The sequence below is a fragment of the Ammospiza nelsoni genome, chromosome 4 (genome assembly GCF_027579445.1).
Source record: "Ammospiza nelsoni isolate bAmmNel1 chromosome 4, bAmmNel1.pri, whole genome shotgun sequence".
Classification (NCBI taxonomy): domain Eukaryota; kingdom Metazoa; phylum Chordata; class Aves; order Passeriformes; family Passerellidae; genus Ammospiza; species Ammospiza nelsoni.
Genome location: NC_080636.1, coordinates 22,117,997 through 22,262,175, shown reverse-complemented (window position 1 = coordinate 22,262,175; position 144,179 = coordinate 22,117,997). Strand labels below are relative to the sequence as shown.

Sequence of the window (144,179 nt, the reverse complement as noted above, 5' to 3'; positions counted from 1 at the left end):
AGCAAAAAATGAAAGAGCAATAGGTCATGTAAGTTGACTTCAGAAATGTTCATTGCTGTTGCACTTGGCAAGGGTTGGAAGTTCAATAAATGCAGAATCTCAACAGCAAAACATGGAAGTGGTTGACATCCTGCTCCAGACACAGTATATAATTTCAATTTAAAATACTTAAAGTAAGTTCCCTGCTGCAAAATCCAGATAAATGAACAGGAAAAAAAATGTATTGAAGAAATGGTGATAAAAGATTGAAAAGATAAAATAATATTTGAAAAATTCTACCTCTTTTGTAGAATCAGAGACAGAAGAGAACACAGGCTTAAATACAAACCAATGAATACATAATAGGAAATACATAATAGGAATTCTATCTGTTGGAGATTAAAACAAAACCACCTATGGTAATAAATTAAACATGAAAAAGGCAACTGAAATTACTGTAAAAGAGAAAGGCAAAATTATTTGTAGCAGTTAAGACTTATGGTTTGGGTTCATCTACTTGGACAATTTACTATTCTGTCTTCCAAGAACTCTGTATATCTCATATAAATTTTGCTTACTGATGAATCATGATTAACTTGCACTCAATTACCTGTCTTGCAATTACTAATATTAATTACCAGGAGAAATAGATCATCTGTTGTTAAAGATATTCTTCTTGGAAAAGAGACAAATAAATCTAAAACTTAAAAGAACAAATACCAAAGTGAAATAATTCCTGTGAGTCTCAGATTTTGGGAATTTGAGTGTGAATGCTGGGGATTGTAATTCCAGTGATTGGTTTTTATCTGTTGGATATGAAATACAATACATCATACTTTATGGATGAATTCAGTAGTCACCAAAAATTTTTGCTGATGGCAGAATTGCAACACAAGAAAGCAAGAAATTAAAAGCAAATGAAATTCGAAGATACTGTGAGTTACAAGTAAATATCTTACTGTTGCCATTGAGCTCAGTGAATGTAATACACACTTAATGGGGTTTGAAATGCAGTTTGAAATGCAGAAATGCAGTATAATTGCATTATACTCTTCTTTGTGGTGTTCATATTAGGATTACAAGTACCATTTACACCATGATATATATTTTGACCTATTTTATATTTTCAAGATAGATTTTTCTGTCTCAATATTCATATACACTATTCTTATAATAGCTTTATTATATTTCAAAAGAGCATTTCTCTTATCTTGTGCATGCCTCTAAATTGCTTTAAGAGATTTACTAAATGAAAGGCTCCTTTCCTTTTAAAGCTCATGTTTATTTCTTCATGCTGCCAACATTAAGACTAACTGCATATAGGTCTGCTCTCACAACATTTAATTGAGTAAAATCAACATTTACCTTTTGTAATTTTATTCTCACTATATGCTAAAACTATTTCTGCTTTTGATGGAATCAACAGATTGGTTATATAAAGCTGTTTTGCTTGCTCAGGTTCAGATGTCCCAGTTTGCTCATAATCAAGAATCTGTCTATGCTGTGAGATTTAACAAGCCTGAGAGGAGAGCACCTGTTACAATCTTAAGTTCAAGAAAAGTATTTATCCTATTAGAGCCTGTTCTAAAATAAGAGTTACTGAGAAAGATGTAAGGAAAAAGCTGTCAGGTTTTTCTAATTTATGCATTTTTTTCATCAGCTGCTCACGGTTTGCACTGTTTACATGCTTGTACAACAACTTTTATACGTGCATTGCACCTGCAGTGCCAATAAAGCCACAGACTGGTGTGTAAACCCCTGTGTAAATCATTTGCTAGAAGAGAAAGGAAAGATCTTGAGGCTGAAGTTTTCATTTAGTTGGAAGTGTTCATATCTCACAGATGAGCAAGAATTATGGTTTAGTGGTGAGTAATTTATATTTGCAACAGTCTTTTAAAACCTCTTTGATTCTTGCTGCAAGAAATAAATTGTGGGAGGGGATGAGGATGCAAATTAACATTTGAAAGGAAAAAAATTGAAGCCATTGTGGCTAAGTCATATTGATATATATTTGAATGTTATATGCTTCCCTGTGTAGTGTCTGTATAGATTGTGTGGTCAATGTCAGAGAACCTTATCCTCACAGCAGACAGCTAAATATGAGCAACTGCTCCATATGGTAGAAACATACTGGCATGTTTTGACCATGCTAATGTAGATTCATTGAAATTCTAACCCCAGGCTCAAGAATTATTTAAGAACAAATGCAGCTAAATTAATGAATGTATTTTAAATAGTGTATTTTAATTTACAGGTATTGAAATGGAAAAAAACCTCCATTTTACTCTGTCCTTCATCTCTGAAGCACATCAAAGCCTGAGTGAATTCTCTGTGTGAACGGAGGAAGAGAAGCACCAGATGACAGTATTGGGCTGCTATTTAGACAAAGTAGAAGAGGAATAGCTCTGAACCATCAGCCTGTACTTGGCTTATGTCTAAATTCACTGTTCAACAGGAATACAGCTGCAAAAACTTATATGGACACATTTGCTTGGGAAGGTAACCAACCACCATGGACTCCTTTATCCTTTGCTGTCAAAAGAAGAGATAGAACTTATCCTAAGGAAGTAAAAAGGAAAGACCTAAATATTAAAAGTAGGTGCTAAATAGAGAGCTGACATGAGTTCATCCTCCAAAGGGTACGAGATTGCCCCAAAAGATAGTTCTCAGCATCAGTAGAAATCATGGATATGTCAGATAATGGAAATGGTGTTCACTGGGAACTACAACTGCCAGTTTTCCAGTTGACAATATGAGTGAATACTTGGGTAATTTACTTGATATTTTATTGACAAATTATTTTTCATATCTAGTAAATCAAAATTTTTCTCTGAAGTTTTGAGCTATTATTTCTAATCCTTGTGATATACCCCAAGTAATAAAAACACTTTTTGAAGTCATGGCTTTTAGAGATTTTAAATGCCCACATTTCTACCACATCCTTTGTAATTGTTAAGAAAAGACACACATGCTTATGTTAACCCACTTGTTCTTAAATATCCAAATCAAATCTTCCAGACCATTAATGGTTTACTTTAATTCTTTTCCTGAATTACCCATGCAATCTTTTCCCAACAGATACACGATTGATATAAGTTATGGAAAATGTCAGCGTTCAAATATGGACTGTTTCTTCACATCTGAAAGAACTAAGCTATTATGTATTTTTGAGGATGTTCTGATTCTAATTTTTTTCTATTATAAACTAAAAATGGCAACCTGAATTAATTGTCCTATTCATGTTTGCACTTAGTAAAATCCTATACAGAAGCAAATTAATCCAAAATCTTTCATGAAATTTTTTGTACAATTTCTACTGCTACTCATTGAGAAAGAAGGTTCGTGGATTTATATTTGTTTTCCTTTCATTTAAAACAAAAGGATTAGTCAGACAGTTCTATTCACAAAGTTAGAACATGATAATTAAAAAATCATTTGGAAATTTAATATACCAGTATGCTACAGGACAGTATCCAATTATCTCTTCCTTGCCTGTCTATTGTTGTAAATGGATAACTGGGTATGAAGTGTATATTGCTCTGAATTACAACCAAAGATCTGGACACTATCATCCTGGGAAAAGTTGACATGCATGCTTGAATTTTAATCAGTATGTCCTGTATTTCTCCAGTAAACTTAATCAAAGCTAAGAGACAACAGCATTTTTGCAAATCTTTATAAGCTAGGACATTTTGGGATAATTTCCTCAGTGTTTGGTAACAATGCCTCGTGGCTTCATAGCTCTAGGATGACAGGCATTTGGTCCAAGAATCACACTCCATCTATTCCAAAATAACTTTGTGAAATATGTAACATATGTGGAATAAGTTCCTCATATAAGTGAGGAATTTCAACACACACTGGTTTAATCCACCAATTTCCTGGTTTTGGATTTATTGGTAATGTATAATATGCTAACACTGTGCATTGAATTGCATTGAATCCTACAGGAACAGAATGTTTGTATTGCAGAAATATTAAAAGGTTGTGACCTTTCAAAGACAGTATCACACGGTGTAGTCTGAGACTTAATATCAGTTTCTCATCAGCAACACCTCACACAAACCATCATGATTTAAAAAAAAAAATAACTTCTCTTTTTGTTAAAAAGAAGAGAAATAACAGCAGAATAAGCGCAATTATTTTTCCTTCTAGAACTCATAGCTTAATCTGTTAGAAGTAGTTACTTTGTCAGCCAGATTTTGAAACCAGCTACTCATCTATGAATTAGTTGCGTGTTGTCTGAGGCTATGTATCATTATGCAAATGTGCATATTGCTAAATGACCTTTGTGGTAAATTTAGATGATCACTTAAGGAAAAACTGTCAATTTCATTTCATTTCCCCAAAGTCTTTGTCAGTGCATTTATGGATCTCAGTCACCCTGGAGTAGTGGCTTAAAATATGCCAAAATGCATTCAAGATATCTGATTAGCAAAACTAACTTAACCAGTTTCCTCTTGGTTCTTGTGACCTCCTTTTGTTTGATTTTTTTTTTTTTAAATGCACTAAAAATGCATAAATGTTTTATGATAGGTATCATTTAATTTGCATTTTCCCTCAGAGGCTTCTGTCAAATTTGGAAACAAATTTTTCTGAAATGGCACATCTCCAGACAAATGATAGTGGTTTTTTTTAAAGTTAAATGTTTTATTATAATGAAAAGGTTTTACTTCTATATAAGTAAAAGAACAGGCCTTCCAGATTTATAAAAGAGGATGTCACAGTAAATGTTCTCTTGAGCAATTGAAGTGCATTTACCAAGTAGAAATGCACTGGTATTTACCACATTAGTGATTACAAGGCAATTATAAAATCGCACCAGCTTATTAAAATTGATGAGAAATGTTATAGATATACGTGATTTGTTAAAAGTATCACTGTAGCTGATAATTTTACAAAGTATGCTGTGAGAAGATTAATAAGTTATGTTGATAGTAAAAAAAGAAACGTTTAAATTCTTAAAATAATGTATTGGGGTTCTTTAAGTTTTTTTTCTTGGAGTGAGAAACCACAAGAAAGAAAACCCAAATAAAACCTTACAATTAAATATTTGGGGTTTTTCCATTAAAGTTGCAGTAACAAGTCCACTGAAGATCAAGACCTTCCCTGAAAACAGTTCTGTACATTTCCAGTTTCCTTTATCAGTTTTCTAACAATAACAGCAATAGTGATATATTGTCTTTATTTGTCTTTCTGGCTTAGACTGAAATTTTAAATCATGCAACTATTTAGATAGGTTTGCTTAAGACATAACTTAGGCTGTTCTATGGTCTTAAATAAACTGCAATTATTTACTACTTCAGATATGTTTTATTTGAAGTGTGTTGAAGCTCATGGTGATGTTTTTACTGACCCACAATGGCTTAGGACATACACATATTTCATTGCAATTGTCAGGGATTGCTGAATTCAGTAGCCTAGCAGGGGTGAGGCTGCTGCAGCTCTGTGGGAGCTCGAGGTGAGTCTGAGCATGTCAGTCTGTGAATTTGTAAACTGAGTAAATTAAAAAAGGATTACTGCCAAAATTTTTTAAAAAGAACAGTAGTCACAGCCTTATCTTAAAATATTCTAAGCTATGCTTCTATAAATGCACAAGTGATTAGCCAAAGGGTAGAATTATTAGCAGTATTATCTAACTAATACCCAATGTGCAATACCTAAATTTGGGGTAATATTAACTATATCACAAATATTATAAAAATCTAAATAATTAGCAAATGTAAGGAAGTTGTATCTTGTTCCTAAAATTTCAAAAGCAGAAACAGATGCTAAACTACACATACTATTCTTCATGAGATGTCTGCTCAGATCTAATATGTAGCTAATTCAATTTTCATACCAAATTTAATAAGCAAATTAGAGAAACTAGCATAGCAATTTCAGGGAAAAGTAGGGAATGATTCCATCTAATATTTTACTTTTAAACTTCGTTGTTCATCCAACAGTTGTAAAAGTGACACCTTGTGGTAATGAAGAACATTGTTCCAGTGTTCATTAACCACAGAAAGGGTGTTTTAAACTGCCTTCCCTGTAATACAAATAGAATAATGATATAATTCAATCACAGAGTTGGCCAGTAATCTTTCACTGTGAAAGATACCCATTAAGCATCAGGTTAGTGTTATTTCAGATTCAAACTGTCTTAAATGTTTTTCTAACCTTGTTCTGGTGCTTTTGCAATAATTTCACACCTTTAGAGTACTAATTGGGTTTGAACAATTCTCCTTGGGTTCAGCTGAGTGTTGCACTTGCTCCTGATGAAGATGAATGCACAAAGCAAAGGAAACCTGAGAATCAGATGAAATTAATCTTCTTTATATAGATACCATGTGCACAAACATATTCCTCGAGGGGAATTCAGAGAGCAGATTGTTTAACTATCTCTGCAGCACACTCAAGGGCTATTGGGTGACATCTCTGTTTGCCACCTTCCTTTTTGTCTATGCACAGTCATTGCAGAGCTAAAGGCTAAAAGGATAGTTCAGAGGTTTTAAACAATGTTGATAAGTGGGGTAGCCAAACTGTTTCCCATCTAAAGCTGCTCTCCTAGCAAGTAATCACAGTTTGATCATTACAGCCACACAGTGCTGAGCCTGAGTTCAGTGAGGTCTCTAATCCTGATAAGAATTAGCTACTTTACCTACAAGATGTGGTCATAACTTATTTAGAAATCTAATTTGTTAAGAAATCTAATTCCTCAGCCTTATTCTCATTTAGCTTTAAGTCCAGCTTTAGCAATCTTGACTCTCACTACAGACAAACCTTCATATAAACCAATCTCCCCTCACCTGGCAGCAGCTCACATACCTAGAAGGCATGAATGAAAAAGCCTATTCCAACTACCTTCTCATCATGATGCTCAGAGATTATAGAAATTGGGGGCTAATGTGAGAGAAAAGTTGGTAAAAAATTTTAACAAATGGGTGATAGATTTCCCTGAGTAGTTGGCCAGACACCATCCAAAATGATATTAATATTTTTGAAAGCAGTAGTTAAATGAATTCCATCTTTGTTAAATGGTTCTTCCAGGAAATGACATTGAAGAATTTGAAATATTGCATGACATGAAGGGATTTATTAAAGGAGTAACTAAAATGTGATAGAATGATAATCAATGTTCCTACTTTTAAAGCCTTTGTTCTACAGGGACAAAAAAATGAAATGTAAAGATTAGATTGAGTTAAGAACACTGTAACAACCTACTGAAGAAACAAGACAGAATGGGATAAAGATCTTTGCAGGTTTGTATAATTTGAGGAAAGAATCAATAAAAATTTTACTTTAAACTAAGGATTTTTTTGTGGTATTGTAACACCATATTTGATTGTAATAAACTATTCTGTAGCTCTATATGAAATTTTTGAAGCTCTATATTTGGATATTTGAGAAATATTAGGATTTTTTAATGTTGCTGCAACGCATAGATGTCGTAGTTGAGACGGAGACCACACAAAACAACACACCCATTTTCAGAAGGCTTCAAAACCATCTTTATTCTAGCATGCGTGCTTTTTATTCACTCTGAAAAAACTCCTAAGTTTACACTTTACTCATTGGTCAGAAGAGACAAACAAAGTGCTTATTGGAATACACAGTTGCAGGTTTCTCTTATTTATCCTTCTCTCTTTCTCGGTTTCCATGTCAACGACCTTGGTAGGAAATTCTTTCAGGGGTAAACATGGATCCTCTTATCAAACTTCCCTCTAGCTCAAAGAAGTTGCTGTAAAACCTCTTCCACACATAGACAGTAGAATTGGTAATGTGGTAATAGACACTGATGTAGTAGTAGTGGTAAATAGTAATGTGGTGTAGACACTGATGACTGTTTTTGCAAAATTCCATATTAAATATCTTTTAATCCAATGAGCAAATAACATCACAGTGTGGTATGAATATAATTATGAGTTAATAAATGTTAATTTCCCTGGAACATTAAATGAAGAAGGATATTTAAATCTTGACATGCAAGTTATAGTGGAATGCAGTGAAAACTTGCAAAGTAGTCAATTTTACTTATGGTCATACTGTAGAGTCGAATCAATTTACTCTTAGTGAAGGATTAGGCAGGTGCAAGGTGCAGCTGGTTACTGTGGAGAGGCTGACATGCTGGATTTTACTGCATAATTTATACTTATTCATACACCCCTTCCATGAAGTTCTCAATTTTGAAAGGCAATCTTTCATTCATCAAGGGAACTAATTAGAATCAACTTGTTAAAGGACTAGTTGGTACAGAGGTGGTACAGAACTGTACAAGACTATACAAATCAATAAAACTACAAGGAGTTGGGATTTGAAGCAAAGGGGGTGTGGAAAGAACTTGTATAATTGAGATCTAGCCTGAATTACCATCTGTGAAGTGTCAAACAAGCTGATAACTTACATGGAACAAAAAGGTCATCTGATCAGAGAAAAATTGCTAAGTCTCAGAGTTATGCAAGGGTATCATGAGAATTGCCAAGGTTCAAGGAGAATTTCATCTTGCAAAGATAGTAAAATAAGGTATAAAAGAATTTTCTATTTTATTTTAAAATACAGATGAGCTGTTCACACTCAGTGCCAGAGTCCTATTCCTGCTACCCAAGAATAACAAAGCTGCCAGGTGTTGTGTAGGACAGAACGGATCAAAAAACTCTTCAGGTTTGCAACAGTTAGGAGTAGTGGAGCATCAATCTCATTGTGCAGCTGTAAGATCCAGGGTACGGAATAGGTTTCAAGGCTGTTACCATTTTCTCTTTCTCCAGTGAACAGTTTCATATCAACCCACATATTTACAGGAGAGCCAACACATTCAAGAAAGGAATTAGTCTGCATCTGCTACTGACCTTTGCTTACACAAACTCCCAGACCATTTGGGAGTTCATCAGTTGAGATGGTTCATTTGTGACCATCTCTCATCCATCTCCAACAAAAACATTGAGTAGATACAATAATTCAGAAGAATCCTTACTGGCTGCTGCCACAAGAGAAGAGGAGCAAAGCAGCATCAAATCTTGACCTCTCTGAAGGTCAGTAAGTAAATAGTGGCACTGTCATGAGGAGGATCTTAAGGCACATTTTGACTTTTAGCATTTGACTGATTCAGTGACCCTCTCCCATCAAGCCTGACTGACTGTGCAGCTGGCAGGCAGGAAACAGAATAGACTGTCCTGTGGATAACAGCAAAGACACAGATAAACACACAGACACAAGTCAAAAAATGTAGATTCCTGAGAATCCAGACACCGCTTGAACTGTTCTGTCATCATCAGATGAACAGCCACTGGGATCTATTCTGAATAAAGATCTTGCTTAATATTTCAACTGATGGCTTCAGAGTAGAATGGAAAAATGAGAAGTAATGACAAGTACACTAATGACAAGTACACTAATAAAACAACAAGGTAGAGAAGAATTGAAGAAGACAAAACCAATATAATCGAGGAAATGAATATAAAATTTCAAAGTACAAGATGGTACACTAACAAATGCGGGAGGACTGGCTTTGCTATCAAAACCTTGCAGCTCAACACAGCAGCTGGAATCATGTCTGTGCAGTATTGAATCAGACAGTGGCAGCTGCTGAGATGCAGCTGCAGAAAATACAACTTAGATATTTCAATCAGGTGAAGCATTTAGCAATGTCAGAAAAATCTAATTAAGGCAGTATTAAATAGTCTAGGCCTGATGACATTTACTGCAGGATGCTTAGAGAATAGATGAACTATCTTTAATGCATTTGGAAGATATCCATGAAAACCTTTGCAGCTTGGGAGAGGCATCCAAGTCTGGAGAAGCTATGTCCTCTTCAAAAAGGGGATATTTTGGGGCAGAAAAACTGGATGATATTTGGATTTTAGAAATAGCCAAAAACTATATGTTTCAAGGATTCTATATGTAGCAGATCTGTGTAATATTTCAGGGATGAAGTGTGATAATCAGCTACTTTTTGTGTTAGGCTAGCAGCTTTGCTAGACAACTGACACAACTATCTTTTGGTGCAGGTAACAATTCTGGTTCTAATGCAGGTAAAAATTCTGTCTTTGGCAGTCCTATAACTGTTTCTCAGACAAAGTATATTTTGTCTCTTTGAGTAGAACTAGATATTCCATCTTAAAGAAATGGATAGCCTTAAGTTAGGTATCAGAAATACCCTTTCTAAGTTTCTAAGATAAGTCTCTGGAGAAAAAAAAAGGCACATTTTCTCTTTTTCCCTATGGGCAAATTTCTATTTCAGTTTATTAACTCTGAATCATGCTTCCCAGATGATTTCCAGCATCTGTGTACTGTTTGTTCATACAGTGTAGCAGACGCTTGTTTAGAGCTTTAGAGGGGTGCTGTTATGTGTTGTTCTAAGATTAGAGTTAGAAATAGTCTTCAAATATCATGTTTGCTCTTGCTTTATGTATTTGAAGCTCAAATAGTAGATCAGTCTGGGGTTTTGTGCTTCTCTGTGCCTCTATATCGTATCACCTTCTTCATGATTTCTAGCAACTTTAAATGAACATGGTTGATGAATAAAAGAAAAGCCCTTTGAAAAAATTCAAATATTTAAATTATTTTGTTGCAGGGCACTTTTACTTCTCTGTGCTATTCCTCTTGTAGTAGATTTTGCCTGCTATATAAAACAGTCTGCACACTGCTGTAGGAATTCTTCTCTGGGTTGGTGTTTGGAACATTTATAGACAATTCTTATTCAAATCTGAATATTAGAAAATAGTATCATAAAGAGCTTTTAAAAATAAAAAAAAAATACATTCTGAAAAATATGTATGTATACATAGTTTAATTGCAATACTTGTTGCAGAGGGGCAGAATCAACTTCCTCAACCTACTGGCCCAAGATGCGGCCCAAGATATGATTGGCTTTCTGGGCTGCTGTCAACAGGAGACCAGAGAATTGATTGACTCAAATCAACTAGGTAGACTCTGTGTGTGTGTGTCTGTGTGTGTGTGTGTGTGTGTGTGTGTGTGTCTGTGTCTGTGTATCTGTGCTTGGGAAGGGGCAGGGCAAGGTCTGAATAGGTGGGACAGTGCAGTGCTCCACAGCCTGCCCCTGGAGCCTCTGGCCTGGTCCTAGAGTGTCTGCCAAACCACATGGCACACTGACAGCCCAAAACTGGTCCCCATGGCTATGTGGGCCCCTGAGGTACATTAAAGTGCAGGCTTGTACCTGGGGAAGAGCCCTGGGAGACCAGAAAAAATAACAAGCAGTGGCACTGTTGTGATGCTGATGAGCCCCACTGCCTTGGATTTACGAGTAGCTGAGGCCATGGTAGATCTAAGGCATTGAGTGTATATATATCTTTCTTCTTCCTTTTTTCTTTCTCTTTCTCTCTTTCTTCCAATTTATTGAAATATGTCTCAAGCCAGACTAAAATGTTCCAGTCAATGCTTTAGTAAGGGCCCTGTTTTGTCTGGATAACTTGAAGTTGGCTAATTCTAAATTTCCTAAGATAAGGTTTATGAAGTGACTTACTTTTAATTGGAGGTTGTTTCTAAATTTGCCAAGTACCTTATTTTATCTTTGTGTTCTAAAATTTGCAAGTAAAACTTTGTATTTAAATGTTCTGAGAATTTTGATTTTTGTGCACCACCAGAGTGAACACAGTTACCTTCCCCCTTAAACTCGCCCAGCAAGCTCGCAGCTTAACAGTGGTGTACAGTACTTGTCCTTGTTTCCACCACCTGTGCATTTAAATGCCTCCTGCCATTTAGTTTGACCAGCAGTTCCCTACTCTGCAATGCTGGTCTCTTGCCTTCCTTACCCTGCTTCTTGCTCCTGGAATTGCCAGGTGTTGCTCTCAATGGAAGACTTAAAGATTTTTTTCTTTACAGCTCCATTGGGCTCCTTTGTTGCTGCAGGCAGTGTCCCAGAGGGATCCTATTGACTATTGCTTTGAAGACCTGAAGATCCTAAAGTTCATGATTCTGACTTTACTCCTTACCTGACCCATATCCCTCAGGACTGCAAACTCCACACTGCATCCCAGGCTGCCTCCAGTCTTGACCTCCCTGATTAGCTCACTTGTGTTGGTGACCAACAGACCCAGTATGGCCTCCCCTCTGGTAGGGCTGTCTACTACCTGGCTCTAGAAATTATCCTCCATGCACTGCAGGACTGTCCTGCACTGCCTGCAGCTCGCTGTGCTACTTTCCCAGCAGATGTTGGGGAGGCTGAAGCATCCCAGCAGGACAAGAGCCTGTGAGCACAATGCCTTCTGTGGTGGGAGAAAGAAGGCTTCATCAATAGGAACCCCTGCATCAGGTGGCATGTACTAAACATCAACTGTGAGGTTCTCTTTGTTGCCTTGGTCTCTGATTCTTACCCCATGGGCTTTTGACCTGTTCTTCAAAGACAGCTCCTCACACTCAATTCAGCCCCTGATGTAGAAGGGCAATCCCTCCACCTCTCCCACCTCTCTTCTGAACAGTCTGTAGCCATCGATAGTCATACTCCAATCATAGGATTCCTCTCACCAAGGTTCAGTAATGGCAACAAAGTCATATCTTTCCAGCACAGTGGCTTCTGGCTCCTGTTTGTTGTCCATGATGTGTACATTAGTCATTCGCAATATCCAGCCAAAGAGAGAAGGAATTTGTCTGGAGCTTGGTAGTGTGCCTTACCTATAACTTAATCTTTTAATTCCTTCTAGTTTCGTCACTATTGTACTTGAGCATTACCTGTGTGGCATTGATCTACCTCAACAGTGAGACTTTCTGCCTTCAGTTATGCTGGACTATTTGAACCTGAGTCAACAGGCTGTCAACAGCTGAGCTACCCATTAAAACACAAATGTGATCAAAAAGTGACTGATTGCTTCCATTCCTCTTTTCCCAATATATTAGCTTAATTAAAGTAACTACAGTTACTTTAATAAAACACTAGACTAAAGTGTGCTGCATCTTGTTCAAATACCACTTACATTAAAAAGTTAGAAGTTGCAAAGTAAAGCCTTGCCAAAATCAAGTTCCAGCAATAAGCACAAACCAACAAGTGTGAATTACAATATTGTTTTAAAATAATGATAGCTATTTTCCCAGTATACTTGTTCATAGTTCAGTTATCTCTTACTGAACAGCTATTCTATGATTCAGCTTAATCATTCTGAAGCCCATGATCCTATGCTTTATTTGCCATGCATTATTCAATATCTCTCTCTAATACAGCTATTGTTACATTTCTTTTCTATGAATCACTTCGCTACAGAATGTGCATTTCTTGAATGATCACACACAGGGATAAAGAAGGAAGGTATTTTATGACTGTGGATCAAAGACATAAAAGCATTAGTGTCAAATCTACAAGGTGAAGGATTATTTAACTGGAGATGTCTAAGATGTAGGGTTTTTTTCAAAGTACATGAATTCTGTAAATTTGAATTACAAATATCTTTGGTTTCAGGTGGATTTCTGGCTTCTGAGAAATTCTGCAGCTGAGCTATGGGTGTTATTCAGGCAATATAGAATGAACAAACCTAGAACAGCCTAGTCTAAAGAGAGTACCTAGTATCATGTGAGATCTACATTCAGATGCAAACAGATTAGAAAACTGCCAATAAAACATTTTAAACCAATGATTTAGTATCCTTTTCCAGCAAACTTCCACCTCACAGGGCTCCATACCTAATACTGCGACAGAAAAGTTTACTTTATTACTAGAAAAACTCCAGTCTAGATTTCAGTGTAATCCTTATTGCAAATAACTTTGACAGCTTGTCTCACTGGGTTGTTGTTCATCATTGTGCTCTTCAAGTGTTACTTCGTTGGCTAAGAACCACTAAGTAACAGCAGGAAGCATCTTCCTCCCAGCAAAGTACACCCAGTAATCTGGGTGGCTGGAACCTGCTCCTGAGCTCCCTGCAGCTTTAAGCAGGTTCCAGCTGCCAGTTAACCACATGTGATTTTTTCCCCTTGTGATTTCTTTTCTTATATATTTTATACCACATGGAATTTCATGCTACATTACCATTTTTGTTGGAAGAGAAATTTACTTTTTATTCCTAGGACAAAATGCCGAACATTTGAGTTCCCTTCTTCAAAGCACAGTCATTCCAGTCTTCAAAGAAAAGAAAAGGTGATCAGAATTTCTTTTACCCTCCAAATTTTATTCTTCAGAATTACATTTATTTTTGACATAGCAAAATTTCTCTCAAATAAAAACATAGAATACCTTAAAATATGACCTATCAGTGGAAGAGATCTGAAAAATATCAGCTTATATTTGAAGCTTGGCAACGGAGAAGATGAGCTCTCACAATGAAGAGACCTAAGCAAATCTTAATGATAAATGGCAGTATTGGTCCCAACTGTAAGTGTTCAATGTTACATCTTCTATTCATCTAGATCCTAGATGCTAATGGCAACACTTTCTAAACCAGGAGTTTTGATGGCAAGCAAATCTCAGCTGATAAATGAATTCAGCCTTTTGCATGTAGTCCTAAACATTTAGTATCAGAGTACCTTGTCATCAGTCTCACAACATCAGAAAAATACTATTGCCCTGTCACTGTAGGACACGAAATAACACGACATGCACACAGTGCTGTTCTCAAGGTAAAAAAGAAGTTCATTTTCTGACTCCAACATTTATAGATTTCCAAAAGTGACAGTGGATTGGAGGGTGAAAGTGCTACCTCTCCAATGACACTGGACGTACCAACAGCGCATCAAATTGCTCCTCCTCTATAAAAGAATGCAAACCAGTAAGTTATTTAGAGAAAGTGTGTGAGAAAGTTCCTTACAAGAATGTGAACATCAGAAGGCTTAGAAAAATCTTAAAAAGTCAGGGCGACATTGCCCAGAAAAAAAGATTAAAAGGGTAGGAGTTAAGAAAACAATGAAAACTTTACAGGAAACAGGCATGGCTGCACAATGCAATTCCCACGCAATCCTTTAATGGGTAGGCTGCCTAAGTTGAAAACTGCACCACGACAGTAGAGCTGCTGGCCCCTTTGTAAAGCTTAAGGAAGCACCGTACTGGGTCATCAGACACTCTGGGAGATTGCTGTCAGGGCCCAGATTTTGCCTTGACCTTCTCGGGGATGCGGCTGCCCGGGCTCAGGGCCAGCCGAGGAGCAGCGAGGCTGAAGGCCCCGGCAGAGCGAGCGGCGGGGCCCCGGCGAGGGCAGCTCTGGAGCGGGCCCGGCTGCGGCCGCCGCCTCCGCCTCAGGCTGCCGGGCTCTCCGGGCTGGGCCCTGCCTGAGCCGGCTGCAGTGTGCCGTGCCTGTGTCCTGCTGATCCAGATCCTCGCTCGCCGGCTGGGCCTGCGGGGCCTTGGCCTTTCTCTGTCACGGCAGGCAGCCGCGCTGAGCGGCGCTGAGCGGGGCTGCGGGTGCGCTGCGGCGTCCCTGGGGCAGCGGGACGGGCCCCGGCTGCCGCTGTGCTGCCCTTGGAGCGCTGCTCCTCGTGTGCGCTGCTCCGGGGGAAGCTGGAGGGTCAGAGGGGTCCTTATCGTTTTTCAGAAAAGCCTTTCACTCTTCTGAATCACATTTTGGTATTTTATACTAAGCAAGCTGTGCTTTCCAAGCAAACTTGAAAAAGAATTGTTTTCCTTCAATTCCTTTAGGTATTTATATTACAACAATTACAATAATATTAACAGATTAACTCACTAATGCCAAATTATTCTGGGGATATATTTCTGGGATATATTCTTGGGATATATTTCCTTTCCCAAAGCTATAGAAGCTGTACTGTGACGGTGGTCAAAAGGGGTGCAGGTGAAGAGAGCGACGAGAATGTTGAATCCATGTTCAGAAGGCTTGATTTATTATTTTATGATATATATTACATTATGACTATACTAAAAGAAAAAGCAGGAAAAGTTCTCAGAAGCTAGCTAAGCTAAGAATGGAAAAGAATGAATAACAAAGTTCTGTGTCCCAGCAGAGAGCGAGAGCAGCTCTGCCGTGCATGGTCAGTAAATCCAAACATCCACAGGACACCAATCACGTATCCACCTGTTGCATTCCACAACAGCAGATAACCATTGTTTACATTTTATTGCTGAGGCCACAGCTTCTCAGGAGGGAGAAAAATCCCAAGAAAGGATTTTTCACAAAAGATGTCTGTGACACTGTACAACTTAATTTCCATCAGTTCGTGATTCAACATCAGCCAGGCAATAAGTTTACTTCCAACACATTTCCATGCCTTTGATAAAGTTGTTTCTCTGGTATTCATGTATCTAAAAAATTTCTTTGTTGAAGGAAAATTGAATTGAAATTGGAAATGGAAATTAATTGAAAAATGTTTTTGTGTTGCACTCCACATTTTGCTCTGTGTTATATCTTCTAATTCACATATAATAATGGTTTATGGAAAGCCAAAGCATTTGTATAAAAGAGTGCATTTGCCCACTTCTCTTAAAAATAGATCCAGATTGTATTTGCGGTTACAGCTGGTGGACATCCTCAGGGACATCTCCCACAAGAGGAGGAATGGCTGGGAAGTGCCATTGCAGAGGAAAATATGCTACTAGCTCTATTCTAGGGTCTGAGCTGTGGTGAGACAGAAAGGGGAAATACAGTTCAGTCATACAGTGAGAATTATCTACAAAACTACTGATTCCTTTGAAAAAGCAAACGGTATTTTTGCAAAGAATTTTACAGCTGTCTCTTCTGCAATAGAAAATTAACATCCACTTCTTTCCGAAAGCGAATTTCCACCATGCTTCCATCTCCAATTCCTCCAAAACACAGATATAGATGTAGAAGTACAAACAAACATCTCTTTTCTAGAGAGGTTTCAGCCCTGTAAGAATGCTTGCAGGCAACAGAATGCACGTCATATTTTCAGAAGGGTACTTCAATTCCTATTTCCTTGTTTTTCTCCCTTTTAAAACCAATTGAGGTTAACTATATAAAATTGAAAATAAACTACTGCAAATTTTCTTTTAAACTCCATTTTTATAATCAGTAGTGAGCCATTTGCGTCCTAGGATCTGTCCTTACTTTGTAACCTGAAAATACACAAACAACCTCTAAGTTTCTCTGAGGTGTAGGTTATTTCTCTGAAATAGCTCTACAATATACACATAAAATTAAAACAACTACAAAAAAAAATCATCTGTTTATAGCTGACTATTCCCAAGAAACTGGGAAATCTGTAATCATGTTGAGTCCAGATTATATGCTGAAGTAAACACACTTTGGGTACTCTAAAAGAATACATTTAGATTGTGTTGCAATGGCAGTTTAGAAAATAATTTTTTTTGACAGGAAAGATTTGCCTAAAGGTTAAAGTAGATTCTGACAATCTAGGATGGGATGATTTCACATAAATGAAGATGACATTTTCTGATTTAGAATATGAAAAAATATAACTAAAAGAAGTGCATCTAGAGGTAGGTAATTCTTTGGCTGACAAAAATGGTCTTTTGGCTCAAAAACACTTCTAGCCAGAAGACACTGTGGCTTTTTGACTTTCTGTATAATGTTGGAATTAGGATTAGACCATATTCCTTCAGGTACAATAGTTAACTTGGAACTAAGCCAGAATTTTCTGTGGTTAACTATCTACACTAGAAAAGACGTGTTTGGTTTCTTTTTTCTCTGAATTTCTGTGTTCACCTGTTGTGAATTAAACTTTCAAGCTGTATAAGCATTCTTCTAACTGCTCAATTCATCTTCCTCCTTTAAGACAATCTGACTGATCTTCAGGTTTTGTTGGGGTTTTTTTTCTATAACACATTTAATGTCTTCTACTATTTTGACTAATTATTTTTGTGATTCTTTCATCCATGTTCCTTATAACTATAATTTAGACACACAGCTTTGATCTCAGCATAGTACTATAACAGCTTCTCCCTTGGAATAGAGGAACATTGCAATCCTCTCAGTCCTTTCCAGTCTCTCAGACCAGTGGAACTGCCCAGCTGCACTTGTGTATCACCTCTTTCCCTTGCCAGTCACTATTGCATCCCCTTCTGTTATGACTGGGACTGGGGTCTGGGCGTGTTTCTGTGAACTGCCCTTGTTCATCATGCTTTGAGATCTCTGGGAAATATTCAGATATTCAGGCTGATTGCAAAGGCAAAGAGACTGAGTTGTGTCTCTTTATCTGAGTCCTGCCTAGAGAGTCATAAAACCATAGACAGGTTTGGGTTGGAAAGGACATTAAAGATCATCTGGTTCCAACACCCTTCCATTTGATCAGGTTGCTCAAAGCCCCATCCAGCCTGTCTTAGAACACTTCCAGGGACGGGGCATCCACATCTTCTCTGGGTAACATGCTCCAGTGCATCACCACCCTCACAGCAACGAATTTCTTCCTAACATCTAATCTAACCCTTCCTCTTTCAGTTAAAAAACATTACCTCTTGGTCTATCTCTACATCTCAAACTGTTTTTGTCACATTCTAAGAAAGGCCTTCATCCTCTGCTAATAAATAATCCTCTGGTAATAAATGCAGATATTACCATACTGAGTTTTTCCTTCATTGATTGATCCCGCCTTCCTTAATCACTTATTGATTCAACAACCAAATTTATCAGCATTGACTGAATTATTTTTGTCCTCAGGTCTATGAAAATACAAATAAATGTAAAATCAGTCCCAGAAAAATATGATGAAAGAAAAATAGCCATTGGTGATATTCCCTATTTGCATAGCATGTTGAGATTTGAGATCCATGTTACTTAGTTGTTAAATCCTTTTGCCTTGATAATTTTTATCAAATGCATTTATAATTTCATAAAAATAAAAAATATATTGGTATAACAACATAATTTTACAAGATCAATTTTCCAGATAGCCATGTTGATTAGAAGTAATTACATTATCCTCCTTTAGTTGCTTATTTCTTGAATCCTGTATCAGGCTTTACACAATTACAACAATTTTTTTAATGCTGACAACACGAGACCTTTGACTGATGACAGATTATTTCATGACAGATATGGTAATGCAATGTGGCTTTTTAGCCTCTAAATAATCCAGATGTGGGCTTAAATACCTATTTATACTAAAATGTTATATTAGTGTGAACATAATAGTGAACTGAATAATGTCCTTTCTCATGTTTTATTTGGTGAAAGATTTGACCACAAGTTTCAGAAATACTTTAATCTGAGTTGTCTCTTCCCTAGAAAATTGGGGCTTTTCAAAGTCAAAAATATTTTTGCAAGATTTCAGTATATGAAACACTTTTTCCTAACAAAGGAATACATTCAAGACCTTATTTTTCATTCTTGAGAATTCTCTGTGTTTTTCTGTTGGAAGTTTCAGTCTGAAAGAGTTGATGACTACATTTTATGTATCTTATGCAGGCACATGTTAAATAAGGAGGAAAAGAAGCTCATGGAGGTCCCACAAGGGCTATAATTCAAACTGACTCTTCCTGAATATTTTTAGATGCACCTCCCAGAAAAAGCAACTGGCCTTAAAACAGAGATAGTATGGAGAGATTGAGGGATGGAAGGAAAATTGGTTACCCATCCTCTCCTATCTTTTTTCCTAACAATTTAAGGTTTATTAAACTTCCAGTGTTAGAGTCCATACATAATTTAATATCTCTATGCGTTCACTAGCTAGACCTTACTTTGAAAATTTGATTTTAATTGTCTGTCAGTTCCCTAATACATTTTGTCCACAAAATGTAGTCAAGTATACAGCCACATGTTTAAAACCAAGAATCACTTATGTTTCTATACCTGCAGGAGACAGGGAAATGTTTTTCTGTACCTTTTTGTAAGCAGACATCTATTTCTGGCACTCAGAATATCAAAGGCACTCCTGTGTAAATAACATAATTAAGAACAAATTCATAAAGATCAAAGTCAACTAGATATTTTTATCTTCTGTGTACTCTTAGAGATTTATTTGGTCCAACAATTGTATTGTTTTATTCCCAGTTAGTAAAATAGTTTGCAATAGCCTATGCCTTCAAATATCTGAAGAACGGATATTCAAATTAATTAATTCTGTTTCTGATTTTCTTTTGCTATGATTTTATTTTAATAATACAAGACGATCAATTGTTCTTTTTTATCACATTCTTTCATTAATTTTAATTAAATTAATGAAAGAATTTTTAGCATTTTAAATTATAAAAACAGAGTGGAAAATCAGTACCTATAGGATAAATGAAAATCTTTGGAAAATTCAGAGACTAATTAAAAGACTGGATCTAATACATTTCTTTCCCTCAGTGGTATTGGATTTTATACGTGTGTCGTGGTTTAAGCCCAGCTGGCAGCTAAGCCCCACGCAGTTGCTCGCTCACTCCCCACTGGTGAGATGGGGGAGACAATCATAAGGGTAAAAGTGAGAAAACCTGTGGGCTGAGTGAAATACAGTTTAATAAGAAAAGCAAAGGTTCTGCACACAGCAAAGCAAACCAAGGAATTCATTCACTGCTTCCCATGGGTAAGTGGATGTTCAGCTGCCCCCAGGAAAGCAGCCCTCTGTTGTATATGATGGTGACTGTGAAGAAAATGAGCTCTGCCTCAGCCAAAACCAGCACAACAGGACCTTAAAGGCTTAAATAGATGTAAAACTGAGGCTGAGGCACATAATACTGAGGCTATAGGTTGATGTCCCCTAATTTTTTTTAAAAAGATCTGAATTTACTTGAATATATATCTTTGCTGCTATTTTAGAACACTTCTTTGTTCTGAACAATAACTTTGCTTAAGCTGTTTGATTTTGGGGATTTTTTTACAATCAGTGAGCATTTAATACCCTTTTCTAAGTGGTTTCTTTCCTTTGCAAGAGTCTCTTGAAAACTGACCATTTTTTTCTGAGATGGGTTTTAAGTGTGTGATTAAAGGAATATACTTCTGTCCTTTGGTGATCATGGCCAAGCCATTTTTTAAATGATGATTGTTTTAATGATAATTATTTTCTCAAAATAAGAAAATAAGTATGTTTGGGGTTTTTGGTACTGCTATTCAGGGAATGATTTTACTGGATTTTTGTCTGGAAGAAATAAATGTATTATTTTGTATCACCTTAAATTCACTGAGTAAGAATTTTCTTTAGTATTGTGTATGTCAGTGAAATTTGAGATACGTGTCAACAGGAGCTTGAGTAAAGATGAAAAGTATGTAAGTGCTCTGAGATGATGATGCTTAATGAGAGAATGACATACATTGAGAATGTATGTATTAATGAGAATGACATGTATTCATACGTTTTAATAGTTATTCTTATGTGATTTTTAGTGGTTTAGTGTGGTAGGAAATTAGGTTGGTGGCTAAGTTTCTTGCATATAAAGACGAGAATGTTGTGGATGCCAAAGATCTCCAATTATATGTAGGAAGTAAAATGTAGAACATATTACAAAGAGAAGGAGCTGTGGGTTAGATCCTTAGCTATTCTTGAAGCACAGTGATTGATATCAAATATACACATGATGCTAAACAAAAGGCCTTGTCTGATAACTGAGTGATTCTATATTCTCTCAAATATTATTTTAAAAGTTTTTCTTTTTCAATTAGTTGTTTTTAGAAGATGATGGGGAAGGGTGTTAATCTTTCTAAATTCTGAATCCAGAATAGCACATCAATCTGGGAGGCTACCAAAAGGGAAAAATAAGATCTATGCCTGCTAAAATGTTTTGTATAAAAACAAGAGCTATTTAGAGATTAAGAGTTTTTTTTTTTTCTTACTTTTTCTCTGCAAAACTTCTAAAGGGAAATTGACTGGTAGGAAGAAAGAACTTATTTATTGAACTTTTGCAATGGCTGTTAAAATCCAATACTTCTGTTCAAGCTGAACTGTGTATCACTGAATAACCTTGAACCATTTTTAGTGATCCTTCCTATGTACCTTGAACATCCTTTGAGTGGGGTGGCAGAACGTGGTACACAGGGAGGATCCATTCCCACACCAAGTGTTTGATCACTCTACACAATGCAATGCTACTGCTGAGGAGTCATAGTGGTTCATGAATCTTATTAAATTCAACTGAAATAAAAACTGAGTTGAAATGTGGAAGTGACAGAATTGTGCCATGGAAAAACATCTGTTTGTCAATGATAATGTTAAATTTTCATACATGTAGATGTATGCATTCTAGTGTGTCACTCTCAAGAAGTAACAGAGGGTTGAGTTGCTCAATGAATATTTTCCAACGCCAATCTTAGTACCCATGGTAACTAGGATAACGTTGGGAGATTAGAAGTGTTCATAGGATATTTTCATTTATACTACAGATTATGGGTAATCAATTCTTTAGACACAAGCTTTAGTTTAAATAGCAGTGATGGAAAGTTAAGAGCAAAAATGTAGGAAGAGATTTTGTACGGATAGGTCTGCCATTTAGAGAAATCTTTCTCATTGCAGTTTTCAGGAAAGATGTTGTGTTAACAAAAATAGAATTCCAGGAAGAAGGAATTTGCTTCGAAGCCCAGCATTTCTAATCTACTGAAATGTCACATGATGACCAACTTAGAATTATCTGCCATATAAGCATGTATGTTTGAATTGAACTTTCAGACAGCTTTTGAGACTAGCTTGAGCAAGAGAATTTGAAGATATGCAGAATTAGGGTGAAGTCATTGTTGCCATCAGAAAGAGGCAGAATTAGACTTGCTCATGAGATTTTTCATAAAGCAGGTTCTTTTCTGCATGAACAAGGAAACGTATTACTCCAACTGCTTTGTTCATTTCTTTCAAGAGAAGACTTTTTCGAGTTCAGAATAAAAATTCAACAGACTTGCTCACTCTAGATAAGATTCGAAATTTAAAAGCCTTCCTTTCAATGCTGAAACATTAAAATAGGAATATATATAAAAATATACATATTTAAAGTTTTATGCCTATCCTCCCATTCTGCAAAGTGAGAATTTTGCACTTTTTTTTCCCCACAAATGTAAAACTTGTTCATTGAATTATGTCACACCTTTTCTAGGGTAAATTATTTTATTCTGATGTCATACTTATAACCTTTTCTGTCTTGGTGTCATGTACTATTTTTAGAATGTAATCTTTATCATATATAATAGTCCTTGATAGAATTTGATCCTTGATAATTTTCTTCTCTTTTCCCCATCACATTCCACTGTTTTTGTCATCTGAATTTGTATTTATGTTCCTTTAGTTTCCTTTTGGCTTAAGGATTTTCTGCAAGTTGATTATTAGCCCTTAGGGTGTTGGTTTATTCCTGGTGACTCTCCTTCTCTTTATCTGAGCCTTCCTAAACATTAACTCACTGTCCAGATTTACATTAACACTCTATAGTGGAAGCTCCTTGCTCCACTTTCTTTAATTTAATAACAGTAAAAAAGTTATTTTTTATATAGTGTATATAAAAGAAGTGTATATAAAAATAGTGTACTTAGCATTTTGTGACAAGCATTCAAACTAGAAGAAGACAAAGCAAAGGTTTTACTGTCATTCTTTACTCTGTTCTTTTAAAATATATCCAGTACTATACAAACACAGTGTGCAAAACCATACTGTCATTTCTGCACTGGTTCTGTGAAGTACAATGAAGATAAAATGTTCAGGAAAGAAAAAAATTGCTCAGTGCAGATGCTGTGGATACTTCTGATGGCATGGTAGATCTCAGAATCACAGAATGGATACAGTTGGAACTGAGTCATCTTGTTCAGCCCCACTACTCAATCAGGGTCATCCTAGAGCACAACACACAGGATTGTGTCCAGACAGTTTTAAATATCTCCAGTGAGGGACACTCCACAACCTCTCTGGGCAGTCTTTTCCAGTGCTCAGTCACCTGAACAGTAAAGTCTTCTGCATACTGAGGTGGAACTTCCTGAGCATCAGTTTCTGCCTGTTGCCTCTTCTCCGATTGCTTGGCACCACTGAGCAGAGCCTGGCTCCATCCTCTTGACCCCTCTCCAGACACTGACAGACATTGATGAGGTCCTGTCATCGTTATCTCTTCTCCAGGCTGAACAAGCCCATCTCTCTCACCCTTTCCTCATAGGAGAAATGCTTCTGTCCCTTAATAATCTTCACCGACCTCTGCTGGAACTGCTTTAGGAACTCCATGCATCTCTCATTCTAAGGAGCCCAGAACTGGACGCAGCATTCCAGATATGCCTAACCAGGGGTGAGTAGAGGGGCAGGATCACTTCCCTCAATCTGCTGGAAATGCTCATTCTAATACTCAACATTTGTATATTCCATGAGTAGCAACCTACTCTACTACTGAGGGAGATATTTAATTGAATGGTATTTTCCTGGCTGTGTAACTGGGTGCAGAAAATAAATTTAGCCAAGCTTTATTTTTTCAGTGTTTAAACCTTTAGGTTCATTAAGTTGGCTCTTTTCCCACTCAGAAATATCAGACATGCAGCATAGCACCACTGATCCTAGGCCTGATTGGCCAGGGGCCATAAATTGGTGCTCCAGGAAAGAATTGCTATGGTGTGCTGTGGTGACATATTTTCCTAAAGCAGACCTGTTAGTGGTACAGCTTTGAAGCCTGGCCTGGCAATGTATTAGGCTATTTCATTTCACCCTAATATAACTCAGGAGGATGTTCATATTTATGTAGATATCTTTGACTTGTGGAGCTTCAACTCTTGTCTATGTCAGTCTTATTGTGGCAATTACAGTTCTTACTATATCTAGTGCTGTGAGTACATTAAAAAAAATAAAAATGGTTTACTGGTTTAGTTCTTCAGACACTGTTTTTTTCTAGTTTCTAAGAAACATTATGGGATTACAAATAAATATGATTCACCTGGCTATTCCAGGCACATGGAGTTTGCCAGGTTTCCACTGTTACAGACTGAGATCACACTGCAGAGCATTGTCACTCCTGCGAACATGAGGCAAAAAAGAGCCATCAGAAATGAGCACTTCTTCTCCAAGTACAGGGTGTCTGAAGTGCATTGCAAAATGGAATTTCAGATTCTCTAAATCTCAATCTCAGATAGCAGACGGGTTTGGTTTGTTCTAGTTTCAAGGAAAATCGCAAAACTGCTCTCTTCTTTTACAGTTTTAGACTTGCTGTAATTCCTACTACCTAGTGAGAAATAAAGAGGTTTTGTAGAATTTGAGATTCATAAAAACTGCTGGTTAGATTTCAAATGTAAAAATTGCAAAAAATAAAGTTGGCTGCAATCCCACTATAATTTTGAGTATAGTAACAGAAGGACTGCAGCAGATTTTAAAACTCTAACAGCATTAATCAGGAGCACAAAAAATAAGTCAGAATTGCAATTCAGCATACTTCAAAAAAATTAAAAGGGCAAAAATTACCAGAATAAGTCTTCTACTTTACACACTTGTTTGAAAGATTTTCCTTGAATTTTTATGTCTTAGAGATTACATTCTAAAATTTTTTTAGAGAAAAAATGCAAAGTTCATGCATAAAGTGTTTGTTTTGGTTCTTTTTAGTATTTCAAAGTTTCAAATTATCAGGGAAGATAAATTCACCTCCTTCCATATCTTACAGATTTTCATGGCAATTAAATGTACATCTATTTTTTTTTCCCTCTTGTATTTAATTTTATAATAAGAAACTCTCTTGTAGGTCATGGGTGGACTTAGAGGCCTGTGGAGGCCTCTAAGTTGAAATTCCTTGTTGTGTTGGAGTATTATCATGGAAAAGAAGAAAAATAAATAAATAATTTCCATTCCATGGCATGCTATACTTTTTTTTTTTAATTTATTTTTAAGCCAATTAACCAAATATGTTAAAAAAACCATATTTGAAGCCTCTCATGAAAGCATATTTTTCTGTTACATGTAATCTCAATTCTCCCAGATTCCCGCATCCAGAGGACTGAAATAAATTATCTGCCAGGGACCAGAATTTTATTTGGTGTCACTAAGAGATTCTGTGCCATATCATAGCACACAGTGGCTGAATTTTAGCACGAGTAGGAACAATTTATGTAACATTCCCAACATTACTTAAAATTTTAAAAAATTAAGACTCAAATATTTTTCATTTGTGCTCTAACAACTATCTTTTTGGCTACTGGGGATTGCATGTGTATGGTACTATAATTACCTTCTGTCCTCCCTCCACTACAGTTATTTCTAGATTATTTTCTCTGACTACAGGTGGTAGAACTTGTTCTAAAGAATCTCCCTTTATTGAACATATTCTACTGCTGAGCATAACACTGGAGCATTACCATAAGAAAGATCTGAATTTTTTCCACTTCTAATATTTAAGCTGGTACCAAACCTTTTAAAACTGAAGCAGCATTAGTCAATCATGCAAACACTTTCCAATATGAATTTATCTCAAAATGTACTATATCCTTATACTTAAATTAATCTTCTGGCTTTTTTAATATTTAAAATTTTTAGACTAATATTGTATATAACCTAATTTTGAATAGAATTCTTGCTCATTAATTTATTTTTATGTAGCAGAATGTCTGTTTACTGAACAGCAATGGGAACATATTAGGATATGTCCTCATATCCCAGACAAACTAATTTATCATCATCAGGGACTAACATCACAAATATAAATTTTTTATATTTTGCAACTGAGTTAAAAAACTATGAAAAGCTATAGCAGTAGAGGAATAAGATAGAGGCCACTGTCTGCAAAATTTGGTTTCAGATTTTAAAACTGCAGTTCTGAGACTACTACAGATAGAAGATTTTGAAATAATTTCTTATTCATAAAATAGGAAAGAAATTATCTCCTTGTCCTTTTATTACCAGGGTGTTTTTCATGGAAATTTACCTCACCCAAGCCAGATAGATACATCTAACGAGTTTTATGGGCTTTTGAAAAAGATTGTTTCCATTCCTGACAAGAATGATGAATATACAAATAAGTTGTTAAACTCTTTCTGTAGTTCAGAAAGAGTTGACAGAAATAGATAAATCCTCATGGGAAAGAACTGTGTCACCTAATCCAAACTCACTCAGTTAAAGGATGCACGTTGATGCCTCAGGTTTTAGCTTTTATATTTTTCAGATTCTATTCTGCTTTAGTGTGTAAGTCTAGGCTTCATATTAGGGGATAGCAAGCTCTCTTCACAGAACAGGTAGACAAAACAATTCCTTCTCTAACTTCGCAAGGCATCACGTTCCTGTCCCTTTGCATGTAGCAGTAATAACATTTTTTCCCTGCTCCTTACGCTTCTACACAAACCTGCTAACCTTAGCTCTTACATAGATTTTTTATATCTTTTAGCCCAGAGTTTGCCCTTAGTCCTGACATGGCTAAGTAGAGATAAAAAAAACATTAATCAGGTAAATGCTGATGTTCCTAGAGGCCCATCAGGAATGCCGTGAAGAAGGCATTCAGGAAAAAGGTGAAATTGGAATGATATCTATACTATCAGTTTCTCTACTATTTGTGGAACAGTAGTTCAAATTAGTTCAAATTAATTTTAGTGATGAAAAGCAGCTAAAGTAGAAATCATTGGATGAAAGTATAAACATCTACAGTGGGAAAGAACAAAATTATGCACATCTGATATATCACAGTCTGCTCAGAATAATGTGAAAATTTACGGGTGCTATAAATTTAAGCTTTGGAAAAAACCACCAATGTGAATGCAAACATTGCATCCAAAGACTTGTAATTGAAACACTTACGCCCTCTAGTCCAATTGACTAAAAAGCTATCTTTTTTCCAGTTGTTTTTTTTTTCCCTGCAGAAATAAACTTTAAATTGATATGGAAATATAATCTGTATTGTAGAGAATCATAATGTTGCTACTATTTGAATGAACTATAGATGTTAATTTATAAATTGAAAATAAAAAAGGTATTTTATATAACAGATTTTTATGTTTGTTAAAAGGAGCAATGGGTTAAAATATTACCCCAGCTAAAACTATTCAATATAAAATGGCTAGAAGAGCTTTGACAAGCTCATTAAAATTAATATGAACATTTCAATGGGGCAGACTGGCTGTTATAAATTATTCAGGAAAAGTAATTATGCTGTTCAACAAAGCATGCTTTTTTTTTTTATTAAAACACAAGCAAAATTTTAACTAGTAGCTAATTTCCATTTCACCCTGAATTACTAGTTTTATCTTCTGGGGGGGTCCATAACAAAATCAGCTACAATAAACACACCCCGAATTACAGCATTGAGGATCAGGGAACTTTATTGCCGCGGGTATCCATGGTTACCAGTCACTGAAGAACAAAAGAGACAAAGATTTGACAGCACTTTATTGTCAGCCAGGAAACCACAAATCAGGTTGATTTTATACCTGTTTTAGACACGAACTGAGGCTACTGCCTGCCAGGTTTAGGAGTGTGTATGTGTGTCGATCCATGTACACAGTTTGTATTGTGATAAGGAGCGCCAGGAGCCTGCTTGGAAGAGGAGGTGGATTGAGAAACCAGTATAAAGGATATGCTGATAATTCCTGTCGAGTTTATATCACTTTGTACATAGAATGCCTCTCCTTGTGATTTCAGTTCTCCACTGTTGAAAACTGCTGCTCTAAAACCTTTCATGAACTCTAAAAACTGCATTTTAAAATGCTTGTAGTGTTTAATCCTTTTAATCCTGCTGGAAGATTGTGATAGCTAGGGAGTACTTCTAATTCTTTATCTGTTTATGCTCTGCAACCAGTACAGTATTTATCAAATTGAAAATAACTTTACTAACTTTACTGATTCCTTTTTTTTTTTTTTTCTGGCTAAACAAAACTTTTTTAGTTTCCTTTGAAGAACCTTTCTCCTTTTCCTTGCTCTTTTACTTATTCCGTCTCTGCAGAAGGGCTCAGCAAAGATTTGGTACTTTAAATACACTCTGTTTGAAAATACATGAGCAGAACCATGCATATTGGAGGACATCTCCTCAACTTCTTCTAGACTGGCAATGACAGTTTGCTGTCCCTCTTAGAAATATTTTCTGAGTACTTATTATTACTGGGATTTTATTTGCATTTGAACAGCAATTATGAGAAAAATGTGAAGTATTTTATTAAAACTCACAGCACTTATATTGTATGTAACCAGTGAATTAAAAAGACTCCCAACCAAGGCTTGAGGGCAAAATAAATGGGGTAGAAATGGTTGAGTAAACCCACATTAGCCTTGCTGACTTTACATGTTGAGCCAATGTAGTTTTACCATGTCATCCCTCTTTAGTTCTAAGCTATTCAGCTGTATGCACCCCTCTTGGTAACATTTGCTTCTGGAACATTTTGAAAATTGTTTTTATAGGTTAAAAAAAATAGCAGAATGCTTTCACTGTTTTACCTCCAGCCTGACAAAAAAATCCTAGACTTTTAGGAGTTTCTCTGTGTGTAACCAGAGATGACCTTAAGTATTTTCCATTTGAATTTAGTTTTATAAGTATCATCAAATCTGTTATTGGCTCATAACTGTTGTATCATATAATTGTATCATATAATTTATTTATTTGCAAATATTCTCAGTAAACTTCTAGAATTTTTTTGTAGCATCTTGTTTTTTATGAGAAATGACATTTAATCAAAACTTCATAAGAGAAATTCAGAGAACAGTAATTTCTTCATTAGTAATTATTCACTTACCTCAAATAAGTTTTGGTAGTTTCTTAAAATCTTTGGAATTATGTAGAACAATAAAGTCTTCTGGTTTTGTTGCAAGTTTCCTCACTTTAAAATAATTGTGTTGTTCTTTTAGAAGTAGAAAACTTCAAAATATTTTTAAACATTTGATTCTCTATCACTTCAAACTTTTTTATTCCTTCAACTCCTTTTTATTAATTTCCTTAGTTCTTCAAGCATGGACGTTGATTTTAACAAAATATTAATGTAAGTGGAATGAAAAATTTCATATTTCTGATTGCATAGTATCTGCATCTTAAATTATTTTCATACCTTGACCTCAAAATACTGTAAAATGGGTTAACCCATTGAGAGATAAGGGAATAATGCACAGTCTTTCAGGAATTTTTCTTTCATTGTCCTTGTGAAATGACTTTTTACATACTGATTTTAGATTTTAGGTCTGAAAATACAGAAAACAGCATCTTTGTAGAAGCTCTCCTGCGATATCTGCTGGCTGAATTGGCACTTGCAGTTTGAAAGTGCCAAGTAGAATTATGAACACTAATACTGGCTGGAATCTTTCCAGTTCTATTAAACTCTTTCCATTTCTGATAATTAGTCTACTCTGGCTGTAATCTGACAAGAAGACATTTCTGGAGGTCATACTATCCAAATTGGACTTCTAAATAGATTACAATGATGAAAAAGGTTATGTATGGATTTTTAGGTATAGTAACAAGTTGAAGAAGCACCCTTTTTTTTCCACTTGGGAAGTTATTGCACAAAAGGTCTTAATGGGAACATTAGTGTGGTAGGTGTTCAAAGGATGTAAAAAGGGAAGTGAGACATAGACATGTAAGACTTCATACAATGCTTTGGAAAATCATCTGTCAAAGGGTTATATCCACTGTGAAATTAAGAATTTATATATGCAATGAAGAGTTCAAAAGCATATGAATTTTATTTAAAGACTACGAATGGGGTTATAATAGTAATGATGAAATCTTGTCTTTCACATATACTAGAGATAAGAACAAAGTCTTACACTTGCATTATTATAGAATCATTTCTCTTATGTTTATGACATTTTCATTGTTCAGAGGGACAGGGTGGACATGAACTCTGCTTTTCTAGTCTTGTGAACTTTTCTAGGATTTATTATAATATCACAGTAGATTACTGATCCATAATAAGTCTTTTGCTCATCTCTAATAGTATATGAGAAAGTTGAATTTTTTTTGAGGAATTGTGAATATTGCATTTCTTTGCTTGACAGTTTTACTAATTGTATTGGAAATGCTCAAGGACTTGTTGTATCTTCAGGTAAAATGCAGAGATATTATGAAAAGGAGGGAATTATTTCAACTGAGCTATTTTATGCCACTTTCCTGAGTCCTCCTGCCTTTTCAGGGGTTTATCTCACTGCATTTAAGACTTGCTCACTGAAATGAGCTGTTGAGAAAAGCTGGAAGGGGCCTTTCCTCCAGCTCTCCCACCAAACAGCTCTGCATGTGGGCTCCCTCCCAATTCACTTGGGACAAGCTTTTAAGTTGAGACTCTCATGCTTGAGGATTACTTGACTATAGATAGTTCTGTGTAAACACTACTTCCTGAAAGCTATCTAAAGAAAGAAACAACTAATTTTTGAAAGGGGCTTGGATGGGATACTGATTAAATACCATCTTCAGTTTTTTAATTAAACATCTATTGTATTAATTAGTTTACTGATCCTGCCCTGTTTCACTAAGTTGAGAATTTGTGTTTTAAATGTTGAATATGCAAAGTCTGCTTTATGGCTTTGTACTTCATCGTCTCAGATGCAGTTGGCAATCCATCCTGTAACAATGTCACAAAAGGAATATTTGTTTTTCTTCCTTTTTTATTTGATTAACTGTTCAGTACTTAAATAATGAACTACTGTCTTCATTTAGCCAAATTATAGTTGTCTAGGTGATTTCTTTCTGAGCAACTGGCTTCCTATCATAGCTCCTTTTCCTTTCAGTTGCCTTCACTGTTTAGCAGAAATATGGAATTTAACCTTTTCTTTAGAGTTAAAAAACATACGCATTCTAAGCCAAAAAGCTCAGATATTGCTTTTCATCCTACATATTTTTTATACTCAATAAAAACACATAGGTCAGAAGTAGATTTATCCTGTGTAGTTCTCATTCTTTTCCACCTTTTGCTTGCACTTCAGAGAGTTGAAATTTCACTAAGGGAGCCCTTTCATTTAGGAGACAATTACCTGAAAAACCAAGATCAGTATTGATAGTAGTTAAGAAATTGGGCTTTCCACATTAATACTTGAGCCATATCAGCCTGCGACTAGCATAATAAATGATAGTACATGCATGTATTTTTTGTTAGACAAAGATGCCATCTTGTGGCAGAATGTTGGAAATTGTATCAAACTGTTTTCATTTTGGTGGAGAAACAAAGTCAAATTTTTAGCAATATTTCCAGTATTGTTTGTTGTACCATCATCCATTGAACCACGATCCTAATGTACATACATACCGAAGATATCTGATGAGCTAGCAAGGGAATATTTAGTCCTTAAGATAAGGCACTTATGACAAATGCCTCATGGCAAAAAGTGTTCAGTATTGGGAAAAGTGTGATAATTCTTTCGTCTAGTAAGAAGTCAGCTTACAGTTAAAAGACCTTCTTTATAAAAAAAAAGAAAAGCATGTTTGTTATGCTTTATTCCCAGAGAAGGGGTTAAATTACTCGTAGATTTGTCTTACATCTAAAAACTGAAAATAACATGAGACCTTAGTGACTAAATGAATAAAAATAATTAATACTATTCCTATTTAGCTTTTCTTTTACTATGCAGTTTTCTCATTTACAGTAGCAATTTGTAAATGTTGCAAATATATGACCCCTATAAATAAAATACATGGACTGTGTATTACAATTAAGATTTGCCAGCCAGATATACAGGTTTTCTAAATAGCATAAAATGAATAAAATTTAGATCAATAATGTTTTGACTGAGATTAATATTTATATTTTGTATTACATGATTCAAGGGGAGGTGAAAAAGGAAAATAATTAGTGCATTGAGGAAGAATAACAGTAATTAATTGTGCACAGGTGGACTTGGAGAAAGAGGCATCTGTTGCCCATTTCTGAAGCAGTAGGAAAGTCACACAGATGTGACAGCCTGGGTAAGCACAATATGAGTAAGTACCAAGGAGCTCAGAAGTGTGTTTCACTGACTCTTGCCAGCTACTTTTTGCCTTTAACAGAAATCACTTTAGTGTTTAGATAAATGTTTTGTGTGTTTTGTGATGTTTGCAATATAGAAGTAAATAACAGAAGATGGTAAATTAAATATTATTTTAGTAGAAACACCATTAGAGAATGCCAGCTTTACTCATACTCTGACTTAAAAATCTGGTTAGTCCTACTAAGCATTTTGGAGTTTTTAGAGATTGAAAACATGAATAAGGAATGGCACAAATACTTGTGGTTAACTATCTGTACCTTCAATTCAAGAACTTAGTATAAGAAACAAATTGTCAAAGCCATACATCTTAGAATTTGTATGAAGAAATAGTTCTTTTCCCATATTTGATGGTAACCTAAAAAACTGCATTTAAATGAGTTTAAAGTGAGGCAACAAATCTCCTAAATTCAGGAAAGAGGTTACATATTCACATGAGTTTACACTGAAATCTTGTATGTAATTCACAAGGATGAAAAATATTTGTGGGGAATATAAAAGCAGAATTAATTAATATAAAAGCAGAATTAATTTACAAATCTGAAAGTAAGAAGTTGTTACCTCTGCCTGTACATTAGGCTATAATCTGAAGAATTTGGTAGTTACTAAAACTGTATATAGAGCAATACATATATTATAGAATGATTCATATGACTTTGATATAATGAATAGTTTCTAATGTTTAAGATATGTAGAAATATTGTGTTGACTATGTATGGCATGGGCAAACAGTTAAAATCCTCAGAAATCTATGCAGATCAGTCTGTAATTATTCATACCTATATATTCAATATCTGACTTTTCCATATAAGAAATGTTCACTTTTATCAAACAAGGACATGGCTATTATACTTTGCTTATTAAAGAGGTCGCAAAGTAACAAACAGCCGTCTCCTGACTGATATCCCTGTCACTTGTTCATCCAGAAATATGGAAATATTCATACACTTAACAAGAAAGAAGATAAATTGGGCTGTGAGTTGCCACTGATTCTCTCAGGCGAACACCTTATTTTGCCACTTTAAATGAAGTTCTTCTGAAAGATCACTTCTGCCACTCTTCTGCAAATGCTGAGACAAGATCTGCTGTTTATCAGCTGACTTTGGAAGGGTCTTTTTGCAGCAGCAAAGCAGCTCATACATCTGGTGTGTTAAATTATCAGGGCCCTTCAGCCTAACAAGCTGAAACATGCTCCGTCGAACAGGTAAACTTAAAGCAAACAATGATATATTGTCTTCTGCAAGCTCTTGTGCATGCCAGAACAGCAACTTGTCCCATAGGGCCTCTGAAGGGCAAAAATTAGTGAAGTAAGAATAAATCTTCCTTTTTTTTTTGAAAAGCTTTTTAAAGCTGGAGCCTTGGTGGCTAAACTCCCCAGCTAAATAGGGAGTGTTTTATACTTTGATGGAAACATCATCTCATTTCATTTCCAATGCCATTTTTGGTAACTGCTCTGCAGTATGAATTGAATTTAGTCAAGAGCAGATTCAGCAATGATCTATAATGGTGGAACTGAATGGGGAAAGTTAGCAATGAAATAAAAGAGTTTCAGTATTTACTGCAACTGATTCATCAATTACCCTGGAGCTTTCCAGTACAAACTGGATTTCCTTATACACAAAACTATATGCTGTTCAAGCATCCTGCCACAACAAGAGCTGTTACATTTCCTGGTAAACAGATCTCTTTTCCTTTGACTACCTCTTAACATAGTAACTATTTCCTTTCTGAATATGGCATTTTCAAGTGTCAGCAACAGCTGAAACAAGCCCTGGAATTAAAAAAAAAAAATAAGCAAGCATAGGTCTTTTTTATATTGATATAATTTAATGGTTGTTTTCTTACCTGATGAATCAGAAAAAAAATCTTTTTGTTCTTTGTGGACAGTGGATCAATTTTTCATGCTTTTAAAGAAAATGTATTGGGGAAAGAGAAATGATGATGAATAAGAGGTGAGGCATATGATTTGGGAGTGGATTGCAGTAAAATCTTGGGGGTTTAACTCTAAGCATTTTAATTTTTTTCTACTTAGAATATTTTTGTATTATTAAAAACAATTAACACCATCAACAGGTATAAAACAGTATATAGCTATTAAAATAAAGAAATTAACAAAATTTTCATCTATCAAGGGGGTGTTTATTATCTCTTATAAAAAGTTTATCCTTCATGCAACTTTAAAAAATATTTGATTAATAGCATTATGCCATAAGTGATATATATAAACTGGCTGAATAGAAAATCTGTGTAGAACCTTCCTAGATGTTACAGATTCTGATTTTGAATACTGCATTAGCTTATTCTTCCTTTCAAGGAAAAGAACAATTTCTAGTTATGCAGTAGTTGTGAGGTCAGGTAACCATATTGTATTTGTAGCTATAGTTATTCATTTTACATAGTTCATTTTTTAATAAATCATCATGAAAAATCATCAAAATTCAAAAGATAAGTTCCATGAGAAAGTAGAGAGTTTTTCCTCTTTCTTCTCTAAACACTGGAGAGAAAGAAAAAATACTTTGTCTTGTTTTACCTCTGGCTGAGAAAGATGAAAGTCTTCTGGGCTTTAGTTTCCTACTGCATATAGAACAAGAAATTACTTTCAAAAGCACTGAGCACAAAGAGAGATTAGTTTGTATGAAGTGAAATTCAGATTTTTTTGTTTGAAAATGAAATTATCCTCTTTCAGTGCCCATGTTACTTTTCATTCAGTTGTATTACCTGGATGTTTATTCACAGCTCTCCCAAGGAAATTTTCCTGAGTTTTATTCACTGATCTTCTGTTTTTCATTTGGGAATTAAGAACATGAAATTCGGACTGGAAAAGTTATTGTTTTCTTTCTGATATACTGAGCATTATGGAGCTTATCTTAATCATTTCAATAACACAGGCTTTAAATATTGTTCAATATTTGGAGTGTCTCGAATGTACTGACCTGCACAGCCATAAGGTCAATATATGCATAACCATTATCTATTGTGAATTAAACAGCTTTTCATCAGGCCTGTACACAGTCATCCTGGGAGGTGATTTCAGCGCACACAGGGTGCACACATCACGCAGTGCCTGGCAGTGCAAAACCATCCTGTGCTGTACTGCTCTGGAGACCTTGGGGCTTGGACTAGGAGACCTGTAAAGGACCCTTCCAACCCAAGGTATTCCATGATTCTATGATCTGAATCCACCTCGTTTTTGCATGATTCTACAGCAATTCTGTCATTGCATGTGCCCCAGTGTGAAGATAGAATGACGTGACTGAAAAACTTTCAGAATAAAGGGAATATAAAAGCTCTTCCAGAAGGGGGCGTTGCTTTTCTTCCAAGACAGCTTTCTCTTCGTCTAATGATGCATTTGTACTTAAAATTTTTTCATTCACTAATGAGAATTTACCACCTCAAAGGTCTGTGTTAGATTTTCAGAGTTATTGTAGATGAACTAAATTACCCATGCATTGACTTTAATGTGAACCACTTCATGCTACTTAATGTTAAAATTGTACTAAAAATTATGAGAATTGAAAATCAGTATTGTCTAAAAATAGTGTAATAATATACAATGCATTAGATCTAAAACAGCAAATTGCCTTTAAAGATTAGGTGTCTGTGGCGAAGTGCTAAATTCACCCATAGTTCAGCTGCACTGGCATGTGGTCCTGCTGTTCTGGTCGACAGATTAAGCAAAACACTCTTAGCTGTGAAAGCAGTTTTCTAGTCTGGAAGGCCCTTCAATTAGCCATGCAACTGCCTTTCTGAAGCAGGGAATAACATGCTATTCTGCTATTAGACATTCATTAGACATAAAACTTCAGCAGAATAGTAATTTCATAATGTCTATATGTATTACAGCAATCTATTTTTGCAAAGAATTCCCAGCCAGTAACATTGATGTGCTCTGTCAAATGGACCTCTCAGACATGACCAGACTCTAGTAGCATATTAAACAGGACAGACAGAAAAGGAGAAATTAATCTTTTACCTCCTTAGCCCACTGTGTCACATAAATACAAAATATTCAAAATCAGTAAATATGAACACACATACTTGACATCAAAACTTAATGCCCTCTCTCTGACTTGTGTTGAACAAAATAGGTTAGAGGAGCAGGCGTTTTCTATTGCTGAGGAAAGAAAAGCACCATTAATAGGAATTATTAGTGCAAATCAGGTTACTTCTGTAGAAATATGTTTAAAGTAAAAACTGATGTGAATGTTTGCATACAAAGTAAAACAACAGTATTTTGACCACTGTCAGCAATATATTTGTAAGTGGATAATGAAGTCATATACATATAGAAAATGGGTTATGATTGTACAGTTACTGCCTTCTTTACAAAAGAAATTTAGATTAGAATTTTACAGAAATGAGTGGAAACGTAGTAGTCAGAATGGTCACCTTCAAAAGGCTCATCTGTCTCTGTCACAACCAAAATCAGACATTCCAGATTATTTTAACTATCATCTGGAAAAACAATAAATTGAAAAATGTGTAAAGACAAATTCAAAAAGAGAAACATGCTACTATTTATCACCAGAGATTTAGACCAAGTGTTTCTGTAGATATTTTGATATCAAAATGTATGCAACTTTGATAGTAGTATTTTAGTGGCAGCATTTTGTGCAACATAGTGTGTTGGTACATAGGCTCTTTGAAAAGTTTACAATGAGATTTCATTGCAGGAATATTAAAGATTATTTTATGTGGCATGAGCTTTCACCAGAGATGGAGATAATTGCCCACATGACTGTACTGCAGAGGCTAATCAGGAATAATGGAATAATCAGGTGACGAGTGGAAGACAGGTTACACAAACCATTTAATGATCCTATAATTTGCAATTCTGTGCTCCCAAGACAATGAAACAAGAATGATACACCTGAAACTCCAGTAATAATTTCACAGTGCTATAATAATTTCTCCCTTCCAGCTGGGGAGATAGTTGGGTGAAAATTTTCTGCTAGAATTTTTTCCATGCTTATACTTGTGTGTGGGTCCTTCCCCACAGCTAATAGAAATTCTGAGAATGTTTGTACATTGATGATGCACCAGAAGTCTATCAGTGACTTCTGTGTTTATCTTTAAATCAAAAATCATGCCAAGATCCTTTTTCTAATAAATGTAAGGTAAGGAGGAAAGGGAAATGTCTCTAATATTATCAGGTGAGAAACACACCTTTGGCAATGTTAATGCTAATTTGCACAGTGGAGACTGGTGTTGATATTCATCATATGGTAAGGTTTGTTCCCATTTCTTTGGTATCATCTCTCTGGTAATTTTATAAAACACTGCTGTTCCTTTGTAATGAGGTGAACTGTGGTTACCAAATTCATCCCCTTCTCTAATTTGGAGCTCCAGCCTTGGTTGTCTTTGTGAATAAAAAATCAGTCTGTAGACTTTCCTGAAGCTTCTCCATTCCCTGCAGTCCATATAATAAATTAAAAAAAATATTATCCTGAATTTAGATGCATGGCATCTAAAATAATTCATTAGCATGAGTCAAGTAAAGGTAATCATATAACATTTGGTTGTTCATTGATTGTTCTTTATCATTCCTATTACTTTATTGAACATCTGAGTTCAGCCTGTTTCAGTAGTAGGCATATCTTTGTAGCTAGCTTTCTTAGCCCTTTAATAGTTGGCTTCAAGAATAAGTGGTGAAGGCAGTGCTGCAAGTTGAAAATCAAGGAACAGAAAAGGAGGTATGTACTTAACATAAAGAAGAATGAAAATAAAGGGGTGTTGTGAGTGAAATTAAAAGTATATGCTTTCTGGTTATTCAGGATGGATAGCTATGTGTAACAAAAAAATGAATGGCACAGCAGAGGGGTAGATGCATTTTTAGGCTTTCTAAATCCATTTATTTGATACATCTACAGACGCTGTCCTTTGTGTATAAAAGCAGACATTTCTCATGGTCTGGAGACTTCTCTTTTTGAAGAATATCCCTTTCTTTAGAGTACATTCAGTTTTCAATGGGAGAGTTTATGTACAAAATGTTCAGAGGGCCAAATATATATTTATATGTTCAATCTAAGACAGACAGAAGAGACTATATGCAAGTTAGGGTGAAAACCTTTCAGAGGCTTCTTCTCCCTTTTCCCTATAAGCAAGTCTCTGAATGGTGGCAACCACTACATGGATTTTTCTAGGCTGTTAACAGAAATGGCATAACTTTCTCTCTCATCACCTCAATTCACAGTGCAACTCACAACAGGCACTATTTTGCCTTGGTTTCTTCCTCAGTCTAAGTGAATTTACTTGGACAAAGCAGCAGACAGAAACCTGTCCTTTTAAAATAATTCTTAAAATACCATGTGTTTCTGAGGAACCAGGTTTCACAGAATTCACAAGGGTTTAAGAGATCATCTTGTCCAACTCTCCTGCTCAAAGGAGGGTCACCTGGAGCACATTGCTCAGGAGCTCGTTCAGATTGTACATTTTTACAGTTGGAGCGGTTTCCCATTAAGCTCCACATTCCTTTCTTTGACAAGAAACAGAACACTGAAATAACTTAACATTACGCACTAAATGTACTGTGAGTAACTTCAGTCTGCCTGTGTTCCCATACAGCCTTTTTAATAGCTGAGGTAATTGATAATGCCCATACACTTGCATGAATTATCTGCCTTACCTGAAGCAGAAATATTTCCATCAAATCTAAAATGAATCTGCTCTCCTTGTCTTAATGGGAAGTGCTGTGTAGGTTCTGGGGGACCAATATAACCTTCCTCATAGAGATTTTGAAGTTCATTGGTTAATTCTCTGAATGCAGACAGCAAAACTACTATTTTATATGGGTTTTCTCTTTTCTGATACAGTATCACATTAGCCGTGGTGCTACGGAGAGCTTCTTCCAGAGCCTGAGCAAAGAGGAGAAGATACCTGTTTTCCAAAAGGAATGCAAGGCAAATGACCACAAAGTTGTAGTAAGGTAAAAAAAAAAAAAAAAAAGGAAAGAAAATTAAATTTAAATGCTTTACTTAAAATAATTTATCAACTGCTAATAATTTTTTCTTAAAAATAATATGGGGCTCAGTCTCCAAGGAAACTTTTGCTACCTTCTTTCCATCTTTGTTTCCAACATATGAAAAGGTGGAAATTTGCTTGTGTTTGTAGTGTAAAGTATGTTGACTATGTAGATATGATTTCAAATACACATGAATTTTACATGAAAGGAAGATAATATTTCATAATAGGAATTTAAAAAAATATGCCTTTTTAGTTAGAGAGCTAAATCACAGTTGTCAGTTAAGACTGATAGTTGCATTTCCTTTTTCAAGGTTCTATATACTACATTGTGTACATTCTATAAATGAAAAAGGGGTTTTTTTGTAATTGTGAGCAACAAATCTAGGAGCAAGTTAATGGTTAAAAATTGATGGTTTCTTAACACTACTAATTTCCACTTATTTGTAAACACAGAATTAAATATTTCAGTGAATAAAATTTTGTTAAATTATTCATATATTATCTTTCTAAATGCTCATTTAGTTCAAAAGATACAAGCCCTTTCTGTGCATTCTGGATAATGACATCATCAAACACCTTCCACCCCTCTTCATTTCTACGACCTAATAATTTCAAAGTATCACTGAGATTGTCCACACTTTTTCTCACAGAAGTGCTCACAGCCCTGGAAAGCCAAATAATTATAGGAAAAATAACATAAAAATAGTTATGCAGAAAGAGTAAGCTTGTGTTTGTAGCTGTTTTCCCCTCTGCTGTCCTTGATGACTTTTTCTGGCTTATTCACCTTGCTTAAAATCTGTGTTTGGAGAGATAATTCAGAGTATGTGAATGATATAATTATTTAGAGGTTTTTCCTTCAATTCTCCAGAAATTGCTGAAACATAGAAATCATCTTTTTTTTTTTTTTTTTTTTTTTTTTTTTTTTTTTTTTTTTTTTTTTCCAGGAGTCCCCATGTTTAAATGTTTTTTTAAGACATGCCAAAAAGTTTTAGAAATATTGTACTGCATACTTTTGAAAAATTTGGACTTTTATCTAGTGCATAAAATTGACCTGCTATAAACCCTTGTGCCATGCATGTTGATTCAGGCAACCATTGAAACATGTAGAAGTAAAGATGAAAAAATTCAATGGTCAGACTCAAATCAACTTGGTGTGAACACAGCAGATCTAAGTCATGTCTATTCTTTGTGTTCAATTTTTGACATTGGTGAACATGTCTGAATATTTATTGGCGAAAAAACTTCATACAGTCTTCATTCTGACTCCTGCTAGAAATGTAGTGGTCACCATATTTAAAGAATAAACATCAAATACTGTATTATTTTTTCTGGTGAAACTATAGCATGAAAATTTTGAGAGCCGGCTCTAGTGTTTCTAACAAAGCCCATAGGTATTGCAGTCTATATAAAAGAACAAACATCATTTTAATACAAGAAGTCATGAATCAAAATCTGTTAAAATTAATTGATTTTGATGTTTTAAAAAACGGTGAATTTGAAGTGAGGGTATTACTGAGGATGGCATGCTGCAGCAACCCTCTTTACTGTAGCACTAACGGCTCTTGCATCTTCTGTCTCAACCCCTTGCCTTTTTTTGTCTGGGATGGGAGGACAGGGTAGAGTAGTAGTGACTGAGCTGTTAAAAGGTTGGGATGAAGGATGCTGGACATGAACCAGTGCACTCATAGATATCACTGAGTGATACATATAATGTCTTGCTTTCAGTGCTGAAATTGATGGCTCATTTGGCTGAATCTAAGTGTAGAAAGAAATTGTATAATCAGCTTGCAATAAAAACCCCTCTTCTATTACATGCCTGGATTTTTTTCACAAAAATTCGTTTTACAAAATTGGTTTATCTTTTGGAGTTGGCTAGGCTATCACAGAAGAATCAGACTCCTCTTTTTAACCCAAGAACAACCTTACCCAAATAACAGCACTTTATACAAAGCTCAGAAAAATGCTTGAAAGTCATCAAAACTTGGAACTTCTATTGCCTAAAATATTTATATGATTTTGTTCCTGATTTGAGTTCGAGTTTTGAAACTCATGACCTTCCTCAGATTGTGAAAAATTTCTGAGATTTTTCTAATCTGTATTTTTTCATAATTTTAATTTCTCCATACTTCCAAATTAACATCTTAATGGGCAAAGGGAGAAACACAACTGAAACACAATTTGAGACTATACTCAGCCTAAGACTAATATATGATAAAAACCTTTTGTTGCACTTGCTGGCACCAAGGAGAGAAATGGTGAGAAAAATGAGTCAGGTGAGAGAAATTAACTTGATCACTGCACCAAGCAATTAAAGTTTTGAGTTGACACATCTTCATTGAAAATTACTATATTTTCTGAACTATATCAAACAAGGGAAGATAGATTTTTTTTTAGCTAAAGATATGTGGTTTTAACAAAGCTGACAGGAAATCTGCATGTACAGGATGTGAAGCTGCAACCACTTTTTGTAGACTTCTGATATTGGAAGAGATTGCACTTTAGGATTATTAGCATACTCACTTCAGAACTGATCAGGCTTATGGAACAAGTATCACCTATTTCAAGCTTACCTTTAACTGCCTAGGTGCCAGAGAATTGAATGTTTCTGAATGGTAACAGAAAGAGATTTGAGAATCCACGTTCAGCTTTTGTAAGAGTCCTACCTTTGGAACAGTAAATGTTTCCTTCTTTAAGCATGACAACAAAGAAAAAACACCCAGATGATAAATTTTTACTTCTGCAAAGCTTTCCTGATTAAAGAGAATGTGAGGTCAGAGTATTGGAGGGAAAGGAAGCTGTGTTTCACAGTTTGAGAAGGTAACATTCTCCACAGAGCCAAGCATGAAATGAAAATAAATTGACTATTATTGCCACCTGCATGCCCAAGTACCTTGTGATCTCTAGTCATCATGTGATGTTATTCATATTCCAGTGTATGATTTCAGTGAAATTAAATCAAATTATAAATTGGGTGATTAATCTGGTCCAATACAACACTTCTGCATTTAAAAACTGTTCATTTGACATAGTTTGTACTTATTTATACTCACGGAATTATGTTATTTTGTTGTGATCTAAAAGCACAGTAATTCCTCCTAAATTTTGCTTTTATCAAATAATGCAATACATTGCTCTTATTTACAATAATAATGAAACATTATTCAACCATTAGTGTTGTGGGATCAAGCATTTGCTTAACATTGTAAGTGAAAAAAAGAATGTTAGTAAATACTGGTTTTCAAATAGAATTAGTGCTTGAGAAAGTAGAAAGTTCTGTTTAATCACACATAGTGGGCAATATGATTTAATAATGACAACTTTACTTGAAAAACTCCAGAGACTTAACTGGGAAGCTCAAACTCTGCTTTTGCAATCCTTCGATGAGAGTTACCTTTTGGTTTCCTTAGGATCCTTGTAAAGAAATAGGAGTTAAGCAGTTTGACTGGAAGTTGGTATCAGTCACCTTCACCATAATCTCCTGATAATTTCCTCTGAAGCATGAAGTAAATGCGATTGCAATGTTAATAGGGAAAAGTGGTTTTTCATAATCATAACATTCCATAGTGATGACATTGCTGACCAGCTCCTCAGAATCATCCACCACCAAGGAACTAGTGTCATTGAGTGTATTACACTTCAGATTCTCCAGAACAATTGCAGGGGCTTTAATAAAACAAACTATTTCCTAGGGTTTTTTTCCCACTCTCTTTGACTAGAAATATATTTTAAAATTGTTTTTATTTTGAGTGGGGTAGCATTTTGTATTTTTAATTAAATATTTCAATGTAATGATGCGCTATAATGAAGCATAAGAAGACAATTCAGAAAAAATATTTTTAAGAATAAATGAGAAAATAATGAAAAATTTTATGCTTAGTCTGTTTCAGAACAGCTTATAAATTACTGTAAAACTGATGAATTGTGGTCCTTTCCTACTAATTTCCCACAATTTGAGGATTATTGACTTTACTGGCTGTGACTCAGTCCCTCTCTGGCATAAAAAAAATTATCCAAATAGAAACTTAGGGTTTACTTTAGACCAAAGGGAAAGATCTTCATTGCACATGTTCAAATTGTAAACTGCTGTTATGTGTACAACCAGCATCTGTTCAGTACATGTATATTGTGTTTCTGTACCCACACGTTTATAAATTAATAAGCAATAATTATGTACATGTGTTCCTAAAAAAAGGAAGAGTATGTGCTTACTCTTTGTTCATCCAATATCTAGATTTTTGTACTTCTTCTGAATCACTCACAGAAGGATTCACATCTGGAAGATCATAAGTTTGTGCTGAAGATGTGAAGGTACTTAGGTAATTTCTAAAAATCTCCTTTTTAAAAATTTATTTTACTGTCTTCCATTTTCTCTGTCAATTTGTGGTCTTCACTTTCTAGCCCTTTTAAATTGTCCCTGACTACTTCCTTTTTCTTCTGTTGAAAAGAATTCATGGTACTTCTGTCATAAATGTCCTTCAATGTCCCAGACAGAATATCTTCCTCATTGCTTGTGAGAGCATCCTGAAAAGCCAGGTCTGGAGCTTTTCAGTAACAGAGCTACCTCCATGAAGTTTTCCACTGCGCTCTTTTTTCTCTGTAAAAGAGACAATCACTAGCTGGTGTTCACCATCTTCCTTTTTCATTGGAGACTCTCTGCTGGTGTCTTGTTCTTGAGCAGATTTGTTTTCAGCTAAGGATACAATTGTCCCCACAGTTTTAATTTCACTTGTGTGGGTTTGATTGACATTTTGACTTTCTGTCTTGTTCAGAAAGGGCTTTCTTTGGAATTGCTGTCTGGAACTGGAAGATGCTTGCACAGAGTCTGTTGCTTCTCCTTCCGAACAACGCACATCTGTTTCTCCAGAAAGATTTTCACCAGTCTGGTTCTGAGAATCACCATCTTGTCTGCAGCTTGCAGCATAAAATTTATTTTCTGCCGCTTGAAGGTGTGAGATTGTATTTGTCAAATACTCTTTCACTTTCTGCAGATAATTATAATTCCATTGTATTTTTGGGAAAAAAAACCCCAAAAAACAATTGCATTTTGCTATGAAATCTAGACAAAAATGTGAAAACTATTATACGCATATTTATTGAATTCCATATAATCGCATAGTACCATCCAATACATGAAGCACACTCTATTTCCTGGCTTCCATTTAATGTTTTTGCATATATTGCTATTCAGGTGAAGTCAATTTCTAAGGAACTGAATAGAGACAAGTACATTTTTGTACTTGTCTAAGAACAATTGTGTGTATTTGTCAAAATTTTACTCTGGCAACTCTAATGAACACTTTTCTAATGATCAGACTCTAGCTAAATTCTTAATGACAATCAATCCAAAGCATGGTATTGATAAAATATAGTCAAATCAATTTGGGAAGACCTTTAAAATTAAATATTATATTTCCTAAAATTGAATCATGTAAGATTCTAATGCATAGATCTCTAGCAAGGCTGTTATACATGGACCTAATTTTAAATTCAGACCTTAGAAGCTCTGAATTTTGCTATGAAGAAGAGATGACAGCACAAAACCACCAACTCACATATAATACAAGCTCAGAAATTTGTAATATCCAGTTACAGGAATGGTGAAGATTGCCCTTGCATGTAATTAAAACCACTTTGTGAAGAAGAATGCACAAAAAGCACACAACCAATATGTGCCATTCATGTACGATTTTATGTAACTTATATATTCTTTGATTATATTTCTTATCTTGAACCTTTTCTTAGAAATTATTCCAGATATTCTCTCAAAGGATTTAAAATTTATTACTTAGAGCTCTTCCAGCATTATATGCTGTCAGCCCCTATAACTGTAGAGATATCTTGACTAGTTAGATATATTGGAAACCATGGAAAATTTTATTTCTGTGCTGTATGAGATCCTGGAAAATTCTGTTTTGCAGGTTAAATCTCATGAAAGTCAATACAAATAAGACAATAGACATCGGGTACAGTATGGTGGGCTTCCACCTCCAATGTACAGGTACAAGGAAAGAAAAACAGAAAGGGCTGATGCAAGTCTTACAGGAAGCCTTTGACTTAACATTCACTTTTTTAACAACATCACATCAGGTAACTAATACCACAAGGTTTTCAGCTTGGAAAATAATTCTATTAGGAATGCCATCATATATCAATTATACGTCTCTCATCTCTATTGACATCTGGTTAATTTAAACATACAAAAAGTACAGGTCAGAATAGACTTTTCTTATTAAACTTGGGGGAAGGGAAAATGAATCTTGCGATTTCAATGGGGACTAATAAAGGGATCTTTGGTGCATGTCCCTGCCCTTGATGGCATGCCATGCCTTTTGATGGCTTTGACTTTGGGAAAGATTTCTTCTTTTTTTTTTTTTTTTAATGTATCCATGCCTTGTCCCTGCTAATTTCCCCTCCATGTTGTTTTTTTTCATTGACTTTTTCCCCTGCTTTTGCAACATCTGTGAGCTTAGTTTTGGTGCAGTTTGATCTTTTGCACTGCACCTGATATAATCCCCGTCATTTTCCTGTTATCACGAAATGTTGAAAGCGAAGGGAGACGACCCATCCTTGTTGATCAGCATCGAACTCCAGATTTATTGATCCAAAAGGCACATTTTTATAGCTGTTTTAATTAAGATCATACATATTGCAAAACTTGAGCTCACGATAGGCTACAGACAAACACTAACCCCTCCCTTTGTTTTCAATACCTGTGGTTTGTTATTGAATCCAAGATTTATTTTCTCACCTTGTTATGAAAGTTCTCAAGGCCTCCATGTTATTGAAGACAGGCTTGAGAACTTAGCTGTTTACAGAAACAGGCTGTGAGAATTTGCTCCTCACAGCTGCCTTTTAAGCCATTTCTGAGCAAAATTCTCCAACAACAAAATTTCTGAAATTTTCTTTTTTTCTTCTCCAATTGGAATTCCTTTGATGGTATCTCCATTCAAGCTTGTTTGTAAGTCCTTCTTTTCTTTTTTGGCCTTCAGTGGGGATCAATTTTGGCAGGCTTTGCTGCATGTGCCTGCATTTGATGGTGTATTTCCTGCCTGGATTTTGATGGCTTTGTCTTAGGGGAAGAGTTTTTTCTTTTTTTTGGTTTTTTTTTTTTTTTATGTGTCCATGCTATTTCTCTCATATCTTCCTCTCTTGATTGTGTCTTCCTTCTTGATATAATCCCGGGCCATTTTCTTATAGTCACTAATTTCCCCAAATTTCCTCAATTTTCTTTTTTTCTCCTCCAATTGCATTTCCTGTAATGGCATCTCCATTGCAGCGTTGCCGTCAGCACACTATATACTGCCGTGAACCGTACGCGACACCCGAATCAGTGCTGTGCGCTGTTTATTTCAAAAATCTGTCTCAGTACATTTTTAGGACAATGGAGACAACAGATGTGAACAGCTCGCTCACTCAAATTGAATGCCAAGGAAACGTAACCTTACAGCATAATATAAAGCCATCTCAGTCCAAGTTTCAGGCAATCACACATAGTGCAACAACATATTGACAATAATTCTATCTAATCATATGAAACACACCTTACTGTAGTTAACACAATAGGGACTTATTTTCTAACACAATGGCTCGTTTATGAGAGACAGAGCACAGAGATGCATTCATACTAACCTTCTAAAGATATACATTAAATAAACTTGTTGCAACCTAAAAGGGCAAATCACAGTGGCTTATTGTTCTATTTCTCACTTCTGCTCTACAGCTTAGAAAACTTTAATGCTGCATTAGCAATGTTCACAAATCTGCTGTCTGAGGCCTGTCTTTTTTACCATTTTCTCCAAACTCTCTAATTTTATGGATCCCAATATAGACATAGTACTTTTAGATGTGTTTTTTGGTTTTTGTTTGTTTATTTGTTTGGCATTTTGTTATGTTTTTATTTAATGTTTGTTTTGTTAGATTATTTCAGCGACTTTAAATCCCATAGTGAACACATCACCTGTTAGCTGTGATCTGAGAGTGCTGTGAATAGAATTACATAGTTTAGCCCAGCAGCCATATTCCTTCTTGTATTTGGAATCGAAACAGATGGGAAATGCTTTCAACTGAAAGGACTCTTTACTTCTCTGAAAAGCTTGATCAGAATTTTGCACTTTTTTTTTTTTTTTTTTTTTTTAAACTCTGATGTCTCCTCAGGGATTCTAATCTCAATTTTAAGAGTAAAATAATATCAGAACAATTTTATTAGTGGCCCGTGGAAGTAGCTGGGCGTGAGGACAGGATCACTTGAGCTGGATATTTTCCTGGTTCAGAGCACGCTGGTGCTGTGCTGCTTTCCAGCGCGACCAGCAGGTAGGGAAAGGGACAAGGCAGCAGAGACAGCGTGGCAGGAGCTGCGAATCCCCAGGTCAGCGTCTGCAGGGCTGCTTCTCTCTCAGAGTCTCTGTGGTCCAGATGACCCCGAGGTGTTGGAAAGTCTCATTTTCCCAGCCCCGAGATCGAAGAAGGAATCAGGATTCTTCGGCTGTGGTTTTCAAGGCTGTTTATTTTCTGTTATCTGTAACATTCGTTTTCTGACCTGCTGAGGTCTGTCCCACAAGTCAGTCCGTGGCACACTGACCGCCCGTGGGGTGGTGTTATCTTTTTTTACTGAAAACTTTGTGTACATTATTTACAATAATTTTCCAATACCTATCACTATGTTGACAGTCTGCTTCTACCCTAAACCAATCCAAAGAACCAACCCAGAAGATGGAGGCTAAGAAGAAAGATGAAGGACAATGCATGCCCAAATCCCTCCATCTTAGCTTCTGAACCCCCATTTTAAAAAGCTCAAAATTCTACTTTTCCACCTTGTGACAAACTAACGATCATTCCAGTTAAACTCTCGTGGTTTGTAAGTCTTCACATGAAGTTGGTAATTTTCTCCATGGGTTAAAATCAAAGCCACAGGTGCTTTTGACTTTGTGCCAAGGTCTCTGAGCCCCGGCCAGGGGCTGGAGACATGCAGATGTCCTGGGTTGTCTCCAGCTGTGAAACTGGGCTGGATGGCTGCATTACATTTCTTCAGATGATGTAGACAATTGGCTGTTGAATCTTTCTTTTGAATTCTTCCTGTATTTCTCTCTTTTAAAGATAACCTGAATTTACTTCTCTCTAGGATCTTCTGAATAAACATGAGTATCTGAAGTATATTACCAAGTGAAGTAACTCTATCACAAGTGGCATTATTTTGATAATTTGCCCTAATCACATGAATGAGAGTAGTCAAGTAATTTTTCAGCAAGCTGAAATGCAAATTATTATTAAGAAGGTGGGTATTTAATGTTGCATCTTTTTTTTTTCCTCCCTCTGAAACATTGCCTTACTTTTTAAAAATGCCTGTGGTGTTCTAGGTGTTGCAGTAGATGGGAAATAATGGTGCTTTTTTGCCAGCTTTCCTCTTCTGGTGAGATTGTAATTCCTGAATGCCTCCTGATAAACAGAGAGCTGTCAAAATCTTTCTTTCTAAAGATTTCTTGGAATCCCTGTGACTGTAGTGGCCAAAACAAATCAAAAAAACGCTTTGCACTAGTACAAATTAGTGTCTATGGAGGTCCCTGCATGGAGAAGTGGCTTTATGGTGCAATTAAGTGCCTTTGTGAACTCCTTTTTTTCTCTTTTTTTCTTTTTTTTTTTTTGTTTCCTTGCTGTGCAAGCTTTTGGTGATAAAATTGTCATTATGATAGGAAAAGGTGTTTTAAAGACGTTTTTGAACCTTGTGCCATCAAAAGAATACTATAAAACTAAATGAATAACCAACTTGAAGTGTCTCAGTAAAAATAATAATAATAAATGTACCTTATGGACATTCAACAAGGAAGGACAATCAGCAAGATGCCAGCTGAACACAGCCAGTGAAACTTTTAAAATGTGTCTCTGGCAGGTAATTACTGTAGCTCAAGTTCCCAAATAAAGAGCTTGTCATGTTTCTTGCTCTTTGCCACCAGATATTTAGCATCAATTTGCATCTGACACAGGGTGTCAGATTGCAAAGCTGATTTGCGTGGTGTCTCAGTCACTGAAGCACTTTCTCTGTTTAAACATTGATGCTTTCCTCAGAAAATATTTATTCTTTGGATTAAGGGAGGGTCCTTCCGTTTGTACTACCATGTGCTTTTTATCTCTTTGATGATACTGTGTCCTATTGCAATGCTGCTAAAGCTTGGGAAATGACCATAAAAAGACTCAGAAGCATTAGTTTGATGAGGAAAGTGGAAGGAAATGAGTAGTGCTGGTGTTGGCTACTGTAAGAACAGCCAACCAAGCAGTAGCAACCCCTCTCCTGGGCAAATGGAGAAGCAACTTCCCTGGACAGCAATGTAGTAAGAGTGATTTATAGGCAGAGAGATTCTAAGTTTAATAATAAGAAGAAATACTCTGAGCCATATAAATGGCACTTGATGTTCATGAAAGACAGTTCCAATGCTGATCTATCACACACCACGGTCAGCCTGGAGGCAGGTCCATGGAGCCATGCCAGTGCATCACAGCTGGACTTGGACACTTTGATCACAGAGCAGAGGTACCTCTGCAGCTGCACAGGAAGCCCCGCCACTCCTATGCCTCCTTTATTTACAACCAGATTCTGGTGTTAGGAAAAAAGGGAAAATCACCTCTCCTTCAAAAAAAGGAACCTTTATTAAGGCCCTGCAAAGGCCATGAGTTATTTTCTGTTAACCTTTTTGAGGTACAGGACCAAGCCTTGATCAGCTTCAGGTTCCTTTGAACACCTTTGCTGCCATTACTCATCCATCACACCACTGCATCTCTGTACTTAGTAGATTATGGGCTTAATTTTGGAAAATCCAGGTGTGTTTTGTAATTTTGTCAACAGGCAATCAGCTTTGGCTGCAAATACTGTTCCTAAATGTGTGCCCTGATGGGAAATGGCTTTTTATGTGTGTTTTCTCCTTTGACTTGTCAAAGCTTAATCAGTGGTCAATTCTTATGAATAGGGCACTGAAGTTTCTGATGAAAGAAACAGGTTGTGCTCCAGCTGCTTCTTTGAAGTACTTTACTCTCTGGATTATTGTCAGACCTTCTGTAGGGTCAGGAGAAGTTTTGCTGCTCTTTGCACAGTAACTAATTTCTGCCAAGCACTGTGACATGTTACAGAAAGCCATGTTTGCATCTGTGGAGAGTCAAATGGTGAATCAGCTATATGTTCTTGACAGAGAAACCTATAGGTTGTGTTTCCTTCTGCAAGTGGGTGTTGAAGAGAAAGGGAGGTAAGATAAATGCCAGTAGGTGAGCACAGCCAATGGTTTTAGAGAGGATGAAAAGCAGGATAGCAGTTGTGTTCCTTGGGTGCTTCTGAAAGAAATAATTGCTGCCTGCATTGCATAGTATATATCCACAAGATTAGTCCTGGTGTTGGCTGTCTGATACTGAAAACAGACTGTACCTTTTGTCGCTGAGTGTGTCAACCATTTCTGCATTTTCCCTGAACAAATAGAAGGTGTTTAGGCAGAGTTGAGATCTGTGTATGCTCAGTTCTTTTTAAGGTTTTTTTTAGCATAAGTCAGGCAGCTTTGAGCGATTCTCCTTTGACTCATTAGCTGTCAAAAGAAAATGGAAGGCATAAAACTGTTTCTTTCAGAGAAGAGGAGAGTAGCTGCAATACAATCTTCCTCCATATGGAAGCATCCTTCACATCAACCCAGGCTTATGCATAAGCAAGCACTGACGCATAGAATGCATATCCACCTTGAGTCCTGGGGGCAGTTTTGGGCACCTCAATACAAAAAAGACATTGAACTGTTACAGAGTGTCCAAAGAAGGGCAACAAAGATGGTGAAGGGCCTTGAGGGAAGCTGTGTGAGGTGTGGCTGAGGACACTTGGTCTGGTCAGCCTGGAGAAGGAAGAGGAGACTGAGGGGGGACCTCAGTGCGGTTACAGCTTCCTCTAGAGGGGAAGAGCAGGGGCAGACACTGATGTCTGCTCTGTGGTGACAGTGCATGACCCCAGGGAATGGCCTGAAGATGTGTCAGGGTTCAGGTAGAATATTAGGAAAAGGTATTTTTGCTCAGAGGGTGACTGGGGAGTTGAACAGGCTCCCCAGAGAAGTGGTCACAGCATTGAGCCTGACAGAGTTCAAGAGGAGCTTGGGGAATACTCCTGGGCACTGGGAGTGATTACTGGGGATGGAGCTGTGCAGGGCCAGGAGTAAAACTTGATGGTCCCTGTGGGTCCCTTTCAACTCAGTTTACTCTGTGATATTGATAAGAAGACAGGAAAATATATGAAGAATAATAAATTTGTGTAAACGTGCTGGTTTCAGCTGGGCTAATTTTTAATTTAATTGTAAAAGACATTTGAAATCATCCAATTCAACCATGCTAAATAATAAAACATCATTTTTTATATACACAGATGATGGTCCTTATATTTTATATATATATGCTTTATTATACTCAATGCAGTGATATGTATATTATGAAAGAGGAAAGTCAATCTTTGTGTTTGAGCTTTGGTGTAGCAAGTCTTAAGGTGGCTCTATAGCAGTGTGCCAGCCAATGTTGTGCTGCTTGTTACATGGCTTGAATGAAATTATTTTGATGCAGAAGTTTGGAGCTAAAAAAGACAGTCTCTGGCTGGCAGGAGGCAGTTCCTGGAGGAAAAAAATGAAAGGGTGAGACACAATTACAATTCAAAATTGTCTTAATTAGTTGCATGAGTGATTTGAAATCAGTGAGATGAAATTTAGTTAAATTCAGGTGCTCAATACATGGGGGTAGGTGTGTGTTTGTAGACAGGCAGGGAGCATTAAAAATACAACATGATGAGTTACTGACTGGGTGATGATCTTATAATAGATCACAAACTAAATAAGGATCTGCAAAAGAGGAATGAATCTAATTCTGGGATTTATGAACAAGAAGATGAGGCATAGGAAGCAGGAGGTGAAGCCACTGGTGAAATAGAAGCTCTGGTTCTGTACACCATGATTTAAAAAAGAAGGTTGCAGGAGATTCATAAAAATTATTAGATATTTAAAGATCAAAGGGCATGATCTTCTGGTGATATAAATCACTTCATACTCAGAACCTCCCAAAGAACTGAACTGATTCACACCAGCTGAGGAGCTGATTAAATGACTTATTTTTTAAATTTTCTTGCTAATCTAACCTTAACAGCAGCAATTTACATTAAGTTCTCAGTGACATCAGGTTTCCCTCAGGGCTTACAGGAAAGAATTATTTGAGTGTCATAATTTAACTCTCTCTTCTTTCATTTTTATCTTAAACTGAGCTATAGATTTTCTTCACTTTCTATTTTAGCATTATTTATAAATGAACACAGTTAAAATGGAAAAGAGAAATAATTTTTAAATACAAGACACAATTAACCTCTGAACCTTACTGTCTCTTGATATCACCACTGCCAGAAGCTTAATAGGATCAAAAGAAGGGTAATAGATAATGAGAAAGTCTCCTGATGTATCAGAGAAGATTAAAATAAAAAGACTGTAGGAAGGAAAAAAGAACAAAAAGCTATGGACTTCAAAAAAGAAGGCACCTTTCATATATCTGGATGGAGGAAGCTGGTTTCTCAAAGCTCATGTGCTCCTGTGGTTGCCCTTAGTGGGCTTGTCTGACTTTGAAAGATCTCCTGTTAACCCTTGTCATATGGAGGATGAGTCTGGCAATGGTGCTTTTCCTAATCTGATTTCTGTGCTCCTGCAGCTAACCTCTGTGAAGGTGACTTGAAAGGGCTATTTAAAAAGGAAACAGCAAAGAAAAGGTTCTATTTTTGTCTGTATATTCTTGTTTGCCTGCTGAACATGGTCTGTTGTTTCAACACTCTTTATGTAGTTATGTGTTTAATTTCTCTTATAGGCTGAATTGAAGAAAGGTTTCTCTAAGGTTTTACCTAGGAAAAGGTGGACATCAATAAAGAAAAATGACAAAAGAAGAATGTAAAAGGTTGGGTACTTAGGTACAAAATTATAAATGACAATGCCTAGCTACAGCTAAAACCAGCAGGGAACATTAAGGACAGTAAGAAATATCTTTTGTAAGATTCAAAAATTATGCCAGCTACTGATGAAAATTTAGAATAAGAAGTGTTGGTTGAAAAGAGCCTAATGACAGATGGTGGGGAGAAAACTGAAATTTTCAAGACCTTTTTTCCTCACTATTCACAGGCAAACTTGTTCCCCGTGTACTGCCATAGTTTCCCCATGTACTGCCATAGTTTGCCATAAGGAGATGACAACCAAGAGGTGGGAGCAACAGGTTAGAGACTGGTCAGAAAAGCTGATTTTCTAGAAATCTGTGAAGGTTTTTAGGATTCACCTGAGGGTGCTGGTGTGGTGACTATGAGGCTGCTGTCTGTCATTTATCAAAACTCAGTCAGAAAAAACAAGACTTGGAACCACTGCCCTGCATTCTTAATGGATGGCTTTCTCAGGAAGGTTGTGCACTAGTCTGCTTGTGTGGATCTCAATGGAGTTGATTTAATACCATGATTAAATTTTTGTAGTTCTCTTTTGCCCCCAAGCCTACATGTTGCTCTATGGTGTTGCCAGTGACTCATTTCTAATAGCTTAATGCTGTTGGAGCAACATTCCAGTCACAAGATAAGTAAGCTTCAGCTGATTTCTCCTAGGAAATGTTATCTTCTGAAAGGAGAAACTAGTTTTTCACCCTTACTGGCTCTTTACAGTGATCCCCCTTAGATCCTTCCTTGGAATAAACAAATTATGTAAGAATTAAATAGACCAAAATGGAATGCTGAGAGGATTTTAACTTCTGCATTTTTTAAGGTGCAACTTAAACATCAGATGTGGGATGATTCTGATGCAATTTCAGCTTTATAGAAGTGAGAAGCAGTAAACTGAGTTGGATTTTTTGGTTGAATTTATAGATCCTATGCACATTTAAAAACTTTTCTGTAGCTTCTTTCACACTTTCTAACCTGAAAAGCCTTTCCAAGCCATTTCAACAGCATCACAAAATATTTTTGAATCATCTTGCAATTATCTGAGCAATATGTTCATTCTTCTTCTAGGTTATGGGAAAATCATGTCTGTCAAAACCCTGCTTTTTGGAATTTCCACCTTTCCTGTGAGACTGAGCCTAAAAATGTGATTTCAATAATTTATGATAATAGAGAATCTGGCCTAATCTATTTTTCTTATACATAGAGTAGAGTCTTTGTGTCATTTATGTTGTGGTCTTTCCTTAAAGCTTCTTGCAAATAAGTGTCCCAGGGCAGGGAAAAGAATGGGTTAAGCTGAAGGGAACCATCTGTTTCCATTTCAAGTATTATTTTAAAGGTTTGAAAACTTTGTAAATGTCATGGTTTTCTTTTTGTGGCCCTTAGCTGAATGGGAGATGTCATCAGATGACAATGAGCTTCAAGCTGCTTTCCTATTACTTTTGACAGGTTGTTCATTAAGCTATAATAAATTGATAGAACTGAGGGCTGCAAAAGGTCTGTGACTTTTTTCCAAAGATGTACTCTGTCTTGATTTGAAGGCCTTGGTACTTCATCATTCTTGCAGTTGAAAATTAGTTGAGTTTCCAGTTTGAATGTGTTCACCTTGACCTGTATTCCCTTGCTTCCTGGTTTTCCTGGAATGGCTCAGCATCCTTGTAGGTCTCTTCTTGAAAAGGTAGGCAATATGACTTAAATTTACTCATGGTTGTATCTTCAGTTTTGTGCCATGACTTTCCATATGTGGGCACCAGAACTGGAAGCATCATTTCCATTTCAGTGCTATCAATAAATGCACTGAAGTTTTCCCAGGTTCATATACTGAAGGAATGTAATAACCTTCCTTGCGTCTTTATAGCATTGAGAATAATGATAATTCTGTTTATCATTTATTTGTCCATTTTAACTCCAGATTAATTTAAAGTCATTGCTTTGACAATACACCTTTCACTCTGCAGGCATGATTTGCACTTTTTTTTCTATGGGTATAATGTGAATGTGATTTCATTAAAATATTTTGTGGGCTTAATTGTTTCATGTGCTGAATTACTTCAGATCATTCTATATAACTCTTCCATCTTTGCCTTTTATCATCCCACCTGTTTTTGTCAGCTGTAATTGTTCTAAGATTGCATTAGCCTTATTTCAAAATCGTTTATGAAAATGTTATATATTACAAAATCCATGCCAACCCTAAGGGTTCATATTAAAATTACTTGAGTTCCATAGTGTTTTTCCTTTCATGACTATTTCTAGGTGTTCGTGGGCCACTTTTTAGTTCACTTATTATGTGCTTTATTAATAAAGCATAGTGTTGATTTTTAGATCATATGATCAGTTGGTTATGCATAAGTCAAATACCCTATAAAAGTTTAAATATATCTTCACAGATATCTTTCTTTAAAGAAAATCTTGACCTCATCACATACGTAAATAAGATTTGGTCCATAAGGTCTGCTTTCTATAAAGTCATCATCCCTGGCTGTAATTATATCCCAACATTGGACTTAAATGAGAATTTTTCCATGTTAAATTGTAATCATGCTGAGTGTTTTACCTGCTTTTCCTAAATGTATAGGCACCAATTAGCAATCTTCTGAATTTGTTAAAAATATACAGCAGAGACAGTTACCTCGTTAGGAAGCTGTAGCCTGTCACTGAAGTGAAAGAAAAATTTTGAGCATGTTGTCAAAATATTTTATATTTTAAAAGGCTAATCTGGAGAAATTATTTTTGTCACGAGACCATTTTTAATACTGTTTTCATTGGAAGAAAAAATTAAATTAAGTACTATTAGTTAATAGTTAGTGTGTTTGCTTAATATGAGCTTAATCAAAGCATCTCCTCCTCTCAATGAAGTCCTTTGTCTCATGTAAATAAAGCAAATTAAATATAATTTATATCAAATCACTAGTTAAAGCACCATGACAAGACAGGAGGCAGGAGGATGATATAATTATTGGTTTTGTCCACATTTTAATGCCCCTTAGAAGTCAGACCAACCTGTGTATGATTGAAATTCAGAGCATGTGTCCTTGGTTCAAGGACAGACTGAGCATCTGGCAAGAGTGGCAAGCTCATTCTTTGTATTGGCAGAAAATAAAGTTGAATCTAAAAGCTTTAATCAGATAGTGGCAGGGAAATTCAGCACCTTATGGGTGAGAAGAAAGAGACAGAAGAGAGACATCATCAGAGGTGGCTGAGAGGCAGCCTGGAGCTCAGTGGAATGCCCAGTCCCCAGAGACAGCTGCAATCGAGCTGCAGCTGTCACATGAGTGAAGGAATTATCTAAACCAAGAGATTTGGTGCCTTATCAAGATAAAATAGATCACCAATGGAAAATCCTTAAACAAACAAGACCAGAGGCAAAGGAAGAGCATGGAAGAAGCATGTGTGGGGAGGATGAACCCAGAGCTCCTCCAGATCTGGAAAGGTAAGAGTATGAATAACAGGTTTCATTTTGTGGTAACAGAAAATTAATCTGGCTAAAATTCTTGATGGAAGCTTCCCAGCAGGAAGAGAAACAACCATACCCAGGTCACCTGTGTTCACCAGAACAAGGGGAAAGCTCTGATGGTGGTAGGCTGTGTACTTTGAATGCCAGGATGTGGACATGTGTATGTAGATGTCATGCTGGCATCAGGAAATGGTGTCCCCTAAAGCAGAGAGCCCACAGCAGAAAAGAGGGAATGATCAAAGTCTGTGCTATGTAATATCACTCTACATTTTACTTTATCTTCTGTGTTGCTCTATGTTCCAGGAGTGAGCAGACATACTTCTGTATGCCAATAATTATGATGTTTTTGATGATAAATTCTTCAAGGGCAACCATGTTCAACTTGAGAAATACATAGTTTTTCATGATTTATTAAAATATCCTGTTTCACTCATATGCACCTGTTTACTCTCTTTTTGTAACAACGGGGTGAAGAAGCAATCTTCAGAACTGTTGTGACAGTAAGGGAGTACCTTAATTTATTGCTAGATGAGGCTGGCAGATAACTCCTTCTTCACTGGGAGCAAGGGGAAAGCAGGAAAGGATGTGCATTTAGATGCTTCCAGAGCTAATCTTCTAAAACTTGAAGCATGAAAGCAATTAAACTCACTTCTGTCTTGTTTGATTGCAATTGAAATAACTCTGAAATAATTAAAAGGAGCATATTTTTTTTCAACCTGAAGCATTGATAGAGCAGCGCTCAAAAAAAGAAAGGGCATCAAGCAGAGAACATGAGCAGCAGTATCAGAATCAGAACAAGGTATTTTTTTCTCAGAATTTTCTTGTATTTCCTCTACACTGCTTATTAGATAGCAATGAGTATGTTATAAGGGTTATCATGGTATCCATGTGCACTATTACTTTCTGAATGTTTGATCTTATTTAATTGCCATCAGATGACATTGTGTCTAGAACTGCTTCAGAGTTAATTGTGCAGAGGGAGATGAGAGGATGTCACAAATATCTAGCAAGATCAAATACACCTACAATTTAACAAAGGTAAGTACAGTCTGTGAGCAGATTCTAGTTTACATTTTTGTGCCATTATTTCATTGCAAAATGACCCCATATATTACATTATATTTACCTAGTTAACAACAGGAGAAAAAAGTCATCACTATGCAATATACTTGTGGAACTAAGGTAGTGGAAAAAGAAGCAAAATAACCTTTGTCTCTAATTTACTTTAAGCCAAAATTTATTTTGTTTCCTTATTCTTCCAGCTTGCATTTTGAATTCAAATGACAACACAAATCATGCAGGGACAATAAGCTTTGTTAATCAGAAATGCAAAATAATATTTTGAAGTCATATAAGAAGCTTCAAACAAATATTTGAAAATAATTTTGTTTGTGCTCTTCTTTCTTCCTTACCAGTTTGGGACACAAGACAGAGGCCCTTTGAAGTCCATTTCAAAATGAGATTTGCAGTGCTTAGTTTGGTATCTAAGAGTCGTCGGCTTTGATAGAAGATCCCGCTTCAACAAATGACATTTGTTTCACTAAATAAATGATGTGCTTTCCTTATTTACAGAACTTCTCTCCTTAAATCCTTTGAAGAGTTGTGCTGATAAATTTAATGTATTACTCCCTAGAATCTTTGGATGTTCTTATGCAATGAAATAATTTCAACAGATGGTTAGTGTACAACCGCAGAATTCCAGCGGATGTCAGCAAGATGTGCTTGACTAGGTTTATCCTTGAGGAATCAGATATTGCCAGGTAAGAAATGGGTCTGTGTACTCTACCCACTTCTGGCATTCCTCTCAACAGTTTATGTATGACCAGGATTCTTTTGCAGTACCAGAAATATTTTGAGTCACTGTTTTATTGTGAATGAATTTTTTCACTGGAAGTTATTATTTTATGTGCTCTTCAAGCACATGTACTTTTATCCTGCATGTTTTACAAATACAAAGGAAATCTGCAATATTCATGATATTTGCAGATAAGATGAAATTTGAAAGAGAGAAATAGTCAAACAGGAAAATGAGAGCAATTAAGAATGCCTGCAGAAGACAGAAAGGAGTTAATTCTATATGGTCAAACTCTAGAGAAAAAAATAAATAGACCAAACGATGAAAAAGTCAGTGGTAGGGAGAAAGTTTATATTAAACACTGGATGGCAGACTTACAAGTCCAGTTATTTTATGATTAAATTTCTCTAATGGTTTTTGTAGCAGTACTCGTCCAAATTCAAAATATAGAGAAATTATCCTCACAATACATTGTTATAACACCATGACATTATTTTATAGATTTTACAGCTGAGAAGCTGATACACATGTAGATGTAGCCTTCACAGAGCAAAACATTCTCAAGAGAAGCAATTTTCTGGCTTATACCAGACAAGCTCAAGAGGCATTCACCAAGTGAGGACATGGGAACTTCTTCCAGACTGAAGCCAGAGAGGTCCTCTTTCCACATCAGGAAAAGAAATTGTGCTGCTTTAGTGCTGATATGAATTTTAACACTAGAGTTGTTCAGTTTGACTAAAAAGAAAGAAAGAAATGGAATTTATAGTGAGTTTACATTATGGGCAGAAAGGACTTTTTATATGTCTTCACTAGTAAAATGCATGGCTATTTACCCCTGGATTGAGAAGATATGCCTGCTTTTTTTGTGACTTTTTGGGCCCAGAAAACTTTGGGTTTCAGTTCTGGACATGACAATATCAAAAATAAGCAGACTGTTCTTCAGTAACTACAGCAAAAAAAAAAAGTTCCAGAATTAGCAGAAGAGATGAAAAATATTTATGCTAAGAATACTTGGTGATAGTTAGCACTTAAATTAAAGATATGTTTCAAATTGTTAACACCCAGCATCCTCTTTGCAATGTTGGTTTATATGTTAAGTGCATTCTGGGTAGGATACTATTCTCTGCTTCAGACCCACTGCTTTGTTCAGTAAGCGGAGTGTCTGAGTCATCTGTCTACAGGTAATCTTTCAGTCCTTCTTGGCATTTTTCTACTTTATATTAAAAATGTACAGTTAATTTTCAATATTGTTTTACCTCTGTGGAATTAGAAAGGAAATCATCTACTGTTCTTTTGTCCTCTGCAAGATCTAAATTTAATTTGCTCTATTTTAGACCTACTTGTAAGAAATCAAACAAATTAATTTGTAAGAATTAAACAAAAGAATGTTTAAAACTTAAAAAAGAAAAGAAAAATAAAAGACCTGACTGCTGATTAATGTTTTGATATTTATTCCCACTTTGTTCTGCTTGCTGGGACCACTTTGTCACTGCAGTGGGCAGGATCTAATACTTACCTGACATGCCGTGTTCTCCCTTGCTCCCTCCCTCTGCAAGAGCATTGAGCTGTGTTTCCGACCATGGTTTAGGACTGGACTATTGCTGTGCCTCATAGTGATATGCAGAGAAATGTGTGAAACAGGCTGTGTTGTGCCCCAGGCACTGCTCAGGAACACAAACTGCACTATCCCAGAGCAGCCCCATAGCAGATCTTTCTTCCCCAGAAGCGGCTCCCTCTCCTCCAGGAACCTGTCTCAGCAAGGAGGGTCCTGGGCAGCGCTCCTGCCAGCACTGCTTGTGTTGTGCAGGGACAGTCATTGTTGTCTCTTTGCTTTCTCAGTCTTATTTCAAAATCTTTTGTTGCTTTAAAGACAGGCAAAGGAATAGGATAAAAGTCTTCACCAGATGGCAGCCTCACACATGAGAAGGTGCTGCCTTTTCTCACTTTGTGGTTTGTTGAAGCTTCCTACTCTTGCTGTTTTAATTTCACTTTGTTGGCTTGTTCCCAGTGAACCTGTTTTCCCCATATGTGAATATTCTTTTTTTCTAATCCGAGGTAACACTGCTGGCAAATGTCCTTGGATGCAAAGTGCTCCTTTCTTTCTGTCTTGAGATCAATAGCACTTGTTTTTTTTCTATGTCAAACATATCTTTACATGTAGTCCAACAACAGGCCAACATAAAAGCACCATGTTATTTGACCACATTTTCTTGTGTCTAAATGGATGCTCAAGGATTTTTCTTTGTATCTAAGGCAAAGAAAGTAAGGTAAGTTTAGGTCATGTCTCTTGGGTTTCCAAGACCTCAAGATAATGTATTCCCATATTCCTGAGATTAATTTTTCACCTGTTTTTCTACACAACTTGGCTATTGCCACATGACGGGTATGCATCGTAATGTGTATTTATTTATACAAATATATAGTGTACAAATTTATACAAATGTATTAGTGTATTTATTTATACAAATAAAGGGAAAAGAAATTGAAGTCTATCCCATTGTACATAGAATGAGGGAAAACACAGAGAAAGTAAACACTGGTTTGCCATAGATATTTGTCTTTTGCAGGACTAAACTTCTAGATCACCTCTTGCCATGTAAAGAGGTGCTTAGTACAGTGAAAAATATCCAAGGAGAGGCAGGCTAGCTATGCTTGTGTTACTAAACAAGTGTGCAAGGGCCTTGAGAGTGGCTTTGATGAAAATGACATGGCACTTCTTGCATCTAGCTTTTCCCCCTCCCCAAAGTGGCATCACCTGTTTTGTAACCTGCACATTTCCTGTGAGATTCGTAGTTAGGCATAGGACAAAGCTGCACTAGGAAAGCCAAAGGTTTAGCAATATCAGCAAAGATGGCAAACTCAGTCTGGCTTTTATTTTTTTATTATTATAGGTGTAGCCTCAAACCCAACTGAATTATCTTAGACCAGATGGAATATGGTTTAGAAGCACTGAAGATGCCCAGACAGAAACCAATAGATTCATTCACATTTTAACTTGGCTAAAGTCCTGCTTAAGTCTTGTTTCTCCTTCCATAAGGAGAAAAGGCCTCTTAGAATAGCTATTAACCCTCTCCTTGGGGAAATTCCCAGAAGTTTAGGCTGGGTCCAGCTTCTTCCTGGACTGACTAATTTGGAAGAAATACTTGAACCCACATCTGCTTCCAATTCAGAGGAAGGAGATGAAGAGTTCTTTGTCTGAAGGTCGTAGTTTGGACCCATTCTACTTTGTATTAAACAATCATCCAATGACATGAGAAGGTGAGAAAATAAGAGAACAGACATTTGCAAGAAGTCTGGTGAGCCTGCTTAGCGGTGGATCTGCAGCTGATGCATGGTGACTGATCCTGTCTGTGCAGTCAGTTGTGATACACAGTAAATCAGTAATAAAGATGATTTGTGCTCCTCCTTTTGATGTGAGTTTGGGAGTTTACAACTGGGTGATTGTGGAACTGGTTGTCAACATGAATGTTCTTCTCTTCTCAATAAAAATGGATGTGGGAAATGGAACCATTCCTGAAGCCATGCCCTATTGATATTGGTGTCTTGTGATCAGGAGCTTATTTTGCTGGGTCACTGTGCACATCTGTCTGAATCCTCATCCAGAGGGGGAAAAAAATACATTTATATATCCATATTTATATATAAATAATCAAGGAATAGATTTTCTGACTTCACAGACCTCTGCACATTAACCAATATTTCTGAAATTATTCTTTCTTTTGTTTCATTTAAACAACTTCTGCAGACATTTAATGTGGAAAAAATAAAGAGGTTGAGAGATGTGTTTTCTTTTTCTCATTAATTCTGTTAGACACATAAGGACTGTAGAGTAATTAACATAATGATTTAGAGTAAATATAAATTAGCCTCATAATTTCTCATGTGAAAGCTTGGGGAATAAAAGCTTGATAATAGTGCTAGAAAAATGTTTTGATTTTCCATGGATGTAAATTTTATGGTCAAGGAATGGGAAGGAAAGGAGGGTTATACATCAAGCACTGACATTCTCTTTCATCTAACAGATTTCATCTTTCTAGCTTTCAACATCAAGAGCTAAAGACAGACCCTAATGACTGTGATTAAGATATGCCCTCTTACATCAGGGCTCAACGTTATGCCTGGTTATTTGAAGGGCAATAATAAACACCACAAAGCTGTATTTTACTTGGCTAGAGCTCTTCTTGTATTAACCAACACACTGCAGAAAAGTTATGGGATAATGAAATTTTATAAGAGGACTTTTAAACATAAAACGAGCGTAATTACTGAAAATTTATGGGTCATTTATTCAACTACTGTAGTAGTATTCTGGCTAGATCAAACATTTGGCTAGTGGACTAGAATTTATTTTTTTTTTAGATGAAAGAAATCAATAAGAAATAGTATTGTCCTCAGACCTGTAGCCAGCCTGACCTCTGTCTCTTGTAGATTCTTCTATTCAGCTATAAAAGAGTCATGGGGCTATTTCCTGAGCCTACAGAAAATCTATTTGCTTCAGTGCAATCAAGAAGGAGCAGCAATATATTACTAGAAGCAATATTTTACTAGTGTATTAAATCACCACCTGTTAATTAAAATGAGATTTAAGGGGACCTATACCTGGAAGATTAGATCATAAAATCTGGTTTCTAAATACTTAAATATTTAAAACATCTCAGTGAAAGCTGCAGTTAGGATGGAATTCTCTTGGGAAAAAAATGCTCAGCCTTGCTCATTGGTGATTTCCAGCATCTAAGTATATTTTCAAGATATAAGTCTGAAAACATAACAGTGTTAACTAATAGCAGAACTTTTGATCAGAATTTAAGAGGGACAAACAGTTCAAACTAAAGAACTGTCTTGCTCAGACTGTGGTTCTAACAGATTCTTGGGGGAGGAGAGAAATAAACAGGGCAGGTATTTCCCTGTTCTGTCCTGCATCTTGCACACATCCTAACATGTCCCAAAGCCATGTATTTCTAGCAGTTAGTACCTTTATCTGCTAACTGTAGTGGATACAGAGCTTATGGAGTTTGCAAAGCCCTATGTGTGGATTTACAGCAGAAAAACAAAACAATCTTCATTTCTTTTCATCTTCCTTCAAAGAAAGATACTCCATTCCTTTTCTTGCTTTACTCTGTCAGCACCTGCCACCTTCCTCATTAGATATTCAGGTGAAGCGATGGGAAAGACTTTGGCTGAGATCCTTCTGCTTCCTTCTGCCAGGAAGAAATTCACTGAATCATGTCCCAGATCGTGTTGGATTTGAATATCACCCTTGACAGACAGATGAGCGGAGCCTTATCTCAGCACTGCTCCTGCCTGGGGGCTGATGAGGTGATGGGACTGTGACAGGGAATCTTCTGGGACTGCATTATCCAGGTGCAGAGCATCCGTGTGTCCTAAGTGTGATGGAATGAAAACTCCAGAGGGAATTTGTATTGCAGATCGTGTAAACAGGCAATTCCAAGGCCACAAAAAATAAAATTATCTATGATACAGCACTTGGAGACCTAAACTCTAGGGTACAACTTGTGCCTATCCACTCTGAAACTTCTCATGTACTTCAGAGAGTCAAAAAAGTGAGTGTGCTCTAGTGCATACAGATGAAGCCATGTAAATCTCTGCCCTCACAGACAAAACTGTAAAGCCATATATTTAAAATAAGGGAAGGTTCTCGTCTTGTCCTAGCCTTTTTCCTGATACACTTTGGTGAAGTTAAATACAGCTCTGGAGCCAAATGAAAGAAATTTTTTGTGAGAATGAATAAGGATGTATGGAGAGAAAAATATTTTTATTTGTCTATTCAAGTCTTGTATAAACTCTCCTAAAAGTTGAATTTGATTAAATGTCAAAACCAAATCGCTTGGGATCAGAAACTCTACATTTTGAAGGAAGTTCATGTCAGGATAAACCTCCTTTCAAAATATTGTTACACGCCTAGCACAAATGTTCAAGTTGATTCCCCTTCTCCTGGACTTATTCCAGTTTGAATGAACAGGACCTGGTGGCTGCTCTCTAACTACTCCCAGGCAGTCTTTCCTAGCAGGACAACACTGTTGAAAATGCCACAGCTAATCATGATATTTAAAATCACTGGCACTATTAAACATGCAGCGTTTGTTAAGGAACATTAAAGAACAGCAATAAATGGTTTTCTGTGTAGTTTGAGATCTGGCTGTACCAGAAACAAAATATTTGCCACATCAAGAGCTTTTAATGATTGAATATAGACCAGAAGTAAACATGCCTAACGCAAATACTTTGTTGGTCAGATGTGAAAGCTCGGACTAGCCTTAGGTCTGTTCACTGTTGGAGATCAGGATCTTTCAGTGCTTCTTTGCCTTTTCCTCCCCTCCCAGACTCTTATCCAGACTGTTTTCCCAAGGTCTGCCAGAGCAGCCCTCGTCCTTGTGCTTGTAAACAGCCCTTTGTCCATCTTTCCTGCTGGATTTGTCCCCAGGCAGTGATGCAATGAAAATGTTGCTGATGCCCTGTTGTGTAAAGGTGGCTCTCCAAGGCCCTCCTCTGGGGCCCAGGATGAAGCCCCGTGGGAAACTGGCTGCCCTGGTACTGCTGGCTCCCTCTCACTTCCACCTTCTGCTGAGAGGTCAAAAAGCATCTCAGAGTATGTTGCTAAGAGCAGTTTTTTATTTCTTCACAAGAACCTAATGAAAATGGATAATGAGGTTCATTAAACTGGACAGTGGTTCTAGGGATTCACCAGGGTTAATTGCCATTTATAGTGATTAGCATAAGAACTAGCTCCCCTAAATTCCTTTTGCAAGGAGTGGAGAGCAGTAAGCACTTTACAGGGAGGGTTCTGCAGTCTGGTTAAGCTGTCTGCTACTGGATGAAAGGGAATTTATTCCAGAATTGCCTGATTTTCTCCATTAACTCTGAATGAATCACGCGGTGTCTGGCTCAGGTGTTGCTCTATCACCAGACCCTGCCTCTATATCTTTGAAGAAACAACTACTACAGATTTCCTTCCCTCTAGATACATTTACAGGACAGGAAAAGCTGAAAATCAGGACAGAAGTGAGTGGTGTTCTGATGCAATGAATATGCTTGCAAAGTCCTCTACATACTTACCAATATCCAGAGCACATCTATTCTGTTTAAATTGTATAAACAAAAGGACTGAATCTAGCAAAAATTAGTCATAACACTGTTTTGTTTCTTGCTCTGAATTCTATAAAAGTCACAGCAGTTTTAGAATCTAAACACTGTTTTTATTTTAAACCCACTGATGCATCACTAATTCCTGCACAGAGTAAGCATTTCATCTTGAGATGTTGTACAATAGTTTTGCAAGTTAAAGCAAGCTACCCACTAAGGTGATCTGTAACTAGACCATGATTCATTTTGGATTAGATGATACTGAGATCCATTTCTTAGGATCTACCTGTATTTTTCCATGCAGCAGTGAGCATGGCTTTTTGAATAGCCTTTTTCCTTTTAGCAACTCAAAACACATTAAGGAACTATCCAGCTTGTGAGAAGTGCTTCATTTTTCTTTTCATTAGCATAAATATTTGTAGAAAGTTTTGTTCCTTGCATATTATAAATACTGATCAAGTGTTTATACTTCTGAAAATCCTACAAATAAAGATCTCAGAGGAAAACAATATAGGAATTATGCACTTACTGATTATTATCTCTGTGTGATTGTTCAAGTTAATCTCTAAAAGCAGGTTAGTTTGTTACACAAACTGTTTATAATGCATATTTTCTTGGCATTTTATCTACATGTGTGTGAATATTTATATGTGTGTGTAGGTATGGGCAGTTTACTTAGAAATGCATTGCAAATTAGTTATTCTTAACTTCCCTGTAGCTACTGGCTGACTTTCAAGCAATCACAGGACAATCCATCATAAAAATTCTTGATTTATATTCTGATTATAGGAACATTGATGCCATTTGAATACATTTGCTGTATGCATTATGCATACAGAAGTATGCATATTATAAAATACATTTATCTATTTTCTCTACTTGTGATATTTTTTGCATGCTAGTCCAGGTTTCTGTAAGCAGCTTTTCAAGGGGAAGTTCTGAGCACCCAAATGAAATTAATCTGATTTTATCTTTTCATTTGGTCTGAGCAGAGACCAAAGTATTTGCTGTGTGCCTTGTGAGATGAATTTTTAGCTGTTGGGGTGTCACTCACTTGGGGTCACCAATTGTGGTGGTGTTGTTGCGAGGGTCCCCAGGATGAGGTGAGGGATGAGAATTGACTCCAAGTTGTCAGAAGACTGATTTATTATGATATGATATGATATGATACATTATATTATATTATATTATATTATATTATATTATATTATATTATATTATATTATATTATATTAAAATTATATACTAAAACTATACTAAAGAAAGAGAAAGGAGACATCAGAAGGCCAGCAAAGAATGAATAATAAAATCTCGTGACTGACTCAGAGAGTCTGACACAGCTGGCTGTGATTGGCCATTAATTAAAAAACAATTCACATGCTGGGTAAACAATTCTCCAAATCACATTCCAAAGTAGCAAAACATGGAGAAGCTGAAGCTTCCCAGCTTCTCAGGAGAAAAAAATCCTGGCAAAGGGATTTTTCAGAAAATATGTCAGTGACATTTAGCAGACTAAATGATGACCAGTATTAGACTATTACAGTTGTCCAGGAACAAAGGCAAGTTATTACCAGCAGCCCATTATTTGCTGCACCAGAAGTTAAGCACTTTGGGGAGCTACAGCATTTCAGCAGGGGGGTCCTTCTGCCACAGCTGCTGTGAAGTTTGTGTGGGCTGCTCTCAGAGAACAGGGATCCCCTCTCCCTCTGGGGCTTTGCTAAGGCCTGGAGAAACCAACGTGGTAATTGAAATGAAAGCAAAGACATCTCTTCCATCCCCCCAGCAAGGAAACACACAGCACAGAGTTTGTGTTCTGCTCCTCTTACAGGGGTGTACACAAGCACAGAGTTTCTGTAAAATTCTGTTTTCTGCACTGGCAGGGTGTGACACGTGTTTGCCCTGTTTCACTGGTGTGTGATGTCAGGCTGTGGAGCATCAGATTCAAAAATGTGCTTGGGCAGCATGAACCACCTCCTGTCTCACACAATAGAGGGCCCAGTGCACAGGCAGAAGGGAGGAACACAGAGTCCATGCTGTGAAAGCAGTCTGAACAGAAGAGAGCCAGCTGAAAATACGACCTTTTATCAGCTGCAGGCTGTTGTCATGAGTGACAAAAGCAAATATGCCTAGCTCTTGTGTCTGGCTGGGAGCAAACAACACTGCAGCCTGGCAGAAGCATTTTAAATTGCTGTTTCCCTCAGCATGGGAAAGATGTGGCTGATATTGATGTGAGCTGGTACCCACAGCCCGAACCAAAAGCCTGGGATGTTCCTGCAAGTTACGCGTGATGCTGGTGGGACCCCAGAGCAGGGATGTGTCACAGCTACAGAGAAAGTGAAAGCTGGGCCTCTCCTAGAGGGAGAAAATCTGTTCAGCTGCCTTCAAAAATGTGCTGAAGAGGTGAGATTGAACAGTTACCTACCAGTGCTGATGGAGGAAGCCCTGTCTTGCCACTTAATTTTCATCTTTTCAGTCCTATAGCACTAAGGAATGTAAGCTGACAGCACAATGCAGAGAGTTCTCAGAGGCTTAATGTGTTAGTGTCAAATGAAACAAAACCTGAGCTTAACTTTTTAAAGGATTTTGTATGCTACAGATAGGAACTGAAAGGCTTTTATAAATCAGCTCTGTAGCTTTGGGGAAGGAAAGGGGGAGATGAGCATCAGGAAGGAATAGTGATGGACTAATTAAATGGATTAATGGATAGCAACAATAAAATGGTGCATTTGCCTACATAATTAGTACCTGCTTGGGTTTCAGAAACTCAAGGTAATTGAAGCTGCAGATCATGCAGTAAGCTGAGAAGGATAAAAAATACATTTCTAAGACCTAAAAAACCCTTGAAATTGTGATGATAATTACTAAATTCTAGGTTTGCTGGTTCCTTTGTTTCCACTTCCTGAGCTGTGTCACTGAATGTTGTATAAATGAATATTAATTTAGCCAGAAAAAGTGTATTCTCATATAGAAAAAATCTTTTGTTTGGTGTGATGGAGAGGGGTTGAGGTTTGGCTGACTGTGCCTTTTAAGTAAATCTTTCCTTCCTGCAAGGAGGAAGGAAAGTAGGAATAGGCTCATGCAGAGGAGCTGGATGCCTGGGCTTGCATCTTTGAACACAGGTGGCAGCTCTGCTTCAGTCCAGGATGGAGGTCTTGGCTGTTGCCAGTAACCTTCAGCTGCAAGTCTCCTGCTCAATATATTTGTGGAGTTGCTTCCTTTTAATTTTAATGAAAGAGAAAAAATTATTTGAATAGCAGATTTTCAGAATTGGTTTTGAGTGATCCCATCACACAAGTGGCTGAGCAGCAGAGGTGAGCACAGAGCTTCCTGGAGGAGCAGAGCAGCAGCAACACCCTGGGGCAAAGACCTCCATCCAGCATGGATGGACCTAGGAGAAAAATCATTCCTACTACCATGCAGTGAGGACCATAGTGCAAATCAAGGAAAAACCTCAGGAGAGCAGGGAAAAAATTTGCCTGTTCAGATCTGAGATAGATGCTCATGTAACAGAAAATGTCTCCTGGTAGTGTTTTTCAATTGGTGGTCATGTTGCAAAGGGTAGCTTCACTTTTGACAAGCAGACTTCTTCCAAGCCACAACTGTTTTGTTAAAAAATCTCCAGGCAGTCATAATAGTGACAGCACAGTCTGAACCACTTCCTGTGGGTATCTTCTGTGCCATCAGTCTTCTCCTGAGCAGCTGGTGGTTTCACCAAGGTGTGTGTCCTGGCACAGGCTTGACAAGTCACCCTGTGGGGGAAACTGAGATTTCATAAAGGCTTCTGCACCTTGGTGCCTGATTATACACAGTACAAGTGTGTGCTGAGCAGATGGCTTTCCAAACCTCTTTGATTTGAAGAGCTGAACCTGTCTTTCTGAGGATGCACTCTTCAGTACTATTTATAAGGCCTCAGAAAACACCAGGAAAACTTTTCAATTATACTATTGCTTCTAAAGTACTTATGTGCTTACAAATATGCCAACTGTACTGGTGAGCCCCACTTAAGTCCAGTTCTCTGGTTGCATGCAGATAGTATGTGTGGGAAAAAATTCCATTTCCTTTCAGCATCACTCGGTTTTTCATAGTTCTTCTTGTAAGATTTTTTGTAGAATTTTGTTTGGATATTCTGTAGAGGTTTCTATCTGGCTTAAGTAGTTAGCAGATGATGCCATTTATGAAATTCACAAAAGCTTAACCTGGGAAAATACCACAATGAATAAAACTCCCCTTTATTGCATTTAATTTCCATTTGATATTTACTTTTCTTTCTTTAACCTTTATTTATCCTCAAGTCCAGGGCTTCATGGCTGGTTTACACTTAATTAAATACTTAAGCAGAAATCAGTATGAGGGTGTTTTACAAATCTGGTTCTTACATAACTTTGTTAACTGTCAAACAATGTGAAATGTTGTAATAGGACACCATAATTTAGCAGATAAGGAGGGAGTTAGGATAGCACATGCAGCTTGCTTTTTCTTATGAGTGCTTGCATGTGATGATTTCTGAGGGCTTGTTAGCATCAGACCCCCAGCCTCCACTGGCACTTAATACTGATTAAATTAAAAAGTGTTTAGTCCTTCTGTGAGCACCTACAGTCAGAATAAAGTAGCCTTTGGTCAGCTTACCAGGAAGGTTAATTATGCTAAACTGAAATAACATTTTAATTCCAATTAAAATGCAGGGTTCCTGCCACAGGACTTTAATGTGTAGATCACTTTACTGCTGTAGGTGTGCACTGTTATCCAGATGTTGCTGCTGGGTAAGGTGGAATTTAAAAACCAGAGGCAGTTGTCTGTGTGCAAACCCTAAGGGACAAACAGTGGGTAAACGGGGTAAATTATCTTCCATTTTCTGAGTGGCAGAAAGATGTACAAACACAGCTGCAAGAGTTGTTAAAGTTCGGCTCTAAATTCACAGCATCTCACCCCTTGTATCTTACCTGTGTGTCGAGAGCCTTCACTAATTCAGACTGACTTTTTTTATTGCTCCCAAACAGATGAACTTTCAGTGTTTTCACTCTCATTGTCTGTTAATTTGTTTGTTTTCTTTGTAAGAAAATGTTATTTCAAATACCTCCTGTTGGCTATTTCCCCTAACAAGCAACTGTCATTCCATAGCTGAAAGGGACAGGCTGTCCCAGGAGAATGCAGCTCCCCTTGAATTTCTGCATTCAGAGTTCTGTCTACACTGTCACTGAGGAAGCCTGGAATTGCTTAGGAGCTGAATTTGGAGAGAAGCAGTCCCAAAACAGAGCAGTGGAGCTGGCAACAATTCTACTGACAACAGTTGAACCACCGGCTCCATTTTTAGCATAGCAGGAGCCCCATCTGTTTCCAATATTAAAGTATACACAGATAAAATGCTGCTCTAGCAAATCGGATGTAAAGATGGTATGGCCACAGTTTGCAAATATGCGTTTCTTTAGCAAGACTGACAAAAATTGTATTTTGAAACATGAGTACTCCACAAGTCCTTATTTTAGTTCTGGGACTTCATGTTGCTGTATGTCATGGTCACTTTTAATTTGAGTCCCCATATGTGTCATGGTAACTGTGAAATGAGCAGGCACATTCAATTCTGTTCAAGGCTGTTCAATTGGTGCAGTAAAACCTTTCAAGTCTCTTTAGAAAATGGATTTCTCTAAGACCATCTCTGTAAGTTACATCTTTTATTACCAAACATGAAAGTATTTTAACTCCATGATGTCAACAAGGAGCAACTACAGCTGGCTTCTGATGTCAGCACAAAATGAGATCCATGGCAATGTCTTCTGCTAAATCTAGAGAACATTTTATCCTCATTCCTTCACTCCCATGCAGGATGAATCAGTGCTACCTCACTGATTAAAGGTAGTGGAGTTACAGTAGCAGAAAATAATTTTAAGGTGGTGGTGAAGTGCCAAAGTATATGTTGTGTTTGAGATGCATTTGAGATGCAATGCAGAGATACAGTGATTCATGTAGTTGTCTTGACCATACAAACTATTTCCATAGACCAGCTAATTTTGGTCATTCCTTAAATACTCTTTTGTTTCAAGCAAAATAGGTGTTTCAAGTTTCTTATCTTTTATTCTAGAATAGAACTGTGTATAGTTTGAACTTCCCAGGTGTAACTGGAGAAACAAACACAACTATTTTTTCAGAGAATTCTTATGTAATAAGGCACCCGACTTGCACAGAATATAGCTGTTCTCTGGCAACTAGTCAGAAATACACAGAACATTGGAAAGCTGCAAGAACAAAAGAAAAAAAAAAGCAACGATAAAAGCAGAATGAGCCATCACAAACACAATTAAAAGAAAAACAGGAACATAAAGAAACAAAAAGGAGCCAAAACAAACAAGAAACAAAGCTGGAGAGACAGATAAGACGTTAGCAAAGTTGTAAATGGCTTGAAAGTTGGGATGGATTCTAAGAAAGTGCATGTAAATAAATTTTACTTGTCTGTTCTTGTTTTACCTTTCCTTCTGCAGGCAACACTTCACTGAGTAATGCCTTGTCTTTACCACTCAGTATAATTGTCTAGCACCACACACAGACATCCCACACAAAATGTAAATCCGGAGTTTTGCAGCTGCTTGGGCCACTGCCCTGTCATCACTCAGACTGCACAAGCAAGGACCCAGCCAGAGCTAGAGCTGCCTTCCCACTGGGTTATTCCCTTCAGCTGACCTGCCTGGAGCATGGTTGAGCTCAACCAGCTCCACCAGCCTTGTTCTGGGCAGTCTGGGCTGTTTCAGAGGTGGTGGGACCCCAGCCAGGGAGGGGTGCAAGCTCTGAGAAGGATCTTTGGCCTGGGGAAGGCAAAGTGAACAGGCAACACTGGTGTAATCTGGTTTTCCTGTCCACTGTGCTTTGGATCAGCTCTAGAACTTGATCTCAGGAAGATAATAGTTCTTCTAGTCCATGATACTAAATTTCAGGTTTAAACTCCAGTAATGAATGCTTTCTGTTGTCCCTCCCCCCCACGCCCCTTTTCTTATTTCTTGGCAGTCTCATGAGACACCTCCTTCTTCTGTACCTGAGTCTTAAAATGCAAAAACCACCAAGGACTTTCTGGGGTGTTGGATCATAATGAAAGGGATTATTATGGGCTGCTACTGTTGTTTCTCTGTTAATAAAGAATTAGCTATTTGAAGCAAAGGACATTGTCTGGAGTTCTACTATACAACAAAGTTATCAAGGAGAAATAATGCAGCAGACAATGATTATTTCATAACTCATACAGAAAGCTATGATTAAATCTCATGATAGGATTTATTGAATTTTGAGAAGAAAAAAGCTAAGGCAAGATAGTAGAATAAGAAGTACTGAATGGATGATGATTTACAGACAATAAGAAACTGCATCTGTGCTTCTGCCTCAGGTGTCAGACTTGGTCATCTCACAGATATGCACTCTTCAGTGTTATTAAAGGGAAAATTAAAAGCCATTTCCAGCTTTTTCAGTATGGTGGCATTGCATTTAAAGAAGCTCATGACTCACACTGTGTTTACTTCATCAGGGAGACTGACATTTAGAAGGATGTATTTAGTAAGAGTGGTTGTATAGAAGAAGAAAATTAGTTTCTCTTAACTACACTTATATGTTAAGCACTAGCAAGATGTTTAGATCCACATTAGAGATGAGGCCTAATTTTCTTCTCAGTCATGCCTGTGTTAATTAGCAGTAATTCTAGTGCAGCAGCAAAGTGACTTGGTAAAGTGACAGCAAGTATGAGCTTTTCCTTCTTATGTTGCTGCTGCTGTTGGCAACAGACGAATTTTGATACATTTATTTACATTAAACAGAACCCAAATGCATTAGACATACCAATGAAATGCTTGATTTAGCACTGGACAATTGTAGCTTTTGTGTTAATTTTTCATTTATTACAAAGCTAAAGTAAACATTTGTGTGTGTGGAGACACTAACTAGGAAACACAGTTTCAGTAATTTTTTTGTGGCTTGGCAGTAAGCATTGTTAGCCTTGACTTTTTCAGTTGCACATGAGGCTGACATTTTCCTACAACAAAGGGGACATTTTCTTCTCCTTTTAAAAGATTTGACTTGTACTTTTCTCAGGAATTATTCTTCTTTGGTTATTACGACAAACAGTGAGGGCTGCAGGACCAATTTGTTTCAGAAGCTTAAAAATCCCTGTTTATGCAACAGAGACACATCTTTCCAGCACAGAAGGGCTATGAGTGCCAAAGTGGGAATGGACAAAGCCTACTTTTCTGAGAGTATCATGTTTTCCCGTTTGTCACGTCTGCAAGAGGAAGAAAACATTTTCTCCCTGATTTAGCTGTGTGATTTATTACGCTTTCAGCTCTTGTAGCAATTTTCTAGCTGCTCTTCTTAGTGATTCTGAGACATTCTTTACTGATTCAGGGGAAGGAAATCTCCAGAATGGCTTCTGCTGCCTGGAGTAAGACCAAACCATTGATGAGAAGGGCTGTATTTCTGGGATCTCTAAATGCAAGTGCAGGTTTTGGTGCTGCAGATATACCCAAGGCTGAGCTACAGCCACTTCATGACAGAGCCTCATGTAAAGTGTGTTATACTTCTTTTGCCTTTTTTTTTTTTTTTTTTTTTTTTTGGTGATTTTTTTTGGTGAAATTTTCTACTTTCAGAAGAAAATGTGGATTTTTTTTTTTCCCTCCATAGTGGAAAAGAAACCATATACTTTAACCAGTTTGGGTTAAACTTACTGACAGATCAAAGTATATCCTTCTACCATGCTAGGGAGATACACAGGTGCTATTGGAAAGTTGATGCAAAATAACAGCCATGTCAAAAGAAACAGCAACAAAGCAGAAACCTTTTGCAGCACTATTTGCTTTCATTTCTTGCAGCCACAGCTTCTATAAACCCCAGACTGAGAGGATTTCTTGGTGGTTCCTACCCATACAACCCTTGTAAACCTGCCTGCCTCTTTCAAGCTCATGTATCTTCAGGCCTCAGAAAATATCTTCGGGAGAACTACAGAGTCCTGCCCAAATTGTTAGCTCCTAATGGACTCAATGACTCAGAAGAAAGGAGAATCCTCCAACTTATTCACAAGAACTGTTTTTAGTGACCCAGTTAAACAAAAATAAACAATGCTCTGAGATGCTGCTCCTTTGCTGGAACCTTTGATGATCAGAGCATTTTACCCCATGCCGTACTTTAGTTTTGTACAAAGAGTTGTTAAATTTTCTAAGAACCAGGCTCTACAGTCTTTATAGATTTCCATGAGTCATTTTGACTTTGGGCTTCCCAGTGATGATTCTTTACATGATGAGATCATAACTTCTGCAGGGTGTGTTGTGCATGTTTGCAATTTCTTAAAATGCATAAAGAGGGTGGGGTCCTTCTGATTTGGATAAATGAAAATAGTTAAAGGATGTTTCATACCATCCCTACTGTACTGAGATGGCTGCTCTAGGAGCAGCTTGAAGCTAGGGACAGTCTGCAGTGCCGCCCCAAATCTTGCCTTTGTAAACCTGAACCTGGTTGCCTTTCAGATTCTGTCTGTAATAACATATAGCCAAGAATAAAACCATTGTCTCCTGAGGAATAATAGAAACTGAAAAGAAACAATCAAAGTCTGGAAAACATCATGGAGTGGAGTTGGGATACAGCTGGGAGAGGTACGTGGGAGAGTAGGTGAATTAGTTTGATGGTAAAAATTTAATGCTGGAATTAAGGCTGGAGGAGAATGGAGTTTTGAACTAGCTGGAAGCTGCCTTGGTACATGAAGACATATTTTAAAAATTGAGAGCAGACTGAGGTTTGTATGCCTGTGACAGCTTGTGAATCTGACTGCACGCCTGCTTTTCCTACACAGTGTAGATGAAGCCTTGGTGTCTGCACGAGAGGTTATTCCAGGACAGCTCTTCAGAGACTCAGAAATACCTCCATGCATCTACTCTGTGCAGATGCAGCTTTGGAAATATGTCTTGCTTTAACCATATTTTTCAGGATTTTTTTTTTCAGTGGAATGTGTTCTGCCTGCTGGCTCAGTGCTGGCAGTGTTGCTTGTTTCTTTGCTCTGCCATATCGTGGTTCCAGCAGGAGGAAAAAGCTCCACAAAAGTTAGCAGCAACAAATAGCTCAGTAATGGAATGGCAAGTATGAGAGCCATTCCCTTTTGGGCTGACAAGCACAGAACATGGATCACACAGCTTAGCATTTGCTATTTGTTATAGCTATTTTGAAGTGTAGAACAGGGAATCACATGTTTGTCTGTTAAAATTAATGCCTTAATTAGAAAAGCATGCCCCATTGCTATTTTGGATTAAATTGCAAGGAAACCTGCAGTAAAGATTTAAGTCTGATTCCTCCTTTCTGGTGCTAGCAGCTAAATAAATGCAGTGTAGCCTGGCAATATTTAGGAGTTACTGAGAGAAGTGGAGGTGGTAAAAATGAATCTGTAAGGTACAGAGAAAATAACCCAGGCTGAACAAGATTTATTGGGTAGTAGTGGGAGGACAGGTGGTGGACACTGCCTTTGGTTGTTTTGGGATTCTTTTTAAAGGGAATGTAACATCAGATCAGTCTGCAAATAGACAAAATGCAAATTGAAAAATGCATTTTACTCAATAAAATATAACTATTGACAGGGACTGCAAAACCAGGGAAAAGTACAAAATCATAACTCTTCCTAAATAGCTTTCACTTTTTAAGATTTAGGGATATCTTATCTTGTCCTTGAATTTCAGGGTGATAATTCATTCCTTTCCCCAAATCCTTTTCCTCTGGTTTTGCATAATAATTATAGTCCTTTCCTTCTTTACCACCTCAACATACCATCTACCTTATACAGAAATAGCTGTTACAGTTCTGACCAGGCTGCCTTATAAATAGTCGCTGCATCTTCAGTATTAGGCTTTAAACTCTTTTCTGGGTGAAGAAAAAAAAAACCCTTATAAGGAAAGAATGTATTGATGGTGTTCTTGAAATCTGAGCAGTCTGTAAAACCTTTCAAATTTCTTCTTGAGCAGGCTGTGGCCAGTTCAAGCACTGGAAAAGCCCATTACCCTAAACACCAGCTGAAAGCAAGGCTCCCTAGAGCAATCTGGCTTAGAAGAGGAACTGCAACTCTGCAGAAGCAGTGGCAGGTTTGGATGAGGGGCTCCAGCTGCCCCCCATCCTTGCCTACAAGGATGTTTGTTCCATCCCTTATTAAGAAGTCATCCTTCTCCCCCCATTTCTACTTTGAGCTGGTTTCTGTCTTTCACTGTACTGCATTTAACAACAAAACAAAAAATAAAAAAACCAAACAACCCTCTGCAATTATTGGTATTTATAAACCTCCAAACCCATCAGTTAAATTGGGAGCTCTGAGGAGCTGGTGGCCTCAGGTAGGAAGGTGGGGTGAGAACAGTGGGAGGGGCTGGGGTTGGCAATTCCCTGGCCTGGGTGGGTGCTTTTGATTTTGGTTTAACTGAACCTGATGGGTTTGACTGAATCAGGTTAGGGAGCTGTCAGCTGAGCAGTTTGCAGTGAGTGATTTGAAAGTGCCACAGTCTCCAAGAGAGGTGGTGGTGAGGAGCTATTGCTGAGCTGGGGGATGTAACCTTTTCACACAGCTGAGCTCCAGCCTGGGCAGGGGGTAACCAGATCCTTCAGCAGAAATAAAACTTCACAGAAATCTCTCATGGATAGCTGGGAAGAAGAGAGGGTGAGAAAACACAGATTTGGTATTAAATTCAGCATAGTGAAATTTGAAAATGAGTGGGGACTTAATAGCACAAAGGTTTTTGTACCAACACATCTCTGGGAATGATTGAAATTTTTATTTTTTTAGCCTCTCTAAAAAAGCTCTGTACAGGCTTCCAGCCAGAATCCTGTTCTTTCTGCATTTTACTTCATTCAGTGCTTCTGCCCCACTCAGAGCTGTTCATCAGCCACCAGTGCTGGAGCCACCTCAGCAGAGCATCATTTCCCCTTGCCAGGGGGTGTTTGGTTCCTTCCTTGGGAAGAGGCCACAGCACGGCAAGGGTTAAACTGCAATCTCTCTTATCCACTCAGGCTGAGAGCCATGCACACCATCAAAATTCAAGTCAGAAAGGAATCTGAAGAGCAAGGAGTGTGTTCGTATAGTTTCTTCTTTTAAGAAGTTTGCCCATTTTTCTAGGGCATTTTTCAATCCATTGAACCATGCTGAAACCTAAATTCAGCATGAATTTATGAGGATGGGAACATGCTTGCAGTTTTCAAGATTTTAAACATAGGTACCTTAGTATTTTGTAATATAAAAATCCCTATGTGATATGGTATTACATCTATGTATCATGTAACTATATAACAGTTTAAACATAATCTACTTTATAACTTATTGCTTGAAAATTATTTTTTAATTTTGTGTAGGAAAATTAACTGTGTACATATGTAAACTAAGATAATTGCTTCATATTATTAAATTAGCTTTCAAGAGGTGTGCTTTTATTTATGCTTTTATCATAATTACATTAAAGTGTCAATGTGAGCTACTTTGAAATAAAAATTCTAGATTATTGTTTAAGTAATTTTCAACTAATTTTTAGAGAAAGCTGTAAGAGGTTTTCCATGTTGCCTCAGCATGCAGCAAGAGATGAGAAGTAAATTTCAGATGTATTTATTAGATTTAAAAAAAAAGTTTGATTTCCTATTTTGATTGCAAATATTCTTCATGTTTTGAAAAGCCACACAATAAAAATTGTACTAAACAGAATATGTTATGCCATTAATGTTTGCAAAATATTTCATGGTACTCTTGAACAACTCTGATACTTATATTGACAATATAAAATACACATATAAATACATTTCCATTAAACACAGGTAGAGTCATAGTTAGAGTCATATGTTCTTTACCACTTCTAACTAATAAAACTGGGAAACTTTCTCTGCTTCTTGCCCAGCCTTTGCTGTAGTGGGGCTCTCCTATTTTCTTTCTGACAGAGCTAAGAAGTTGTGACTGCCGGGATAATGTACAACTGAGCCAAAATTTTCAGATCGTGAAAAAGGCCAGGTTTGATGGGTACATGGGCAGCCAGGGGAGCCTGCTCTTTCTGGCACTGCCAGCAGCACGTGTTGGCTTTACCAGCCTGCCCAATCATCTGCATTTAGGGCATACCTGCCCTGCTTCTGCCATCAGAGCCAGGATCTGTCTGGGGCTGTCACTGACGGGAAATTTGGGCATCCTGGGCAGCCGCAGCCTCACTGCTCACCCAGTGCAGGGCTCTTTGTCTGCACTGAATGTGGCAGCAGAGCTGAGCTGGGGATAAATTAGTGCTTCTGCTCTGACAAATTGTAAAAAGCATTTCACTCACACACACACACAGTCACGCATGTGCTTTAGAGAACTGTACTGACAGTTTGGGGTTTAGCAGGTGATGAATTAAGGGGCAAGAAATAAAAATAGTCCCTAGCATGGTCTTTTTTAAATAGTGCACTCTGGTGTAATAACTACTCTTGTAGTAGATATTTTTAATTGTAAGGTATCTAAGTGTGAGGTATTTTAGGAGCACAAAATAATATTAGCTAAACCTTAGCAAGCTGAACTTCTGATATGTTATCTTGCTTTTATTTTCCCTGGAACCTAATTCTGTAGTGTTATCTCAGCAGTCAGGCTTCTCTTTTTTATTTTTCAAGTGGTGTCTTTCTGATATTGTGACAAGTAATCTGTGAAAAATGTGGAAGTGATAAAAGAAAAAGAAATTGTTTACAGGTAAGCCCGCTTCATCCTTGCTCTTTTACCAGAACAAACAAAATTGCTTTGTGAGCTTGAGCAAGAATATATGTTTTTCAGTTCCTGAAAAGTAGATATAAAACAAAGCAGGACTCACTGAAATAAGCTCACATTGCTACAAGAGAAATGGGATGTGTACTATAATATCATATACCTCGTCACTAGCAGCAACTGTTAATTAATCCCTCAGAGCCAAGGAGTCTGATGAAGACCTTTGGATTTGGCATGCTGCTAATAAGAAAGGCACAACACATGTCTGTATTCCATGGTTTGGTTCCAGATTTCCTGTCCTAGTCTGTTGCCTGGAGAGCTTCCCAAATCTTCCTTTTCCAGCCAAATTTAGGAAAAAATAATTAACAAGCAACGTTTCACATAATCTAAATTTTCAAATATTCAGATGTTTCCAATCCATCTTCTAGTCCAGGTCCTTTTACAGAAGTAGTGTGAACAGTTTAAGGAAAATTGTCCTTAGCTTGTACCATCTGGAGGTAACACAGATAAGTCAGGTATTTCTTGCTCACCTACTTCTGTTCAACGACAGCCCAGCTAAAAAAGCCCTGAAATGGTTTGGATTAGCTGAGCTCCCTGTGCACAGGAGATGAATATCAATTAAATGGCCCTTAACAGATTTGGGTTGCAACTAAAACCACACTTGACTGTGACTATGTGGCTGTGTCTTAAAAACTAACCAGCAAAGCTTAGCTTAAGTAGCTGAGCCTCAGATGCTTTGGTGGTGATGTGGTTTTCTGGGTCTGGTGGATATTAGTGTTGCAGCTGGACATTGGAAAAGCTGTCATTTCCTGTCAAGTGGTGTCCCATCCATATTCATCCACCACTGCCTGCTGGCTCCTTGCTTTTCTGAGGACATCTTGAACAAAAATTCTAATTTGTTACTGTCTTCTTGGTGCAGTGGAAGTTACAATCTATTGCTTAGGACTTGAATCTTTAGAGAATGACAGGCTTGTACAGAGCTGAAAGAAGCACTGCTCCTAATGATGCACTGATGCTCATTTGCCATTGGAGGTGGTGTTTTTTCTAGCCCCACTTCTTACCCCGTGACTTCCACCACAAAAATCCTTTGTTTACCAGGAAAACAGTTCCTAGGCTTCCAAAGCCCTTCTTGTTTTCATTTTATCTGCTGCTTTGTCCTTCTGCATCTCTCTGGGAATTGATGTAAGTTGTCACAGCAAAGGCTGCCTTATTTTTGATTTTGTTGCATAAATGTCAGCGAGGAGAACCCTTTCTGGAGAGCCCTGTAGAGGAATTTAGCAGGAATCTCCATCAAGAGCCTGCTGGGAGCTGGAGTGGCTGGCCCAGGGCAGGACCTGGCAAAGGAACATTGCCAGCCCACTTTTAGGCTGACACATATTGTTTTGCCCAAGACACCACTGGACAATAATTTCTATGGTTTGGTTTTGTTTGGGTTTTTTTTTGTTTTGTTTTGTTTTGTTTTGTTTTGTTTTGTTTTGCTTACTTTGGCTGATTTATTCTAGAAATTTGATCCATTCAAAAGAAAAAAGAAAAATTAGACAAAAAGAATTCCTTTGAAGCTAACAAATGGTATTGTAGTTCTAACAAAAAGTGACTGCTTGGTGGACTGTTGAAAGCAAATAATTTATTCATTGAATTTAGTGCTTTCATGCTTCCTAGTTGCCAGCAAACAGATGATGACAATAAAATCCAGAAATGTGTATGTTGCTCATATGCAAATCAGTAGAAGAGTATTTGTGTGGATAAACAACAACTCAGAGATTAATCTGACCATTAACTTTATGGTGCAGGTCTATATGTATGTTTTATAGCCTCAGTAATTCTGATTTGTACTACAGAGATAGGTACCTCACATTATTTTCATGAAGGGATAAGTGTTAGTTTTAGGAGCAGGACCAATCAAACTTAGTTACTATAAAAAATGTGCTGAAAAAACAGCAATTGCTAAAAACATTCACGTGCTAAAATTGCTTTTTGAACTATGTCTAAAATAATGTGCCTCATTTAAGTGATGTGGAGTATTAAATTCTTAACTGCTATCAAAATTACTTTAGCACCTGGTATAAATGCAGTGTTTAACACTGCTGTTAACAATCAGAGAAGTGTGTTCTTACTGGTGGCATGGTTGATGGGGCCATTACTGAGACTTTTTGAAGAACTGTTGGGATAAAACATGTGGGGAATTATTTAAATATGGATGAACCTGCTTTAGCACAGAGGGTTGGACTTGGGATGTCCCTGTTTTCTGGGGGTCCCTCTGCAGCCAGTAGATTTGACTCCAGTGGCTCAAGTGATGGACAGCCTAGAAGTGATGGTCCAAGCAAACCATGTTGAAATTATTAGCAGCCAAATCAGCCTGCAGGGTCCAGTTTGGCATAGAATCTGCAGGATGACTGCAGATTACTCAGCCAGAACAAAAGCTGGGCCCCACTCCAGGGAATTCAGTCTTATTCTCGTGTCCTTTGCAAAGCTCTTGATGAACAATTCAACCCTTAAAAAGAAAGTCATCTTGACCAATAAAATAAGAATAGGATGTGTTTTGCATGTAAAGTAATGACTGATTGTACATTATTCTTTGAAGGCAAATTGCTATCAAATAAATAACTACTGCTCTTTTAATAACTATTTTTCTTATGCTGCTGTTATGTACATTTAATACCAATCTATTTCGCTATCAAATATGCATACGGAATTAAATATGTTGACCAGGATTTCTCAAAAGAGCAATTTTCTACAGAGTACCTCAAAAATTCTTCCTGAAATAATTTTGCTGCTCCTGGCTTGTAAGAAGGGACAGACTTTTTATTTTCTAGAAGATTAATGTGTAGTCGGAAGAGAGTGCCTATATTTGGATCATTCTTCACAAGCAAAAGGCTGAGTTTGTCTCAAAGTGATTGCCTTTGTTTGATAAATAGTTTGTGGTTGAAATGGAATACGTAAACATTTAGGGACATAAATAACTCAGTCATGGTAATAACTTGTAGACAGTGATATATCAATGCCATTATGGAAATTTGTGTTCAGCACCATAAACAAAAGCTAAACCATATAAAATGGGAGGATATTTCTATATAAGGATTCCAGGAAGCAAAAGTTTTTTCTGTGTATGCTGCAGATTAGCCCAGATTTTCTAAAGTGAGGTATAATGAACAAAACTTGTTCTGCAAATATGTGTAGTCAGTCAGTGCAGACCTGGTCTAAGGCTGCTCTGAGTATTGCTGCAAGAGTACAGAATAGAGATCTCAAGTCTTTAATATATAAACAATATCAGACTGGCAAAAAACTGCCCCAGGTAAATATGGCAATAGGTGATATCAGCTTAGTGCAAAAGGTCCCTTGAACATCTTGATTTGAGCTGACCTGGGCTGGCTTTGTGCAGGTGAAGCAAAACTATGAGCAAAACTAGCACAGAGGTGGACTCAGGTATCTGCCAAAGAAGGTCACTGCTCCCAGGCTGGGGAGGTGGAAAGGAGCTGGAACTCCTTTGTGAAGGGTGGGAACCCAGGGCACAGGGAATATTTCTCTGTCTGCTCTGAGGGGTCCTCACCCCCAGAGAAACACTGACTTTGACCCTCACCCATGGAGAAAGCTTCCAAGACTTAGAGATAGACTAGAGTCTACAAGAGTGTGAAATAGATATTAGAGAATAGTATAGTTTATCACAACTTGTTCTTCTTCACCTTCTTTCTTCTTCTTCATGGGTTTGGGTGGTGTTTTGTAATTGGGCAGAAAAGTCCACATTGCAGGTTCTGTGGGATCAGTTATTGGGTTAAAAGGGAAATAATCTAGGTGTCATTTCTTAATTGGATAGTTTAGTCTTAAAAGACCTGGTAACAAGAGATAGCCATTTTGTGGTGCTTTTCTGGCATGCAAGGTCTGGTGCAGGTGCAGGTGGCGTGCTGAAGTTTTGATAAGATAACAATAAACAACAAGCTGAAGTTCACTGTGTCTCTCTTTCCTAGCACAGAGGTGCTCCAGGAGGGTTTCCCCTGACAGGGAACCCCCAGGGAGGGGCCCAACATGGGGTCAGAAACTGAAAGTGAAGAATGTGCAGCCAGCCAGAGATGACACTGGTTGGTGACCCTGCCTTTGCACATTTGTTAACTTCTGGTCCTGGATTTTGTTAGAAATTTTAGGACGGTTGTTTATTTGTTTATGTTGTGGGTGGAAATGTATGTAATGTCTTTAAACATGTGTTACCATCTGGAAGCAGGGATGGGAGCCAAAAAACACAGCCAGCCCTCTTAAAAACTCCACCTAGGGCTTCTCAAATCACATCAAGACTTTCTGATTTATAGGATACACAATTGCTGAATATTGTGAAGCACATGGAGCCTGACAAATTATGAACTTTAGAGGAGATTTTATGGCTTCTCCAGGGACTCTGAAAATAAAATGGCCTCTCTACCCTGTTCAGCTATGGCATGCACTGTGTTCAGACAAGTATTGCTGAGTGTGACTTCCAAACACTATTGTTATGCTTGTGATGTACTTTCACATTTCCAAGAGCCACTGAGGGTTCTTTTTCTGGTCAGCAAAACTTCTCCACTTCTCAATCAAAATTAACAGGGAACCTTACTGACATAAATGTCCTCCTGAAGAAAGAATTTTTTCCTTTCTGTCTGAGAATACTCTTGTCAGAGTATATGAAGCACCTTAAGAAAAAATCACAACTCTTCTATTAAAAAGGAAAGCTACAAGACATTAGGAAGAAAGAAACATTTATTTCAGCTTCTTTTAAAAATGACGTCTGCATTGCTCACCAGGTATACATTGTTTAGAGCATCCAAAAGCCAAAGAAAAGATAAAGAATATATTTTAGAATAGTACATTGCTCAAATAACACTGCCTGAAATGAGTCACTGGTGTGGCTTTTGACATACCAGAACTCAAGCAGTTTATAGAGAAGACTAGATCTCTTCAGGTTCATAGGTCTATTTTTGTGTGAAGCAGAGGAATAGATCTTTGCTTTTCTGTAAAAATAATTTTTAACTTCAGATGATTGCTAATTTATTAATTTGTCATTTTACCTTTTCTCTCCAGTGAAAGCAGTGTGTGTTCACATTCCAAATATAACCAGCCAGGTGCTGGAGGAGGCTCTGGAGGATATATGTACACAGCATTCTTCAGGAACTTCTGGTCTTTTTCCTCATGTGCCTTTATTTTGTTCTCCTCCAAAGTAATGAGCAGCTTTGAGTTCAAACAGCCAATTTCATTTGCTCTCCCTGCCTACACAATTTGCACAAAACTTCTTTTTCCCCACACTTGTGATAACCTTAACCCTGCATGAGCATAGGGAACTGTGAAAAAGCTCTTTCAAAGAAAAAATAATTAAATAATTAAAACCCTAGCTAAAAAATCTGACTAATGTTTATTTATTGCACATTTCCTCCTGGCAAGGGAGCAGAATGATGGTGTCAGCCAGAGAAAGCACATCATGGGGATGGCGACTGGGATGTGACAGGTCTTGGTGGAAATATATGTTACACAAAAATTTACCATCCTTCTCTTCCCTGTCAAATGGCAGCCTCTGTTTTCCTCTAGGATTCCTGCCAAAGCCTGTGCAGCAGCAGAGCCTGAGTTATGTGAACACCAATGTGAACAGTCATGGTAGAGGTGGGAGGGTGAAGTCAGAGCACTTCCACCATGGCTGGGTTCCACACCTCAGGGATTGGAGACAATTTGTTCTCAGACAGCTACAAAATCAAATATAAACCTCTAAATGGCCCTGAGGCCATCTCAGTTGGTTTGAGCATGAAGGTCATGGGTCATGATGCATGAAAGTCACGATGCCAAGGTCATGGGTTTAAACCCTGTGCAGGCCAATTGTGTAAGAGTTGGACTTGATGATCCTTGTGGGTCCTGTTCAACTCAGAATATTCTATGTTTCTGTGAATTTTCAATGTCTGCACCTGAATCAGGGCAGCATTTAAATGTAATTTTACTTATATTACTAAATATGATTTTTCCATTAACTATATTTATATTCCATATTAATTGAGTATATAAATATTTTCCATGTGGCAATCCTTACAAGACCTCACAGAAAAGGGCAATTTATTTTTATTTTACAGCTGGACAGTCAAAGCCAAGAGGCTTCTTGTCCCAGGTGACAGAGGATGCCTGGGTGGTCTTTCACATCCATCAAGGAGTAAGCTTGTTAACCATCTGGATGTGAGAAAGCTTAGATTAGAAATGCTGAATTATCCAGGAGAATTTAGCCTTTCAGCAAGAAGGAGCCATTTCAGCCTAACACCAGGCTGGTATCTTCAGCTGAGTTCAAGCATGAGCTGTGTTTGTGTGCAGGACCCCTCTGTTATCATACTTGAACTTTTCTGTGCCCAGACACTGAAAATCTGTGTAATTCCAGGCTCCTCCAGATCCCAGCTGTGGAATTAACCTAAATTACTTAGAGAAGCTGTGCCTGCATCTGCATTACACATTGTCTGTGTCTCCTGTGATCTAAAATGTAGGTAGTGCAGAGCTGGGACAGTTTTGCTCTGTGCACTGCAGACATAAGGAAACCCAGCTTCACCAGGAGACTCCCAGAGCTGCTGTGCTGGATGGACAAGGCAGAGATGCTGGATTTCTTGGAATAACACACAGCTCAGAGATGAAGACAAAAATCTACATTTTGTTTATTTTTCAGGAGTGAGAGGTGACTCATTATGAGCAAGGAAAGCCATAATTTGTTTTCTAGGTAACTCCCTTTTGGTTTCAAAGGAGAGTGAGGCCTACCACTCCGTGACGTAGCAAGGCTGTAGGAATGAAAGCAGGAGCTACAACAGATAAAAAGTGGTGAAGAGAAAACAAAGTGAAGCCTACCAGACCTCAACTAAAATATTTAAGTCTAATCTCCAGCATGCTACCAAGAGATGAAATGCAGCAGATCACTGCACAGGAGAACTCTACTAAATGAAATTATACAGTGCAGCAGTCAAAAACACGTGGGGTGAGAGCTGAGCAGAAGTGAAAGTAATTTTCCTCTGTGCCTGCTGCCCATGATCGAGATTATTGCTGCATGGAACCACACATGGACAACCGAACAACAAGGGCCACAGCTCCTGTGCCTGCAAATACAGAGTGCAAGGGACACAGAGTAATTTTGAAAAATTTCTTGTTCAGCAGCAGTTGCTGCCAAAGGGAGATTCTCCTCCAGGATGAAGAACAGACCTTCACTCCTTGTCCAGGGGAGTAGCAAAGAGCCCAGCAGGGGGCTGGCATCACTGTGCCTGCTTTTGGAGCAGTCCCATCAGCTCCAAGCCTTTCTTAGTCAAAAACCTCCATGTCCACTCACAGGAAGGTCCAGTACAAACTTTCTACACGACTGTTCTGCTGCTTTTACTCTTTGTGTTCTTGAGTGCAGGGGTTTGTTTCTGAGGTTAATAACAACTGATGGTGAGATTTCAACACATGCAGGGCAGCAGCTGGTGCTCATTTAGGTAGTGAGGATACTGACAGCTGGGCAACCACAGCAACATGGCTGTCAGGATGGGCTCTTCTAGACCCAAAGCAGGAGGTGATTTTGAAGAAACCTATTATATTCACTTTTTCTTGTTAACTGGCATTTATCTACCCTTGGTATATCTGGAAATGCTGTGTTGCTACACAGCCTTTCTATGTTTCCCTTTTCTGCTTTGCATTTTTCAAACCTAAAAGAAGCAGCCATTTTCTACAAGTGATCTGAGTACCAGAAGCAGAGGCATGAGTTATGCAGGGAAGGAAGGATGAAATTTTTCTCCAGAGGTTAATCACAGGTTTTAAAGATTCTTTGTTCTCAAGAATGACAACCTCTGTGTAAAAATGTGCTGTCATTCATGCTTTTCTTTCTCTAAAAATGTAATGAAATTTAATTGCATCCCATTTGCTGTAATCATTTATATGGTGAAAACAACCATTGTGTCTCACCTATCAAGATAAGGTGCTTGATATTGCTTTCTTTAGCCAACAGGCAGTTTGGTTTTTTTCCCCCGTTGCCCTTGCTGCAGAGATCTGATCATATTCCTGATGGATTTAAACCAGCAGGTGTGTGGTTTGGTTGTTCAGTTCACACTCTGGTATTTATAGTTTCTGTTAGATTAATAATGAATCTTTGAAGAAGCCCATCTGTTAAGCAGCACAGTCACAACTTTGAAGACTTTAATTTCTCTTGAATTGCAGTATTCTCAGCTGCACAATGCAAGTCATCTTTTGATCAGTCCACATCATTATAATGTTTCTGCCAAGCATATTTTACTTACAAATGTTCTAATTCGTATGCTTGTGGTGCTTAGGACCTGCATTACAGAGTAACCAGGGTGGGACCATCACAGATTCACATTCAGGCTACAAAGAGGTGCAAGAGAATGGGCGAAAGTCCCCTCTTGTTTTTAGCCTAATGCTTCATCCAGCTGGCAGGAGTGGCACCTGATAGATTTTTAGTAAGTCTGAGGAAAATGTGACATGAAATGTTTCACGAGGATGTGCAAACATGTCAACATGAAAAATTACAGAATTTCTGAGGCTGTAAGGGTGAGGGTGCATTGCTGCCTCATGATCAACTTGGTGCCCAGCAGCCTCTCTGCTCAGACCCTTTTCTGCAGAGCTGTTCCATCTGGCTGGCCTCCAGCCTGCTTTGGTAAAAGGGGCTATTTCTCCCCAGGGAGAGGATTCTTTATTTCTCTTCATTAAATGTCATGAGATTTCTCCTGGCACATTTCTTCAGCCCCCTGAGCTCCCTTTCAATAGCAGCACAAACCAAATCACTGGGACCCAGCTTCCCTCCAGGCCTGTACCTTAGAGGACTCTGACAAGCAGGTCCCTGAATGGGTCAAAATGAGAGCCAGCTAGTAGACTTTCTTCTAGCTGTACAAAGACTTTGTTGCATGAGAAGTTTGGATTCAGCACTAATTAGAAGTCCCCAAAAAACAACATAGCAACTCCAGGCAATATCACAACAGAGGTCTCAAAAAGGAATTTTGTTGCTGTTGTCATTGGATTTTCTATAGTCCCTACTGGTTTGTGCTGTCTCTTTTCAAGCAAATGCCAAACAATTTAATCTGTGAAGAACTTCTGACTCATGAGGTGAAGTTTGACTTCAGGCCAGGAGGAGAAACTGGGGAAAATCTTATGTGGCAGTCTGTGCTTCCTTTCCTGGAGGAAAATTTGGGTTATTTGCACCATGTTGTAAAAGTGGAATCATAAAATAGGAAAATGGGCTTAGTTGGCATTCACTTTGCTTTGACTATGCAGAGCTAAAGAGCAAGAAAAAATTTACTTGAGCAGTTAGAGGAAGTACACACATTTGCACATGACATTTGTTTTTATATTTTCCTACAGAAATTAAAAGAATAAGCCCCAAGTAAGGGAGATGGATACATTTTGATGTAGTCTCTATTAGCTGTCTTAGTTGATTAGCAAGGTATTTATAGTTTTTTTGCTAAAAATAAAAATCACTTATTTTAACTTTTTTGTTGTGTTTTGTTTGTTTTATTGATATAAAAAGCCCAGAAATTATTAATTTAATAATATTACCAATTATTTCTAAGCTTCTTACTTTTCTTCAGAAGCTGGGGATAGATGAAAATTAGATATTTAGATATTTAGATATGAGATTTAGATATTTATGAAAATATCACAGTGATTTATTTTGTTTTACTTGCAAATATTAAAAGCTCATGTGATACAGATCTAATTCACTTTAGGAAGGCTTAAATTTTACTGTGATGAACGCTATGAAAAGACAAGACTTGGAAGGACAAAAGAAAATACGGATTTTCACAGATAAACATTGTCATGTTTCTAGCTCAACTGAAGAGGACATGCAAGATGTGTGTTAGCTGCTGAGTGTGATCGGTTTGCTAAAGAAAACTGGCAAGGAAAGCACAGGAATGACAGCACCAGAGCTGGAAAAGAGATTTCTTCTCTGCTGTGCTCCTTGCCAATGCAGAAGGGCTGGATTTCACTTTCAGATCATTTACTGTATTTTACAGTCTAATTTTTACTGAATATTCTTTTGCTTCTATTGACTGACTAATGCCCATGTCGCCATGACTTTTTTCCTGAAAAGTAATCTCTGTGTTTCTTTTGTTCTGTTCCTTATGGCTGTATCATTGGTGATTCATCTCCTTTGTTTAAATAGTTTAAGCCAACCCAGCTTTGCTGAGCCATTTATTCAGGGAGTTCTGCTTTATCAAATGAGTTAAGCATGGCTCTGCAGGTGATGCTTTTCACTGGTGTGAATTAGGGAAATCCCTCAAATCCCTCAGACTTCATCTCTGCTGAGTAAAATGCTAGCATTTTTCTTTCTTATTATTTCAAAATTCCTTTTCAAACAGCTCATTTGAAAAATAATTTGAAATATAGGATTTCTCCATGTGCACATGAAAGATGTAATCTCTATGACAATACCCACATAAAAAGTTATACAAGGTTAAACAAGTTTCTGTAATTGTATATTTTATACAGTTTTATCCAAGATACTCCAGAAACACAAAGTAACTTTGCATACCTTTTGTTGTATTTTTTATTCTTTATAAGCCCTTTCCAAATGATACTTCTGCAAGTCTTTCCCCAGTAATCATGTACATTAATACATATATTTTTATCTTTCAACACTTTCAAATACTGTATTTTCTCTCCCTTATGTTCTCATTCCCCTTTTGACTTCCACAGACATTTGGATGCACATGCACTGCTGACAATCTACCAGCCCAGCACCTTTTCTTATTCTGACACCAGAAATCCTATTGTTGTGTTGTGATATTCTCTTTTCCTTATTTTCTATTCTGTCTGTTGCAGTCATTTTCCCTTATCTACCAAGTATGAGATATTTCTATTTACCTTATCTTTTATTAACTTGAATCTCCTATTATACTCTGTATCCTGGTGGGAGGGTAGGGATTGGATATTTTATCACTGAGATTCCCTGACTTTTGCTCTAAGAAAAGAGAAGCAGAGACACCAATACAGAGCCCAGTAACCAGAGCCTCAAATCAGCTCTTTGGAGAGATGAGCCAAATTTTTATTGAAGAGTATCTGGCTAGGAACTCAACCTGCCAGGGACTTAGTTACAACACAGGCTGAAAAATGAATGTCTGGGGATCCTCTGTGCCTCACACTGCAGAGCACTTTGCCCTGAGGTAACTTTGTGAAGAGTGTTTGAAAGCCCGGGGCACTCAGAACACTGCCCACTGCAGTTATGGGGTGTAGGAACTTGGGGGATCAAGGGCCAAATGCTGCAGGAAGGAGAGATCAGCAGGGGCTGAGACACCCTGCAGTCTCTGGTCTGGACAAGTCCTGCAAGGTGAGCAAAAAGTCTTTGTCCTGTTATTTATTGCCCTCAGATATAAAATAGTTCTTCTAGAAGTATTTAAAATATCTTTATATAATTTGCCTGGTTTCATTGATCAGTTTAGACAACAAAAAAAGAAAACTGTCAAATGTTTGCTGAGAACAAGCTGTCTCTGAGTGTCACAACAGAAACCCAACAATGTGCTTTACCAGAGCTTGCGCTGCAATCTCACCTCAAAGACAGACTGGAAGGCCAGCATTACGGCTTTCTCAAGATCATGGGAAATGCAAGTTAAAAAAAGATGGGGTCATTTTCAGAGAGGATCTGCTTCTCTGGGCTATTTTTAGTCATAGTCCTCATTTCCAGGGAATTGTGTTCTTTACGAAATGGGCTGCCCTCAGCAACACGTGGCTTGTACGTGTTGAGGCTGGTGCTTGGACTTCCACAGCCAGAGAGAACTGCCCTGGTCTTTGGTGTGGGTTATCAGCTGCTGAGAGATCAGCTTGGATCTCTGCTCTGAATTTCCACAAGTGTTTAAGAGAACAGAGACATCAATGTTCAAAATCAACATGAAGTTCTCATAAAACATAAAACTAGGTATCAGATGCAAGAATTGTGCATTTTGCCATCCCTTCTTTGCTGCCATAATTTAAGGGTTTCTTTTGGAGTGCTATTCTTCTATGGATATTGGATATTGATCTGTATAGTGCCGCTGTCAGCCATTCAGGCATTTTTTGCCCAAAAAATAGTATCTCAGGTCTGAGGGCTGGATGGATGGATAGACTTAAATAATTTAATTAAACCTCTTTCTGACGTTGGTGTTTGAAACTGCAGCATTCTGCAGCTAAACCATTAATATTATAATGTTTATAATTGATTGAGCATCAAAAGTGTCTTTGGGAACATAAAAGGAGCAAAAGCCATGTGGTTGACGTACCTGAAAGTTTGTAATTGGATCCAACCAGACACAGATTATACTACTAAAAAAAACAAAACAAAGATCAACAGTCTTAGTATGGCAGAAGCCACTGCAAACTCATAAAATCATCAATTACACTATTTCCCTGAAAATCTGACTCATTTTTACCTTCTGTCAATGTCAAGGGACAAGGCTGATAGCAAAGCAAAAGGAACTTTCTTCCCAACTGACTGATGTTTTCATATTGTCAGGCAATTTTTTTTGTAAAATAGTCCAAAGTTCAGCAAATGTGAAACTCATTTAAGCTCCACCACCTTCATTAGGAAAAGGCAAAGATCAAATTGATAATGATGAAGGATTGATTCTAGGCAACCACTATAAAATTGTAATTTGAAAAGTGGGCAATCTCAGGCAATGCATTGTGCTTTATTTCTCTTGTGTACACTTAATCAATAAGATGAAATCATTAGTTGTATTTTTTTTGCCAGCTTCCTATAATTCCCTTTTAGTAGTATTTAAGGAACTACTGTTTCAGGAACAGTTTCTGTCCTACTTTATAAAATTTGTTTTAAACCTTAACTTGTGCTGGGACACACCCATTTGCAGTGAAACTTAATGCCACCACCCTGTGAAAAAGGCTGTAACCTGGGTGTTTGCTCACACACCGAATCCCTGTGTTCAGGGGGTTGGCTGAAAACCTTCAATTAACATAACAACATACAGATGGCCTTCAATAAAGAGCAATGAAAGGGTCTGTGGTTCAAAAGCAATTTATGTCTGAAACTGGTGTCCTTGGCAACGCACCTACACACTTTGTCTGTGGAATGTGCTACTGTTTTGTCTGCCGGAAGGAAAAAGAAGAATATTTAATGAAAACAGAAGAATAAATATACTATTATAAAGGAGAAGGGGAAGAATCTAGATTAATGCAGCATTTCTCTATTTTCATTAATCAAGATTTATCACAGAAGGACCTGCTATGTTTTAACTCTGTATAGATGTTCTATCTTGAGAAAAGAGGATTAAAAAAATGGGTCTTTAAATAACAGCCCCACAGGAACACACCTTGAGTTGTTTCTAGATATCCTTTACCTCTTTTAAGATGGAAATTTAGAGCCTCGTTCCTCAATTTATAATTGTGGAACTGTCAATTTTCCTTTACAAACCAGAGGACAAAACACTGAAAGTCATATAAAAATTCATGAAAGAAAAAAAGAAATGAGCACAAAGCGGCTACTAAAGGTTATTACTGGAGCTGTTTGATAAAGATATGCTCATTGTGGTATTTTTTTACCTGGAAATGCCACTGCTTCTGGACTGGCATGTCCATAAATATTTACCATGTGCTCCAGGCAGCCGTGCAATGGCTCTGTCTTGAAGCCTGACTCCATTACCCACACTCTGCACATAAACTACAGCTGCTTCTAGGATTTTAAAATGCCTCAAAAACTTTCCAGCAGCCCCAAAACAGAAAGATAAATAGAAGCTGTATTTGTATTGTGCTTTTTCCCTATCCCTTCCCCATCACTCGTTCCCTCTTCTCCCACCTGAGCAATTTCAGAGGTTTCAGGCTCACACTTCTGACTGGCTTTGTACAAGCATTTCTTTCTGGCCATGCAAAGTTCTGAGAACACATGAATCCCATGACCTAGGCCATTCCTTGAGGATCTCCAGAAATCCTGCAGCAGCAGAGTGATTTCTCTCGCTGGACCTCCAGGTGCTTGGGAGGCCAGGGAGATTTTCCTTTTCTGACCAGACAAAGCTTGGGAGCAGAGAGGAGGACCTACATGGGAAACTCATGGATTGGTTGCTTTGTAGAGAGCACTTCTGTGACCTCTGAAAATAAAGTTCAGCAGCTAGGGAGGAACAGGATAAATACTTGTTTATAATGTGGGAGGCATCACAGAGTCCCACCATTTTTTAAAGGAAGATTTTTTTTTCTGGGCCTGGACAATGCTTTTAAGAAGACCCTAACTAAGATACATGGTTTAAGGCACTTCTGAAATTGCCTTTTTCTGGGACTGAAATTGCAGCAGAACCAGGAAAAGGAAATCACATCACCCACTCCATTCCCACAGTCATACCATATAGTTTCTGTTAGGCATTTGTGTGTTTGTTGGGCTACAACTACAAATTTCTAGCATAACAGGGATTATTCTGCACCTATTCTATCTTCAAATTAATTAATATCTTGTTCCTTTTGCATTGATCAGACCAGACTCTCCATGCTCTAACACTTAATAATTTCATCTTATTTTCAGCTTAAATATGTTCACAATGTATTGATGGTATCTTTTTATCTGTTTATTCCTCTGTCAATATTAGCCTTTAATATAAACACTTCTTATCCTCCTATATTTTTGGAGGATGATCACATCCAGTTTTCACCTTTTATGTTTTGAGAGTGAACAGACACATCTATGTGGTCTCCCTTCATGACTCTCTTTATTCCTGAATACTTAGTAGCCTGCTTTCACACTAGTCCAGGTTGACAGAGAAACAATAATCCCACTTGTAAATACTGTGTTGAATGGAAATCTTGCACATTCAGCTGCTTAAATTCTCCTATAAAAAGTAGGAAGAAAAAGTACCTGAAAACTGCTTAACTACCAAAGAACTTGAACACAGAGGGACCCCTTTCAATTTACACTGGGAAGTACAGAGGAACAGTAGATCAGAAAGTTTGGAAACCTTCCTAATAAAGACAGGTTTTGGAAAATGCATGCCTTGATTATGGTCTGAGCAACTTTACAGTCTAGATAAAGAATTTTTAAAGGTAATGTTGTAGAATTCACTTTTAATCAACTAATCATTCAAAAAGTAATCAGCATTCAGAAGTCATCATCAAATAAGTGTTGATCATTTAGAAAAGAACAGATAGCAACTAAAGATTGAGGAAACATTAAATCCAAACTACACGATTAATCAGAGGAAAATGGAATAAAATTTTACTCAAAACTTTTAAAATGCTTTAGAAATGACACAACTCTTTTCACTTCAAGTGAATTTTCACTAAAATTAAAATTAAGATGAAGCTACGGAAGAATTAAGTTTCCATTTTTCATTTTAGATTTTGGTTTTCCCTTTCCCCTCTCTGAATGACCCTATTACAATGAAGATAGCTAAATATCTTCATAATACTATAGAGAATACCAAAGAGAAACTCAAGATTGGAAGTAAAAATCTTTCATCCCTTCAACCTTCAAATTTGGGACTGAAAGGTTATTGATCAGAAAATATGAAAATTCTGGGGCTTTTTATTAATTCATTTACTTAATTTAAGCTTGTGAATTATCTACAGCTATTATTGTAAGGACTTGTAGCAAGATGAGGTAAACAACTCAAATTTATTTTCTCCAGCATATTGAAGCAAAACAGTAATGCATATATAATAGGTCAACTTCACAAGTCATACATTAATAGCATTTAATTAATTTTATCTTCTTTTTTTCTTTTTATTAGTTTTCATTGAAACTTCCAGAAGCTCAGTCTTTCATTTCCTCATGAAAGCCAGGACAGTATAAAATATTTAGTCTTCTGGGAGCTCCAGTAAAATCATTTCTATCACTATGAGATCCTAACCAAATCTAGCAGTGAAAGATTAATCTTAAAGAAATCTTCCTCATTTTCCCAAACAGCATTCCTATGGGGCAATAGACTCTAGGAAAAGGTTTTCAAAAAATGCCCCATCATGTTTCTTTCAGATGTGATGTGAAATACAAATGCAGTGGAAGTAGGGGGGACAGTCTGGCCTGGATCTGCTGGGTGCAAGGCAAAGGGGTCTCCACAGGAACAGGGGCAGGACTTGGTGCATTAGGACAGAAATGGGTGCCCCATGGTCCTGGGAGGAGCAAACCATTCCCTGAGCAGTGGGACACATTTGGAGCACTTTCAGGGTCCTTGGCAAAAGAAGCTCAGGCTTTTCAGCATCTGCCTCAGGAGCCTGAGCAGCCTTTCCTGGCAAAGGTGAGACTCTCAGATCCACCCTCTGGAGACAGAGCCACTGTAAACACTGAGCCTGGGGCAGGACATCTCTGAGAGAACCTGGGGGAGCTGAAAGTGCATGGGGACTCCCAGAGTGATCCCCAAACCAGCCTTGATCACAGCAGCATCCTCCCCCATCTCCTTGAGGAAAGGCTGCAGCTGTCTGTGCTTTCAGCCTGGGATGGCTGAAATGGGAGTGTTCATTGAAAACTCTCTTTGCTGACTTCTTGTTGCCACAGCTACTTTGTCTTTGTTGCCCGTCTAGCACCTACTTGCTATATGGGAGAGAAGAAAGACTATTTTTGATTTCAGCCTCTCCCAGTGCACATACCCCTGAGGCTGACAATGCTGCAATAATCTCTGTAACTATCCTCCATGGTTTGGTTTCAAAAACATCTGCATTTTTCTCGTGTTCTGTGTAATCCTGCATCTCCCGCCTTTCCTCTTGAACATTTCTTATGATAATTCCTGCTTGCAGCTGTAGATTTAGCCTGCATCATTCATTATAGCAGAAATCACAGAATCTCAGAGTAAATCCTCATTACTGTATGATTTGGCAACAGCAGCTGTAGCAGCAGAGTGACATTTCCAGAGCATCTTTTTGGTGGTCAAACATTTTAGAGATTGAGCTCTCAATAAAAACCCAGCTGTGTGAACACTTCTGTGTTTCTGAATATTAGCTGGAATCTTTCTAATGCTTTATCCCTCAAAACCTTCTGGGTCTGTGAGCTCCTTCAAGAAAAGTGGAAGTAGCCTTGATTATTTTATACTGAGAAAATGAACTATTTTGTAGGAGGAATATTTTAATTCAGGTGATAGTAAGGTCTTGTGCAGATTCCTTTTTTCTCTGCTTTGGTAACATTTTAACACTACAAAAGGATTTTCAGAATTACTTTCTTTCAGGAATGTGCTTGTTATCTCTTATATTTTATTGTTTAGAGATTTTAAAATTATTTCATCTCTGCTTTTTTTTCCTCCCATGTTAGAATAAGTCACCTGTTATTCTAACAAACAGTGAGACAAATGATCTTCGAAGTACCATCCCCACATCTATCAGTGGGAGGTGCAAAGTGTCAAAAGCTTTCAAAAGCTTTTGAAACTTATAATTCAAAGACTACACTCTACCTACGTACCAAGAGCCTGCCACATCTAGCAGCTCTGTCACTCCTACCACCCTGCAGTCAGTGACACAGTGGCACAAACTGACCTAATCCCCATTTGCACCCACATCAAGTCTGACTGTTTGGAGGTGAGTTATTTACATGTAATTCAACTCTGCTGGGCCAAAGGAATGCTGACTGCTTAAGAAGCACTGAAATTCACATAAGAAGAAAGTTACAGCGTGAGAACATCCTTTTGGGGTTTTTGAAATGTTTAAGCTTTTCCTCTGTTGGAGTGAGTAGCCTCCTAACCAGCTGCCTTTACAAAAGCAAGTAAATGTCAGTTTGGAGAGGTAAAGTAACATCTACTGCTAGGTATTGAAAAACAAATTCAGTAAAGCAAATCGACCTCTGTTATTTACCTGAAGTGGCTTGATATAAGCTGTTGCTTATGATTTTTGCATCTAAGTCAAGTCTCAATGCACTTTTCAGAATGTTTTAAATATTCTTATTTTGCCTGGGTCGTAGCTTCTGATCATGCTTTCCAAATGCAAAGGAAAGGATGAGCAGTATCAGTTTCAGTTTAAGTAACATGCTTATCAAATGTCACTCATGTCTTTGTGTTACTTTGAGCTGTTACACTGCATCTGATATTAGAAATGCACTGATGTAAAATCTCCCCCTCCTATTTCCTGCAAGTCATAGGATTTTTTTTTAAATTATCTGCATAAATGCATTTATTAGGGCTCTTAACCATTAAATAAAACTCCCATTACTGCCATCAGTCATCTGTTGAGCATTCCTATCCCACTAAAGCTTGTTACCTGTTCCTCCATCTTTCACATCCTCCTCCTTCTCTGTGCAGAGCTGAAAACCCAGCACCGCACCCAGGGCTCAGCCAGCAGAGGTTGCCTGGGCAACCAAAATACAGGATTTGGACATGTGGGTAGTGAGAGGAGGAAAGGAAAACCTCTAAAAGGAAGAAGAAAATAATCCAGAATACTCTTTATTAATATTTTTTCATTTGTAAAAATATTGTAAATATTTCAGGGTAGCTTCGTACCAGTGCTTGAGGAGTCTCATCTCCCTCCAGTGAGAGTTCACAGGAGCTCACGCAGCAGTTTAGCAAAGGGGAGGTTAATATGATCACAGCCTAGAATTATCCAGAGAGAAAGAAATATTCCTGATACAATAAGACTTTCTATTTTAGAAGAAAAGTTATATCAGTACCTGACAGCCAGATCTAGCTGAAGTTAAATACATTCAGACAAGAAATAACATATGCATCTTTAATCAGGATAACAGTTAAACTTAGAAGAAACTCACCTCACGATTTGTCTCTCTCTCTAACTTAATAATTGTCCCTTTCTAAAAGATATTCTCCAGCTTCTAGATAAACTATGGATTTCACAAATATATCCCTCAGTATGTCATCAGACTGTTGTCTTCTCCAGCTCAAACATTGAAAAGGTACAACTTATTTGTTCTGATGAATAGATATGAACACATTGGATTGGATCAGTGCTCAAGCCAGTCTAATGATTTTCATTTTCTACACCCTGAAGGAGACTTTTCAGCGATACTTCAGCTTTTTCTGGTGACAGCCCAAGCTGCAGTGGAGCTGGTGACATGGTTAGCATGGGATGGGTGTCTCCTAGTGGTCAGGGAGATGAGACATGGGCAGCCTTAGGGTGAGCCTGGTCACTCAGCTCCCACACAGGGGCTGCTCATGAGCACAGGGAAAGCCATTCCTTTTGTTAATTCTGTTACAGCCAGAAGTGACAGAGATGTTGGCAAACCATGGCACCCATCTGTCCCCTCCGTCCTTGGCCACTCAAATGGACAACTGCCAATGGGGCAGATAAGACAAATACAGCTGATACTGTCATGGTCTAACTGGGAGGTGGATGCCCCCCTGAGAACACTGCAGCTCCACACCCTCTCTCCCTGGGTGCCACACAAGCTCCTGGCAACAACCCTGGCAATGAAGAAGCCACATCCCAGCAGGCAGAGCCTTTGTGGTGGTGTCCCCAACCCCAGTGGGGCTGGTGCCAGGCTGGCTGTCAGGAAGATTATGAATGGGCATTCTTAGTGTGGTTCCAGGGGAGCCCAGGGCCTTCATGGGGCTGATTGTTCCATTTGTTTTCACATCAGCCCTCGATCAGAATAAAAGGAGCTCCCAGTACAGACTGTTCCCTGCCTTGAGGCTGGGCAGTGTCAGGATTTCCTCCATGGACATTTTCCTAAGGGCTACAGAAGGACACAGCCTTGGCTGAAGAGAGCTCTGCAGCACTCACCTCCTCTGTACCACATCATGATCCAAGAGCAGCAGGACAGTCCCTGCAGTCTCATGCAAAGTTCACTCCACACAACTCCCTTTCTCTGTAAAGTTTATCTCAAAATAAGTTTTCTGATCTGGGATCCCATTGGCTGGTTTGTGCTTTTTTTGGAAAATCTTTTGGGATTTGTATATTAGGATTGCATAAGCCTCAATTTCTTAAAAATTCATGCAAAAAAATTCGCTGAATATAAAGCATCATATCTAAGATTAAAGACTGCAGGGATACATATATAAACCACCCTCTCCCTTATTTGAGCAATGTAGCAAATTTATATGATAAAGGAAAGAGCAGGTTTTTCACCTGAACCCAAATGGCTGGTGGAAGCTTATGAGAATCCTTTTCTTATGTAAACTCCAGAAGTCTGATGATGGGCTCTGGAGAATTCAGGAATGAACAAATCTTAGGTTTAGCATCTGAAGACAGTCTGTGAGCAGAGCAGAAAAGCTGAAGGACTTGCTTTGATTTATGGACATCAAATGTCACACTCGATAATGAATTCCACTGATGGGGCTGAGATAAATATCTCCTTAACACAACACTGTTGAAAAACCCTCAGGTGAAACAGCTGATAACACTTTCATTATGAGTCCTGCTGTTCTGGCAGGACTGCCAATGTCACAAGCAGCTGAACCACTTGCTACTCTAGCAAAATAAGCTTTTTCTAAAGAATGGACAAATGCAATGGACAGGGAACTTGTGTGTGTGTGAGGACCCATGCTCTAAAGGATAACAAACAAACTGCAATGGCAGCCAGCTGACCTACATTTACAGCTGGAGATGTAAAGCTGGCCCAGATGGACTGCTGGTCAAACAGACCATGCACTTCAAATTATAAATCATAGCAGCACAGGGATGGGTTTCCTGCTGCCCTGTGTAAGGAACAAGCCAGGTCAATAGAGCATGATGAGCCACTGCTGGAAAGGAAGCACAGATCAGAGTGACTCCTGAATCCTCAGCACACTGAAGGGAAGCAGCCTCTGGGTGTGCAGAGACAAACCCAGCCCTGGTGCCAGCAGAATCTGAGGTGGCAGCAGGGCTGAGCTGGACAAGCAGGGCAGCTCAGGGACTCTGGTGCAAGCAACAAGGGTGCAGCAATGCCAGCGCTACTGTACCCTTGTGTTGTCATTATAGCACAAGAGTTTCATTATCATTACATTACAAGGGTTCCATATGGCTAGAGTTTCATACCTCCTTGATGTTTCTTGTAGGCAGCTCCCTAGGCACTCTCTTCCTCTTGCAGTAGCCAACTGACTCCAGCTCTGCTCATATAATTTAGCATTTGAGTCCTTTATCCCAAATCACATCAGGATCACCATTTATTGTCATTCTAGTGCAAGGGTTTCATATTGCTAGAGTTTTGTACCGCCTTAATGTTTCTTGTAGGGAGTTCCTTGTCCTTGCAGTAGCCAACTGACTCTAGTTTCCCCTCAACCAATCAATCCACTCTTTTATAACACATTTCTTATTGGCTACAGGTGTGGCCTGTTAAAATCAGGCCTGCTCCTAATCCTTACTAATTGGCTCAGCTGCAACTCTTTAGGGGGTAAGATGACATTCTATACCACCTTCATTTACCCATACTATATCCCCCTACACCCTTGTTGCCACCAAACCTGTGGCATCCCAGCTCCCACAGTGAGTGACAGCCCACCATAAATGCAGCTTGCCCCCCCAGCATGGATAGCCTTTAACAAAAGCAAAGGTGCAATGCATTGTAGGGTCACTGGGCTCCAGAGAGAGGATAGTAGGAGATCTTTCTCCACCTTTATCAGGCACAGTGGTGATACTTGCATCAGCAACAGGAAAGAATCACACACACATAGGTCCAGATTTTAGCCCCCACCAAACCAATTAGCTGTGTTGAGATCAGCACACTACTGCTCCCCCTGTATAAGTATGAGGTGACTCCGGCATTTCGGGGGCTCCCCGACCCCGGCTGCTGTGGGTGCCTAAGACAGAGAAGTCCAATCAAGCATGGCCTATCCAGGCCCCTCAGGCAGTTCCCAGCCACAGGCTACCTCAGCAAGCTCAGCTTGAGATCAGCTCTTTGTGATTATCAGCTCATTTGTGATTTCAGCTCTTGGCTTGCTAAGTGCCTTGGGCAGACACAGGGAGAGAGAGGAGAAGGCTGTGTGAGGTTGCACAGGATTGTCTTCCTTGGCCTTCTGCGAAGGCCTCAGGGACAGCTCCTCTGTCAAGCTGGGCAAAAGGAGCTCTTTGTACAGGGCACAGGAGTTTTAGGAATTGTCCAGCAGCAAGGGTCAAAAGGGAAGTGACCTATAGTCTTACAGAGCAAGGGTCTGAAGGCAGAAAAAGGGACTTAGGTCCAGCCATCATGACTGGGCATTTCCTATCTTAGGCTGCTGAATGCCAGGGAGGCCTTGCAGGCCCTGTGCCTGCTGCATATAAGAACCTGCCTGCTGGCATAAATAAAACCCTTTAAAACCAGGCTTGTGGGTATTTTGCTGAGTCTCCCAAATACATTGAGTGGTTTTGAGCACAGCCTTCCCCACCCCTCTGTGGAGTTGTGTGTTTGTATGACAGGTAACAGGCACATGAGCAATTACTGCTACAGTGGCAAAGGAAAGGAAAATTGAAATTTGCTACAAAACAAAAATGCTTATCCTAAACTCACCTATTAAAGATAAAGCATAGGCATAATTAAGCCACTTTGCTTTTAGACAAATTGTTTCACACCAGTATTTTGTGGTTTTCTAGATCAAAACCAGAACAAGGGAAATAGCTCTGCTGTGCTCAGTAAATGTATGCAAATAATCACAGCATGAAACTATTATTAATAAAGACCAGTTGGAGAGATATCTGTCAGAGTCCCCAGATTCCTCAGCCTTTTCTTTTTCTTTTTTTTTCCCCTTTTAGAGTTCAGAAAATTTTTTTTCAAAACTTCACACATACAAGACTTCCTGGGATCAGCTGGTGTGTTTCCACAGTGTTCAGGGAAAGCCTGAAACATTGCTGTACATGCAGAATCTTCATGGAATTTCTGTGACCCAGATGCTAAGTGTGATACCTCTATGTTCAATCTGATATACAACAGAAACTTGGAAACAAGATTTATGGTTTCATGTATCATATTTTTTGTCCTTCCACCCACATACAGCCTTGTATCACAAAAGGACAGTAAGAAGCTCAATAAATATTTCATTCTTTAAATTAATCTTTGATGGCCAACATATTAAATAATGGCAAAAAGTATGAGGTTTGGTTTGAAGCCCAGGCAAGAATATTTAATATGAACTCCTGATCTGCAGAGATGGAACTGCTTGAGGAAATTCCTGTTACTGGCACAGATTCTGGAAGGAAAAATAATTCATGTGTTCACTGCTCCTTTCCTGAGACCAGAGCATTTTCCTTCCATGCTTAGTTTCAAACTTAATCACTAATAAAGGTCAGAGCATTTATCCATTACTATCCCTTCTCAGTCCAGCAAGCCACTTCCAAGACTTATTCCTTATAGACAGCAAAGCTTTATGGCCAAAGGCAAGCACTTTTTAACTTCTGGTAAATAAATAAAGACTTTTCTATTAATTCAAGGAAGTTAGACTAGAGAAACTTTTGACAGGTGATTACCAGGGTTAAAAACTTAAATTTTTAAGCCACTTCTTAAAAGTGACTTTTAAGATGCTGTGGACAAATGTTAACATTTTACCCTGATTTTCACCTGCAGCAATTTATAAGAATCTAAGAAGGTGACAGATCAACTCCCACAGACCTAAACAGCCTGTCAGACATCGTTTTTCTTAGCAGCATCTTGGAAGTCTACCATCTCTTCTAAGAATATATTCCCTGTGCCAAACTAAATCTTCCCCAGGACCTGTACTCATCATCTGGATTTATGAAAAATTGCAGAAGTCTGTGAGTGGAAACTAAAGCAACAAGTGGATAATCCCTCTGTAGTCTAGCCTTAAAATGTAACATCAGATAGAATATTCGTTCAAAAATATTTCCTAAAAAGTCAGTTGAAAGGAGAACTTGGGTATGCTGGAAGCACTTTACATATTAGCACTAGATTGCTGGCTGCAATATTAAAAAACTCATTTTTTTATACAGTTTTAAGTGCCGTGCATTAAAGATCCACGAAGTAACAACTTAGGTGATTATATGATCTTTCCAAGGTATTTTTCCCTGCCTTAGTTACAGGTGTGGAGGACAATTTTTTAAGTTTTGTCTTGCCCTAATGCTCCATGTGAGAGCTTATTCTTGCCTAGGCTGTCATTAATTGCTACATTTGAATGATGCCTTTATCAAAAGAGCAATGTCCAACTGAACACACTTAGCTGGCCAAGAGTCATCACATCTATGAAATGATGGTGGCAGGGAAAGGCACCACTTGCCTTTTCATGTGAGCATGCTGTACCAGTTATTAGCTAAAGGTTAAGGGGGCAAAAATCAGAGTTTAAGTGTAGCAATGAGTTCTTCTTTGCACTCTGGGCATTTGCTACTGTCAGAGCAGGAGTCCAAACTGCTCTGGGGTCTGGCAGCTTTGCAGCAGATTAGGGGTAGAGGTAGGCTGATGTTCTTACTGAAGATTCTTGCCCAGAGAACAATCACAAGAATTGCCTCTCCTTCTTCTGTGCTCCCTTCCTGCATCCCCTTACCTCATAATAATCAGGAAAAAAACTGTGTGGGAGGCAAACTTGTGTTTTTTCTTGTATACAGGGAAAGAGAAGTATACACACAAGCATGCTTTGTCACCTAAGATTCCATCAGAGGTATGAGCCATGTGCCATTAGTATCATTTTCTGGCAGAAATACCCTAGGAAGGTCCCAAACACTGGCTCCCCACTCGGATCAGAGTGGCTACAACAGCTATGCTGAAAGGGAGGACAGGATCTGGAGAGATCCTGTCACCCATCCATCAGCTGTGATAGTGGGTGTGGAAACCAGGGAGACCAAGAGCAGTGCAATTCATTTTGTGTAGAAATGGGATATATATGAAAAATATTTTTTTTTTTAAAATGGATCTCATGAAGTAGCATTACTAGAGTCTAACTTTGGTAGAATAAAAAAAAATTGAAAAATCTCTGGCTTTATTTAAGTAATGAAATGTAGCTTGGAAAGATTTTTGGATTGTTTGGCTTGAAGAGCACATCCCATATCTTGTAATAAACCACCAGCACAAGAAGCTGGCCTCCACATGCAGGCACACACAGAGGTACCAAAGTTTGCTACTGCAGTGGGCTTAGAGTTGAAGTTCTTCGGAGTCTATATTTCAAGTACAGATACAATCTAAATATCTATGTACTCTCTGTGAACTCAACCTCCCCCTACAATTGGTTCTGCTTTATGCCAGAAATAAAGTGAAAAAACGCAGTGAAAAATGCTTGTTTTCAAAAATATCACTTGTTGGAAAGCTTTGTTGCTGTTCTGCTAGGAGAGATTGCCTTTACCTTCCCAATTTGGACAGCAGGAGCAATCTCATTATTAAAAGAATGAAAAACTTGAATTTTTAGTAGTAGCCTCTCCTTAGAAATTGTACTTTCCTTCCCACCTCCCATCCTCTTTTGTTATCTCAAGCATTCTTAATCCACCAAGGCAGGAATCATGCTCCTCCCCTTCTACATTCACTAATTGGGTGGATGCCTTTATTATTTAGTTTCATCAAGCTCAGTTTTGCCCTGTGAAAGTTTCAGGGAAATTACTAAAAAGAAGAAGTGAGAATACCCATGGGGTTTCTCTTTTCTTTCCCTTCTGATGACAGCTCTCAGTACTAAAGAATTTGCTTTTAATTAAGCCTGATGAATCAGCATTCAGGTGGCTGTAAAATGCTGCCACCTTCTTCTCCCCTTTCTAAATCTTTGGGAATTCACAACAACTCTTCCTGCAGACAAACTGCTTTTGATGGAAGGTTTATCATGTTTCCTTTCCATTCCAGGATACCCTGGGCTGGGGCAATGTCATCTCCACAGTTACTAACTATTCAATGAGAAAAATCTTTTCCTCTTCTGAAAATGTTCAGCCAAGAGGGACAGTGGCCAAAGAATGGAAAATTTGTACTAAAACCTAGTTCATTTTTTATGGACAGATCTAGATAGATCCAGAAAAAAAAAAAAAAAAAAAGGCAAACTTAAAGAATTCAAACATGATGAAAAAATTGTGCAGATTTCCTACAACCTAAAAACCAGATCAAAATTATACACCAGTCAGATCTTTAAAGAAATAAGTAAATCACCTGTATTTTATAAAAGTAAAGTGGTTATTTCATCAAAAACTTAATCTGAGAGAGGAAAAATACATAAGGGAGGGAGGAAGCTACAAAAGAGGGAAAAATCTGCAAAGGAGGGAGGGAAAAAGCTGCAAAGGAGGGGGGAAAAAAACAAAGTAAAAGTGAAGCTGAAATGTATTACAAAGGAAAGATAAAAAGTATTGTAAAGGAAAGGGAAAAGGGAGAAACAAAAGAGAAAATAGAATTACAAAAGCTGAATCTCCAGCACATATATTTTCCAGACAGAAATGACAATTGCTGAGGAGAGCAGAGGAAAATAGATGGAGAGAGGAAAGTAAAATTAAACCAAGCAGAGATAAGGACAAGAAATATAAAAATTGCATTTCATTCTTACTCCCTAAATTAATGGGTTTAGGAACAGCTCACTGTACAAATGGTCTGTTCCTTGCCATAATCATTTATTGATGTTGACCCACTGCACAGCAATTGATAAGACAGAACCCCACTGCCTGTCCACCCCCTCTCCTTGTTAAGGTACTTTTAATATTGATGGACTAGGTATTCTGTGTAGATTAATGAAGTCCATGTAGGAAGTGTATATTAATTTGACAGGTTACTCAGACTCATCACAAGTCAATGGGAAGGAAGTCTTGCAAGACAAAAATGTAGTTCTCAATTCTGCAGTCTTATATTTTTTACTGAACCTTTTAAAATGAGAAGGCTTGTTGAACTCAAATTCCATTTACAAACTTTAAAAACTTCTAATGTTTTTAGAAGTAGAAAGATACTCTAAAAATGTTCCACAGTTAGATACATTTCCAAAAGTATTTTGAAGATAACTGTTATATAATGTGAGGTCTGAATAGCATTCCTTTGTTCATGAAGCTTTAATTCAAATAAGCTGTCTTGTTAACCTTAGTAAGTATATTTGAAGGGCTCACCAGCTTCAGTTGGAGGTACATTAATCCTGCTGTAAGTGCCTAGAAGAGCACATCAGGTACATCATATACGCACAGAAATGGTCAGAGTAACATTATGTAGATAGTGGAGTCAAACACTCAGCAGAACAAAATTACCTGTGCATTCTCAGTTCATGCCTTGGTGAATAGCTTTTCTTTATTGAGTGTTAGTCAGATAAAACACATAAAGATGCTTTACCCCCACATTACTTCTTGAATTTGGACAGAAGACAGTGCTTGTCAGTAAGCTTCAGTTTTTCTTGTAGGTCCCTTCCAACTCAGCATATTCTGTGACTGAATCTGAATTGGGAAATAAAAGAAGCATTTTGGAAAAAACCCAAACCCCAAAACCCAGCAAAAACCTCAAACCATATTTACTTGTACATCTCCTGCAGTAACATCTTCTCTTATTTCCCAATTAACTGATGGAGAGCATAGGCCCCAAATATAAATGCAAGTTTAAGGCAAAAGGCAGGATTGACTTGCTCAGCATATCTAAGAACAACACATGTAGACAACTTTAGTTTTTTTACTTTTCCTTAGCTGCATTTTGGTTATTTATGAATAACATTTTAATGTTATTCAAAAGAATAACATTCCTCTCCTGTCTTTTTCCATCTAAAAAAATGAGCAGAGCAGTAGAGAGGAGTCAGCACAAATGACCCATGTATGTGCTTAATGGAGCATGATGTGGGTAAAAGGATGATTTTTTTCATCATGTAATTATCATAAACCATGGACTCATGGGATGAAGATAACCAGAATAAGTGGCACAGCAAATTAAGTGTTGGATTTTCATAACCATTGAATACTTTGCATAATTCTATTTTAATAGAGGTTTATTTTTGTTTTTAAAAGAAATAAAATGTGAAAATTTAAAAAAAATGAAATTGACCTTCATCTCAGTCATCACAAAATGCAGTCTATACAGTTACTGCTCTGGTCTTTGTCACATGAGACTGGTGATTTGGTAGCTTATCTGGGGATCCTCTCTGGAGAGACAATATGACACACCACTAGACTCCTGACAACAAAGTGAGAAGAGACAAGAAGCCTGCAGCCTTTGAGAGAGAGAGAGAGCATGATTTCACAGCCCAAATTTACTTATGTCTGAGCTTCTCTTGAGGGTTTCAGCCTTACCTCTGCACTGTACCATCAGTCTTACTTCCCTCCCTGGGGGCAGTTTGCACATCAAACTCTGTTCTTTAGTTTTTAGCTGCTGTGTTGGGGGTTTTTTAATCCTTTTTTTTTTTTTTTTTTTTTTATTTGGTGTCATTATATATCATCTTTTTTTTCATGGATTTTGACCTCCTCTCTGAGTTCAAGTCCTACTTTCTCATTTTCCCTAGGTTTACTACCCAGACACATACAATTCTTCATAAACCCTGGAGCTCTACGGTCACTCTGCAACCTCTTCCTTTGGCTTCTCATTCTCCACCCCAAGAGCAGGAGTGGCCCTCAATGGCCCTGACCAGCCTCACCCAGAACCTCTCCCCAGCCCCTGACCATGGGCCCAGGAATCTCATTTAGGCTTAGACTTGGCCCTGACCTGGGTTATGCTGCAGATGTATCTGTCTTCAGTCCTAGGTTTGGCCCTATCTCCAGGATGGCACATAGATCTGTGTTGAAGATTTGGGTCCAGTTCCAACCCTGCTTCTCCCAAATATCCAACAGAAGCTCTTTGGACAAATTCTATCCTGGTTGCACTTCTGCCTCAGCAGTGATGACCTAGAAGCTGTGGAAGTCAAATAATTGGGGGAGTACAGTGATTGTGTTACAACCAATTGGCAGAAATGAGCTTTTGCAGCTGCTAAAAGCTGAATTCACATGCAAGTCAAGTATTAAATCACATTTCAATTCTTTATCATGAAATCCATTACAAAATTTCATTACTTTTTCATATTGCTAGAACAAAATACTTTTCTTAATGTATTGATCTCAGACTAAAAGAGACTTATTTGACATTAATTTAGCAGTATCAAAGTTCTTTAACTTGGTTACAAGAGTTGTAATGTTTCATTGTAAGATAGTTCTGAAAGACTAGTAAAAACCCCCAGATTTAATGAGTTAATGAGTGTGTTATTGACTTCTAAAGCACTTTACAAACAATTAATATTTAGCCCTAGAGACAATTCTTTTCTATAATTGCCACAAAACTACCTGAGATGGTCTAATGGTTGTCAGTTTTCCGATCAGGTTGACTTGTCAGCTTCAAGATTTTTCTGCTTTGGTCAGTAATTGGGTCATGTGAATTTTTAGGTTGTATTTCTTGGTTTTAACTAGCCTGTGCCAAAAGACTGCCAACACTGAAATATTAGAAACATATAAAGCCATTTTGAGGAACCTGTTGTTACGAGTGAGCATTTAGGAATTAAAAGAAAATATAATCTGGCACAATAAACTGTGCAGCTCTGGAATGTGAGCAGATTATAACGACTGTCAGATTAACAAGAACCTTCTTCAAGTGATGATGTCCTGTCAGCTGCTATTTTAGAAGAAGGTCCAGGAGTCAGGAAAGAGGCTTAAAGCAGAAGGGTGATGTGACACATAAGTTTTTTCTTAGGTATAGGATTCAATTATTTCTTTCAATTTAAACTACTGAATTGCTACACTTTTGTTCCTTAATCTATTTTGCCGAAAAATACTGAACACAGTTTTTATCACTTCATTAAATCAGTATTTCTTGTATGCTCAGTTCGATTAATAGGAAATTTAAGAGCTTCAGCTAATTTCCAAAACCTCTGTGTATAGATAGGGCAGCTAACAAACCATGCAAAATTCATTCCTGAAATCAATGATAAAGCCAGAGAAAGACAAGCATGTGTTTTGTTGCTATGACTTCCAGCTGAATAGTAACTTCCATCTCTAATTCAGCAATACTTTTAATGACATGATATTGGCTTTTGTTGACAGGGGCTGTTATCCATAAGTCCCTATATAGAGTATGACTGCTTTTTGCTTTTGGCTGGCAGGTTTTGGCAGTTATGCTCTTCAAATCATAATTAAGGAGCTTAAGACCCTCATTGTGAATCTAATGTAATGGACTTTGTAATAGCTACAAAAATTTGAATCATGAACCATATCTTTACATAATTTTGAGCAATAAATAATATAACATGGTTCTTCAATTTGACTTTAGGTGCAGCTAATGTACCATCTCTACTTGGAGCTAATACTGAATGCAGATCCTGGTGTAACAAGTAATAAAAAGTACTGGCATTATTAATCTAAACAATTTACAAAGCTGCTCTACTTCTGAGTAGAAAAAGTATAATCATGGAATGAAAGCTCTAAGTCATCTGGAGAAACAAACTCTGAGTCCTTCAGTCAACCTCAAACAGTGCTTTGGGAACTGATTGATGTTATCTATTATTTGGAAAAAAACTTAATTATTTGCACTATAATTCTTACATGTCTATAAAGCACTCTTCTTTAAGGCTACTATGAGTAACAACACAAAAGAAAAATTTTCTCTCAATTAACCATCCTCTTGTTGCCTCTTCAGGGAGAAATTTATTTTAAAACATCCTGAGTTTTTCATAAGATGTGGAATAATATTTTGTACACATTGGTACATGTACTAGTACTTCAGAAGGCACCCAAAAATATATGTTTATGTACAGCATTTGGAGTGGTGGGCTTGGCACCTGGAACACTACTCTTGTTTCTCTAGTGGTAAATTCACTACACCCCCAAACACACATCAGGGTTTTCTTGATGCTAGAATTACTCCATTAGGCTGTGAATCATGCTTGAGCCCCATTTGCCTTGCCAGACAACACAGTGTGAGTGGTGGTTGAAGCATGTGTGGGAACAGGCAAGGGCCTGGATGTGCCTGGAGTGGGCATGAGAGCAGCTGGAGGCAATTGAAATCACCTCTTTCAAAGACCATAATTTGCACCTGAAGAGGAACAGGTTATTAAATCACAGGACTGGTGAGCACAACGTGCTTCTCAAATTCTCTGTGTGGAGAGCAAGAAACTGGAGTGCAAATTCAGGAGCAAAAGAACAAAAGCCCAACCATTTGTTGTTTTTCTGCACATCTACTGATGCAGAGGAGTGTGACACAGAAAACTGCAAACCTCTTTGGCAAAAAGGACAGAAGGATGAGTGGGTGTCCCTAGCTTTGTCTATGCTCAGCTGCTTGGATGTCTCTCTTTTCTAAACTAGTGGTTAAGGTTTATGTATATTGAGATTCTGTAAATCTGCCTTTCAGCTGGTTAACAAAGTGTTTAGACTGCATTAAGTGATTAGCTAGATAAGGGGAGATGAGAATTTTGTATAAATTGGATGTCAAGTGGATACATTGACTAAGCAGGGTCAAGAATGCCTTGTTCTGAGAAAAAATCAGGGATGTTCATCAGGATGAGAGAGCACAGAAAAAGGTCTCCATGATGCGGCCTGAAACCCAGCTGTGCTAGCGTGAGACCTGCCTCTGCAAGGAGATGGCCTGGCTTCTGTGCTTGTGACAATGCCATTTTAAAATGCTTTCCCCTACAAGACACCCTGTAGACTTTTCCCACAGGGTAAAAGACAGAGATGAAATTTAAGTGGCCTGATGATGGATGATTTGTCTCGCCTGAGCGCCCAGCTGTGCCACTGAGCCGAGGGCTTCCAGCCCTTGCCATGGGAACAGCACGGAACACAGGGATCAGCGAAGGATGTTTCATACAGATGCACTGGAATGATCATTTTGATCACTGCATGCCTGCTGGAAGTGAATTCTCTTGTGGTGGCTAATAAATACTTCCTGCAGCACTATTTTTTGGGGGAAATTTGCTTTTGATTTGCTGGACTTGTGATATGTTGAGCACTTGTCTCTCCACTGGAGCAACTCAACAGAGTTGAGTTCTACCACTCCCAGCTTCTGGTGACTTTTTTGGGACATAGAGGCCTTGAATGCAGTGCCCTGCAGGATCTGCACTCTCTCCCATTAGGAAGGAGCAGTTATTAATTAATGATTTGAGAGGAAAAGAAATTAGGAGGTTGAAGTCTCCAGTTGGCAAGAGGTTTGCATACAAATCTTCTTCTTCTTCCCTCAGGAACAATTAAATGAAATCCGTTATATTTGCATATCAAATAGCTTATTTTTTCCCTCATCTGAAAATAAGTATTAAGAGACTCTTTCTCCTCACGAGAATTCACATGAGAATTATTTAATTGGAAATATTAAATCTAGTTTTTTCTAAAACCAAATAGAAAATGGGATTTTTAAATAATATTCATAAATGGGAACTTGAATAGCCTGGTAATCTGTAAAGAAGTTGCATTTAATACTTTAATGAATTTATAATGTTTTTGGAAGTTTGTACTCATTAATTTAAAAATGAGTTTCAGTATTTTAAAGGCATTTTTTTAACTAGTCTAGAGAAATAATAAAGAAATCCTCCTGCAGAAGTATGGCCAGTTTTCCAAATTCATATTCCTAAAGATTTTTAATGACTTAGTTTTTGTTAAATGTATTTTTCCAGACTACTATTATAAATTAAGATTCAATGTTGAGATTATCCATAAAATAACGATAAATAAATCTCCTTAATTTACTTGGTAGTTGTATAAGTAGTTTCATACCTGTTTCTGTATACCCTGATCATGCTAAACAGCAGCTCTGCTTCACCTCACCTGCACTGCACATCTCTTCTACCTGGAGCAGGATTTGAAACCTCTTTTTCACGGTGATACACAGGAGTGACTCCAGAGCTCCTGAGATTAACACCCCCAATTAATGGGTTTTTACACTTTGATTAGTAGATCTGTGACTGATGATCCATTGGCCAAAGGAGTGGATCTGTGACTCCATTGGCCAAAGGAGTACTTCCTAGATCAGGAATTTTCAGGACTAAAATATGACCTGCTACTGGGAATTGAACTCTACAGCAGGAAATCCATGGGCAATTCTTTACCCATGTTCATTTAAAGCATTTTCATATCATAGGGTTTGCCCATGATCAGGAGGACTGCTGGGTAACTCAGTAGGCCTGGTAAGGGGGCAGGAAAGCCTTGAAACCCATGGTTTTATCAGTCAGATACTGAATCCTGCAGGGAAATAGGGATGAGGCCAGCAGGACCTCTCTAGCCTTGGGATTATGAACTGCACATGGCATTTTGGCAGCTCCCTACTAAACTGAGGTCCTGGCACTCCCGAATCTCCCCTCTTGCAGTGCATCTCAAGGGCACCAAAGCTGGAACAAAATAAATGCCCCAATTGTACTTTCTCGGAGTGCTGCTTGAAGCAGTTCTTTATGCCTTTACTAATAGCTCTTGCTTTGTCTATAGTTTTTATCATCACTATTTGAATTTTAGAGACCATATGTCAGAATTTTTCCATGCAGCCAACTGCTTTTCTTTCCACGTGTGAAGTTATAGTGCTGCTCTGCTTTCAGGCTTGGTAGGGTTTGGCTTTTTTCTTATTTTATTTTATTTTATTTCCTTGTAAAAACGGAGGAGAACTTGAAATTAAAAGAGCAGCTGGAGATATATTTTGTCCATGCATTTACTTGCATGAAACCTGACTTGTTATGAAAGAAAGCAATGGCTTCCTCTGCTCAAAAATACTTCAATACATGATTAATTTACTGCCAGCAAAGATTTTTGATGAGTCTTTGTCATAGGTGAATGACCAGTTAAAATGTATGTTTTTCAAATCTAAGCAGGAATCCACCATTTGAAGTTCAGAACTCAGCAGCATTAAGTTCTCTTTACTCTAAATTACTATTGCAGAGGGAGAATAAGGTACAGGAGCAGAGCAGCAGCACTGACAGGTTGATGCCTGAACTTCTGCACAGAAACATTATACAGACAGAAATCCCACTTCCAGTTTCCAAAAGCCTGGAATTTTATGTAGGTTGTGCATAATGTGCCAATTTCTCCCCCTACCTCTCTTGATTTTAAAAAAGAGAAGATACCCATGTTCTATCTCAGAAACTCTTTCAGCAATAATACTCCCAGCTCATTGATTGCTCAAATCTGACAGCAGGGTGAGAAAGCCAAAAATATATTTTCAGGTCTGCCTGATGCCCCCTCCCTATGCAGACCTGAGGCTGTTGGCTCCATGCTTGCCAGGGATGCCAACAGCAGCCAGCTGGCCCAGAGCACACCTCTGGCTCCAGTGGCACAGGCGTGTGCCTGAGCCTTCCTGCAGAGGCAGCTGAGGACATGGAGGGAACGTGAGGTTACTGCAGGGGAGGAGGGAGGGGTGGCTGTGGAGCTGGGGAATTGTGCTGCAGCTTCAAGAAATCAGTCTTCATTAGCCCTGCTGCAAAGGCTTGGAGTGGTTCTTCTCCATCTCTCAGGAGACAATCTTAATCATCTGGGACAGAGGCATTCGGTGTCTTTCTCCTGATTGCCCCTCCAGACCTTGTTCCTTTTGCCTGGGTAATCCACTAATCAGCACAGAAACACCAGAGGCTTGCTAAGGAATGTTAGGAATGCACCACCCATAGCTGCCATGATCTTCAGCCCACTGAGAATTGAATTATTTTATAACTACTTTTAAAAGGAAAGAGGCAGCTCTTAAAGGGTAACCGTTCAGCACTGGTGGTGAATAACTCGTAATAGAACCAGTGAAGGGTTTGGGTTTAAAGTGACCTTAATGATCCCCTTGTTCCAACTCCTCTGCCATGGACAGGGGCACCTTCCACTAGAACAGGCTAATCTGAGCCACATCCAACCTGGCTTTGAACACTCCCAGGGATGGGGCAGCCACATCAGCTTGTTCCAGTGCCTCATCAGCACTGAGTGAAAAATATCTTCCTGTGGCATTCACATTCTCTGAAATAATTCCTTTGCCCAGGATTTTTCTCCTGGAAAGCTGAAAAGCAGTGAGAGAGGCCGCAGAGAAAAGGAAAACAATTTTTATCTCATTTGCTTCTCCTGTGTTGTGCTCATGTGGAATGTGTTTGGAGATTGTTTACCCACAGGTGATTGTTTCATTGGATTCTGGTGTGAGTTGTTTTGACTCTTTGGCCAATTGGGGCCAAGCTGTGTTGAGACTCTGGAGAGAGCAATGAGTTTTCATTATCTTTTTAGCATTCAGTAAGTCTCCTTTCTGTATTCTTTAGTACAGTGTATTCTTTAGCATTGTATATTATTTTTTAAGATAATATAGTATAATAGAGTAATAAATTAGCCTTCTGATAAGATGGAGTCAGATGCATCATTCTCTCCCTTCACTGGTGAACTTGCATTTACAATAACTTCCTACTACCTAATCTCAGTTTATCTTCCAGGGTATTACTCCTTGTCCTACCACTACATGCCTTTGAAAAAAGTCCTTCTTGAAAAATCACTCTTCATGAAAATGTTGCTTCCTCTGTTTTTATGTTGCGAGTTGCATGCTTTTAAAATAAAGTTGGCAGGAAGGTAAGTGAATTCAGAAAAAGAAAAAGAAAAATAATCTTCTTCTCTTCCACCCAGGAAAAAAGTCACATACCCAGGGGATATTTTGGATCAGTGTTGAAGGAGAGCTATCTTAGGCCCATTGCTTGGGCAAACATTTGGGTTCTCTGAGGAACAACCCAGGCATTGCTAGTTCCTCTAGCACTGCAAATCTTGTAACAATGGCTCAGCAAGGCATCCCTGCTAAAAACTGCTCAATTTTCTGTTGATTTTTCTCTTTTAGTTTTCTCAAACCCAGGCTTTCTTACAGGGATAATTTGATCCTTCAAAAATCAAGGGATCTCACTGAAACAGTATGTTGTTAACATATTATCAGTCAAATTCAGATGACATCAGATTTTTTGCAAAATGCTGTTGTCAAGCCCAACAGATTTTTCATTCTTATTTGAAATTAATTAGAGCCGCTGCCTTACTTTGATTTTTTAAATGACTGCAGCAGGGGAAATTCAGTTACTCTCAGAGGTCTTGCCTTATAAAAACATCTCTGTTATGACAGTAGGCATCTAGATGTAAAATATGTATTTACATACAGTGTAGTGAGACATTTGTCTGGTTTAAGATACTGCCAAATAAGCACTTGCAGCATTTCTTTGTGTGCAGGTAAACTCATATTAATTCCAAGAGAGAAGAACAGAATTAATATTCTTGTAATTGTCTATTTCCAATTAAAAGATCACTGTTCAATGAATAATAATAGAAAAGAGCCAAGACTTTCAAATGTTTGAGGCTGAGTGCTTTGAATTAATATTTATGAACAAAAAAACATTCTGACTTTGTAAGAGTGTTATACACTCAGCAGCATCTTCTGCAATTGACAAAAAATATGGATGCAGCACAGAGTAAATTGTCCTTTCTGCATTTTGATTAAGGACAGACCTTGCTGCCTTGTTAAGTGCACAAAGCTGCAGCTTTTAGATCAGTTGTGAGTCAAAATTTCCTTGGTTAATGATGAAAGTTTACAGTAATAACCAGTTTTAAGAAGCACATGTACTTACCACTTTGAAAAGCACTCAGCAGCTTCTCCTGAAATCCTGGTCTGAAATATAGAACTCTTATTTAGTTTAGATTTGGTGGGTTTTTCTGTTGTTGTTGGTTTTTTTGTTTGTTTGGTTGGTTTTTTTTTGGTTTTTTTGGGGTATTTTTTTGTGTTGGTGTTTTGTTTTTTATTTGAGTCCTTTTCTTTTCTTTTCTTTTCTTTTCTTTTCTTTTCTTTTCTTTTCTTTTCTTTTCTTTTCTTTTCTTTTCTTTTCTTTTCTTTTCTTTTCTTTTCTCTGTGCAGTTGACTTGTCTGGGTGTTAAGACTTTGTTTTGAGCTGTGTGATGGTTTTGGCTTCTGAAGATTGTGGGAGTACAAAAAAAAGGTTTAAAATTGCTGTCATCCCTTTCTCTTAGAAGAATCTTTAGCTTTCCCAAGGGCTATGAATTATGTTTTAGCGTTTAAAAGCAGTAGTTCTTTAAAAAGATACAAGATCATCCATATGTGTGTGCTGTCCAAACACCTTTCTGGGAACTTGGTTAACTGTCGACGGAAGGAGACCCAGACATCCGTTTGATCATCACAGGCCCAATTTTATTGATTAGTACGGCGGGTTAAATACAGTTAATAATGAGCTTCATACATATTGCAAAAGTTGAGCTCAGGATTGGTCAGCTTACATATCAGCATCTACGCCTACTTCTACATTCCTATGGTTCTACTTTTGATACTTTCTACATATTCTTAGGATATTTCAGAACTAATCTCAACTCCCTATCCTCATGTTGCAGCAAGGTCACTGCTGACCTTTCCTTTTAGCTTGCTGACTGCTGACTTTTCTCCTTCAGCTTAACCAGCGGCATTATTTCAGCGTGGCCTTTCTCAGCTAACCAATTATTAATAATACTCTCCACATTTAACCACCACATCTTTGGAAGTACAAGAGGAGAGAGGAGAAGACAGTGATATTGTTTGCTAGTGCTGCATCCAGATTTGTAGCACTGCCCCCAAATGGTGTCTAGGTGGTGTGGGATGCAGGAGAGAAAATTGTGAGGAGCTGGACCCTGCTCACTGAGGCTCCTGGCTTTCTTCAGAACAGTGTTCTGATCCTGAGAAGATGCATGAACTTCCTGATATTGAGGGTTGGCATTTCAGTTTGTCTGGTGCTGTCATCTGCAGCCCTTTTCTACCTGCAGATGTGTTCCTCAATGCCATTCTCAGCTTTGAAAAACCACCCAGTTTTGGCCTTTTTCTTGTTGCAGCTGTAGGCTAAACCAGCTCTTCTAAAAATTCAGTAAAAATGTTCTATATCTTGTTTATTAATGACTAATAAAAGTGTATTTCAGCAATGGTTAATGAAACCCCCTGCTTTAGATGCCTCAGACTAGACAGTTAGAGAAAGGGCCGGACCAGAATCAGGGCCCTGCTCTCCCCCTGTGCTGTGCATCTCCTCCCTGGGACTCTGGACCTCTGTCCACAGTAATCCCACAGTGATGCAATGAAGATGTTTTATAGTATCCAGAAAAGTGTGGTTTGCATTTTTTATCCACTCTTAACTGTGAATGTCTACCAAGTAATAAATAATAAAATAAAATCTTTATATGGAAAGATGAGTCATGGTATCAGCTGGAACTAAATCTGGAGGGAGGGTTTCCTAGTGCAAGTGGTCAATACATATCAATATTTTTTGACTTTTATTCATTATTCCCTGACTTTAATTCTGTTTTAGATTTGTTAAATAACATTCTGCTTTGCACAGGAATTGCAGAACTGATTGTACCCATGGGATATATAATACAACACTCAGGTGGAGGCAGTATCAGCTATTTCAGTAGAGGGTGTAATACTCAACCATTTGAAGAAAACAGATAAAAATATGTCATTTTAGACCTTTGTATGTAACAGAGGTTGGTCTATAAGCTTATATATGACATTTCAATTAGTCAGTTCCCTTGAGATAATTCTGAGAAGTGCTATTATAAATACACACGTCCAATTCTTTCCAGTAGAAATAAATTTTTGCCTGCTTATGGTTTGGCTCTTCCCTGCAAGGACTGTTTTGTCCCAGAGAGATGAGTGGTCACATTTCCTTAAAGGAAATGATCTGTTTTCTCTTGGATCAAAATTTGACTTCCTTCCTCTTTACATTCATTTCTCAGATATATCTGAAATAGTAATTTGAAAAAAAAATGGGAGCAACTTCTTCCACCCATCCAGTGGAGTCAGCAAAAATCAGCTCCTGGCATCTGTGGTGAGCCAAGGAGAGTTTTGGGAAAGCTGGAAAAGCTCAGCAATCCAGCAGTCATGAAAATTACTCTGTATTTCAACATCTCTGTTCTTACTTTATGCCAATCTGCAGGAATATAGATTCCTCTGCAGATTGCAAGAACAGGTTTTTGTTTGACCACAGGGGAAATTTTTTTAAAAGTCTCTCAAAATATTGCCAGGTTTAAAGTCCGATGAAAAACTTTATCTGCTCCATTAATTGTTTTCCAGAACTCCATTTTCTTTCAGAAATGCTCTCCTTCCTCAGCTCTCTGTCCCTTCCTGAGCCCAGTGTGTGTGCAGATGGCACCAATCTACTACTACCAATGGTGTAGTTGACACTGGAGGGAAGGGATGCCATTCTGAGGGACCTGGGCAGACTTGGATGTGGGCTTGGGTGAACCTCAACAAGGCCCAATTCAAGGTTCTGAGAAAGTAGAAGCTCTGAGAAGAAGGACCTGGGGGTGTTGGTGTACAAGAAGCTCAACAGGAACTGACAATGTGCACTTGCAGCCCAAAAAAGCAAATGTCTCCTGGGCTGTATCCAATGTGGCCAGCAGTGTTGGGATTCATAAAATTAGAGGGTTTTGAGAAAGTGGTAGAAAAGGCAGGCCTCAGACAGCAGGCTTGTGAACATTGCTAATACAGCAAAAAGTTTTCTAAGCAGTAGAGCAGACGTGAGAAATAGAACAATAAGCCCCTGTGATTTGCCCTTATAGGTTGCAACAAGTTTATTTAATGTATATCTTTAGAAGGTTAGTATGAATGAGTCTCTGTGCTCTGTCTCTCATAAACGAGCCATTGTGTTAGAAAATAAGTCCCTATTGTGTTAACTACAGTAAGGTGTGTTTCATATGATTAGATAGAATTATTGTCAATATGTTTTGCTCTATGTGTGATTAGCTGAAACCTAAGCTGAGATGGCTTTATGCTACCCTGTAACGTGATGCTTCCTTGGCATTCCATTTGAATCAGAGAGCTGTGAACATACTGTCTCCATTGTCCTAACAATGTACTGAGACTGATGTGTGAAATAAACAGCTCACAGCACTGGTCCAGATTGTCCCATTCCGTTCACATCTGTATATAGTTGTCAGCTCAGCAAGCAGGACAAGGGTATTCCTGCCCCTCTACTCCACTGTTGTGACACCCCACCCAGCACAGGAGGGACATGGGCCTACCCTGCCGGACAGAGCCCAGAGGAGGGCTGCAAAGCAGCTCCAAGTGCATTGAAATTGGACAGGAAAGTTCCTCTTTCAAAGAAAATCTTTAAACTCACATCTAATACAAAGTAATTTCCTTACACCTGACAAAGATTGCAAATTGGTCACAGGTTTCCTGAATCACATTTAGTGCCAGCTCAGGATTTTACTGAGGGAGTGAATTTTCTAGTCTTCTGAATCGCATAGTCTGTTGGGATGTGGATCTCTGGATGGACAAAGACCAGAGACAGCCCTGGACTGTGTCCATATTTCTCTTTGTTTTAAAATTTTGTGTGTGCAAAAAGTATTTGATTACTGATGGGTTTTAAAATGTTTATGGGCTCTGCTCCATGATCTAAGGTATGCTTTTTTCTCTTTCCAACCTGTCATATTGAGGTATTCCTAAAAAGATCAAAGGCAAACCTTAAATTGATGTCTTTATTTCCTATTCTATTTTGAACATAAGGCTTTCATTATTGTCTTTCATGTAACAGTCCCCTGTCCAGGTACATCTCAGAGTCAAAGAACCATTTAGGTTAGAAAGGATCTTTAAGATCATTGAGTCCAGTCATTAAACCAGCACTGCCAAGTCCACCACTAAACCCTGTCCCCAGGTGCCACATCTACATTTGTAAGTCCCTCCCAGAATTGTGACTAAACCACTTTCCTGGGCAGCTTGTTCCAATTCTTGACAACCCTTTCCATGAGGAACTTTTTTCTAATAAACAGTCTAAACCTCTCCTGGCACAGCCTGGGGCCATTTCCTTTTATCCTATTTCCAGTTACCCGGGAGAGAGGCCCAAAACTGAACACAATACTTGAGGTATGGACTCAGCAGTGCCCAGTGTCAATGCCCTGGTCCTGCTGGCCACACCATTGCTGATCCAGGCCAGGATTCCATTGGCCTTCTTGGCTACCTGGGCACACCTGGCTCATGTTCAGTCACTCTCAACCACCACCTCCAGGTCCTTTTCTGCTGGGTAGCTTTCCAGCCACTCTGCCCCAGCCTGTAGCAGCGCCTGGGGTTGTTGTGACCCAGGGGGAGGACCCTGTGCTTTGCACTGTTGTATCTCATAATCTCATGGCATCTTTGTTGTCCTCCTAGGTTACCCCTCCTTTCAAAAGTGATAAACTTTTTTCCCTGAGTTCCAGCCAAAGTTCTCTGCTCAGCCAGGCTGGTTTTCCTCCCTGCTGATTCATTGTTTAGGACATGGGAACAGCCTGTTCCTGCACCTTTAGGATTTCCTTCATGTAGATTGTTCTGCTTTCTCACTGCTGCCTGCTCGTCTCAGCCATGGTGTGCCTTCATATGGGCACTGATCTGATGGGCAGACCTCACCTCAGGAACTGCAATTGAGCAGCCCTGTTTTGATGCCATGTGATTTCCTTCATGTCTGTCTCAAGCAGCTCCAAGTCTCTCACCCCTATTTCTGTGGCATCAGCTTTTGCAGCAATTCACAAAAAAAGACAGGGGTAGAGGGACCTGCAGCCTGAGTCAGAACGTGCTGTGACCTGTGGAATTGGCAGTGCTACCTGAAAGTCTGCAGTTTAACATGGAGTGCTGCAGTTGAGTTTGGGGCATGAAGCAAAACACGGAGGAAAGTGATACAGTGGGAAGAACAGGCTGCAAATTTCACTGCTCAGGCCTCATGGCCTGCTGGCTTATGCCACATGTAAATGTACAACAAACCATTATATTGTAGCATATTAGTGTGTTTGCCTGTTTCAGCTCAATGAAATGATTTGATTTTTTTTTTCTATGCCTGTACATTATCAGTTAAATGAGAAGCTCAGCTGGACTTCATCACCAGAGCATCCTGGTGGAGGTACTATAATTGAATCTCCACCTAAAGCTTAGTTATACACTCAACAAGACTATACCAAATTTTGACACAGAGCTAAAAAGCTAAAAGCTTTTTCTTTCTGATAGTACTGATTAATTTATTGATCTGTTTCTTTTCAAAACTCTATAAGTAAATATATGATCTTCTGAGTAGCTGAGGCCTCACCCTGGGACCCCACTGAGCAGCTGAGATATTCCTGGGGAGATGCATCCCTACAGAGCTGCACTGCAGCTGGCTTGTTGGTGTTCTGCAAGTGGCTTCCCTGCTTACTAAACTCTGACAGAACAAGACTTGGTGGCTCTGTAACTGGTGGGTTTTATGCTGCCTGTATAACTAGGACAAACATAGATCATGAGCTATAGACTGCTTAAAATTGTCCAACTTTTTTGTCAGTGAAGAGGTTTATTTAAAATAAAAACCCCAAACATATATTAATAATGGAGAAGAAATAGAAGAAATCTTAGTGTTCATTGGATGAAAACATAATGGACCACCTAGGGATTGATAGGAAACTTCATGTTGTATTCACAGGGAGATGGAATGAACTGGAGCCCGTTTAAGCATTGGAAATACTGCTTTGGTACTGAGTATTTAAGCTTTCTGAAAACACAGTTTTGCTTGGGGTATTTCCTTATATTAAAAATCTTCACAAAGCCAATCTTTGTCTCTTAAAAAAAGCCTAAAGCCATAAGCCCTGTTTTCTCTTATATAAATGAAATGAAATATTAGGGAAGACTGAATATTTTCCATTGAAACTAGTTTATGTATCTTAGATTTGCTCCAGGACATAAAACCAGCATTTTGCTTTGCATGATCTCCCTTTGCACCACATCACAAGAATTCAGTCTTAGAGAAATAACATCCTGTCCATGCAATAATTTCTAGATTATCAGGATAACGACACTGGTTAGTGCAAATCATATCTGAGGGCCAAGGTCACTTCCAGTTTGGGTGTTTCCTGCTAAAATGCATGTCAGTGTTTTTTCAAGTACTGACTACTCTGATGCATCTGGTGTAAGTACAAGTTACATAGAGAAACTCTGCTGGAACCATGGATTTTCAGAGTGTTGGCTCAGTCAGGATAAGTGGTTAAAGTGATCTGGCTGATGGGGCAATTTTTCTGGTTGTGTCAATCACAAATGAGAATGGATACTGAAGCTGGAATGCAGAGTGCCATGGGAAAATCCCAGTAGGAGCCATTCATATCAACTTTGTGTCTGAAACCAACGTGCTGTGCAGCTGCCTCTGGATAAACACAACACAATGTCCTTGGCAAGACCATAACACATCTTTAGGTGTAGGTTGCAGGATGGAAGTGCAAAATCCTACTGAAGGATGAATCCTACTGAATCCCTCTGAAGGATGGTGGTTTATGCCTGTTTTTGGTGGAGGCTGATGACCAAAAGCAGCAGTAGAGGACCATGCTGGGGCTGCATCCCACACTGACTGAAACTTCTTAGTGTTGTTGCCCTGTTTCCAGCAGTTCAGCTGGGAGCTGCTTTCATTAGACACTTATGGCCAAATCTGTCTTGTCCTCAGAATCATTAAGGTTGAAAAATGACCTCTAAGACCATTGAGACCATAAAAAGACAGGAAAGAAGCCATGCCAAGACTGCAGCATATTCATTGCTTGTCTCACTCCTCCTACATGGAGCTGTTCAAGTGAAAAACTCCCACTGCTTTTTGTAGCTGAAGTTTGCTACTTTCAACTCTGCTGTGCAGGGCTGGATGTCACACTTGCCGCAAGTTAGGCAGGAGGGTGCTCAGGCTGTTGGTAGTAAGGGCTTCAGGCAGCTTAAGGCTCTCATGCTTTGTGAGTCACTACTAAAGGCTATAAATAGGAAATAATACAAAGTAAACGTAAGAATCTAACAAACCACAAAGTGTGGGGATAGTATGACTCAGCCTAGTCTCCCCTTCCCCAGTTTTATAATTTCTCTTGTTGCTATATTACATTTGATCTCTGAAACACTGGGGACAAGGCAGGGTCTGATGCTTTGTTGAGGTGTTCTTGTTTCTCAAGACATTTTTTTAATAACGTGAAGTTGGAAAAGATCTGACTGAACTGCTGGTGGAAAATATGATAAAAACAGATCTAAAAGTAAGATGGCAAGAGAGAAAAAGGGGTGAGGGGAGAGGTGGGGAATGTTCATATTACAGATACCTCAAGATTTTAAGTGAAACCAGAATTCCTGAGTAGGAAAGAAAAAGAGAGTGAAATACATCTCATTCTCATGTTTGTAGCTCTCTAATCAGTGATATTGTGAAGGAAGGGAAAAAGGAACAACAGATTTCAGGATGTTTGCATCTTGACCAAGCTGGGATACAACTAGCAAGTGGTGATGGATGGGAAGATTCAGTCTTGTACTGAAATGCCCAGGGAAGTGCAGAGTGTGCTGGAACTTGTCCTGCAGCAGAACTGCAGGGTATCAGTCATTGAACAGGACTAAATTTGAGATGAACTTTCAGTTATTTTTTGGTCTTGTGGGTGTTTGGGGTTTTTTGGTGTTTTTTTTGGTTTGTTTTGTTGTTGTTGATTTTGTTGGGATTTTTTTAATGGTTATTGTTTTGTTTGGATACTTTGTTCGTTTGGATACTTTACTTCGTTCAGGGAGGAGGTGGTCTGTGAAGTTCTTGGCAGGTTTGTATTCAAGCTTTGAATTTTGCTATTTGCCTGTCAGGAAACCTTGCCTCAAATGTCCTATTTCTCTGCAAACTAAGAAGATGTTTGGAAGATGGTAAGAATCTTCAAAAGATTCTTGCACACCATGTGCTGTGCTGGAAACCCTTTATACCACTCTAATGTAACAGTGCCTGGTCAGATGGAAATGTTGATGGAGAAGCCTGAGTAGACTCAGAATTTAGTGAAATTTTGAGTATTTTGAAGAGACTTTTTACAAAAAGCCACAAACACTGAGCTGTTTTTCATTATGTTGTTTCACAAATCAAGCAGTCTTGCATGTGGCCATCCATATGGATGTATGTAAATATGTACATTTACTATGTAAATACAAGAGACTTTGGATATTCAACAAAAGATATCCCTCAAAAAAATATTCACCACTTCTCTTCTATAAGGTACCTTCATCTGGATGAAAAGGTGAAGAGTGTGAAGGGGGGCATGATATGACCTCTGCCAGAGGAGAAGGTCAGGGCTCAGGAGGGAAGGACTCCAAACCTGAATTCATGCAGAACTCAGTGCTGGAATCCTGGCTGAATTTTTCCTAACTGGCAAATTCTGAACTTTCACAGGAAAGGTCAGGATAATTTAGTAGGAAAAAAAGCTGCTGACAAATTCTAATGAGTTTCTTATTTTTTCCCATGTGGGAATAACTCTGAACAATCTAGATAAGTTTAACATGATGCAATGCCAACAAAATGAACAGTTGCCCTGGGACGAGTTCATCCTTGGCATGACTGCTTATTGAGCTGCTTTTGCACCAGGGATTGGTTTCACTCAGCTTTCCTTTAAGGTACTTTTCTGAACTCTAACAAGCTGAGACATCTGAATAAAATAGTAATTTTACATCAAAAATATTAATAAAGCAGATATTTCAGATACTTCACTTGCAAATAATTCATTGCACTAAATTAGTTTTTTCTAATCAATTAGGAGACTGCCAGGTACCAGCAAATGGTAATTTAACAGCAGGAACAATTTTATGTATTTTTAGAGAGGATGAGAACCAATTTATTTAAAACTGTTCCTCTAATGCACAGGTCCCAGGCTGAACACTTCCCTTCCATGACACAAAGGCTTTTTCCCAGCAGTTTTCCTATTTGGAACAGGGATGTATTGCCTTAGGTACTACTCTGAGCCTAGTTATTTTGTTTGCTGTTGGATCAGCCAGCAAAATATACCATTATATGATTTATGCGTCTCAAGGACAAACTGAAGCTCTGCAGAGACGTATGCGTGCATCCATTGCTGGCATGGGGTTTAACAGGGTGGTACAGAACTCTTTACAGTCAGTACAGAGACACAGGGGACCAGAGTGACCCAGAATGTCCACATGGTGACCCAAGTCCTTCTACAGGCACATACAGTCCTTGATAAATGCTGCTTGTTACCCTCCAATAGATGATTCTCTGGTCTAACCCAATTTGTTTGTTCTCACAGGCTCAGACCTGCCTACAAGTAGCTAACAGAAAGCACTAGGTACAAATTATCCCTGAACTCTCACTGTTCTCTGGTGTTTGGATGCTTAATGTTGTATTTTTGCACCAGCATATAGTACAAATAGAAGAGATGCCTTCTTAGTCTGTGTCATTTCTGGTGGTGGAGTTAGGGCTGGGCACTTTTTGCTTGATGAATTTGGAGCTCAAAATCCATTCCATGAGGGGGAGGATTACAGCTGTGCCTGATCACCAGGCTGTAGGCTGGATTTGTGCAGTGGGAACTTTCCTCTTCAACCTCTGATACCAGACCTGGTACCTGCCCCTGGGAATGCAGCAGGGGAAGCCTGGCTGCAATGCTGGGGAGCAGGACAGTCACTTCTGACTTCACTGAAGCATCTGAAGGGTTATGCAGAATAATCTGTATCTAGGATGCCAAGTGCTGTGTGTTGTCATGATCCTATCTGAATAGCATGCTAAGAATCACCTTTAAGTGTGTAAATCCTGAAACTTAAAACCTTAGACTTCATGACAAATGTAAAAGAGCTCTCTCACAGTCCTCTCTGCAGATTTTTGGGTGCATGCTGAAGACATCAAGATTGGATGCTGGAAACCATGAAATGCACCCTGACTTTTGTAGCTGCACCAGGGGCTTTGGTTTTCTCTACCGGATGTTCTGACCAAGGTCCTGTTCCAGCTGCATGTTGGTTCCAAGTGTGTCAGTCCAAGAACATACTTTGGTAGTGTTGGAAGGAAACCAAAAGGCAAATGCCTGCTTTGGCACCCCCATCACAGCATGCAAAGCTCCACGGAATCTGGCAAAGCCCAATCTGGCAGCCTTCAGTAGATTAAAGGAATATGGCTCAAAAGAAAAAGGCATTTGACCTCAGGCAAAGACAAATACATGCCATGTAATTGTCATTACTGCTTTTCAGTATGATTGCAAAAAATTGAACAGCTTGAGGATGTCACATTTAGTGCCCTAATTGGTTCCATATTTCACTGGGTAAAATCTGAAATACTCTTGTTTTATGGAGTTCAAGATTTCTCAGTATCTGCTTCCACAAACTCTGCATTGGTTTGACTCTCCAGTTGCTGTTTGGTGTGCACAGCTGGCTGTCTCAGGTCAGTTTTAAGGGGAATAACTGAGGTACAACCTCTAAAGAGAGACAGACCATGCCTGAGGCAAGTCTGTTTCCTTCCATGGGAAACTTCATCAAAGGCTCTCAAGGAAAGAGAGGGCTGCCTTTCTCCTCTGCTTTAAGTTAAACCAACAAAGTGATTTCTGAAAATGCACTGTTTTAATAATTGCTCTCATACTTAAGAAATAGCCATACAGGCTAATATTAGTATTTTGGTATTATATATTAGTATTTTATATTCAGTACTATTTGCTGCCAAATACACACTAAGCACTATACAAAGCTTCAAAACAAAGACAGCCTCTAGTATAATCCAAAGGCTTTGTATAGGAAACTTCTTGTTAACTAAACACACATTTTCTCACTAATTTAACTGAAACAACTGACAGACGTGAAGTTGAAGCATCAGCAGGAGTTTTGCAGATCAAGAATTTGAGGATTTTTAAAGCCATGAATCAAGGCCCAGGAAAGTCAGTGGGCGGCTCCAACAAACCAATCTTTTAGACGTTAGGTTGAAAAGACAGTAAATTAACAAAAAGATCCTTGAAACTGTGGCTGAGGAATGAAACTTGTAAGATATTAAATTACCTGAACACCTGGAAAAGGAAGAAAAGACTTTTTCTTGGAAAGACATAAAGTGCTCTGCAAGACACTGAAGAAGAAGCTGTTCCCAGAGCACTGCTCAGGGGTGCTCTCTCCGGTGTTGCCTTTCCTTTAATGCCGAGTTCATTAGCTTCTTTGATGTGTTACAAAGAACTGGAAAACGGGGGTTTTGTTGTGGGTTCTTTGTTTGTTTGTTTTAAACTCCTAGCAGAAGGAGAGCAGGTGTTGCGTCGTGGCCGCCTGAGCAGCCCGTATTCCCCTGCCCGGGTGGGAATGACCGGCCCGGCAGCTCCTCATCCACCTACCGAGTCCCTCTAGTGGTGCCGTCCCGCAAATTTCCCCTCCTACATTCCCAAATTAATGAAGAATGAAAGCTAATCTAACCGAACAAATATTTGAATGCAGCCTTCCATTAGTGAGAATACTGCAGCGTTGAAAAGTGCACATTTGTTTGGTCCAAGCAGCATCATGCTGCTGGAAAATCGTGTACCATGGGAAATGCTGTGCCTTCAGCTTAACTGGAGCTGAAAATGTTTTTATTTTCATTCACAGGACGGCAGAGCGGGGTCCTCAATTTTCTAAGCAATTGTGAAACAAGCTAAAAATACAATATGTTTTTCAGCATGTGAAGTTTTATGCTTGGCTCTTTTTAGAAAGATAATTTAGGAAGGTTTCTTTGAGCAAATTAAATGTATTTCCATGGTGACCTTGTGAGGGACAAGCTCAGTATTATCAGTGTGCATTTTGCAAATAGAAAGTTAGAGCTGGGGCCACTGTGTTCACAAATTGGGAATGATATTTCTGCTTTTTTGAGACAATCTAATTTTGGGAAGAAAATAAAAGTGAAAGGTTGGAAATGAAATAAAAGCTGCTGAGAGTGAAATTAAAGAATTGAGAAATGCAGGATGGTCCTTGAAGCAAGCACACCTGCGTGTGAAATGCTCAATACAGCATTGTCTTCATTTTAATTCTTTGTGGGTTTGAGGTGAGGTTTGTTGTTGTTATTTTGTTGGATTTTTTTTTTAAGCCATGTATTTAGGTAAAGAGGAGAAACCACATTTGTTTGTAGAGGCTTTTTAAGCTTTCAGGGTTCAGAGCAGATCTGAAAAATGTTTTGGCTGGCTCCAGACCCTGGAGTGGTGCGGCACGGTGCGAAGGCGACAGCAGCCCGGCAGTGACCAGAGTGACAGGGGACAGAGGATGGCTGTCCTGACCTGCTGTGGGGCCAGGACAGCACTGCACAGCTGCTGATGGAACACTGCTGACAGCCAGGAAAATCCAGAGTATTGGCAAAGGGTGTAGCAGGAGCCCAGCACTGCTGCAGCAGCCAGGGCAGTGCTGGAAGTGCAGCGAGCAGGCGTGGTGCAGCTGTAGGTAAATATGGGTGATCCCACTTTGTTCACTTCCCATTTGAGCCAGGGAGGGATTATCCATTCTGCACTGCTCTGCTTGGATCCTCAGGCACCTGAGTTGATGGACTTTGTTTCCCATTTCACACATTGCCAAGGAGCCACTGGGTAAAAGCACCTGTATTTCTCCTGGGTTAGGCACTTATTTGATCAAAATTCAGCTTTATCTGGGAATTCATTACCTCAGTTAGTCTTAGGAATTGAGAGATTCATGTGGAGAAATCAAATTAATTTCCTTTCTTCTACCAGGTTGTCAATCAATGTATGAGAAGGAAAATGGTATAATTTTTCACTTATTTTCCTAATACCCTGAGGTTAGATGAGATTAAATATACTTTAACCCTGCACCTCTGTGAAATGCTCTGCAGAGATACCCGACCAAAGTCTGGCGAATGACAAATAAATGAGTCTGCAGGGAAGTTTGACTTTTAATAGATTTTTTTCTAATCATATCTTGCTTTCAAGAGAAAGATCATTGGGAAGCCTAGAAAGGCAGTGGGCTAGAATAATAACCAAAAAAAGATCTGTATTCACAAATTATTCTTTTAATTTCAAAGCATAAAGTGGAAAGCCATGATTGCCTGATGTTTGTGTTTCTGCCTCTCCATGCAGAAGTGTGCTGACCAGGGATGGAAGGTTAGGGAATCAATACTGAGAACTGAAGTAGCTTTTAGATGCTCAGCTCCTGCTGTGCTTGGTCTAATTTGCAGTTTGTTTTAATCCCATTTTAAATACTGCTGGAGGGGTCTGTTTTATCTCAGCAAGAAATCCAGGGAAGCTGGTAGTTGAAAATAATGGATCATCAGGAAATAAATGTGGGGATAATGTGTGCAGGGAAAACCTCAGCCCTGAAACTTGTTTTGGAGGAGTGCAAGCCCACATCTCTGCTCATTGTTTACAATTAGAAATGAAACCCAAAACTATGATAGGAAATTATTCATGAAAGTGCAGTGGTTCCATTCTTTTTAGGCTGAAATCCCCAAAAGAACTGCTATAAATGTGCGCTAGCTGGCAGATAAATTTCATGCCCAAACTTTCAGAAATGGTCACCGGGGGAGAGTTATGCTTCTCCCCTACATGCTGGATCTCACTCACAGCACTTTGAGGAGTCAGTCCAGCTGAGATGTCTAACTATAAAACATTCCTAGTCCATCCCAAAACCCCACAACAGTTACTGTGTGTTCCTTTGGCAAACTGATGCTTGCAGCAAAATGCAGCAAAAGAGGTGAATGTTGAGCAGGAATCCCAGAGGGGAGGGAATGGCCCTCACCCTTCACAGAGGAGAAGGTTTTGGTCAGTGAAATACCCTCTCACTCTGCTCCTTGACAGGAGTTTTATAGGGATTTTATAGGGATTCAGCAAAGACTGGGAAATGTCAGCCAGTGGAAAATGGAAAGTGAACTGAGGAAGCTAGTGCAGCCTGACCCCATTCATTGCTATAGCAATAATTCCCCATGAAAGTGGAGCAAAGAAATGTTTTAGATGATAATGCACTTTTAAAATGCAATACTCCTAGCCAGAAAACTCTCATTTTAACCCAAAGATCTGTGAAATCCTTTAATGACACTGATAAGCTGCTTTGGCTTCCTAAAGGATTTCTCAAGTGGGAATGAATTTAGCAACCCCTACCTTGCAGTTACTGGTGAGAATCTAGGTGTACGAGTCCTTAAACAATAGAAGTTTTAAGAACATACTTTGATATGAGTGAATCCTCTGTCTTCTCTTATTTCTTCAGTTTTCCAACCCCCTCAAAAAGGTTGAGATGCAAATGCAACTCAAAGTTACTGGCTGTCCTTTGGATGCTAATTCCCTTTTGCGCTTTTCAAAGTCCACTCCATAGTGTTAAGGCGGGAGAAACATTCCCACAGGACTTATCCCAGCCAGATCTATCCCTCGTCAAGGCACAGTAAAAAGAGATTTCCTGAAATACTTTTTTTTTTTTTTTGCTGTTGGCAGAGTGCAGCTACCTTCTTACAACAGCTGATGCTTTATGTCCATATATCCATCTCCAGCCAATCCATCTTTGTTTCTGCACAGACAGGGCACAAGAGGTCTCTCCTGCCTGAAGGAGGTGAAGGCACTGGAGGGGAAGCGCTTACAGGCTATGGTGTCATTGCAAGTGGCACAGGCTGAGGATGAACAGCAGAGGGTTTTTGGGATTATGTCCCTCTGACCCACCCAGAAAGAGTCCCTGGAGGCACAGCAAGGGCTGCTTGCCTCCCCTCTGCATCTGCAACGCTGCTGTGCTTCCATGCATTTTCTTCTACACATTTGAAAATCACAGTCCAAGGAATCAGTGGCTTATTTGGCTTATAGGTAATTTTTCATGTGAGTGACTGAGGTGTTAACCACACCTTCTGTGATTCCAAACCTGCCAACCAATGTGTCGTTTTACTTAAATTACCTTTGACTAGGAGAATTCAGTTACCTTGCAAAAGGAAAAACATGAAATAGCTCTGTTACAGGCTGATATTTTGGTATTAGCTTGGGTTTTTTTGTTTGTTTGTTTGTTTTTTAAGTATTTAAATGGAATCTTAGAATGTATTTCATTTTAAAGTACATTAATTTGCTCTAAAGCTTTACAGTAGCCTTATTTCTGCACCTACTTAATCTAAAAAAACCCAGAAAATTCTGCTCTGTTCAACCCAGATTAGGCTAGTTTAAGATTTAGATTTGTAAGGGAGAAAATCTAGGGCTTTTAGATTCTTCATAGAGCAAAATGAAAAATAAATAGTTTTAATTTCTGTGGACAGCTAAAAGAGAATTGAGAAAATAATTCCCTTTGGTTTAAAATTGAAAGTTGGAGGGAGTTTCTTTTCTCCAATCAAAATGGTAAAAGGTGTGGAGTAAAGGAGCCAAGTAAAAGTTTAGTTCCCCTGGAAAAAAAAGTTTTGATTTATTTTGGGGAAATTCTTATTATTTCTTAGTATAACTGCATGATAGAATAATTTCAAAAGTAAATGGTGGGAGTATATTTGACTTTTCCCCTGGATTTCCCTATGAACTGAAAGTAATTGTTTCATCTAATCCAAATGCCCAAACTGTTTCATTCCTCTTGAGTCAGGATTTCTCACAGAAGGGACTGTCTGGGAAAAGCCTTCCTGAAGCCCAAGAAAAAGGGAATTCTCAGGGGTGAGGCTCACCTGGAGGCTGCCAGGAAGGACCACATGTGTCCCTTGTGTATGGCAATATGAAGGTCCTATGGCACTCCAGGGAGTCCAGGAAAAGAATCTGGAAGCAGTGAGGTATTTTCTTGAAGTGAAAAGATCCAACATTATAGGATATCATGTATAATATGGTTCTTGTAACACTATATAATAGGATAGGGTATATAATAAAAAATCCAGTAATAACAAGATTATTCCTATAATATAGGATATCTGATATCAGGATATTCCCAGCCTGAGGAATATGAAGCTATGGATTGCAGGGTAATGAAATAATTATTTCCAGACCTCTGGTCAGTTGTCACCATGTCTTTTTCTTCACTGTCAGTACTGTGATTTGTAAGGAGTATAAAGAGAGTGTGAGAGATTGCAACATCTGAGTCAGCTCAGCTCAGGCACAGCAACGTGATCCAGCCAGAAAGAGCAAAGCTAAAGGTCACCTGTACCCTTCTGCATGTTCAGCTCTTCAGGTTTTTGCCTTTGTGAGTCACTGGCTGTTCCAAACTTCAGACTGAATAAAGCAAAGTCATGATGTGAGCTACAACTTTGATTAGACCAGTTTCTTGAAAAAGGGAAATATTCTTCCTAAATGGACAAAACAAATGTCTTGGCACGGGCAGGGATAGGTTTCTTAAAGTGATGGTGGGAAAAGAGGTAGCAAAAAATTTGTTAGCTTAGCACACAGGAGTATTAGCTGTATTTTGTAAGAATAGCCAGCATCCTGCAGGAGTCCCTTCCTTTCACTGCTCCTCAGGGTGAAAGCCCAAGAGTGGCTGCACACTTGGAGAAGGCCTTCCAGGTGGAAGAGGTTGTCACTCAGTCATGAGCATGATCATTGCCTAGTGCAGCCTCAGACAGACTTTTTCCTCATTGCAGAAATACTTAAAGAAGAGAAAGGCCAGTACAAGCATGGAAACCCATCTAGTGGCACTAAGCCTTTCAGAGGTGGAATGTGCACGCTGGATCTCTTTGGTGTCCAGCACCAGGGTCCTTGGCCGCTCTAGAAACAGCTGCCACACCAGAATCTCTCAGAAACAAACAGATCACTATGGCTATGTCAAATGACACCCACCTTCCCACAGCTGAGGGCTGCAGGGCAAACAGAGGGACTTGGGATCAGTGCATAACCAGAAGAGCTCCGTTGCTGTGGCTTCTCGAGCATCTCCTTGAACTCCCTGAGTAATTCAAGTGTTGAGTGGGATAAGCCCCTCCTCCTCACTGAAGGGCTTTCACCCTAAGGTGTAACTTACACCTGTAAGCCAAGGGAAGGGAATCACCAGCAGCTAAAGCCATGAGATTTACACACCTCATCTCCCAGATTGCTCTCAAGAAGGTCACCCTCCATCCACTAGGATGCCCTAGCCACTGTTTGTGTGCATGAGCAGTCTTGGCAGTTCTTCCATGCTTTTTGGTGGTTTAGTACCACAGCAGCAGAGATCAGGTGAGCAGTTTTTGGGGGCTGTATGTAACCCTCTTAATCTGTGCTGGAAGTGGGAATATTGGATGAGCTGCTTTAGAATGCTTTCTATTAAGTACGTAGCCAGCCTTTACAAGCAGGGCATACCCTGCCCATATTTCTGGCCATTTAATTAATCAGTGCAGTGAATGCAATTGAGACAGGTAATGAGAAGTCCTCTATTCAACCTTAAACTGGCGCATAATTTTATCTGTCAACAGTCTGTAGTACAGAAGGTTGTTTCTGAAAATCCTGGCTCTGAAAGTTACTGAGCTACTTACGGAAAAGCACTTAACTGCCAGTGAGTCAGCATTCAGAGGTCTGAAACTCATTTCCAGGAATTTTGTGATTTACAAGGCTTGACTTTCAAACTTGGCCACTGACACAGCAAGAGAAGAAATAAAAACATTCTGAAATAAAACCCCCGCATGCCTTTCAAATGCAAAGCACAATAAGAAAACTGTCAGTCTCTTGAGACATATCTGCACCTGCCATTTAAAATTAGAGGGTAGTGGAGAAATACTCTGTCTCAGTCATTTTCTCTTTGGAGTCACAGTTTCTTGACTGATGTCAAGTCCAAAGATACCACTGAAACAGAAAAAAAGAAGCATTCTTTAAATTTCATAGTACAAATTAATGAAGGCAGTTTCTGTTCTTTTGGATCCCTTAAATGTGGAATGACAGTGTTTGGTATATTACAGCATCATAACAGTTGATGGGATCTGCTTCACGCTGTGCTGTTTGAGCAGAGATAACAGACTCCTGGCAGCAAAAGTTTCACTAGTATTATTTAATGTTGATATTCCAGTGAAGTTCAGGAAAACTTACCAGACACATTTCCAAAGAAACGATTTCCAAATATTGCCAATGCTATTCATGTGGAAGTAAGAAAATTTGCAGGCCCTATTTAGAGAATGAGATGAATAATTCATTGAGATGGTTAAGACAGGGGAAGTGACCATTCCTAGGTGACCATCAACCACTAAGAAGGACTGGTAACAATCTCTTAGGGAGAATAACTTTTGCTTCTGGCAGTGCTTTCAGCAGCTCTTGGAAATAAGTTGCTATCTCATTTTCTTAATTTCCTGGCTCCGTGTCCTACTTTTCAGAGAGACCATTTTCCTTTTCATTAGGGATATTATGGTAAAGGTGTAATTCGTACTTCTAGGAGCTAAAGCAGTCACAGGGTTATTAATCATGGAGGGAATGTAACCTTATAAGACCCCATGGCTGGAAGGGGAGTCCATTCTCTGACTGAAAGACAAGACAAGGCAGAGACCGGGGCTGCAGTTTGCTGGGAGGCAGAGCATCCACCCCTTGCACCAGAGTCTTGGCTAACCAAATTATATTGTTCCCCTTTGTGTGGTAGGTTTCTAATTGGAGTGAGGTACATGCCAGCAAAGAATTAAACAAGTTTGTGGCAAGCCTTGTATTGTTTCTTTTGGGTATTTTTAGGGGTTTTTTTTAGTGCTTTTATTTGCTATCTGACTCTTTTGCTGCAGAAGTTACTGTCCATTTAACTGTAACTGGTAAATGCTGCTGAAGAATTTGCAAATACATAGACAGTACTAGTAGCTCTTATATGTGTTGACTTTTTCTCTTGCTTATGGAAAAATTCATTACTTTGAAAATTCCCAGTGTCATAGTATGCAGTATCTTGTATTGCTATCAGTCCATTTTCAGACCTGGTTATGCCATGGGGACAGCCTGGTTTTATCCTGTTAGAGCAGATGATGTCTTCATGTTTGTGGATACAAGTAAACCTCCCATAATGATTGTCTAAAATGTTTAGCAGATTTTATTTACTTAAGTAGCTGTTTAGGCTAGTATATGTGATTTGCATAGACTTGAAAATTTACCTGAAAACAGATTTTTTATGCCCTTGACAGAAATATGAGTTTGCAGTGAGAAAGTGGTCATTCCCCTTAAGAACTATCTATTCTTTGTTTCCTTTTTGTTCATAAATTCTTTACATATTTCTTATGTTTATTCAATACAAACTCAATTATATTTGACAAATTAAAAGCCCTGTCTGTGCAAGGTACAAGAACATATGAAATAATTCAGAACAACTTGCTTGGGTTTTATCAGCACAGAAGAGGAGCTGTTTTCCAAGGTTGATGCCAGGTCAGTAAATAAAGAGGAATAGTTCAGTGGTAGTATGCCACTGCAGTTTTATTTAAAACTGCAATATCCCAAGCCAAATATTTATGTTCCATCTGGAAGCCAACAGGTGACCTGCCTAGGTTTTTCTGCACAGATGGTATAAAACTCTCTAAGTGTTTTATGGGTAGGAAAAAAAAGAACCTTACGATGTAGAAATTAGGAAATTCTCAAAGCAGTAAAATTGTGTATTGTGGCAGCAACATCCTAAGGTAAAAAGAGTTGAGAAAGGTTCATGGTCACTACTCTATGGGACCAGTGTGGCACCAGCCAGAGGTCTGACAGAGCTCCACATTTGCTTGTTTTCCAGAGCAAACTGCTATTCATAATTTTGAATTAAATTGACTTCTAGGGCTTTTCCTAGGCTGAGGTAAGAGGCAAAGAAAAATGCATTTGAAATAAACAAGCATTAAAAGTTCCTTAGTCTAAACTCAATGTACAGATGGGTGTTAGATATGAAGGATTCCTATTTTTCCACATTGGTTTTCTGATTGTCTGGTTAGATCTCAACATTATGGTGCAGAGTGGCTATTTACAAGTAACAACATGAAATACCACACATAAAAAAGTGGTGAAAATATTATCTCTCTGAAGAATACTGTATTGGAAATACACCAAAAATATGCAAAGAAAGTACTGTCATGTATAAGCAGACAAATGTATACACATAAGTTTAATGATCTTTATCACATATGTTCTTAAAATCCCAAATAATCAAATGATAATCAGCAAAAATCACCAGCCTCCTGTATCAGGCCTCTGTGCCTTTACAAATTTGGAGGAAAGAATATTATTTCAATAGACATTGCAGACAGTTAATAAAGCACTTGACAGAGGCATCTGTAAATCATTTCTTCTCATGGCCTCAATAGACTATTTTTTATCAGGAGATGAGAATTTGAGTAGATGTGATTACCTGAGTTCAAAGAAGAAAACATTTTAACCAGGACACCTTTCCATCTACTTTTGTTTTGGTGAGGATTATTTGTGTTCTTATTAAATCATATAATAGCAATCAAGTGAGGAAAGACAGGTGGATAAACAAGCTGAAAATTAGACCAGAAAGCATTAAGAAAGATGTCCTTATTTTGTTTTGCAGGCTGCAGAATTTGGCTTTAACGTTGCAGCAAGTTGGGAGATACTTGCCTATACAAAATCAGAGCCCAGCTGAGTTCACTGGAGTCTGTGTGGGCAGCCACTGAGCCACACACCTTCAATCCTGGAAGGATTCACTCCCAAACAAAGGACGAAAGGTGAAAATCAGATGTGACAACTGTTTCACCAGGGACTTTGGGAGCTCTGGATTGAAGGAGTGTCACTGCATGGAGGTATTGGCATGTTTTGCTCCTGGGCTGTGGGGAGAGAGGTGCTGTTGCAGTGCTTGATCCTTGTTTCTCTTTTTTGTTTCAGAATTTTTCCAGTGAGAGATTGTCCTATATTCTCACCTTAAAAAAAAGCCTTACTAAATTAACAATATTTTTAAGTAATGCTCTGAAAAGATACATGGAATTCTTTTGTTTTATGTAAGTCTCATTATAGTGTTGGATATTTTGGTGGTGTTTTTTTCCAGCATGTCTATCCAATGTATAAATAACTTCCTGTGGTTAAGTAGCTCTCTTGTTAACAATGGATCATATGAATTATGAGTTAAACACCAGTACAAATTATTATGTATTTTAGCAATTCTGCAGGGCCGCTTGTTTCTAATCTTTCCCTGTTACATTATGGGACTCACTGTTGCAACAAATCATTGAAATTGGTCTTGCAATGGGAATGGTAGCCATCAACCAGATGCTCAATTGCACACCAGAGAGTTACTGAAGAACAGGCACAAAAGGCATGACAGCTCAAAGAGGTGACTCTACTCTCAGAGCTAAGGCAAGCCACTATGGTTGCAAACCATTGAAATACTAAAAGAAAACCAATTAAAAGCTTTTGTATAAAAATATTTTAAAAAATCAAATAATTGTGTTGAATTGTTGATATAAAAAGGAAAAAATAAAAAACCTCCAAAACCTCAATGAAATACTGTTTATTGTGACTGTCCAAGTTGTCTCTCATAAATGTTATGATCCCATTTCTCACTTTTTATGCTCACTGGGGCTCTCAGGAGACCAGTGAGCAACAGGCCATTTTGGAGCTGCTGTCATTGAGGGCATACAATGCTTAATTCCTAAAACAAAGGTGTTGCATAGTGTGCTCTAAATGTCACTGCTACCACTTAGAAACCGAGGTGATTTGCATTCCTTTTAATAAATTAGGCATTTAATTACATTAGAAATGTAACCTCTAATTGAAGCACCTGCTCCCAGTGGGCATAACTCCATGATGATTTTGCATGAGCTACCTAGAAGTAGATGCATGCTGCTACAGGAGTGGGTATCTCACTAATTGGCACTTAAAAATTATTCTTGAGTATTTTTGCATCTTAATGGATCTTCCCCCAGGGTATCTCTTAGGACGATATTTGTTTTGCTGTAGGGTGCTGCCTTTTGTTCTTGTCCTCCACTTGTGGACATTTGTGTACCTGCACTTTTCTCTTTGAGAGCTTTTATTTTCCATGCCCTGATACCCTTTACTATCTCACAGTACATAATGGAGGATGCAAGTCCCGAGTCCAAGTGGGTATTTCATGCCAGTGGTGGTACTGTCTGGTTCTAAACCCATTTAACTACAGGTTCTACTATAGGTTCTATGCCTGTTTATACAGCATAGATTTTTAAATATCTATAGTGTTACAGAAGCTATTACTTGAGCTCTGAAATCTCAGTTTGTTCTGTGTGGTAACTCATGAACCAAATGCAGAAGAGCAGCTCTCTTCTGAGGATGCCACATAAAACTTCATTGTATGCTGAAGTCCCATATGAGTCTGATTATTAAAAATTTAAAAGCTTTAAATGTATTTATTTAGCATAGCCCCTTGGATAAGGTCTAGTCTAAGCAGTTATTTTCTTCTTATCTATGATTTGTTTGCACATCAATAAGAAATTTTATTTCTTGTTATTTTCCTTATGTTTTATAAGGAACATAAGGAATTCAGTTCTTCATACCGTTTTTTGTCGATTTAACTCTCAAGGTGGCTGAATTAATGCATTTAAATAACACCTGCCTGTGTTTCATATATCTAGAAAATGTTGTGAAATCATACATTTAACTGTTGTGACTGATTGCAGATCATCAAGGTGCCGGCCAGATCTGACACAAACAACAATAATTTGTGCCAGATGATTGAAGAGCAGCTTTGCAGTTTTCTTCCCTGATTCATGTTTCCAAGACTACCCCTGGATTTGCCTCTGTTTCTGACCAGTTTTCCTGTCAGCTTCCAAGGGAAGATGCAAACCTGGTGCTCAAACCTCAACAAACAAGGCACGCTCACAGCAGTCAGGAGTTTGAATCCCTGCAGCAGCTAGGCAGTTTGGCTGCTGAAGAAGTGATGAAAGCTCTGAGGAACAGCAAAAGATATTAAGAATTGTTCAGATCTTAGGCAGTTGTAAAGCCTCACTCTTGCTCTCAAATAATTTCAGCAGCACATTAAATTCTGGAATCCATGGCTTACAGTAACTTATTCCTGTCAAGACACAGTACCAGGCACCACAGAGAGGGCCCAGGAAATAAAAGACAAAAGGACTATTTGTGTATTGCTTACAGTTTAGTTTCTTCCCAACTCCCTTAGGATCTTTTCCTTTTATAATTATTAAGCTCTCACTTCATTACTAATGTAAGTTTTCTGCATGCTTTTGAACTTGGTCTTTGTTCTACATGACACTGAACACACAGTATTGGGGATGTATTCCTTGGGGTTTAATTTACTCTCACCATGCTTCTCCTGGTTCTCGCAGCAGAAAAAAGATGATCAGGCATTTGCCATCTAAAAAAAAGTCTTATATTTAAATTCAAAACAATGCAGTTTGTGGGATTAGGACTGATAAGGTAAACTAGAACTGTGTGGCCTCAGAAAAGTCTTCTCTCTTACACAGAACTTGAACAAGGTCCTGTTAATGAAGTACAAATTATAAGCATTTCTGGTTATTCTCTGTATTCTACAGACATGAGAACCTTCTCAGTTTGTCTGGGAGACATCCAAAGATTAATTCAGACACTTATATATATCTGTGTAGCTGATGGACCATAATATTCTTCCCTCTTTAAACCTCTCATTTTGAAAGATGAAGCCTGAATTTTATATCTGAGATAAGCCTATTTAATTAGTTTGGGACTCTACTACGTGTGGGCAGAGGAATTCTATTTGTTTTGCTGAAGTACCACACTTCCTTTTCACATAAGCTGAGAATGCAATGCCATTAATTTTTCTTCCTATAAATTGTGTAACTAAATACCTCGTTAATTTCGTTAGGAGAATAAATGAAGATGTATGGCAATACCCTTTCTGGAGGAGAAACAGCACCAAAACAGTCTGGCAAAACGTATGTTTGTAAACACTGGATCACATTCTCAACTGTGCAGTTTCATTGACTTTGATTACTAAAGATCTGGTCTATCAGTTTCCTCTCAGATAAATACAAATGAACTCTTCCTTGTGTCTCAAAATGGCTCTCCCAGATACCAAACGCAGCCCCTAATGAAGGCTGTGGTATTTTCAAAAATATTAAAGAATAAACTGTGCATCTGGGACTGTGTAAAAGGGGCAGCTATCTTCATGTGGACCTCCAATTACCTCCAAACTTCCGGGTTTTCTAGACATGTGGGCAAAACCTGCTGCAGAATTGTGGAATATCAGAGTAATTCTTTCTCACTCTTTATCTGCTGCTACCAACTAAACCTTGCCTTGATAAAATAACCCCAGTATTGTTGGATCAAGAGAAGGACTTGCTTTTTGGGTGGGCCTGCTGTAGAGTTTGGTAATTCTCAAAATGTGGTGGCTTTTTCTTGATGGACCCTGTGGACATTCAGTGGAAAAAAAATTTCTCCTCTTCTGCACCACCAGCCCAATGTAGATATTGCTGCTCTTAGCACCATTTTCATCTGTCAGCCATTGCATATCTCTGGTTATCCGCATTGGATTTTCTGTTAAATCCCTGTGCTGACAGAGAATAGCATTACAGAATTCAGCACAGCTGTGAGGTCATAGTGTAATGAGCATTTGGAAGACAGACATGAGGTAGGAAGCAAGGTAGGAAGCTCCCAATAAATACTGCAGGGATAAATAAGCAATCTGTGCATCTGTGGTGGGAAAGGGGGAGCTGTCACCTGATGCTGGATATGGGAAGCTCAGGGATAGCCATGATGCTTCAGGCTGCTGGCAGGATGATTTCTCTCAGCTGATTTCCCCCTAAGGCATCTGGCAGGGTCACCTTGTGCCTTTTGTGGGGTAAAAAAAAAGACTAAATCATCATGCTCTACTTGATTCCCTATTGGTGTGCTCCATGTGTTCTTGTTACTTCACGTATGGCTTTATTATGAGACTCACCTTCAGTTGGGGAAGTGTCTTTTTGCTGCCTGGGACTTGTTTCATGCCCCTCTGCCATCTGGATCTGTGACAATTAAAATCCTGTTGGCCTGGGCTATGTTCAGTGTTGGTGAAAAACCTCAGAGCTGAAGTTGATCTGTTTCATCACTAAAAGCCAAAAAAATTTGTTCTTATGGTAGAGGTGAGTTACTGCTTTGCTGAGCAGTCACAGTGGTTTCCTCATGATAATTTTTGTTTTTCACAAAAAAATAAGAATCTTCAGAGCTGTGTGACTTGTGTTACACCTGATTTCTGTAAAGACTGATTGAATGTGCTTTGCCTTTCCTAAAGAACTTTTGATGGACTTCTCTTTGTTTTCTACTTTAATTCAAATGAAAACAAGGCAGTTACTTGGACTAATTAATTTATTTGTGTTAATGAATTTTACTGACTCATCCCTCCATATTGCACTGAAATTTGACGTGTGCAGCAAATCAGGCATGGTTTAACACACCAACAAGACAAAAATATTTGGGGGCTTTGGGTTGGTTTTATGCCTACCATAAATAAAGGCATTTAGAAAACTGAAAACATTGCCTGGAGGTCTCTGGTTAGAGAAAAGCCCTTATTTTCAGCCTGAGATGTGGCACAGCTGTGTTTGTGGCATTGGCTATTTACAGCCACTTAAACTCAAAGACAGATTTATAAATAGTTTACAGAAATATTGCTTCAGTTGAACAAATTAATTTTTTGGTTTTTTCCAAAAGTGATGTTATAAGCCACTGAAGGCTGGGGAAATTGTTGATAAAATGTCAGAAAGAAGGAGTGGAGGAAAACTGTAACAGAAATTCAGGCAGCCATGAGATGTGTGAGGACATCCAGCCAGGATGTGGAATTTGGTTTCAATTGAGTATCTGTTAGACTAGACCAGCAGGACAACAACCTCTCCTTGGTTCAGGAGGTCAGAAGGAGGGTAACAGAGGTATAGTTTGCATGTCCTGTGGTGAAAACAATTTAGTTGGATCTTCCCCAAAACTCCTGCCACTGGCAGAACAGTTTTTGAGCATGGCTGAGGCAAAATAACCAAGATGGGCATGAAAAGATTGAGCTTGCCAGGAGAATCATCAGCTCCTTCTTTCCTAGAAGTGAGACACCTTGGTGGGCAGCAAGAGGGTTTGGTGGGTTCTTCATGTCATTTCTACCTCTCTCAGGTACCAAGTCATAGGTAAATGATGCTTTCTTGAAGGTCCAGTCATAATAGGTCTTGTGAAATTGATGAGAAAAAAACCCCAAACCAAAGCAGCTACTGCTCTCAGTTATTATTAGGGTTGGACCTAATACCTTTTTTGCCCATATGCCTTGGTACCAGACCATGGTAAGCCCTGCTTGCTCCTGGCAGGTGTCTGCAGTGATTGGATGGAGGCTGTAGCTTGGTCTGGGACCAGCAAGTTGCCTGCAGGTGGAAATCACAGAGGGCAGCTCTCCTGCACCTTTCCTCCAGGTACACTTTATGACTGAAGAATGGGAAAGGTTTGGGATATGTGAAAAGGGGGAAAATGTTCATGTGAAGGAAAGAAGGAGCCACAAAAGGGCCAGAGGGTGGATCCTCTCTATGGAGATTTCTCTTGGTTATTGTCTCCTGATGCTCTGTTCTCCTGGGAGGGGAAATACCACAGTGAAAAAAGAAAAACAGTGATTTCTGACAGGATGTCCATTCTGAGAAGAACAAAAAATTCTCAAACATGGATAATCTAGGAGAATACTCTTTCCCTTCCCACCTTTAACATGGGGGGTACTGAGAAAATGTGAGCAGCAGCATGAGCCTGCATGTAAAACCATGCCAGATGTACGGCAGAGTTGAAACCCAACTGTTGACAACAAAGCCAAACAGCACAAACCAAATGATGCTTGATAGCATCCTACTCTCTGGGCAGGTTTCCAGGCTGGGTGGGAAGGGAGCTGGAAAATTGCCAGGCAAATACAAAGTGCAGACGTGCCGACAAGAATCTCAGGGCTTTACTTTGCAAGGAACTTAGCAGGGTCTCCAGCAGGCACTCGGGAGGTGCTGCATTCACCAGCTGCTGCAAAAGCCTTCCCTCTGCGCATAAACTGAGATATTGGCAGCAAACAATGGTTTCCTTCTGCTGTGGGTGACCAAACCTGAAAGAATTTCAAAGCTCTCCACTTTGTGGCAGGATCCAAAGTGAATTCCTTCCTCTGGCCCTCCTTCCTGGGTTACCTTCCCAGAACAGGGGTAGGTTCTTTCTGACAAACGAACACGTGCTTTGTGGGTTTTTGCTGTTTTAAAAATTGATTAAAATACTTGTGGAGGTGAGTTTTCTCAGGTGGAAAGGGCATCTCTCCTCATCAAGTAGTTTGGTTCAACTGAGCATCATTGTTTGGGTGAGTCTGCCTGAATGCTCACTTGGGGATGTAAACCAGCAGCTTTTGTTTCCAAATTGCTTTATATTTTGTGGAATTACTTCCATCTGTGAGGCTTTCAAATAGCATCAAATTAAAATGGTGGCGTTTTGCATTTATTTTGGCCAAATGTAAAGGTTTAAGCTGTTAGGCAGCAAATTCAGGTCCAGAATGAAACTTTTAACGCTTATCTCTTATTGAAAAAAAGCCCCTGAGGTAATATAGTCATAATTTTATCTGTATCTAAAATTTTCACTTTCTCTTTAATCATATTTCTTCCAAACTTCCTCTCTTTTCTGCCAAATGAATATGGTTTTGGCTTTTTTTTTTTTTTTTTGGTTCTTGGCTTTTTTTCCCCCCCAGTTACTTCAGTAGAAAAATTGGCATAAAAGCTGTGTTTGGCTTAATCTGTTGCAGGGAAAGAAATCAGTCTGTTACTACCTCTAGAAATCAAAGTCATGCTAGGTTATCTTCTGCATACAGCTGGCAGAATTTCAAACTTTTTCTTGCCAGGAGATGTAGTATTTGAACTTAGTCATTTTCTGGGAATGTCACTTTTTCCTTGCACTGCAAAGCATGTGAGTGCATTCATATTTATGGAACAAATCAGTAGTTTGCTTGAGTATTGATTAACTAGCTTCAGAATTTGCTTTAGGGAGATAAAATGTGCATTTGAGGTTCAACAGTGCAATTAATAAATATTTAGGTTTTGTCTGATTTTTTTAAATCACCTTGTTTGAATGCTTAGTGAATTGCTAAGGTTTTGTTTGTGTAAGTTCCTAGGAGAAAATGCTCATGATGTTTCAAACAGTATAAATAGAGAGTTACTGAATGTTTTCTCCTTAGAAGCAGGTCAAGGCCTTTGACATATCTGCTTTGTGACTTGAAGGCTTGATTGCCATTTAATTGGCTTTAGTGCCCCATAGCTTTTGGGTTGTCAGCATGGAACTGCTTTAATTTAATTGCTATATTAAAGGATATAGAAATGAAGGATGAAAGTAGCACTTCAACTCCATACTTCTGATTTTTTCCAGATTTTTTCATATGATGGAAAGTGAGTACATTTCCAGAACATAAACTTGAAGCTTAGGAAGCAAAACCAGCAAGGGGACTGGTGTATACATATTTTGTGTGTGCTTGAACCATGCAGGGATTGAATGAGTCAGTTCACAGTCACTGTGGGATTACTTTTGCATGGCTTTTTGCTCAGACAACCATGCAAAGATATTGCAACCATGCAAAGGCAGGAATGTTTGGAAAGGTGAGAACTCTTGTCCATGTGTTGGTAGCTACTTGTGCAGGTGTGAATCC

At 38.3% G+C, this 144,179-nt stretch overlaps 1 protein-coding gene across 1 annotated transcript; it reads right to left on the bottom strand.

The window, feature by feature from the left end:
• Positions 1–33,587: 33,587 nt before the first annotated feature.
• On the bottom strand, positions 33,588–96,145 carry DTHD1 (death domain containing 1). The gene is given in 13 exon segments (XM_059471187.1): positions 33,588–33,883; positions 34,445–34,496; positions 37,759–38,002; positions 38,898–39,063; positions 39,218–39,507; positions 40,058–40,219; positions 41,069–41,310; positions 42,126–42,305; positions 42,947–43,240; positions 43,620–43,638; positions 43,765–43,889; positions 44,064–44,537; positions 96,047–96,145. Coding segments are annotated over 13 exon segments (2,643 nt in total).
• Positions 96,146–144,179: the final 48,034 nt, after the last annotated feature.